The 136,552-nt window shown below is 34.9% G+C and overlaps 3 protein-coding genes, 4 long non-coding RNA genes and 5 pseudogenes across 7 annotated transcripts; 10 read left to right on the forward strand and 2 right to left on the reverse strand.

Annotated features, from left to right (window-relative positions):
- Positions 1 to 9,499: 9,499 nt before the first annotated feature.
- Positions 9,500 to 10,414, forward strand: LOC120270527. The gene is made up of 3 exons (XR_005539612.1): positions 9,500 to 9,582; positions 10,165 to 10,223; positions 10,341 to 10,414. It is a non-coding gene; the product is annotated as an uncharacterized LOC120270527 (long non-coding RNA).
- Positions 10,415 to 10,585: 171 nt separating this feature from the next.
- Positions 10,586 to 12,832, forward strand: LOC120270773 (annotated as a pseudogene).
- A 12,621-nt stretch (positions 12,833 to 25,453) lies between these two features.
- LOC120270526 lies at positions 25,454 to 35,708 on the forward strand. Its single transcript, XR_005539611.1, has 14 exons — positions 25,454 to 25,798; positions 29,340 to 29,409; positions 30,276 to 30,620; positions 30,729 to 31,017; positions 31,219 to 31,346; positions 31,452 to 31,496; positions 33,399 to 33,449; positions 33,665 to 33,757; positions 33,871 to 33,971; positions 34,089 to 34,194; positions 34,400 to 34,479; positions 34,551 to 34,729; positions 35,452 to 35,527; positions 35,624 to 35,708. It is a non-coding gene; the product is annotated as an uncharacterized LOC120270526 (long non-coding RNA).
- Positions 35,709 to 35,790: 82 nt separating this feature from the next.
- LOC120270777 lies at positions 35,791 to 38,068 on the forward strand (annotated as a pseudogene).
- A 1,162-nt stretch (positions 38,069 to 39,230) lies between these two features.
- On the reverse strand, positions 39,231 to 43,146 carry LOC120270531. Its single transcript, XR_005539614.1, has 3 exons — positions 42,405 to 43,146; positions 39,621 to 39,982; positions 39,231 to 39,528 (listed from the first exon to the last, which is right to left on the reverse strand). It is a non-coding gene; the product is annotated as an uncharacterized LOC120270531 (long non-coding RNA).
- Positions 43,147 to 56,024: 12,878 nt separating this feature from the next.
- Positions 56,025 to 57,054, forward strand: LOC120270779 (annotated as a pseudogene).
- A 5,692-nt stretch (positions 57,055 to 62,746) lies between these two features.
- Positions 62,747 to 65,072, reverse strand: LOC120270781 (zinc finger MYM-type protein 1-like). The gene is made up of 3 exons (XM_039277847.1): positions 64,485 to 65,072; positions 63,717 to 64,350; positions 62,747 to 62,961 (listed from the first exon to the last, which is right to left on the reverse strand). The coding sequence occupies exons 1-3, from the start codon at positions 65,070 to 65,072 to the stop codon at positions 62,747 to 62,749; spliced, it is 1,437 nt and encodes a 478-aa protein (XP_039133781.1).
- Positions 65,073 to 73,700: 8,628 nt separating this feature from the next.
- Positions 73,701 to 77,021, forward strand: LOC120270783 (furostanol glycoside 26-O-beta-glucosidase-like). The gene is made up of 10 exons (XM_039277848.1): positions 73,701 to 74,033; positions 74,705 to 74,774; positions 75,468 to 75,526; positions 75,612 to 75,687; positions 75,783 to 75,867; positions 75,957 to 76,037; positions 76,110 to 76,359; positions 76,437 to 76,552; positions 76,630 to 76,850; positions 76,930 to 77,021. Exons 1-10 carry the CDS (start codon positions 73,701 to 73,703, stop codon positions 77,019 to 77,021), a joined length of 1,383 nt encoding a protein of 460 aa, XP_039133782.1.
- A 28,241-nt stretch (positions 77,022 to 105,262) lies between these two features.
- LOC120270787 lies at positions 105,263 to 108,859 on the forward strand (annotated as a pseudogene).
- A 12,515-nt stretch (positions 108,860 to 121,374) lies between these two features.
- On the forward strand, positions 121,375 to 122,729 carry LOC120270788 (4-hydroxy-7-methoxy-3-oxo-3,4-dihydro-2H-1,4-benzoxazin-2-yl glucoside beta-D-glucosidase 1, chloroplastic-like; the record flags this gene model as incomplete). Its single annotated transcript, XM_039277853.1, has 3 exons — positions 121,375 to 121,733; positions 122,216 to 122,285; positions 122,668 to 122,729. Coding segments are annotated over exons 1-3 (444 nt in total), but the record flags the coding sequence as incomplete, so codon positions are not given.
- A 123-nt stretch (positions 122,730 to 122,852) lies between these two features.
- Positions 122,853 to 123,218, forward strand: LOC120270530. The gene is made up of 3 exons (XR_005539613.1): positions 122,853 to 122,935; positions 123,020 to 123,097; positions 123,188 to 123,218. It is a non-coding gene; the product is annotated as an uncharacterized LOC120270530 (long non-coding RNA).
- A 3-nt stretch (positions 123,219 to 123,221) lies between these two features.
- Positions 123,222 to 125,593, forward strand: LOC120270789 (annotated as a pseudogene).
- Positions 125,594 to 136,552: the final 10,959 nt, after the last annotated feature.

The following is a 136,552-nucleotide window of genomic DNA, read 5'->3' on the forward strand; positions in this document are numbered from 1 at the left end:
GGTATACACAAATTTTTGGAAAACCTGACCACATACGGTCAACTAACTTGGATGGGCCATGTTAACTCTTATTGAAGCTGGACAAGTTTGTTTTATTGAACTCGGAACCCATTTAATCTTTTCGTCTATGATAAATATTTTTAGATTATTTATGAATGATGGGGCTGAAGGGTTGGTTATCGATTAAAACCAAGATTTAACTTCTCATTTTGGATTTAATCATAAATATATATATTGGATTATTTTCTCCTCTATTCATTAAACTAAAATAAAAGGTAAATAAGGGACGAAGAGCTCAATCCTATGTGTACCCAGATGGATACTAACTAAATTTTGGAATATAATTGAAACAAAAGATTAAAAATTGGTTTTTCATATGATTTTTTTTTTGGAGAAAATAAAATGGGAGAGGTTAACAAAAAGTATTTGACATTTAATTTGTTAACCTCTCACTCTCACTCTAAGTGGGACGAGGGGAGTGAAATTTTTGGTTGTTTAATATGGTGCAAAAAGAAATACGATGATTAGAAACGAGGGCCTATAAATTTCGCTGTCGGACACTTGATTGCCGATCGGAATCTCCCGAAAACCCTCGCTGAGATCCACGCGGAATTTCCATCGGTGGCCGCGTCGGCGCCGCCCGGCGTCGCTTTTCTAGATCTAGGGTTCTTCGGGCTCCCTCAGGTTCCTCCTCACTCCCCATTCCTCGCCTATTCTTTTTCAGAGAGAGAGAGTTTGTTGTTAGGGTTTGTTATCCGACAGAAGGTGAGCGGGAGCTAATCATGCATTTTTGATTTCATTTCGATTCTTTTCGCTTTGGATTTTTGGTTTGATTTTCAATTTTTGTTTTTCGTTTTAATTGTTGATCGATGTGATGTGATTTACGATTCATATTTGCAGAGGTTGTAGCTAGTGGGAAGGAATCATCAAGACGTGTGTAGAATCAAGGTAAGTGTTTCTTCTTCTACGAAATCACGGCATTTCAAAGAGTTAAATCCGCTCTTCCATCTCTTTCTCTCTGCTCTCTCCTGTGGAATTTGGCGCTAGGAGAGTGAGAGGTTAACAAAATTTGGATTCTCTTTTTGATGCGATGAGTGAAGAGTGAGTGATTTATCACGATAACAAAAAGTTTGAACGACTTCAAATTTAAGCGGTCGATGGTGTTTAAATCTTTATTGTTCTAAATTTTCCTTAGATTACAATTATATATATTTTTTCTCTATGATGAACCAATGTTTGTTAACTCTTCACACTTCTTCTAGCGATATGTGAAGTTTTTATTGTATATTTCTGTATGATTGGCCAGCGTCCACAAATATTTATCAAGGGGGAGTTTATCGGTGGATCCCGATATCGTCCCCTTAAAAATGCATCAGGTCAATCCCAATTCATTGCGAGAATCAGAGACTAAGCTCACTCAATTTTGATTTATCTTCTTGAAATTTGTGGTTTTGTTTTTTTATTGAGCGGGATGGTGAGCTCAAGCTATTGCTCTAGGACAACGTGAGACAACAAGGGAGAAGAGTGAGTGAGACACAATCCTATTAGTTACATCCGATTGACATCACTTTGTTTTATGAATATGATTTATCATAGATGTTTTTCATGAAAATAAATTACACGGGATGTTATCACTTTGTTTTTATGAGTAGTGACTATATTTTTGGTGGAATCGTTGAGAAATTGATCTCGGATTTGTTGTTTTCTTTCTTTCTTTTTAGCCTTTTTCTTGGTTGAAGACTGAGTAAGGGAATTGGGAAGAGGATCGTGTACTGACCCGTGAAGCTTATAGTGATTGGTGAGTAAAGTGTATTTATATATATATATATATATTGTCGATTGGTATTGTTGGTTTTGTTGCTTGCTAATTGGTAATCGGATTGTAATTTGTTAGCTTTATGATGATTTATTTTGGTTTGATTGTAAAACTATTTGAATCTGTACTATCTAATAGAACCAATTTTGGAGGGAAATCAAACCATCCGGGTGATTATGTTCGATTTTTGATTCCTCTTCTATTATTGACCTGTGAATAACATATTACTATTATTTTGTCCTTTTCAATTTCCATTTTCATTATATATCCATGATTTACTTATGTATTGTTGTTTTTCCACCCTTGTGAATTATTATTATTATTATTATTCACATATTGCTATCCATATCAAGACATAAATTGTGCATATTTGTGAAATGGTTCTAAATAGTTGTCTACATAGAACTCCTAGAAATGTTATAGTGATGAAGTTAAGTGCTTCTCAAGGATGCAAGATTGATTAGTTAACTTGCTGTGGGAGTTTGTGTTTTTAGTTTTTCCTTTTCAAATGTTCATTTATCAGCACATAAATTGTGCATATTTGTGAAATGGTTCTAAATAGTTGTCTACATAGAACTCCTAGAAATGTTATAGTGATGAAGTTAAGTGCTTCTCAAGGATGCAAGATTGATTAGTTAACTTCTCGTGGGAGTTTGTGTTTTTCGCTTTTTCCTTTTCAAATGTTCATTTATCAGACATAAATTGTGCATATTTGTGAAATGGTTCTAAATAGTTGTCTACATAGAACTCCTAGAAATGTTATAGTGATGAAGTTAAGTGTCTTCTCAAGGATGCAAGATTGATTAGTTAACTTGCTGGGAGTTTGTGTTTTCAGCTTTTTCCTTTTCAAATGTTCATTTAATTAAAAATTTAATATGATCTTATAGAATTGTCTGCTATTTTTCCTCGATTATTTTGAGCATGTACATATTAAGTATATAAACAAAATTAATTTATGGTGTGATGATGTTTCCATTGCGAGTCTTGTTAAGGTAACTCGAATGTGTTAATTGTGTTGCTAATCACGGATTAGTTATGTATTATATCTATTACAATATGATTTGATTAGCATTTCACTGATAATATTTATAATTGACTGAGTCTTGATGATAGTATTTTTTAATTTGGATTTGTGATTATATGGTTTGGCTCAAGTTATTATATGGTCTTTTGGATTTGGATAGCTATCATTGATTTGAATTACTCATAAATGTATGTAACAAATAATTAATTACTCTAATTTTTAATTGAAAACCATTGACATGCTAAACAACCTATAAAAAATATTTATCACCTCTGATTGTTTTGTTAGACTTCCAAGTTAAAAATCAGTTTGGGAAGTGCTCATTGTATTATCTAATAGAACCAATTTTGGAGGGAAATCAACCATCCGGGCTGATTATTTTCGATTTTTGATTCCTCTTCTATTATTGACCTGTGAATAACATATTACTATTATTTGTCCTTTTCAATTTCCATTTTCATTATATATCCGTGATTTACTTGAAGTTTGCTATGCAATTTGAGTGTATATCTTCAACAAGGTGGGTTCCCTTTGTTGTGTGATTTTTGTGTGGTATGATTTATTCCTTTTCTCGTTATGACTTACGAGATCCTATCATAGGGAATCATGGCTGAATTTTTATGTGCTTATCGAAAACATTGAAGGGATATGTTTTGGGAACCAATGCAAAGAGACATTGAGAGGTTTTGTTTGAGGGACCAAAGGGTACATCTAATCTCTCAGGATCTCTAATAGGGTGGTGATCTGCCATGGCATGTTTGCTCAGGATAGGTTGCAGGGTATTGCATTTTCCTCCAAACTTTCTGAAATAGTGAGAATAATGTGAAAGAAGACACGTAATGGAATGGTGAAAGTTTTTTCTCTTTGTCACACTTAGACAATGCACATGCGCCTGCACACACACACAAAACACTAGAGTCTAAATTAGGAAAGGGATAAATTAAATTGCTGTAAACAAGCTAAATATATGCATATTCGAAGGACTTCCTATTTTGTAACACTTTTCAGTATGTTCTAATGGAAAAATTTCCTAATCATTTGTCAGAAATTTTGGTTAGGCTGATGTTGCTAACCTAGGATAGAGCCCTTGTCAACTACATGGTTGATCTCCATGTGGCAAATAATCATTTCAACTAATGGTTTGAGAGGAATTCATTGGAATATTATAAAGGTTAGGGAAGGATGTTCAGTTGGTGGAAGTGGGACTGGTATTGGGGAGACTAGCTAGATGGGCCATTGCCATTAAAAATCAGATCAAACTTAGGGAGATGGAAAGAAGATCTGTGGGTTTGCGGTTAAGCGAGTTTGGAAGTAAAAAGATGTTCGAGTTGGTGGAGGTGGTTAGAAATAAGTGATGCCTTTGTAATTTTTCTAAATTAGTTTCTATATATATTTTTGGTAGTGTCTCTTATTTTGGAGAATGTGCATTCATTTTGATTTCAAGTTTTACTTGTTAGATGCATAGCAAGATAAACAACAACCCAAGAAGTGAACTAGGAATTTGATAATTCTAGAAACCCAAAAAGTCATAGAATTACAAAAATAGAGATTACCACATCATAAAGCAAACAAAAAGATTATGGCTACCTTTCAAACTAAACTGGGAAACACCTAGTAAGTGACAAGACAAAAATAACCATGAATAGTTAATACTATTTCCATTGTTTAACATTACTTATCTTCATCAACGTGTAAACTAAAAGAACTGGACATGACTTATTTTGAATCTCGTGGATTTATTTTTTAACCTTTTTTCTTTGTAGTCACTTAAATACCTTGCTGATCCTTTTGTGTTCAAAAGAACTAACTAAAAATTGGCCATTTTGATCTTTGTGATAATTTTTAGTTTATTGCAAAATGATTTTCGACTTCAACTAATTATTTAAATTTATTATTAAAAAAACTTCATATTTTGTCAGGGCTAATAGCCAAGAAATTTACTTTTTGAGTATCATATGTTATGTTATCATTCCCAATGTATGATCTCAAGTCACCGTCAATGCAATCCTTAAGAAGCAAGGAGATCTATTGTGTAACTTAAAGTGATTGTGGATCTCAGTTGTTAATTAACTATTCAACATTACGTTTAGTTCCTTACATATATAACCTCATGACTGATTTATGGTATAGTTCTGCAGTTATTGGGTTAGATTGTGGTGAAGCAATCACTGCATACGCTAAAGAGTTAGTTTGTCATATTGAAAGTGTGATGTGTTGTAGGATAAGATCTTTATTCTAAAAAGTATGTTAACTTTTGGATTATGTTGTATATTATTGTGTAAGAATTCTTGGTGATTTAATCTCTCCTGTATGAAGGAATAGGTATAGCAGAGATTACGAAAGTGCCATTATTAAAAAGATTCCTCCCCCAAAGGATCTCGCTAGGAATCCCTTTAAGGGCACTTATATTTGATAGGTACTTCGTTGGATATGCTTTATAATCTTCATCTTTCATTTTGCTCATCTTAGCATGCATGGTTAGTTTATATACGTTATCTATTTAATAAGGGATTATTTATTTGTGAGTATATATATATATATATATATATATGCACGAAATTAATTAATAAGGTGTAAATAAAGGTTAGATTGGGTTGAAATGAAATAAATAAACCCATGTTTTCTTTAAATATAAAAAAGTGCACATGTCTCATTGAAAATGGTGACTTCAACATCTTTATGATTGTGCTATAGATGGATGATTTTTTCGTTGTTTGGCTTCATGGTGCCACATGTTCTTACGGTTGTTTCTCTCCTTATTTTATAGTTGTTTTTAATTTTCAGTGGACGATATATGTATATAGCATTGCCTTCTCTTTATGTATTTGGTATATTTTTTAATGAAGTAGTGATTTATCTATTTTATAATAATAATCATTGTCTTGCCTCTACTTTCTTTGGTGTGGACTGCACTGACCTATGTCCCTCAATGTTATTGATTTTGGTTCAAGTCTAAGATTTAAACTCTTTGACTTTGAGAACTTGTGTGCACGCTAAGTTCCTGTATATATTATCTGCATGTATGTGTATATATTATCTTCATTTGGACTTGATTATGTTTATATATAGGGGAAATGGGACGAAAGCGTGTTTGCATCATATTTTTCATTCTAATTCTAAGCGAAATACTTCTCCGACTCCATCTTCTCGTCCATCTCTGGTAAAGTACCTTTAAATCCCCAATGAACTACGAGCTCGGGATCTCATTCTTCGACTACTCATGGGCGTCTGAGGTTCTCGAGGGCTCCTCGCAACATGTTGATACACTAGCCTATATTCCAAAATATGTCCCACCTCTGAACAATGAGGTCCCACCTACTGACGAGGACCCCGATGATGTTCGAATGAATCCTGAAGATGATTCTGACTCAGAAACAGATGCATCCCTTGAGGAGGGTACAGAGGCACATGATGGTGGCACGATGCGTAAAAACTTTCATCATCCCGTCAAGCTCTACAGTGAAGATTACTTATTTATTATTTTATTATTATATAGGCTTTATTGATATATTTTAAACCTTATAATTTTTCCTTTTTGTAGTAAGAAATACGTGCTTGATATCTTGAAAAAGAATTATAAAAGAAGTACTACACCGCACCTTGGAACACATGGAAAGAAGTGTCCAATGATGGTTACCTATGTTATTGGCAGCAGTTTCGGATATATCTTTTTTTAAGTATTTTTAATTAGTTTTTTTTAATTTATTAATTTCTTATAAGTTTAATTATCTATTGTAGTCCCATTTTACTTGGCAACCGATGATGTTGAGAAGTGGAAAAATGTTTAACAAAAAGGTCACTGAGTGGTTGCGGAGAAATCTAGGTCGTGCTAGGGAGAAGCGAAAAAGACCCGGAATGGATTAGGCACAATGTCGAGAGCGCTTGTTATTGATTTGGAATGATGCAAAATATAAAAAGCATGAGAAGAATAAAAAAAGAGCCAGTAATCGAAAGACCCGAGGGATCTACAACAATTTATCATGGTGGTTCCATCTCTATGATTGAACATAGAGATAGACTAGTAAGTTTTTATTAAAAAAATTTTGCTCAGTAAATTTTCATTTTTGCTCTCTATGATTGAACATAGAGATAGACTAGAATGATAATAATATGATATATATTTCCTCGCTATTTTGTTTCTTGAATTGATGCCTTGATGAATTAATTCTTTAGCATGTTTAATTATAAGTTTCATTGAATGCATTATGAAGTATAAACAAAGAAGTAGGTGCTCAAAAGCAGTGCATGGTTTAGCATAATTCGACAATCTATTAAGCTGTTTGATTTAATGTATGACTCTTGTCCCATAGTTGCTCACATTAAGACCGTACATAAAAACATGTTCTATCATTATTTAGCTCTCTTAAAGTCCAAACAAACAACCGTAGTTGTTGCCTAATGCTTACCATTCCTGTTTCTTTTTATTTATTTATTTTGGGATTGTTTATTATGTGAAAGATATTTTTGATTCTGAAAGACAATGTGAGCTTAAAGTTGATGCATGATGAGTGGGATATGAGTCATAAGTGTGGCCCTTTTTTGGTATTTTGTTTTCTCTTGGTAGGACCATATGAGCTCATTGCGCATCTCCTCCTAGCCTTTCTAAAGCACAAGTAAGAGCACATAAGATCAAAACTAGTGCCTGTAGGGAAGTGTCCCTAAGCTATAATTCGTATAAATGAAACTCTAAAACTAAAAATTAAAACATAGAGAGAATGGAATGAATTTTGCCACTAGACATTGAGTACTAAAAATTAAAAGATAGAGAGAATGGAATGAATTCCCGCCACTAGACATTGAGTGAGAGAGTGAGTGAGAGAGAGAAAGAGAGAGAGAGAGAGAGTTGAAATTGAGTGCATGAATGAGATTGAGAGGTTCCAAATGCTCATGTGATAGCGTATGCAAGAGATTTTTAATTATTTTATTAAAAAACTAATTTTATTATATATATATTGTTTGATAGAAAAATTGAAAGGGTGCACATGATAATGAATTTAAAAATTTTTTTCATTTAGATGGAACCACCATGGTGCCCTTTGGTTTCATAATTTTGCTTTCGAGTAAATTTTCATTTTTTTTCTTAATATATACATTTAAAATTTTTCTACTAGCTAACTTTTTACACATGTGTATATATATATATATTTTAGGAAGCCAAATTAGGCCGTAAGGTATCCATGGTGGAGGCTTTTAAAGAAGTTTATCAAAAGGATGATGGGAGTTGGAATGAGAAGGCGCCCAATTAGCACATGTATGTGTAAAAATTAAATTTTTATTCTTAATTACTTAATACTTTGTTTATCATAACATATAAATAATGACTAACTTTATATTATGTAGGAGAAATTTGTCAAAGCTAAGCCAAGGCGTATTGGCTAGAGAAGGCCGAGAGGTACAAATTGATGATGATAAACTATGGTGGGACATATTCGTGGGTTGCAAAAATCGATGTTATGGCATGGGAAACCTTGTTGAGGAGGTAGCTTCTGATTATTCTCATTCGCAATCGTAGGGGTCTACTTTGGGAACTCAACAATCTATGCCTTCTATGCCTCCAGAGGTTATGAGTAAGTTGGAATTTTTTTAGAGAAAGCATACTGAGGAGCGAGCAGGCAGAACCCGAGTACATCATTTCTCTATTAGAATCTCGAGGGTATTCGAGTAAACTTTGAGAAAACTGCCAGTACTTCTCATGCTCCCCGCCAGATCCCGAGAGTCTGCTTCCCATGCCCCTCACACTTCAAAGGATGTTGAACAGCCTCAGCCTATCGATGATATTGCAACAAAATGAATGTGTGTGTTTTGGATTATTATATTAGATACTTGGATTATTACATTTTGGACTATTACATTTTGTATTTGTTTGTTGTATTGAATGTTTGAACTATTATATTTTGTAATTCATTGTTATTCTAGATATTTACCGATCGGAATGGTTATTTTGAAAATTATTATAAAAGTTATTGTTCAGGATTGTAAATTAGGCTTTAAAACAGGTTTGTGAAATAATTAAAAAATTATTATAAATAATCATGGTTATGAATAATTAATTTTGCGATATAATTTGCTACAATACAATTGTAGTCCATAATATCTCATTGAGATGCAACACAATTTGCAACAATCGAAATGTGTCTCAAATTGCAAAATATCGCACATATTTGCTAAACTACAATTTATGACACAAAAAGTTTTGCGACAAACAAAATAAATAACAAAATTTGTTGCAAAAAGACTCAATATTTGCAACACAATTTGCGACACATAAAGTTTTTCGACAATTAAAATAAAGTCGAAAAGAATGTTGCAAAAAGTCTCAAATAATTGCAACATTTATTGCGACACAGAAATTGTGTTGCAATAAATTGTCGCATATCGTTGCAAATTGAATGGCAAATATTATTTCAGAAGATCCATGAATTGCGATGAAATTTGCAACGTTTTTATTTTGTGTCGCAGATTATGTTGCAAATTGCGATCTGCGACACATTTTTGATCTTTTGTGTCGCAAAAATGTGTCGCAAATTGCGTTTTTTGTTGTAGTGTTACCATCTGATGGCTACTGTGGACGCCTCTAGATTTGAATCTAGGGATGATTCTAGATAATGGGTCCTCAATATATATATATATATATATATATATAAAATATGTGCGTGTATGTTTTTATTCCAGATAGAAGGAGCTTGGAATGAAGGAGGGAGAGGGCCAAGCATTTGGGACACTTTCGCCCAACAACACCCTGGTATATATATTTATTTCTTGCAATGAATAATGAACACCTCTTCTTCCTAATGCAGTAGTTAATATAAGAATAAATAAGATTGAACTTATTAATCAACAAGAAAATATTTGCATAATAATCACTGGGTTTGATTTTCTATTTTATTATAACCCCCAACAAAAGAAAGGTAATCTAATCAATATACTGGTCTAAAAACTATATTTATATATGCAGTATGTATATATATATATTAAATAGAAACCCACTAAAAAATATTAAAAGATCAAGCTATCTTTTACAATTTCTTTTTTTCCCTTAAAAATTTTAAGTTGATTTGTAATCAAAGAAATATAAATAAATCTATAAGTAAATGAATTAAAGAGAATGAATAAATAAAAGTGTTTTACTAGGTTAATCCAATTTTTTAAACTAGTTCTTAAACTAGGTTCAGTGGCAATGTGTGTGTATATATATATATATATATAAAATATTAATATAATTCAATACAATATAAAATACCAAAACGAAAACTCCTTTGAATTTATAACAACATCTATTAAATTTATTATGAGCATGTTTAATTTTTTTTAAAATATTTTGCAGAAAAAATTGAAGACGGGAGCAATGGAAATATTGCCGTGGATTCATATCATTGATACAAAGTATTTCCTACTTACAATATATATATATATATATATATTGGGTTTTACAAAATATAATCTTCAAAATTATATTTTTGCCAATTTTTTATTTAATTTTTAACTTCTAACTATTTACAGGAAGACGTGAAGCTGTTGAAGGACATGAACGTAGATTCCTAGATTCTCCATTTCATGGTCAAGGATTCTACCAAGTATGTTTTTATTTCTTAATCTCGTTATAATCTCTAAAATCCTATTTCCTTAATTTAATTAAAATTTTAAATTTTATTTCTGCTAATTTTTATCAGAGGTATCACTGAAAGGTGGCATTAATCAAGAAGGAATCAACTACTACAACAATCTCATCAATGAATTAATCAAAAATGGTTTGCAGCTTCACATTTTTGTTTTTTTTTTGTTTTCTAAAAGCCTTAATTCCTTAACTAATTACATATTTAATCCATTTAATTTATGACTAAACAGCCATCGCACCTTATGTCACACTGTTCCATTGGGATGTACCTCAAGCTCTTGAGGATGAATATGGAGGCTTTCTCAATAAAAAGATAATGTAGATCATATTATAAAATTCATAATTGATTGACAAAAAAGAGTGGTTAACGTCACTAATCAAAGTCTTTAATCAGGTTTGATTTTAAAGACTATTGTGAAATTTGTTTCAAAGAGTTCGGAGATAGAGTTAAGCATTGGATAACATTGAATGAGCCGTGGAGCTTTAGTAGCATGGGATACGGTCTTGGACGGCACGCTCCCGGACGGTGCTCGCAGATCCTTGGTTGCTCAGTCGGTAACTCAATCATCGAGCCTTAAATTGTGACACATAATTTACTGCTTGCTCATGGAGCTGCTGCTCGACTCTATAAAGAGAAGTATCAGATAACATAACAGTATAAATAGTCTCACAATCAGTTAATTTGGTAAATATGAATATGAATTTCTTGTTCGAGGGAACGCAAGGAGGACAAGTCGGGATCACTTTGGTTTGTATGTGGTATCATCCTTACGACCAGTCACACAAACATGTCGAGTCGGCAACCCGAGCTTTGGATTTCATGCTTGCATGGTTAGTTCTACATATATGTATGTATATATAATAAGTAAAAACTTAGAACTTTATGTTTGATGATTATTGCTCATATTTTGGTAAGGTACTTGGATCCATTGTTGCATGGAGATTATCCATTTAACATGAAAGCTATAGTGAGGAATAGACTGCCTACATTCAGTGAAGAAGAAGCAGATATGATAAAAGGATCATATGATTTCATTGGTATCAATTACTATACGGCGAAATATGCCCGTGAAATTCCGTTTTCTCATGATCAACCTCCTTTCCTCCACATCAATGAATCATATGCCGAACAATCAGGCAAGTTCTACTTTCAAAAATTGAAAGAGTTTTATTGGGATAATTTTTTCTAACTAGTACATTTTAACTTTTACTGCAGAGGAGAAGAATGGGGTTCTTATTGGTGAATCGCTGAGTAATGTTTATCATTAAAAGTAGAGAATGTATATACATATTCATTTATGTTATAAATTTTCAATAAGCAGAATGGAAGCTGGATTTATGTGTATCCGAGAGGACTCAGGGACCTACTGTTATATATAAAGAGGCGATATGAAAACCCGGAAATCTACATTACTGAGAATGGTAGAGCATTAACCAAATATAATAGAAAAAATATAAGAATTAGTATTCTAGTATGTCTAGCATTAAAATCTTGTATGGTAACAGGAATTAGCAATGTTAACAAGTCTGACATTCCTAAGGAGGAAGCTCTGGCTGATGAAATGAGAAAGAACTACCTTGCAGTTCATCTAGCTGAAATTTGTGATGCCATAAGGTAATTGCCAATGTTTTTTCAGCTAAATTTATCTTTGTTTCCTTATTCTGTTTTAGTAAATATAAGAAAACAATACTAAAGAATCATCTTCGAAATGATGTTTATCTGTTTCTGTATATAATATGTCTTATATATTCTTCATTCAAGCAAAAAGTAGAAACTTTAAAACATAAATAAGAAGTTCTACTGAAACAATGTTCATCTGCAGATCTATCTCTGTTTTCTTCTGTTTTTAAGGAAATACAAGAAATTAAACATCAATAGATTCAGGAACCACACTAAACCAAGTATTCAAAGAAGCTATATTTGTCTGCTGACTTGTCTTGTTAATTATCTGCATTTGATGAAATACAAGAAATTAATCAATACAAACATATTCAAGAACAACACTAAACAAGTACTGCAGAAACATCATTCAATATAAAACACAAGAAATTAAAACAGGCAGAGCTAAGAACAGTAGTAATCAACCAAGTATTCACATATCTTCTTATTTTTTTCATTGAAAACAAAGACAAATAATTTAATTAAACTACTATTCATTGTTCATGTTAATATAAACACTTGTTAATTAATGATTTCAGGGAGGGAACAAATGTGAAGGGATACTTTGCATGGTCTCTGATGGACAACTATGAATGGGAGAAAGGTTACACGGAGAGGTTTGGGCTTAATTATGTGGACTACAACACCTTGGAACGCACACCAAAAGACTCTGCAAAATGGTTCTCTAAATTCTTGCAGCCAAAGCCTCAAATCTAGCCTCCATTAGTTACTACTAAGGGCATCTCCAACGCACCATTTAATTTGGCGCAAATCTTTTGATTTGGCGCAGAGATGCTCCAACCGGACGCAATTCTCTGCGCCAAATCAAATTTCTGCTACAGTGGCGCGCTGGATATTGTGCGCCACTGTAGCAGCGTTAGTTTTGATTTTCTGTTTTTTAATTTTTTATTAATTCTTTTTTTTCATTTTATGTTTTTTTTTTTAATTTTTAATTTTATTTTTTATTTTTGTTTTGATCAGTTTTGATTTTCTGTTTTTAATTTTTTTAAATTATTTTTAATATTTTTAAAATTTATATTTATAACTTGATATTTTAATTAAATTAATAACTTATAATTTAAGTTTATATTTTTAATTAATAAGAAATATTATATTAAAGAAAATGCATTGATTGAATATTTATGGTTGCGCTATGCAAATAACGAAGATAATTAAAAACTTATGTGTTACTCTTGTTCGTATGTTATATTTTTATTAAGTAATTAATGTAATATTTTTTTTTATATTTGCATTTTTTAACCAATTGAATTTTATTTTATATTTAATAAATATTTATAATAATTATAAAAATTAAAATCATATTTTAAATAATTCATTGGTTAAAAGTGGAAAAGATTTAAAGATGATTAAATTTGTGGATAGTATGAATATATAAATTGTGAAATAAAAAAGAATATTCATAGAAATTCTATTTTAGAGTTAAAAATAGAGATGATGGTTGGAGAAACTTTCACTGTAGAAGCTGTATTTTTTAGTACTGAAGCGCTAAATATAGAGTTTTGGGTTGGAGATGGCGTAATGTAATAATGGATGGATGTTGCACTATCTTTGTCTCTCATCTTAATGCACTGGTTATGCTGTTTGTTTCTTCAAAATGAGTGGACCATCCTTGTATCAGCCACAGTCACGGATGGTCGCTTGCCTGTGGGTTCCACTCCGATTAAAATAATATATAAGTATGAGAAAATCTATTAAATAGGGAGCAAGGTTCAGCGTATTCTTGAAAGTGGGATCTATGTGTTATTAAATATAGAAGAGATGACAGGTTGCCCGCTGTTGACATTTTGACTATGGGAATGTGTAGAGCAGAAGAATATTAAGTGTAGACAGGAAGAATATTAGGTATTTATACCCCCGATGAGAAAGAAATGAGTAAAGAAGATAAAGAAGGAAGAGATAATGGCAGTGTATTTATTATTCCTCAGATAAGGCCCAACCGCTCTCATTAAATGTATTCACGATATATGTATTGCAAAAGCCATAGAAGAGAACCCTCAGCCATTGTTGGAGTACGTTAACGCACTACAGAAACATGAAGAAGCTGTCTACCGTATGTTACCATTAGCCGCAACGACAAATAAAGAAAAGGAAGATGTCATCGAAGCATATACAGCCATTGAAAGAGGTGGCATAAAAAAAAATGAAAGTTGAGGACCTGGGTAATATAGGTACCTCAAAAGGAGACGTTTGGTGATGTGTAGACCGGGTGTATTATATGTATCCAATATAAAATATGTATCCGAGTGTTGTACTCCAAATAATATAAGGCTATCCTATTATGTATTAAGTATATTTATCAGTATTAAAATACGTATGTTTTATCGGATGATATTGTTCTGGACCAATATACACATAAAAGAAATGTACAAACAGTAAAGGACAACCCTTCAAAAAAAATTAATACAAGTCAAACTGAACATGGCCCTAATTCTCTACATTAAGGATATAACGATCAAACCGGCCCACGAAATGTTGAACAGCTCTAATTACAAAATTAATAGAGATTATACTGAAATTACGTAGAAAGTTCATAACATTACATTTGAATATATGGAGAAAACTCTCACTCCGAGGGCGGAAGGTTGTCCATATGGTGAAGAACAACCAGTATTTGTGAACCCTTAAAGCTTTACTCAGATTATAATTGAACCGTATCTCCATGGTTATGCGGTCTCAGTTATTGAAGAAGGGTCTATCTATGTGTTCTTTAACATGGAAATACAGGGGATTATTCACTGTATTAGCCTGAGTCTCTGTGATGATTTCACCTGTCCTGTTTATCCATGATGAATGACGGAAACTAATCAAGATGAAGCATCAAGTAAAATTAGGTTACAAAAAGAAGGACATCACGGTCACAGTTATTATCCGTGGTGTAGAGTGGATTATCTAGGAATTCAAACTCAACATTCTTCAATATCCAGTCACGTAGAGCTATATTCTCGGACTTATCCATATAATCTCTATAGCTCGAATCATGACCTGGGTTATAAAGAATGATAGATGGGATTCCACCTTTAATTCGAATGGGTTTGTCATACTTATAATTGGTCTTCCAATCTCGCTGAACACCAATCAACTCCCGCCAATGTTTCATTCGTAGATAGCTTGGCGCCACATCATCAATGACATTGTACAATACATCCTGGTGAAATGTGTCATGATTGAAGTCCAAATGTCCACAAATGTAGTTATGCTTACCTAAAGAACGGGCCCAAGAAGTCTTCTCTATGCGACTTGGTCCTTCAATGATGAGACTTGTCGGCCGCAAAAAACCTTCCTTATGTATTATTATATCTTCCTCTAGCTGCGCAGCACCATTAATCTGAAAATTATGCATAAGACATTCCTGCATACATGGTGTAATCCTGAACGTTGAATAATCCAAATACGAGATGTAAGGATCCAGCGGTTTGGCAAATATACATTCATAATTAGACTAAAGATTATGATACTGTAAAGTAAATGCTTTGGGAACCTTTTCTCTAATAATTTGTAAAACAGTATCTGTTGATCCGGAGTTCAGTGCATCGGTATAAACAGATGACAAGTCATGTCTTACATCCCGAGAGGACCTCTCGCGCTTCAACCTAGAACTGACCCAAGTCGATGTAGTCACCCCCTTTTCTCGATATATGACTTTACATCCGAGCTGGACTTTGCACATTGTATATTAGGATGGAATACGATAGATGAACTACCGGAACGAAGATCAAACAATCTAGGATTAGTTACATGTGCCCGGCCTTCGAGTTGTATTAAAATATTTAAGTGTGGACTGGCATCTTCATGTAGTTCCCTGGGAACTTGAACAAATTTTCTGTTGCTCAGAAGGGATATAGCCAACAGTTGTTCCATTGTTGTTTCCTTCGCCAGATGGCAACGAGGATATGTAAGAAATAAATTCTTGGTATTAAAATGAAATCTCTTTGGCTGGAGTGGCATATCTATAATTAATAGGTTTACACTCTTGTGAATAGTCAGAGCTCTAGAAGTAGTTTCAATGGGTATAAAGGTGTACAATATATAGAAGGCTCACTTCCTTAGCAATCAGCTTAATATTACACGGATAGCCGTCCTGTCTATACTGGCACGTGGCGAATTATGATAGGTGCATTCAAATTAAAGGTCCCGTCTCTCTTTTTTTCTGAGAATTTGAATGCTTGTGGGTCCCACTCCTAATAAAATAATATATAAGTATGAGAGAATCAATTAAGTGGAGAGCAAGGTTCAACATATTCTAGAAAGTGGGACCCATGTATTATACCTCAGGGTATGAGATGTTTTCCTTTATGGATGGATACTCAGGATATAATCAAATCAAGATGCACCCAGATGATGAAAAACATACTACCTTCCGAACACCTATGGGCATATATTATTACAAGGTAATGTCATTTGGCTTGAAAAATGCGGGGGCAGCATATCAAAGAGCTATGACCAGAATATTCGAAGATTTGATTCATAGGGTCGTTGAATGCTATGTAGATGATCTGGTTGTGAAAACAAATTCAAAAGACAAACATCTTGAAGATCTGAGGACTGTTTTCATACTCCTCAGAGAATATAAATTGAAAATGAACCCAATGAAATGTGCCTTTGGAATCCTATCAGGAAAGTTTCTGGGTTTCATTGTGAGACATCGAGGGATAGAAGTAGATCCTTCTAAGATCAAGGCAATTTTGGAAATGCCGCCTCGAACAACATTGAAGCAGTTGCGTTCTTTTCAAGGGCGTTTGGCATATATCAGAAGATTCATTTCCAACTTACCAGGAAGATGCAAGCCTTTTTCTAAGTTGGTCAAGAAAAAAACACCTTTTAAGTGGGATGCTGAATGTCAGAAAGCTTTTGAAGATATTAAGCAGCATTTGTTGAATCCACCAGTATTAGCGGCCCCAATTTCGGGAAAACCACTAATCCTATATATTGCTGCCTTAGAAGGATCATTAGGAGCTATTCTAGCTCAAAATAATGAAGACGACAAAGAAAATGCATTATATTATCTCAGCAGAATGTTGATAGGAGTTGAGAGTAAATATACACCCATTGAAAAGCATTACTTACCCTTGGTGTTTGCAGTGAAGAAAATGAGACACTACTTGCTGGCGCACAAAATCATCCTTATATCCAAGATTGACCCGCTCAAATATCTTATGACAAGGCTATTACTCACAGGAAGATTTGCAAAATGGGCATTGATCTTCATGGAGTTTGATATAACATACACTTTGCAGAAAGCTATCAAGAGGCAAGTATTAGCAAATTTTTTGGCGACACATCCTTTCCCTGATGATTCACCCTTTAATTATGATGTCCTTGATGAAGAGACGCTTAAAGTAAAAGAAGCAGAATGGTGACTGTACTTTGATGGGGCATCATCCATAAAGCCGGCACTGAGGTATGAGCTTCTACAAATCAAAGCCGGGATAGGACTTGTGTTTGTCACACCAGAAGGAGGAATCCTCAGATATGCACTTTCCCTTACAGAGTCATGCACAAACAATGAAGCGAAATATGAAGCTCTCATAGCTCGTTTAGAATTGGCAATCAAAATGGAAATTCAACATATCCATATATTTGGAGACTGACAACTCATCATCAAAAAAGTATAAGGAGAATACAAAGTATACAAAGCTAAACTTCTTAATTACTATAGGTAGGTTAAAATGTTAATGAAGAAAATTCCCCAAGTGCAGTTGAGCAGGGTTTCAAGATCAGAAAATGGAGAAGCTGATTCTTTGGCAAGAATAGCGAAAGAGCTGGCAAATCCAGATCATGATGAAGTTCAAATCACTATAAGAAATAGAAGACCCATAAGTACAATTCTCAGCGGTGAAGAAGAAAATATTGAAGAAAATATGGAAGTCTTCACCCTCGAGATGCCAGAGGAAGATTGGAGGCAACCATTTATGGAATATTTGAAATATGATAAATTGACAGGGGACAAATCAGAAAGCCTTCAAATAAAGTGAAGAGCTCTAAGATTCATCCTCATTAATGACACATTGTACCGCAGATCATATGATCAGCTACTCCTGTGATGTCTTTCATATGAAGAAGCAAAAGAAGTCATGCATGATGTACATTCCAGGATATGTGGTCACTACAACAAATTGTATTTTTAGTGACAACCAAAAGTTATCACTAAAAGCAATAATTTTAATCACAATTAGTAATACTAGCAAATTTTAGAAGTCGTCACCTCTCGTCACAAAAACCTCTGATGCTAATACATAAATGGTCACTATTACTCCATAATTTTGTGACCAATTTCACGACACTAAAAAATCTAGTATTTGTGACAAAAACGATATGGCTACAATAAATTATATTTTTATTGATAACAAAATTTATCACTAAAAACAATAATTTTAGTCACAATTAGTAATACTAGCAAATTTTAGAATTCGTCACCTCCCGTCACAAATACCTCCAATGCTAATATAAGAGTGACCATTTTAGTCAAATGGTCACAATTACAACATATTTTTGTGACCAATTTCATAACACTAAAAATTTAAGTATTTGTGACAAGGAGATGTGGCTACAATAACCTTATTTATCTATGTCAATTTTTTTTACAAAAAAAAAATCTTAAGAGTGACAAACAAAGTGGTCATAATAGTTCAGTCAATTGTGACAATTTTGTTGCCATAAAATATAATGCAATAGTGATGAATACGGGGTAACAATTCCCCACTTTAATGTAATGATTAGATATTGATAATAATAATAATAAATATATATAATGAAATAATAAATAAATAAATAATGATAATATTATTAAAAAAAATAAATAATCAAATAATTAAATAAGATAAAGATAATATAAAAAAAGTTAAATTAATTATTATAATAAAATTATAGGATAAAAAATATTATTAATATGAATAGATATCAGATAAATAATTAAAAAAATCAAATCAAAATCAGATAAACATAATAATAAAATAATATTAATAATAATAATAATTATTATTATTATTAAAAAAAATTTACATATATATAATAATAGTATAAGAATAAAAAATTAATAAAATAAAATAATAATAATAATAATAATAATAATTAATAATATATATATAATATAAAAATAAAATTAAAAAAAAAAGAGAGAGTGGACGTGTGGATGCTTCTCGTGGGACGCCACGATCAATGGAAACAACCCACGAATGATGTAACTATCTCCACGATCAACACAACCGTGGAGACGTTGAAAGGCTTTAAAAACGGGAGAGGACAGAGGACGAACGAAGAAAGAGAACGAAGAGAAGAAAAGAAGACAAAGAAGGAGAACAAGGCGAAAGAAGAACAGAGGAAGCAACAAGCTAAGAAGAAGAAGCTGCTCACATTTTCTCTTCCCCATACCTATATATATATAAAGAGTGGAAAGAATCATTATTGCTTGTACTATTGCTGTCTGCCGACGTTGCTTGTAGATGCTGCTTGCCGACGTTGGCTGTTAATGTTAACGCCGTTGCTTGCCGCTGTTGCTTGAAGTTGCTGCCGCCACTACTACCGTTGCCGAAAAGAGAGAAGGGTTGGCGAAGAAGGGGATACTAGTTCCCCAAGACACCTAAAGGAATGAGACAACAGTAGTTGCCACATAGCGAGAACGGAAATGGTGATGTCTGTGACTCCTGGAACTATCTCGACGCTATCTCGTTGCTGCTTGCCACGCCTGTTGTCATTGTCGTAGTTCATCGACATCATCACCGAATAAGTATATATATGTATATTGAAGCCGCTGCCGCCATCACCGACTTGGTCGATGCTAATATCGTTGCCCGTTGCTTGCTGCTGTGCCCCTAACGAGGAGCCCATGAAGAAGAAGGAGCTTGAAAACTGGAAGAAGTTGTGAAGATGGAGGAGTCGAAGCATGAAGAGATAATGAAGATGGAAGAGCCTGAGAAGCCACTGCCCACGCAGCAACAGAGGATACCCCAACACCGTCACCTGAAGCCGTACTCATCTGAAATGTTTCTCTGCTCGGCATCGATGAGAAGAGTGATACCATCCTCTGAATTTTCTCTGCGCTTGTGATTTCAAGATGAAGGACTCCCTCACTATGATCAAGAACATTGTGACCTATACAAAGCACAGCAAGTACACGGTCCAATCAAAGACAACCTCACCATCTCCAAGAGCATCATCAAATCAAAAGCCTTTCTTTGCTTCGCCATCCTGCTAAAAAATAGACAGAAGAGGTGCGTTGCTGTGGCGCTGAAGGAAATTACCAAGGTCGTGAAGCAGGACCTCAACCTCCGCCGATCCGCACTCAAGCTCACAATCCCGACAGTAAGGCACTCGGATGGCTATCAAGAATATTCAAGGATCATCAAACCCTTGGTGGATTTCCTGGACGACAGAGAAGATGTGATGATCAAAGAGACAACGGTGATGCTGACTAAGTTCTTGTGTACTAAGAACTATCCTCACTATGATCATTCCAAGGCTATACTCAAGACTGGAGAAATGAAGCACCTTGTCCACCATGAGTAATTCGGAGGACAAAGTGTTTAAATGATGGCACTCATTTTGTTCTACCACATTGTATGCACTCCATGTGCCGGACAATAAGGAGCTCATTCAGGCAGAGGTGCTCACTGTGCTAGAATGAGCTTTCAAATAGGCATTAATAGTGAAAACCTAAAGGTGGAGGAGCTCCTGCATAAATCCAAGGAACAAGTTTGAAAGACCAAGATGTTATGAAGGATGAAAATATGGGCAATGGGCTTCATCATCTTCAGGTAAACATTGCTGTACGTGGACTAATTTTCCTTAAAGTTGGCGAAAGGAATGATCTAGTGCTGCTGCAGGAGATTACGAGCTACTTGCTTATGGCTTGTGGTTTGACCTATGTGATATCAAGCATATTATGCATTGGTTTCCTGAAGCATGCACGTTAACATAAGGCGATTTCAAGAGAGAGCAAGCAGCTAAAGAGTTGGAGGAGTTGGAGTGACATAGGGAAGAGCTTGAAGTGTTGTTGTTGAATGAAAGGCCTTACCAATAGCACATTGCTCTCAGCCGAACACAATCAAATACGAAATGGCTTTTGAATGGATATTGACATAGCTAAGCCCACAACCACCAAGTAGCAAGGTCATCTTCAGCAGGTGCTTACTGTTTGCATATATAGAAATGATGATTATAGTAATAGCCTATGATGTGATCCCACCAAAGCAAAAGAGAATAGATATATATATTCAATTCAAAGTTTGATGAGCTGTCATAGATTAAAAGCCTTTTTTTTCAAGGAACGTGCATGGCATATGGAGGGATCCGCCATTGCCTATGCATGCATGGTTTTGGAATCAACTTTCATGCAAAAATAAAAATAGTTAAAAAAAAAAACTAAAGGACATGGAGAGAAGTATTGTTTTAATGGAAATGAATAGAGGGTGGAGAATTGAGAAAGTGACGGCTATGCTATAAAGAAAAAGTGGTGGTGGCTGGAAGCATGTGGCTGTGCGTGTGCTGTTTTACGTTTAAACATGGCGAGCAATGAAAAAACACCAAGTGATAATTTAACTTGTTGATCTAGTATCTTGAATTTGTAGGGCAGATGTAACTTGACTCTGGGTCTTCAAGTTCTCATGGATTATTTTATGATTGTCAATGATTCTTAATTATCAGTGTAGATCAAGTATATTTGGTTCTTAATGTCATCATGGTCAGGGGTTAAGCCCAGTTTATTTGTGTGACCAAAAAAAAATGATCCAACATTACATATAATCATGCCAACACTAGCCATGCATGGCATGCAATGTTTTAGAATTGTTTTGTATTTCCTTTCAAAAGCAATGCATGGTTTAGCTTTGTCATGACATCTCATAAGTTTAAGCAAGATGCTTGATTGATTGTAAAAGGGATAACAACGGTGTCTGAAATGGTTGATGAAGAAAATACCGGTGATGCTGATTAAATAAGGACAAGATGGTGACTACAATGATACGAACCATGAAGAGGACTATGGGATGTGCAGCAATGAAGAAAAAGGCTCAGACAAATATATCAAATATTGTTGTTGCTAGTAACTTTGAGAGCAAATGACATGTTGTTATCCTCTTTGGTATTATTAAGGTGCAGCCTTATGCCAACATCTGACACTCATTCCAAAGCAACGACAAAATTACTCGGTACGAAGCAATAACTAGAATGTTTAACTCAAGGAAACGGCAAATTTTAGAAAATATATAAAAGATGGAAATGATATATATATATATATATATATATATCACTGCCACTGCCTGTGCCTTGTCACCATGTTGCATGCCTCGCTGCCACTACCTGCGCATATATATATATATATATCACTAGCGCTGCATGTGCCTTGTCACCATGTTGCATGCCTGTGCATATATATATATATATATATATATATATATATATATATATATACTAAATAATAAGATTTATAATTTGCAAATTTTCTTGCCTTTACTTGTACTTAAGCTCTTAATCGGAGGTTCCCAAGATTTCAACCTGGGTAATTAATAATTGAGTCTTGCCTCTATTATGAATGGAAAAGACCAAAAAGTTAAAAATAAAATAACATAAATAACATTTGTGATTCGATATATCACCTGGTGTCTCTTAACGGACACGACGCCAAGGCGGGTATTTTCGATCCCACAAATGTTATTAGGAATTTTAATGTGGAAATGTTTATTTTAATTAGAATTAATTAAATTAAAAAACTTTTATGTAGAGCTCTAATAATTGGAATTTTTTTCTCATTAACATATTCAATAAAATAACATTGTTTCTAATAAATATTTAAAACATATTTTTATTTTGTTTTAAATTATTTAAGATTTTTTTGTCTCCTTATATTATTTTATTTATGCTCTATAAGAAATTATGAAAAACAAACCGTATAAAAATGTTTTTAGATATTATATAGAACTTTTGAAATTTAAGAATATGTGTAAAACTCTAACCAATGATCATCAAAAGCTTAGGTTTTTTTTTAAGAAATGTTTTGTTTAGGGCTTAGGATATGAAAGAACAAAATAGATTTTAAAATAAAAATAAAATCATAATTCTACAATAAATAATTATTAAAAAAAAAGACATTATAAGGGGTCATGAGTTGGTTGAAAAGGTCAAAGTGGTCATTTGCAACTTGAGTGTTTTTATTATTTTTTGTTTGGGACATACTGTATAAAAACTTAAAAAAATTATTTTAAAAAATAAATACAATTTTAATAACAGTACAGATTAGTATAAAATATGGATGTCAACTTCCAGAGATTCTTATACATTTTTATTTTACTACTTGTAAATAATATTTGATATTTTATTTAATTTTAATTATTTATACATGTTAAGCTATAAAATAATACAAACCATTTCTTTCTGTCTCTCGATAACCTAAATTTTCAAATGTTTGAAAAATACAAACTCAATTTCTCTTTATTTCATATGGTTTATAGATTATTTAATTATACTTTATGATTTTTTTTTAAAAAAATACATATAAAGATTTGAGATCATTGATTGGTGTCACATCCAATTATAAATATAAATATCATATGCACAATGATTGATTGAGGGGTAAAGTTGTGAAATAGGATGGAATTTGCAAAGATAATATATATTTTAAAAAATTAATATAATTTGTCACGTGGGCAAATTAATATAATGTCTTTTTTTTATATTAGAAAGACAGAGTGGGGATCTCTGCATGAGTGAGAATAAGGTTTCCCTCTCCCATTTTCCCAATCAAAATAAGGATGGGATGGGGAATCCCATTCCGGAACAAAGGAATAAATGAGAAGTGACTCCCCATTCTCGTCTCATCTAGGGACTCGCCATTAAGTCACTTAATCTACCAACAACGGAGAAAGGTTAACATGAAAAATATCACTTATCTCAACTAATACCGTGAGCGGGGTGTTGATCTATTGTAGGGGTGTAATTGATTGAGCTTGAGCCGAGTAGTTGGGAGCTCAAGCTCGACTAAAAATCCGGTGCTTGATACTCGGCTCAAATTCGATTGTGTATTTATTTTATAGCTCAAGCTCGATTCGATACATTAATCGAGCTTGCTCGAGTAAGCTCGAAAAGACTGAAAATCATTATAGCCATTCTTATACTCGAGTTGAGGTCAAAAGGATAAAATAGTAATTTTATAATAAATCTAATATATATATATATATATATATATACATACTAGATTAGGCTCACAAGCACTTGAGTCAAGTAGTAAAATAATCAAACTCAGATCGCTAGACTACTCGAGGTCCAGCTTGACTAGACCATGACTGAGCCAAGTTTGAGTTTTTCATGAATTGAGCCCGAATATCTTACAAATAGAGGTGTATATCATTTACCCCCTAAGCCATGGGATACTCACATTTTATTGGGGTTAAAATTAAAAAAATAAGTTTTAAAAATTCCAATAATTAATGGCCACAAGCTCCCTCACACATGTTGCGACGTCATATTTCTTTTTTCTTTTTTTTATATTAGAAAGACAGAGTGGGGATCTCTGCATGAGTGAGAATAAGGTTTCCCTCTCCCATTTTCCCAATCAAAATAAGGATGGGATGGGGAATCCCATTCCGGAACAAAGGAATAAATGAGAAGTGACTCCCCATTCTCGTCTCATCTAGGGACTCGCCATTAAGTCACTTAATCTACCAACAACGGAGAAAGGTTAACATGAAAAATATCACTTATCTCAACTAATACCGTGAGCGGGGGTGTTGATCTATTGTAGGGGTGTAATCGATTGAGCTTGAGCCGAGTAGTTGGGGAGCTCAAGCTCGACTAAAAAATCCGGTTGCTTGATACTCGGCTCAAATTCGATTGTGTATTTATTTTATAGCTCAAACTCGATTCGATACATTAATCGAGAGCTTGCTCGAGATAAGCTCGAAAAAGGCTGAAAAATCATTATAGCCATTCTTATACTCGAGTTGAGGTCAAAAGGATAAAATAGTAATTTTATAATAAATCTAATATATATATATATATATATATATATATATATATATATACATCTTAGATTAGGCTACATGACAGCTTGAGTCAAGTAGTAAAAATAATCAAACTCGGATCGCTAGACTACTCGAGGGTCCGACTTGACTAGACCATGAGTGAGCCAAGTTTGAGTTTTTCAGTGAATTGAGCCGAATATCTTACAAATAGAGGTGTATATCATCTACCCCCTAAGCCATGGGCTACTCATGTTTCATTGGGGTTAAAATTAAAAAAATAAGTTTTAAAAATTCCAATAATTAATGGCCACAAGCTCCCTCACACATGTTGCGCCTATAAATGACCACCCACAGACCCTGCTTTAAGTCCGCCAACCTCACCTGAAAACCATTGACAATGGCCTCAGTCTTTCAACCAATTTCCATGTCTCCCACCACTTTGTCCTTAACTAGTTCCGGTACTTCATTATTAGCTGCAGGAAAACCAGCATGGTTTTCCTTTTCCTTTAATAAACACTCATCCCTACCAAGTAGCAAAAACAAGTACTCAAGAAGAACAAGTGGTAGAGGTGGCAACGTTGTGTGCTTGAGAGGAGGAAATATCTCAGTCCAAACCAGTGCTCCTCAAACCACTACTGATGCAGCTGTGGCTTTTGATAGGCAGAGCTTCCCTCCTGGCTTTACTTTTGGTGCTGCCACTGCTGCTTATCAGGTTATTTTCTCATGATTTTTAAGTATTTAAAAAAAAACAAGAAATTTTTTTTTGTTAAAGAGTTCATAGTAATCCAGTAATATAATGTTTTTTAAATATTAAAACAAGGGAGAAGAATTATCATAAACACAAGTACGGTGGTAATGGATTTTTACTTTTATTTTTTAAGAGTTATGGACAACAGATATGAACCTTGAGTTTTTAGTCAAGTGGATGTTTTTTTTTTTTAATTATAAATTGGAGACATCACTTTTTTTTATTTTTTGCATTGTATTTGAGAGGTGTCAAATTTGAAACCTCTCCAACATAAGCAATATATGAAACCACTAGGCTATGTCTTGGCTCTTAATTTTTTTCCCCTTTATTGATTTTGCACCAAAATATATATATATATATATATATATAATGACTGCATTTTTCACACACGTCCTCAGATTTTAAATCTACGCAAGTGATTATCAACCGTCAACTATTTATAGTACTGTTTATCCACTAATGCCCAGGGGTGGAGCGACAACCACTTATCCTGGGTGCCCGCCCTGGGGTTTGTTGACCCCTGCTCGCTCCCTTCCCTTCCAGTTGTGCTCCCCTCCCCCTCCCAATGCCTCCCCTGCACTCTTCCGCCCAAAGCCCTTCCCCCTTCCCCTTCTGCCACGCCCTTTCATCGTTTTTTAAATATATTTTTAAATTTTTAATTTTTTAACTATATATATTTTTATATTTTATTTTTTCATTTGAATGATTTATTTATTTATTTCTCATTTATTAGATGTTTTGTTTAGTTTGCTATTTTTAAAATTTTTGAGAAAATTTGTAAAAATATGCATGCTTGATTTAGGGATTTTAAAAATATTAAAGCTTTAATTTGATAATAAAATATATATTTTTAAAATTATTATTAATTTAAATAGAAGTTTAAATGAAAGTTATTATTTTTCAAAAATATTTAATATCAGATGTAAATAATTTATAAATATTATTTTTTTAAAAAAAATAATTAAATGAATTCAGATAAATTATTAAATTACATATGTTATAATGAGAATTTTTTAAATTTAAAATATTATCTATATTTTTACAATTATGAATCAAAACAACATCACCTCAAGGGTAAAGCCAATAAAGTAAAATTTGAAAGACTAGTAGACTACCAATACTTTAGGCACTTTATTTTTTTTAATTTAATATTTAATCAATATAATTTAATCCTAGTTAATTTTTAACTTTTAAAACAATCCATTAAGATATTATATATTTTATTTTAATGCTTAACTAGTCATATCTTCTCTAACTAACTTTTCAAAATTCTATTACAATCCTTTATAATGGCTTTTTTATGCATTTGTTTCTCCAAAATTAATATAATATTTATTTCTTTTAATTATAAATATCAGATTTTGTAGTTTTTATATTGTTGCACTTTTTTTGTTAGATTTTTATTTGTTGAATTTTATTCACAAATTTTAAATATTTCCTTTTTATCGTGAGTTTAGTAGTGTGTGAAAAGATAAAGGTTTAATTGCCGTAAAAGTCCCTATAATTATGTACTTTCAGCCAAGTCCACGGTAATATTTTTAAGTACAATTAAGTCCTTGCAATTTACACTTGCCATCAACACAGCGGACTAAAATGACCCAACTCGACTAAATATGAGGACTTAATTGTACCTAAAAATATTGCAAGACTAAAAGGGCAGAAAGTACACAATTACAGGGACATGTACAACAATTAAACCAAAGATAAATAAACATCTCAAATTAGTAATTATTAAAATAAAATCTAAATGAATTTAATTTTTATTAAATAAATTAGAGGGTTTATTCTAAAATTCCGTTATAGACCTAGTATTTTAAAGCTAGAATACCCATGTTAGTCCCTATACTTATTTTATTTTGCCCTTTTAGTCCTCCTACTTCAATTTAAGCTGTTTCAATGCCTCTACTCTTTGAATGAGTGCAATCAAGTCCCCTAAGACTGTTCTGATCATAAAAATAATTAATATACTACACAATTCATCCATAATAATCATTGTAATATACACAATTCAGAGAAATAATACAAATTCTTTATTTTTTATATGATTCATAGAACATATGAGTAATAAAAATTAGTAATTGGTATGTTCAAAGTATATATGGGGGACTTGTTTGCTTTCATTCAAAGAGTAGAGGGATTAAAAGGGCTTAAATTGAAATAGAAGGACTAAAAGGGCAAAGTGAAAAGAGTATAGGGACTAATATGGGTATTTTACCTATTTTAAACAACCCCGAGTCAGAATTATAAAAAAATCTAAATTTTGATAAAAATATTTATTTTGATATATTAATTAATTTTAATTATTTCTCTTAAATTTTTCTTATTGTTATAAAAAAATTTAAATGTATTTTATTATTTAAAATTTTTAATTTAAATTTTTTATTAATTATTATTTTAAATTTTGTAGTTCGCCCCCCACTAAATAATTTCTGGCTCTGCCTCTGCCAATGCTTATCATTTTCATCCTTACTCTCACTCATACTTTTTCAAATTGGGATGTCTATATGGATATCCCCATATGATCTTTACTTATATATATATATATATATATATATATGGGCGTGTTTGGTTGTCAGGAGTGGAATAGGAGTGAGATGAAGAATGTGTTTGGTTGATAAGGATTGAAGAGTTAATTTATTGGGAATGGAAAAGGTAAAAAAGGTAAATATAATAAGATGACATTTATGCCCTTTATTCAAATGAATACTATGTAAATTGAAAAAAATGAATTAATTGTTATAAATAAATATTTCAAATTTTTTGTTAATATTATTAGTAATTAATTAACTATAATAAATAACTATATCAAATTGATAATTAATTATTTTTTTAAATAATTAATTACTAATTAATTAACTATAATAAATAATTAATTAATGAAGAAATATAATTAATTAATTATTATAAAAAAATATTTAATTATTATATTTAATTAAATTATTATTATTTAATTAATAATTATTGTTAAAATTAATTAATTAATTATTATTTAAATTAAATTATTATTTTAATTATTAAATAAAAAGGGCAAATTGGTCATTCTCTCCAAGGAGTGAGGGAGGAGTGGAGCAATGCTCACTCCCCACTCACTCCTCATCCACTCCTCTCTCACTCCCACTCATGACCATCCAAACAAAGGCTTGGATTCACTCCCCTCCCACTCCCACTCCCACTCCCACTCCCACTCCAATCATGTGAACCAAACACTCCATATATATATATATATATATGGAAAAAAAAAAAGATCATCTAGGTAAGTTTCTAGATTTGAAATTTAGGGACGTTTTACATCTAAACCGTTGGATCATCATCCAACGGTTGTTTGTTTATATAAACACTGCACAACTTTTTTTACTGTTCATAATGATAATAACCGTCGGATTACCATCCGATGCCTACTGTGGACGTCCCTAGATCTAAAATCTAGAGATGTTCCTAGATGATGAGTCCTCAATATATATATATATATATGTATGTAATATGTGCGTGTATGTTTTTGTTGCAGATAGAAGGAGCTTGGAATGAAGGAGGGAGAGGGCCAAGCATTTGGGACACTTTCACCCAACAACACCCTGGTATATATATTTATTTCTTGCAATGAATAATGAACACCTCTTCTTCTTAATGCAGTAGTTAGTATAAGAATACATACTATTGAACTTATTAATTAACAAGAAAATATTTGTATAATAATCACTGGGTTTTATTTTCTATTTTTATTATAATCCCCCAACAAAAGAAAGGTAATCTAATAAATATACTGGTCTAAAAACTATATTTATATATGCATTATATATATATATATATATATTAAATAGAAGCCCACTAAAAAAATTAAAAGATCAACCTATCTTTTACAATTTCTTTTTTTTTCCTTAAAAAAAATTTCAAGTTGATTTGTAATCAAAGAAATATAAATAAATCCATAAGTAAATGAATGATAATAAATGAATAAATAAAAGTGTTTTACTAGGTTAATCCAATTTTTTAAACTAGTTCTTAAACTAGTTTCAGTGGCAATATATATATATATATATATATATATATAAATATAATTCAATACAACATAAAATACCAAAAAGAAAACTCCTTTGTATTTATAACAACATTTATTAAATTTATTATGAGCATACTTAATTATTTTTTTAAATATTTTGCCAAAAAAATTGAAGACAGGATCAATGGAAATATTGTCGTGGATTCATATCATTGATACAAAGTATTTCCTCCTTACAATATATATATCACTACACCATTTTTAAGCTTTAGAGGCAGTTAAATAGAGATGTTTTAAAAAAAACCCTCTATAAAAAAATAGGATATTTTTTTCATATTTTTAGAGCCGGTTTAGTTAAACCGCTCTACATTAATTTTGTTTTAAAAATTAATTAAAAAACCCCTCACACACACACTCTCTCTCTCTCTCTCTCGCGCGCCCTAGTTCGTCCGCCCTCTCTTCATGCCCGCCTCCCCAAACCCTCTCCCCCTCTTGGGGATACCCTCAACGGTCCACGACAACCCTCTCAGAACCCTCATCCCCTCCGCCGTCGTGGCAGCTGCTCTCGCCCTCTCAAGCCAGCCCTCGCCACCACCTCCATCTCTCAGTCTAAGACACTCCCGGAATCCCTCACCGTCGATGAGAAAGCCTGCACACTCGAAGATCACCTCACCTTTGATCCAGACGGCATCAAGGCACTCCGATCGCTACTTGAGCTCAAAGTGAAGACCAATCTACTCCCTGACGCTATCACCATCATCGAACGCCTCATTGCTCTGGAACCTGACGGTAAGGACCTTCCCCTCCTCTTTTGTTGTGATTATTTTGGTTTTGATATGAGATTGGGGTTTAATAGTATGGATTTGTTTTTCGATGGTTGGGTTCCTTTTTTTCTAGGGATTTTTTTCTAGGGAATGGCGGTGGTTGCGGAGAGTACGATCAGGTCCGATGATCAGCTTTCTCCGGACGGGATCAAGAGTTTCAGAGTCATGTGAAGAAGTTGGTTGACTTGTTGTCTCAGTTGAATCCATCAGCGAAGGAGTTTGTGCCATCGTCGCGTGCTGGTGTCTTGGCAGCGGATGGGCGGCAGGCTGGTGGTCACCGGCTATCGGCGGACGCTCCCGTTTTCGTTTCGTCGGCGGTCGATGGGCCTTCTAGTAATCAGAATAATCAACAGCAACGTCGAGTAAAATTCTCATCTTTTTTTTTCTGTATTTTGGAATTGTGATTTGATTTATTTTTTTTTTGGCAATTCTAAGTCAAAGATTTAGTTTTTTATATTAATTTGGAATTTTATGTTGAAGGTTTTTCTTTTTCAGATCAAAGGATTGTGTTTTATTTGGAATTTTATTGTTGAAGTATTGAAATTTGATCTGGACTTTTGCAGAGAAGGAATGGGTATAATCAGGGGAGGAGGATGAGTGAGAGAGCTCGGAGAGATCAGAAGGAGGAGAGTATTAGGAGGACTGTATATGTTTCTGACATTGATCACCATGTGAGCCTATTGAATAAGAAGTATGAGTTTTATCTTTTGTTATTATTTTTGTAGTTTTTTTTTATCATCTCTGTCCATCAAATTTCTCTTGATCTATGTTGAATCTCTTGACCAATGAATTTCAGGTCACTGAAGAACATCTCGCTGAATTGTTTTGTTATTGTGGAAAAGTAAGTTATTTCATATTCTGATTTGTATATTTGGAAGTGCATAATCAACAGCTAAATTCCCAAATGGTGTTTTCTTCATTTTAGAGTTATTTTATCAGTCTGATTTTCTGGTCTAGCAAATTTCTGCAAGTTTTTGTGTAAGATTATTAGGAAATAATTTTAAGAACTAGGTAGAGATTGCTATTTAAATATAATATTTTAGTTATTTAAGGTTAGTGTATCTTTTCCAAAGTTAGTGATGTTGTTGTTCTCTAGCAAAGTCAAAAGAAAAGGGTAATTTTATGTGATTTTATGCATTCCCAGTTTCTGCAAGGAAGAAGCCACACATAGACTAAAGAGTTGCAAGTGACACATCAAGGCCTTCATTTTCTGTGTACATAAGTGGCTTTACCATTACTCAGCCAAAAGGAAAAAAAAAGCTGATTTAGTGTTGGACCATTTACATTATAAAGCATGAACAGGTACTGCTTGAATTATATTTTGGACCACATCTGGCCGTCAAAGAAGAATTACCAGTGATGGAGACATTTTCAAAGTTTGAAAATTGGAACAGGAATAGAATTAAATGAGGATCAGTTGTCAAAATAAAATGATAAGTAGGCTATTATATTTTGTACTTTTTGTTTTCTCTCGTTCTTTTATGTGAGAGAAATTTAGGGAGTGCGGGACCCTCTCGAATGCTTTGTTTTCTCCCCGTAGTAATAGCATTTGCAGTTTAGACTTTTTATCACTAATTAGTTTAGTATTTGATTGCTACATCTGTGTGTTTATGCTATTTGTGCTACTCACAATGGGGCAGATGTTTCCTTTTTCTTATCAGCATGCAATGTCGAAATGGACATTACGATTTTATTTTACACTTTAAAAATCTATCCATTTTATGTGATAGATTTTTAAAGAATGGTGTTTCCTAACTTAGAGGTGCACCCTTTTGCTTGATACTGAAATTGTTATTTTGAAGCATTAAGGCTTAGCTATGTTATGAACCCCTTGATAAAAATATATGTTGTTGTAGAAGCATCTTTATTGTATCTTTTGTTGCTTCATTCTTTCATATTAGGAATCATGTAAATAGCTGTCAATATGTTGATCCTGTGCTCATTTCCTATTGACTGATTCTAGTGCCTATTTTAGATAGGTGAGTAGTGTAATTTTTATGGTAATGAACTCAAAATGCTATCTTTGTATCGTTGAGTCTATTGTTTAGGCACATGTGAAATTTATGTTCTAAAGGGAGACTATACTATATAGTTTGCATAGACCACTCATTCTTTTGAAAAATGATAGTTAATTTGTTGAGTGAAAAGGGCTATAGAATCATCATAATTGGTGTTATAAATCCATCATCAACAGTACTGTTGAAATTTACAAAATTACAATGGCTGATAATTTAGTTCAAACAACTAGTATCTACAGTACTGTTGAATGTCAGGTCCTTAATGGATGAAAGGATTTTCTTTTTCTTTTTCCTTTTTTTCCCTGGTAGAGATTGTTCAATTGATGGTGTTAGGTACTGTTAACTTCGTAGATTCATGCCATCGAAACCGAACAAAGCTCAGAATTAATGTAGAGGGGTTCATCTATGCATGATTGTTTGAAAAAGAGGTGGCTTGCATTGGATTTGTGAAATTATTATAAGTAGTTCATAAATTGGATATTGTCTTCTTATTAGTACACCTTCCTTCATTGCATTAGAATAATGCTCTTTAGCTGTAAATAGTTGTTTTTATACACTAGACTATAAACTCAACATCAATTATTTGTGTGCACAAGCATTGTACATGGGAACAATATCATTTAGAGAGAATTTATTGTTTGCACTCAGTATAAGAAAATTGATTTTTTACTTCACATCTTGATAATGTCATCTCCTCTGTCAGAAATTAAACTTCTCTTTCTCAGGTGTGCACTGGAGCTAAGAGCGAAGAACAATCGCTATTAGCATCAAGAAAGGTATGTCATTATGAGAATTAAATCATCTCTACTTTTTTGTGATTCTAATTTCTTAACATCATGCATTTTCTACCAGTATGTTCGTATTATTCACAAGCTTGGATTTGATGTGAGTTTCAAGATATAGCCTATTTGCATATGCTTTTACAAGAACTACTTTGACATCAAATGTTTCATTCTCAAATTAAATTTTTTGAAACTTTCATTCTTAACAGGAGTTCAAGGTTCAGAATATTGTCGGCACATGTGACGTCCAGTTCCTGATTAGACTTGAAGGCCTTGCTTGTTCCCACAATCATTTCTGCAGTGTAATGTTTTTACTGTACAAGATTTCTTTCTCTGCCATCTAATGTCAATACAATAAATGAATGCTCATCTTCATCTTCATCTTCATTTATTTAAATATGCTTCCTCCCAACAGTATGAACCAGAAATCTTTCCATGCCTCATTTACAGAATGAGGGAACCAAAGACGTGCTTCTTATCTTCTTTTCGGGAAAAGTCATACTGATAGGAAGCAAGGTGATCATCTAAATTCTGAAACACTTGCAAATTGGAATTGTGATGAACTTAAATTCAAATGTGATGATTGTCTTATGAATCTTCATAATATTTCTGTGTACATTGTCATGTTCGTAGTCGAAAGCAGACATTTTAAGAGCATTTCAGCAGATATATCCACTCCTGGCAGAATTCAGGAAGGCTCCATTACCACCATCAACACAACCATATACTTCTTAAAATGGTTTGATTTTCTCTTTAATTTTTAAATTTGGATTTTTTTTTTAAATTTACTGCTTCTGTGATTGTTCTCTTAAAAATTGCCTCGAAATAGAGTTATTTATACCCATTACTTACAATTTTGATCATTATTTTAATCCATGGATTAATATATTTTATGTTGAAGATTTGATTGATGCTAGCTGGATCGTTTTTCTGGTGGTGATCAGGGACCTGGCACTGTCAAATGGAATAAAGGTGGTCCAAAGATGCTCTCATCTGCCATTTTACATTCTCAGTGAACAAGAAGGTAAGTATAGGCGCACCGTTGGTTCTCAAACTTTCACAAATTTTTACATTCTCAGTATTTTTCCTTTGCAGATATTCTTCGACGTCCTGGTCAAGATCCTGGCATTTAAAACACAAGCTGTTGATATGTTTGCATTGACTTACAATCCATGTATTTTGAAGAAAAGCCATTGCATTAATGAACATCTATAAAAGTTCATTCTATGAAGTCAAAGTTTGAGTTAAATGTGTTTGCTTGACCTTGGACTTTGGTAGGGACCAAACCACCCCACCTTGATTTGTGTCTCCTTCCTCTATGATTTCACAAATTATGTTTGCTGACCTTGATTAAAAATAATGATTCCAAACATTTCTCATAATTAAGTTGTTTATCCTTTTTTTAGTGCTCATCCATCCTTGAATAAATATATACATATATAGATCAAGTTGAAATCTAATGGTATGGATTTTATTATATTCCCTCTTGTTTTTTTTATAAATGTGAGTTTTTAATTGATTAAAACAGGGTTTTAATAGATTAAATAATATATATCTAATTAAAACTAATTATTAGGCATGCTTTTGAGGGGGTTATAACCGCCTCTACAACTATAACTAGAGTTTTAAAATTTTAATTGTAGAGGCGGTTATAACCGCCTCTAAAACTATTAGGTTTAAAATTTTAATTGTAGAGGCGGTTATAACCGTCTCTAAAAACCGCTTCCTTAGCTATTAATTTACCCCAACGATTGTATCAAACCGGCTCTAAATTCTAGAGCCGGCTTAATATGAGCCGGTTTAGAGACGGGTGAAAAATTCACCGCTAAAGCTATAGAGGCGGTTTTAACCGCCTCTATAGGTCATAATAACCGCCTCTAAAACTCTTTTTTATTGTAGTGTATATATATATATTTCGGGTCTTACAAAAAATAATCTTCAAAAATTATATTTTTGCCAATTTTTTATTTAATTTTTAACTTCTTACTATTTACAGGAAGACGTGAAGCTGTTGAAGGGCATGAACGTAGATTCCTATAGATTCTCCATTTCATGGTCAAGGATTCTACCAAGTATGTATTTATTTCTTAATCTCGTTATAATCTCTAAAATCCTATTTCCTTAATTTAATTAAAATTTTAAATTTTATTTATGCTAATTTTTATCAGAGGGATCACTGAAAGGTGGCATAAATCAAGAAGGAATCAACTACTACAACAATCTCATCAATGAATTAATCAAAAATGGTTAGCAGCTTCACATTTTTGTTTTTCTGTTTTATAAAATCCTTAATTCCTTAATTAATTACATATTTAATCCATTTAATTTTAACTAAACAGTCATCGCACCTTATGTCACACTGTTCCATTGGGATGTACCTCAAGCTCTTGAGGATGAATATGGAGGCTTTCTCAATAAAAAGATAATGTAGATCATATTATAAAATTCATAATTGATTGACAAAAAAAGTGTTAAATGTCACTAATCAAAGTCTTTAATCAAGTTTGATTTTAAAGACTATTGTGAAATTTGTTTCAAAGAGTTTGGAGATAGAGTTAAGCATTGGATAACATTGAATGAGCCGTGGAGCTTCAGTAGCATGGGTACGGTCTTGGACGGCACGCGCCCGGACGGTGCTCGCAGATCCTTGGTTGCTCAGTCGGTAACTCAATCATCGAGCCTTATATTGTGACACATAATTTACTGCTTGCTCACGGAGCTGCTGCTCGACTCTATAAAGAGAAGTATCAAGTAACGTAACAGTATAAATAGTCTCACAATCAGTTATTTTGGTAAATATAAATATGAATTTCTTGTTCCAGAGAACGCAAGGAGGACAAGTCGGGATCACTTTGGTTTGTATGTGGTATCAACCTTACGACCAGTCACACAAACATGTCGAGGCGGCAACCCTAGCCTTGGATTTCATGCTTGCATGGTTAGTTCTAAATGTATGTATGTATAAATTATAAGTAAAAACTTAGAACTTTATGTTTGATGATTATTGCTCATATTTTGGTAAGGTACTTGGATCCATTGTTGCATGGAGATTATCCATTTAACATGAAAGTTATAGTGAGGGATAGAGTGCCTACATTCAGTGAAGAAGAAGCAGATATGATAAAAGGATCATATGATTTCATCGGTATCAATTACTATACGGCAAGATATGCCCGTGAAATTCCGTTTTCTCGTGATCACCCTCCTTACCTCCACATCAATGAATCATACGCCAAACAATTAGGCCAGTTCTCCTTTCAAAAATTGAAAGAGTTTTATTGGGATAATTTTTTCTAACTAGTACATTTTAACTTTTACTGCAGAGGAGAAGAATGGGGTTCTTATTGGTGAATCGGTGAGTAATGTTTATCATTAAAAGTAGAGAATGTATATACATATTCATTTATGTTATAAATTTTCAATAAGCAGAATGGAAGCTGGATTTATGTGTATCCGAGAGGACTCAGGGGACCTACTGTTATATATAAAGAGGCGATATGAAAACCCGAAATCTACATTACTGAGAATGGTAGAGCATTAACCAAATATAATAGAAAAAAATATAAGAATTAGTATTCTAGTATGTCTAGCATTAAAATCTTGTATGGTAACAGGAATTAGCAATGTTAACAAGTCTGACATTCCGAAGGAGGGCTCTGGCTGATGAAATGAGAAAGAACTACCTTGCAGTTCATCTAGCTGAAATTTGTGATGCCATTAGGTAATTGCCAATGTTTTTTCAGCTAAATTTATCTTTGTTTCCTTATTCTGTTTTAGTAAATATAAGAAAACAATACTAAATAATCATCTTCGAAATGATGTTTATCTGTTTCTGTATATATGTCTTATATATTCTTCATTCAAGCAAAAAGTAGAAACTCTAAATCATAAATAAGAAGTTCTACTGACACAATGTTCATCTGCTGATCTATCTATGTTTTCTTCTCTGTTTTTAAGGAAATACAAGAAATTAAACATCAATAGATTCAGGAACCACACTAAACCAAGTATTCAAAGAAGCTATATTTGTCTGCTGACTTGTCTTGTTAATTATGATCTGCATTTGATGAAATACAAGAAATTAATCAATACAAATATATTCAAGTACTGCAAAAACATCATTCAATAAAACACAAGAAATTAAAACAGGCAGAGCTGAACAGTAGTAATCAACCAAGTATTCACATATCTTCTTATTTTCTTCATTGAAAACAAAAACAAAGAATTTAATTAAACTTCTATTCATTGTTCATGTTAATATAAACACTTGTTAATTAATGATTTCAGGAAGGGAGCAAATGTGAAGGGATACTTTGCATGGTCTCTGATGGACAACTATGAATGGGAGAAAGGTTACACGGAGAGGTTTGGGCTCAATTATGTGGACTACAACACCTTGGAACGCACACCAAAAGACTCTGCAAAATGGTTCTCTAAATTCCTGCAGCCAAAGCCTCAAAACTAGCCTCCATTAGTTACTTCTAATGTAATAATGGATGCATGTTGTATTATCTTTCTGTCATCTTGATGCACTTGTTATGCTATTTGTTTCTTCAAAATGAGTGGACTATCCTTGTATCAGTCATGGATGGTCGATTGCCTGTGGGTCCCCCTCCGAATAAAATAATATATAAGTATGAGAGAATCAATTAAGTGGGGAGTAAGGTTCAATATAATTTAAAAAGTGGGACACATGTGTTATTAAATATAGTAGAAACGACAGGTTGCCGCTGTTGACATTTTGGGAAAGTGTAGTCCTCAAGAATATTAAGTGTAGACAGGAAGGATATTAAGTATTTATACCCCCAATGAGAAGGAAATGAGTAAACAAGATGGAGAAGGAAAAGATAATGACAGTGTATTTATTATTTCTCAAATACGGCCTAACCGCTCTCATTAAATGTATTCACGGTATATGTATTGTAGAAGTCATAAAAGAAAACCTTCAGCCGTTGTTGGAGTACGTCATCGCACTACATAAACATGTAGAAGCTATCTATTGTATGTTACAAGTAGCTGCAATGACAAGTAAAGAAGAGGAAGATGTCACCGAAGCGTATACAGTCATTGAAATAGGTGGCATAAAAAAAAATGAAACTTGAGGACCTGGGTAATATAGGTACCTCAAAAGTAGCCGTATCAACTAATTCGAGTGTAAAATATGTATCCGAGTGTTGTACTCCAAATAATATAAGGCTGCCATATTATGTACTTACACTACAAGAAAATTACTGTTTAGAAACATCATTTTTCGTTTCTATTCCGTTGCTAATTCAGTTTAGCAACAAATTAGAAACGGAATTTATCTGTTTCAAAACCCTTGTTTCTAATTTAAATAGAAACGGGAAATATTCCATTTCTAACTTTAGAAACGGATTAGAAACAGAAACCAATATGTTTTTAACTTTTGAAATATTAAAACGGAATGATATATGTTGCTAATCCGTTTCTAAATTCCGTTGTAATTCCGTTTCTAGATTTAAAAATCAATTTAAAACGAAAGTTTTACCTTACAAAAATTAGATACGGATTCCAAACGGAATATTTTCTATTTTATTTTTGTCCCTCCTCATTAGAAACAAAAGCTTTTTTTTGTTCATAATCCGTTTCTTATTTTTTAAATTAAAAAACAATATTGAAACAAATAAATCTATTTCTAATCCATTTCTAACATTGAAGTAAAAAATAATAAAAAAAATATATTCCTGATTTTTTTTAAAAACCTGGTACATTAATTTTATTTTTAAACCTAAAATACCAATAAATAAGATAAATTCCTTAATTCATACACAAAGAAATGTTTAAGTATATATATTCAACACAAAATAATAAGTATATGACAAATACAACTATAAGTCAACATCATGATCATCAGTTAATGGTTGCGAGTCCTGTGTGGTAAACTACGACTTCTAAAGAATTCTCTTCTCAAAACTCATCATGTCCTTCATTTGACGCATCATCTCCTCATGATAATGGTCCCCCTCCTCTTTCAATTCAAACAAACTTTGTTGAAGCCTCTCTCATGATCTTGGACTTGACTAAGAGTTTGACGGAAATCTCTAACCTCAACCTGTAGAGTCTCAAATGATGAACCTGTGGAAAAACTTGAAGATAACTGTGAATAAAAGATACACGCTTAGGACCCTATTCCATAAACCCGACCTTTCTTTCCTCCCTCATCAGCCTTATAGTATAGAGTTATTTCATCCACAATAAGAAGCTCGTCATGTCCTCCTTGTGTTTGAGATGCCTGCTCCACAAGCTCCAAATAGCGATCCTACATCAGTTAACTCAACTCATTAAATATTATTTTTAAAACAACTTAATATAAACTCACAAAACATTGTAGACAAAGTCTATAATTGAAAACCCCACAAAAAATTGTTCCGCTTATCTTAATCGATTGAGCACGTGCATCAACAAGCATGGAAGTACCCTTCTTTGTATAAGTCACTTCAAAAAGCTCAAAAGGGCGAGGAACACGTCCAAACCTCAATCACCAATGACATGAAGAAACTAGTTTCCTGGCCATATGCCATTAAAAGCTATTCATAACAATGTCATAAATTTCTGATATAAAATTACATCAAAACAATATTTTATTTTGGAAATTTTAGTTTATGTTATAATGATGGCATGACATACTGGATGATATGCCTATAAAACACCGCACACACATATAAGCTCATTCTTTACTTTAGCATACATACATATATATATATATGTATGCTAAAGTGGGACCGACAACAGTTCATTATTTCCTGCTTTCCAAACCATTCGTGCCAATGATTTTGGACTGGCTCATTCTTATAGGACCGACGACAGTTCATTATTTCCTGCTTTCCAAACCATTCGTGCCAATGATTTTGGACTGATAATGTCATGTTGAAAACAAAAAACCATTATATACATATATATATATATATGTATGTATAATAAAATAAAATAAAATTCACTCTGTAACATGATAAATAAATTTTGTGATTCAGATATAAATATGCTCTTGAATCAGAACATTATTTTCAACTAATGAATCTGAAGATATGAGAGAGTAAAAAACCTAAAACAAATTAGGCCATTTTAACAGGAAAATAAGTATGGTTTCAATATGTATCTATTCACCCCCAAAACTTCAAAGAAAGACATTGTGCAGCAATTAACTGATGGAAACGCATAGCTTGTATTTTTTTTATGTGAAGAATATGCTATCATCACACAACAATGTGAACAAGACATGGTTCTCAAAGTTTGGTAACATGGGCACATCATGCTTAATGTTTTCTGATGTTTGTCAAGGTGGTAACTAACAAGAGTCTAGATGCTGTGGCTTTGACCTAAAATTGGATATCTGAGTATGTGGCTTGTCTTAAATACTAATGGAGGGACAAATTCTGCTTTGCCTCAAGTATGTGGCTTCGTGGAGCTCTCTTGGAATTCATATTGTTAGCTTGCATTATAATTAACCAGAGACTGTATGAAAGCCCAACCTGTGACACTTATAATTGCAAATTTAATCAGCTATCTACATCTTTTCCCTTGTTTTACTTTGAGGAAGCAACAGTTCATGTCAATCTTTATGACTTACCAACTCTAGTTACTGTATTTTGAGTATTAATCATTATTTGAACATGAAAGTGCAAGTATGTGACTAATACACTTTTGTATGAAATAATATTCTAGTTGATCTTGAATGGTAAATAAACTTACAACCTCAGAATTAGAAAAAATTCTGAATCAATGGCATTTATCATATTAAGGAAAAAATTTCCTTAAAATGATTTGATTATGTATGTGCTATTCAACCTTGGTTAATAGCACGTAACTTTTATATTTTCCTTAAAACCCCCTAATTTATGAAAGAATAACATAAAATAGTGAAATTATCATCACCTATCCTTGACTTTTTGCATATACCTGAAGAACATTACAAATTACATACAATGGCAAAAACCATAAGTTTTAATTTTTGTGTATAAGCCAAGAAATTTATGAAGAATTACATAAAACAACTAAAATTGATAAAATAGTTTAAAAATTAAAAATAAATCATTGACAACAATTATTTCCCAAATACAATAAAAAAATATAAAATTTGGTTGTTATGCTTTTACCTATAAGCCTCTATGATATGTGAAATTACATGTTTTCAAAGGTACATATGTAAAAGAGCAAAAGTTTTATGTAATAACTTGATAACTAAAATTGGCCCAGTAATATAAAAAAAAACCATTATAATTTATAAATTATTAACATATCACGAGTCTTTAAGTTGTTGGCAGTTGAAACACTAAATAAAGTGAGTGGTGACCTCACCTCTACTCACACGCATAATCATAAAACTCAATATATAATATGACTAAACATTGGATTTCGCATACAACATTTCACATACCATACAAGTAGAACCACTAGCTATCCTGCAACTGTGAAATTAAGTCTTATTAACAGCTACAACAGTTATCCATAATCGCTAAACAACTTGTTCGGAAGCACTGAAGGCAAATCTAAGAAAAAACAGTTAGTTCAACCAAATATGCAATATCACCAAAATTCATTAGCATGCAATTTACCATTCTATCTTATACACAGTCCACAGTCACCATCATTCATTCGTGGTTCATTCAGATAATCAAACATTGATGAGCATGCTACCAAATATAAGATAAAACACCGTAGATTCATAATCACTTCGCTCTGACCAAAATGGAAATGTAGGTTTACAATGATACAAAAGTAATATTGTAGCAGTATATAACATAGAAAACTCCCATTGACATGCCTCTGGAGGTACATAATCCTCAAAAGTCTTATATCTTTGTACATCTAATCACAAGGGGTAAAAAATCCCCTCTCCCCTATATTAGCCAATCCTATATGACTAAAACTTCAAAGTAATGAATCCAAATGGGGAAGTTAAGAGAAGAAAACACAGTGATTGATATTTACCCGTCAGCCCGTAGGCAAATGCACCTTGAAGGCATGGCCCATCGAAAAAGCACTGATCAAAAACCTGAAGAACATCAAACAACGAGCATCAAAGAATCAACTTCGCTCAATTCAACATCAACAATTCAATACACCAAGAATCAATCTTCTTTCCCAAGAATCAAAAGAAGGAAACCCCCAAAGTTGTTCTCTCCTACTAACGCCTCAAGGCCACTTCATCATCCAGCTTCCTCAATTGCAGCTTTTTAAAGATCAAGAACGCAGCGAAGCCGAACTGCAAAAGGATAATAGCACCAGAGAACAACAACCCGAGCTTCTCTCAGAAATTGAGCTGCTTTTCTCTTAGCAAAGGAGTTGCAGGGCGGCGAGAATAGAGGTGGTGTCCATGGCGGTTGGAAGGGTAGGAAGAGCAGGGTTCAAGAGTGGGGAAGAGACGGAGATCAGTGGTCGGACTTGGAGATCTTGGGAAAAGGAGGACGATATGGGTATGGAGATGGAGATGGAGATGGAGATGGAGATGGGGAAGGTGATGGAGGTCGTAAGGCGAAGAGTGAAGGGGAGAGTGTGAGTACTAGGGTATAGTTAGGGTTAGGGTTAGAGGTTGAGCTGAGGATGGCATTGGCAAGGAATCAACGGATCAAGAAGAAGAAGAAGAAGAAGAGGATTTGGGCGTTCAATCATTCCTATTGAGAAGGGGGGAAAGAAGATGGAGGAGACTGACAAGCAGAGAGGAAAGCGGTTTGGTGATAATCGTTGTTGAGCTATTTAATAATTAATTTAAATTAATATATAATATATATTTCGTATATTTTATATAAAATATATATAATTGTGCCACTTAAAAACCTATTGGAATTTGAAAACAGTAATTTATCTGTTTTGTTATAAAAAATGTTTTGATGTAATAAATATTTGGCTTGTAATATTTGTGTTTAGGTAATAAAATTATTTATTTTCTTTTTTTTAAGGGAAAATTACTGTTCACCCCTCGTAATTTTCAAAACTTCCCAAAAACCCCTTCTACTTTTTACACACCCTTTGACGATTTCTTCCGTTAGTGTTTAACTTCCCTTTTACCCCTACCGCTCACTTCAAATGGGATCCCATGTTGTGAAATCCCATTTTTGGCCCTCGAAATGGTGGGAAAGGAAAGCGCCAAAATCACATCATGCTCAACCTTTTGAGGGGCTTTCGCTTGGTTTCGATGAGACGATGCCAGGGAGTTGCATTACATCTTGTTGTTCTCCTCATTATCATACCCGAAATATATAAATCGGTTTCTCGACGGAAAAATGAAATTGATTTCCACCTGATTGGTCGAGTGCACTTAATCTTCAAATGAGTCGTAGTCGATTTTATTGTCGGCGCGAGCATGTGCCATCTGTCGCCTTCTCGTTTATGGTTGTAAAGTTGTATTACAGCGAGAAGAGCGATGAATTACTGACGAGTTCATTTCGTTGTAAAGTTCTTCTCGCTTTATGGTTATCTATTTGTATATTTTAAATAATGTTTAACTATTTGCTATTATCCGTTTAAATATTTTACTAATATGTTTAATAATTGTCATATCCGTTTAATACTTCCCATCTCCGTTTAACATTATCTTTACATGTATAACTATTCATATTAACGTGTAAATTCTCAAAGTCTCAGCGTGAAAAGCGGTGATCTTTTTTCGCTTTGATCCGAATTGTTGGCGGTGTGCACGTGGCGGGTGGCAAGGTTATGGTATCCCGCTGCATAAGAATTAATGACGGCATTAATTCTTATGCACGCGTAACTATCATTTCCGAACACCCGCTCGTTCTCATCGATCGATGTCGGCCATCGTGCGTTTAACTTTTTCTCGGATTTGAAGAGTCGACTGCTTGTGGACTTCACACCATAAATAACCGGGAAGAACCCTCCCCATGGACAACCACTCCCTCGTCGTCCTCATCATCCTCCTCCTCCTCCTCCTCCTCTTCCTCCTCTTCCCACTGGACAACCACTCTATCCGGAAAAGGATGTTTTCGTGAGCCTTCTTCCTTATCTTGAGAATCGATTAGCCGTAATCACCGAACTAGTTAAACTATCTTTTCTTGCTCATGCGAAATGCTCTCATAATTGCACGAATCGCGGAGGATTCTCCAGTGATGGATGACGGGAAAAGCAATTAAGAGAGCATTTCGACTTGGGTAAGAAAAGAAAGTTTTTCACGTGATTGCGTGATTGCGGAGGATTCTCTAGAGGAGGAGATCGTGAAACATCCTTTAAGACGAGGGTTGACATTTACCACTGAGACTTTTCATTACCGCTTAAGAAAATGATGTCGATGATACAACTATTACGTTCTCGTTTAACTATCGGGATCTTGGTTTAAGTCCCGACCATGACACATTGATTAATAGTCGTTTTTCATGAATGTGTGTTGTTTAACCTTTTTAATGTTAGTACGTTGTGCGGGTTCGAGTTGATGCGCATGTTATGCACGGCCTGTGAGCATTCGAATGTACAGACACTTGTTTCATTATACGAGGGTCGAGTCGTGAGTGTCCAAAGTCCGAGCGGACGTTGTAAATGTTGTAAATGTTGTAAATCTTTTATAAATAAAAGCGAAACAAGCTTATTTGATGTGAACTTACGAAATTTAAACATAGACCTAGTAAAAACAAACAATGTGGGAAACAAAAAGAACGTCATTGTAAACAATAGAAAATACGTAAATATGTTTTAAAACAACGACAACGGTGTTTAAGAAAAAAGCTACTCTTTAAACAATGACAGCGGTGTAAACAATAGAAAAAAAGTTAAACAATACTCTAGTTACTCTTTAAACAATGACAACGGTATTTAAGAAAAATACGTAAAGATGTTTTAAACAGAGTGACCCGAGGGAGGTACCCATCTTCAAGCTGATGTCGATGAAAAGCATTCAATTTAAACAATAACATATTATTTACATGATATAGACTTTAGTTAAAGCAGGTTAACCATTATTTTTAAACACTATATGTATCTGTTTAAACATAAAAAAATCTTGACGTTTACAGGAGACTCATGTTGAGTTGAGAACTTTCATTCGAACGATGACAATATGTCTTCCTCAGCGACGAGTGACATATATTTCCCTTTTTGCCATTGGGATGGAGGGAAAAATACCGCCCAATCACATCACGTCTAGTCTAACCTCTATGTACAACTGCGTGCACTTTTTGTTTGCCTTTCTGACTGCTGTTTGTTCTTTACATCTTCTACTTCTTCTTCTTCGTCTTCTTTTTTTGTTCTTCATTTCATTTTGGTTTTGTATCGATTTGGTTTTCGACCGATATATTATGGAGAGTTTTTGTGGTATTGCTAGATTCAACGAGGAGGGAAGAGTGCTAATGTTCACGCTCGAGACTTCTTGGGAGTTGGTGTTAGGCTGAGATATGTGAGCGATGGGGTCTCAAGTTTCTCTTGTCGAGGTTAAGTTCATCACACCGGATGGATATAAAACGGTTTGCCCAATAGAAAGCGATGTTGACTTCCAGCGGATGTGTCACGTCCACTCCATCTTCAAATGTCTCTGTAGTTGATCTTGTCGTCGAGGGACGGAAAAATGTGTCGTTGCTGAATCCTAATGAAAAGCGAGGTTTACTCGTTGTAAGTTCCTTTTCTTTTAATTATTCCGGTTATGCAGGGTCATTATTGTGTAAATATAGTCCGTCATCTGTTTAACATCTTGTACTAGTCGTTTACGTTATTAGTTAGCTGCTTAAGTATTTAATTTAACGTTTAAATATTGTCATTATCACTTAAACATTATATTCTCACAGCTTAACATATTGATCTTTGCTCGACGACTTTTTGTATTATGCATCTGAAAAGCGTCCATCACATCATCGATGACCATCTCCTTCCCCTCAGCGGCGTGTATAATTTGTCGCGTGTGAGTGCTGCGACGTCGTTCTTTCACACTGCAAACGGTCTTTGAGGGTTAAAGCGATAACGGATATAATAAGACCATATTGTAAATATTTAAATGATATTATCAATTGTTACATGATATTATATATAATTAAGCGTTAAGTACACAAATTAAATGATAACATAAAGGTATTAAACACTATTAGGTAATAGTTAAACACTATAATAAAAACCTTTAAACAATATCATAAAAAAACTTTACACTTACGGTCCATAGAGCGGGTTGAGGAAGATCCTCATCAACTCCTGCTCGTATTTTGTTAAAACGACTCGAGGCCAACCCATTTCTTCTTCTTGAATAAAAAGCTTTTCGAGCAGCTGCAGTCGATTTTTGATTGGCCTTGATCATCTCTCTCGTTGCTCGGTCGGGGGTCTTCGCAGCATCTTCCTTCGATGCGGGGGCGATGGCGGCGACATCAGCTGCAAACACATCCTTACATGGTTGTTCTTGTTGTGGGATTGTGTACGGCTCCCGATCTCGAGGACGACGGCGACAACATCAACCCCATGAACACATCCTTACATGGTTCTTGTTGTGGTGGGATTGTGTCCTGCTTGGCTGCGATACTGTCGGCCACGTCCACGGCCACGACAACGGATTCGACGATCTTCTCAACCGTGGCCATGACAACAGCATCATTGGGAGACACACCCTTAACTTGTTCTTGATCTTCAGGGATTGTGTCCATCTTTGATGCCACAATCTCGGCGACCCGGTTCCACGGGTCGAGGATTTCATCGAGAAGAGAGTCAGCGGCCTTCTCAGCGGGACAGCGGCCACATCATCTACGATGTCCTTCTCAGACAACGGCATCGAGCCGGCCCGATGGTGTTGCTATTGTTCATCGTCGGTACGGCGGTGGAGACGAGGCGATATTATTCTCCTCTTTTTCGCAAGTCTCTTCGAATGTGGCCGCCTCGGAATGACCTTCCCGATGATGTGGTCATCGTCAAATTCCGACGCCTTGTTCGTCCCGGGTGCTTCAGTTCTTTCGAGGGATGGCGTGGCCGGGTTGTGAAACGTCCTTCCGGCGCCTCGACACGGCGACGAGCCGAGGAAACTCGGTCGTCAATATCCGCATGCTGCGTAAGAGTTGTGGTGACATCTTACGCCTAATGTCAGCGGTGGGAGTCTGCCATGGTCGGGAGACTGCCACACTCGGGGGGCCCTGTCGTTGTCGTGGTAGGGGGTTGTTGCGATCTGCGGGGTAGGGGAGGGCTTCTCGGGCGTCGACGAATGCGTCTTGGCGTGGTGGGGTTGGAAGTAGGAGAGCAGGCGTCCGGTAGCGCACGATGAGGCTGCCCTCTCATCCCGCCTTCGAGCAAGTGGTTCGGGAGCGATGGCATCCATCAGTCGGTTGGCCCCAACAAATATTTCTTCTTGACGTTCGTCGGGAACCATTTCGGGAAACTAACATATGTAAACCAAAACAATTTCAGTGAAATCATTCATTTTAAACTATAAAAAAACTATATTTAAAGCAGTGTTTATATATTTAAACGTTATAGAATATAATTAAGCGGAGAACAAAAATATTTAAACCCAGTATGAATAAGTTTTTAAAGCGGTAAATACTAAATTTAAAGCGCTAAATAAAAATGTTTAAAGCGTTAAAGACTTATGTTAAACATTGTCCATGATTTATTATCTCTTTTCCATCGAGCGATGACAAGCTGGTTTCTACCGTCAGCTTGCTTCCGGTAAGTACTTTCACCGTAACGACGATCCTTGGGATCTTGCAGAAAGCGGACTTTCTTCCCGTTCGGTCATTTCGTAAAACCAGGGACGTTAAGCGTGACCGAAGCAACCCTTAATGTACCACGTGTTGGTCTTCTTCCGGCAGCATCTATCTTGCGCTCGAGCGTATGCTATGGAATATCCTCCATAAGCCAGCTAGTGCATCGCTGCGCCCATGCGTATCGCCCCATGGGTCGGTAGATCATCGACGTTATCAGCGATCCGATTCGAACCGAGCATGATGTATTTGGGAAGAGGGCTGTCCCCATGAGGTACACCATCAGGAGTTTGACGAAATTATCTTCTTCTCCCTCACGTCGAACAAGTTGCACCGAGTGCTCTTGATGGAGTCTCTGTGTCTCTAGTGGGTCTTTGATAGATACAGCCCTTGAGCCGACACTGGTTTTTCTTCTTACGAAAGACCATTGCGTCGCCGTCATCGCCATGAGACCAAGACGAGAGCCACATCTTGAGGTGCGAAACTCGGCGAGGCTTTCCCGATCCTGAATTTATTGGTGCGACCATCGTGCCTTTGCAAAAAGAGAATCAAGAAGGGCTCTCTCTTGGTATATAGCTTCCATCTCGATGAGCGCTACAAGCGGTGTCCAGTCGAATAATCTCCCGATTATCGAGGGGTCGTGTTATTTTTCAATTCGACTAAAGTCTCCACTACTGGGTGTCAAATAGCATCGCCCATTAACTAGGTTGACCGCCGTAATCACAAAGCTGCGACAATAACAACACATTCAACATGCGGTATTGACAAAAAAGTTTAAGCGGAAATATAAGGTTTTAAGCGGTAAACTCTCGGTTATTAAAGCAGAGATATAAAATGTTAAGCAGAGACCCGTTTTGTTAAGCAGAGGCGAGAATACTTAGCAGAGACAACAAATGTTAAACTTTAACATCTCATTTCTTAAAGCGTCAACCTCATTTGTAAAAGCTGCAACCATATCAAAGCGAAGCAGAAATGTACATTATAAATATTACACAAATCATAACAATCAAAAAAACTATTTCGATAGTGTATACATACGAAAATGCAAAACAAAACAAAACCCTAGCAGAGAAATCTCCTGAGACTAACAAAAACCCTAGCCGAGAAATCTCCTAGAGACTAACAAAACCCCGAGTAGAAATCCCCTGCAGACTTGATATCTTCTAACAAAAAGCAGGAGCACAAAACAAAACCGAAAAAAATCTTTCTTTGTATCGAGCAGTTAACATAAAAACCATACTCAATACCTTAGATTTGCAAGCGATGAAATGCCAACTAGTTGCTGGGGGACTTCTCCTTGAGATACCGAGTGGAAAGGGAAAAAGGCGATGAAATGCCAATTCACGGAGGCTTCGCGGTAGAGACAACTTTGGAGACGACTTGAAATGGAAAAATGCGAAGGCGTGAGTTGAGAAAAAAAGCAATTAAGCGACTCGATAAATTCGTCTCTCGGGGTTTACCCTCACGGAAAAACCGCCCACTTCCTCTCAAATCGCCGAGATGGCTGCAACCACGACTCCCCATGCAAGGGCATTTTCGTCCAAAAAATTTGAAACTCACTCCGTTCACATCCGTTACAGGGTTTGGGGTTTTGAAAAACATAGAGTTTAAAAGGAGGGGGATTTTGGGGATTGCAAAACTAACGGGGTGTTTTTGGCAATTTTACAAACTTAAAGGGTTTTTTTGGCAATTTCCACTTTTTTTAATGGTTGTCATAATATTCATATATTTATTTTATTTAATGATTATAAAAAATAAAATGTTAATTTTTAAATTCATTTTTAAATTCATTTTTAAATATGTTTATAGTCCAAAGGGTTAGGAATTGATTTTTTTTAATATGTAATATTATTTAAATAAAATATTAATTTTTAAAACCGTTTTAGTCCCTTTCTATTAGAAACGGACTAGGAACGGATAATTTCTAATATTTAATAATGTTTAAATAAAATATTAATTTTTAAATCCGTTTCTACTCCATTTCAATTAGAAACGGATTAGATACGGATATTTTTAAAATTTTAATAATGCTTAAATAAAATATTAATTTTTAAATTCATTTCTATTCCCTTTCTAATACAAACGGAATAGGAGCGGATATTTTTAATACTTAATAATGTTTAAATAAAATATTAATTTTAAATCCTTTTCTAATCCCTTTCTATTAGAAAGGGACTAGAAATGGATATTTTTTAATATTTAATAATGCTTAAAATAAAATAGGTTTAATTACTGTACAAGTCCCTATAATTGTGTACTTTCTGCCCTTTTAGTCATTGCAATATTTTTAGGTACAATTAAGTCCTCATATTTACTCGAGTTGGGTCATTCTAGTCCGTAGTGTAAATGGGCAAGTGTAAATTGTAAGAATTTAATTGTACCTAAAAATATTAGAGTGGACTAGAACAACCCAACTCGACCAAATATGAGGACTTAATTGTACCTAAAAATATTAGAATGACTAAAAGGCAGAAAGTACATAATTATAGGGACCTGTACGAAAATTAAACCGAATTAATTTTTAAATCTGTTTCTAGTCCCTTTCTATTAGAAACGGATTATGAACGGATATTTTTTAAAATTTAATAATGTTTAAATAAAATACTAATTTATAAATTCATTTCTATTCCCTTTTTATTAGAAACGGATTAGGAACTGATATTTTTAATATTTAATAATGTTTAAATAAAATATTAATTTTTAAATCCGTTTCTAATCCCATTCTATTAGAAAGGGACTAAAAACGGATATTTTCTAATATTTAATAATGCTTAAATAAAATATTATTTTTTAAATCCATTTCTAGTCGAAATGGATTAGGAATGGATATTTTTTAAAATTTTGATAAATCATATTTTTAAATACCCGTTCGAAAGCCGTTGTTATTAAAATTATATTTAAAACGATTGTTATTCCATTGCTAAGCTGTTGCAATTACAAACAGAACAAAGTTTGTTTCTAATATTCTGTTTTTAAATAATAACTTTCTTGTAGTATAAGTATATTTATCAGTATTAAAATATGTATGTTTTATCGGATGATATTGTTCTGGTCCAATATACACGTAAAAGAAATGTACAAACAGCAAAGAACAACCCTTCAAAAAAATTAATACAAGTCAAACTGAACATGGGCCGAATTCTCTACAGTAAGGATATAATGATCAAACCGGCCCACGAAATGTTGAACAGCTTTAATTACAGAATTGATAGAGATTACACCGAAATTATGTAGAAAGTTCATAACATTACATTTGAATACATGGAGAAAACTCTCACTCCGAGGTCGGAAGGTTGTCCATATGGTGAAGAACAACCAATATTTGTGAACCCTTAAAGCTCTACTCAAATTGTAGTTGAACCATATTAGCCTGAGTCTTTGTGATGATCTCACCTGCCCTGTTATCCATGATGAACGAAGAAAACTAATCAAGAAGAAGCATCAAGTAGAATTTGGTTGCAGAAAGAAGGCCGTTACGGTCACAGTTGTTATCCATGGTGTAGAGTGGATTATCTAGGAATTCAAACTCAGCATTCTTCAATGTCCAGTCACGTAGAGCTATATTCTCGGACTTATCCAGATATTCTCTATAGCTCGAATCATGACCTGAGTTACATAGAACGATAGATGGTATTCCACCTATAATTAGAATGGGTTTACCATACTTACAGTTGGTCTGCCAATCTCGCTGAGCACCAATCAACTCCCGCCAATGTTTCATCCGTAGATAGCTTAGCGCCACATCATCAATGACATTGTACAATACATCCTGGTGAAATGTGTCATGATTGAAGTTCAGATGTCCACAAATGTAGTTATGCTTCGCGATGCGGCTTGGTCCTTCGATGATGAGACTTGTCGGCCACAAACAACCTTCCTTATGTATTATTATATCTTCCTCTAGCTGCGCAGCGCTATTAATCTGAAAATTATGCTCAAGCCATTCCTACATACGTGGTGTAATCCTGAACGTTGAATAATCCCAATACGAGATGTAAGGATCCAACGATTTGACAAATATACGTTCATAATTAGTCTTAAGATTATGATACTGTAAAGTAAATGCTCTGGGAACTTTTTCTCTAATAATCTGTAAAACAGTATCTATTGATTCGGAGTTCAGTGCATTGGCATAAATAGATGACAAGTCATGTCTTCCGTCCCGAGAGGATCTGCCATCAACTTGGAATTGACCCAAGTCGATATAGTCATCCCCTTTCTCGATATATGCCTTTACATCCAAGCTGGACTTTACACATTGTATATTCGGATGGAATATGATTGATGAACTACTGAAACAAAGATCAAACAATCTAGGATTAGTTACCTATGCCCGACCTTCGAGTTGAATTAAAATATGTAAGTGTGGACTACCATCTTCATGTAGTTCCCTGGCAACTTGAACGAATTTTTTGTTGCTCGGAAGGGATACAACCAACAGTTGTTCCAGTGCTGTTTCCTTTGCCAAATGACAACGAGGATATGTAAGAAAAAAATTCTTGGCATTAAAATGAAATCTCTTTGGCTGGAGTGGCATATCTGTAATTAATGGGTTTACACTCTTGTGAATAGTCATAGCTCTAGAAGTGGTTTCAATGGGTGTAAAGGTGTACAATATATAGAAGGCTCACTAACTCGGCTATCAGCTTAATATTACACGGATGACCGCCCCGTCCATATTGCCACATGGCAAATTATGATAGTGCATTCAAATTAAAGGTCCCGCCTCTCTCTCTTTCTGAGAATTTGAATGCCTATGGGCCTCACTCTGAATAAAAAAAATATATAAGTATGAGAGGATCAATTAAGTGGGGAGCAAGGTTCAGCATATTCTAGAAAGTGGGACCCATGTGTTATTAAATATAGTAGAAATGACAAGTTGTTCGATGTTGATATTTTGACCGTCGGGAAGTGTAGACCAGAAGAATATTAAGTTTAGACAGGAAGGATATTAAGTATTTATACCTCCAATGAGAAGGAAATGAGTAAACAAGATGGAGAAGGAAAAGATAATGACAGTGTATTTATTATTCCTCAGATACGGCCTAACCGTTCTCATTAAATGTATTCACGGTATATGTATTGCAGAAGCCATAGAAGAGAACCTCAGCCGTTGTTGGAGTACGTCAAAGCACTACATAAACATGAAGAAGCTATCTATCGTATGTTACAAGTAGCTGTAACGACAAGTAAAGAAAAGGAAGATGTCACCAAAGTGTATACGGTCATTGAAACAGTCCATGATTTCAACCAATCACTAAACTTGATCTCTTACAGATTTCTTATAATTTTTTATTAATTATTTTAAATAAATCTATTTAATTAACAATTTAAAGAATATTGATAAATAAATATCATTAATTTAATAATTAATATTAATTAAGTGTAAAAATATTATAAATCTATGATAATTGGAATCTTTCCTCATGTTCCCGGTATCTCATTAATATATTTAATAAAATAATAACATTGCTTCTAACATTATATATTTAATTTGTCACACAATGATATTTGATTCTTTTTGTCATTTTTTATTTTATTTATATTTTATAATTATATGGATCTAAAACTTAGATAAAAGCCTATCCAAGATTCAGATTAGTATTTGGATATTATATATAATTTCTGAAATTTTAAGGATATTTATAATTTCACTAAATGATGATCATTTTGGTTTTTGTTTCATCATTTTTTTATTTTTTTTTAGCAGCAAATAAAGAACAACTAATTTTTTTAATTTTTATAGGGATACATAAAATTAATGATCTTTTAAGGATGCGCTTAGTATACAAACCCTAAAAAAGTTTTATAACAATAAAATATAATTAAAATTAAAAATTGTTGAATTTAAAAGGTATGCTTTAAATACATACAGACCTATCGATCCCTTTTTTTAAAAATTTTACATAAAATCAAACAATCAGCTGATCTCTTTCATGGTTTTAATTATATTATATTATATTATTTATTCATTTATGATTATGATGATGATGATTATTATTATTATTACTAGTAATTGCCAAAAACTATTGAAATTTTTTATAATGCACACATGGCCCTCCCTAATTTCGGTATCTTAATAAAACCCTCCCTCTTTACTTTTTTTTAGACCCTTTAAACCGTTAAAAGGACATACGGAATAAGTTGCGGATTTTTTGGACAATAATGCTCTTATCTTGGGAGTTGTGGACAACCAACACATGGTGAGAAATAACCATCATGCCCATTATGTAACCACTTTGGCCTGTGAAAACTAAAAAGAAAGAACCATAAGAAAAAGTGGTTTTTCTTTTGGTAATCCTAAGAGAACTCCATCATTAGTAGCTGTCTTTTTTCTTTCTTCGGCCCTTCATCTACTTGCAAGAAAGCTCTCAAAATATTTTCCCTTCTTTGCCAAAGGTTTGATTTTTGAACACTATCTATTCAGACAGTTGTTCGTTCGACCTCATCTATACAGGAGAACTTCCACCTCACACCGCTACAACTTTGAAGACTCATCTCAGACAGTCAGACCATACAAGCCAACAATCGTGCTCCAAAGTAGGGGGGGCAAGTTGGGAACATATGAAGAGATATGCATCAGTTAGTTAATTTTTTTTTTTGTTTAATAGATGGTGTTTCCGCTTAATAATACAGCTTCTAATTTAAGTAGGTTGAATACATGCCAGGGTAAAACTTTCCGCTTAAGCTCATTTGTTTGTATTTAGTATCTGGCTTTTGTGTGTAGAAAGAACCAATCAGGTGTATTTATAACTGTTTACGATTAGTTATTTGGTTTCCTGTTTAAGTTAAATTCCTTTTCATTTAAATTAACCTGTTTCTGATTAGTCATATACATTAACACGTATTTTCTAAGGTTTATATTTCCTTGTGCTGGGTTTCAGTCATACTGCCTTATTTCTATGTGTTAGTTTTTGGAGCTCCTTTCTGCTAACAAAGAAAAAGAAGATTTTGTTAGGGCCACCAGCCACGGAGATCACATTGTTCCCGCCCCACCATCTTGCGGTAAGGATACTTATGGAAGGTATCACCCACGGTGGTGACTAAGCGGAGAGTTCCAAGAATGAGCCAACTGGAGACCCTTACAATTGTTTATATATAAATAATATAACATATGTTTTAATAGAAACCCAAACCCTAATTTAATTCAAATATATCTTGATCATGGATATATTTAGAATTAAAATTTAAACGTCTCAATCTTAATTAATTTTGGATTTTTCCTTTAAAAATAAATTATCTGGTTGTCTTGGACTAGAATACAAATCCCGAGGCAAATAAAAAAAAGTGCAAATTACAAAATTGCCCCGTAAGAATTTATCTCGAGGCATAAATACAAATTACAAAATTGCCCCTGAGAATAATTTATCTCAAGGCATAAATGCAAATTATAAAATTGCCCTTGAGAACACAGATCTCGAGGCAATCTTAAATCTTAGGATAACTCAAATACGCATCCTGAGGCAATATTAAATTTCATATAGTCTGAGAACGGATCTCGAGATAACTTGATAAATGCAAATCCTGAGGCACACAAACACATATCCCAAAGCAAATTGGGTTAATTGAATTTTGAAAAAAACTTTAATTAATTAAATTAATTAAAATTTTAAATTGGATCCTATCCTATTTTGACCCGTCCGTTGTGATTTTATGGGGATTTTACGAGGGAGTTTGGATATTGAAGATAAGAACAGAAGAAACTTTAAAAGGGGGGCGGTAAGAAAAAAAAGGAAGGAGAAGAAAAAGAGAAAGTTTGAAGAAAATAAAATGAGAAAACCATCAAAAGGTTTCAGCGCCTTCATGGTTGAGTAGCTGAGATAATGCCGCCAATCATGCCTGATTGTCACTGTTGCCGCTTGACACCGTTGTTGCTGCTGTTGCTGCTTGCCTTGTTCGTCGTTGAAGCCGTCGTCATGGTTGAGTGGCTGAAATAATGCCGCCAATCATACCTAATGCTTTCATCGGCATCGTTGTCGCCGCTGCTCACCATCGCTGTTGCCGTGGCGCTGTTGAGAAGACATGGGCGTTGCAAATCATGGGAGCTACCATATAAACCTTGAGGAGAGAAAGGCAAGAAAGGAGGAAGCATGGGCTTGAGGAGAGAAAGGCAAAAAAGGAGGAAGCTTTGGGGGCGAGAAGCCGGAGAAGAAAAAAATTAAAAAGAAAAGAAAAAAATCAGGGGAGAAGAATTTAGAGAAAGACAAAAAAAAATAGAGAAGAGAGTAAAAAAGATCGTTGCCACCGATGGAAGCTCTCCCCTTCCCCTCCCCGATGTGCTAAAGGCTCCAATCCGCCCCGGTGTTGTCCGCTTCATTCACGCTGCCTTCTCCTCCAATCACCTCAAGCCATACGCCGTCTCCAAGTGTGCTGGACACCCGCGCTGGCCAGGGTGCGTTCGGCAACATTTGCTGTGGAGGTCGAATGTTAGCTCCAACCAAGATCTGGCGTCGCTGGCACTGCAGCGCGAACATCACCTAGTGCCGCCTCGCCGTCGCCTCTGCTCTTACTGCCTCTGTCATCCCCTCCCTTGTTTCCTCTCGCGATCATCGCGCGCATCAAATCCATTCCCGAGCTACCCCTCGTCATCTCCGATTCCTCTGAATTCATTAACATATCGGTGCCTCTCGTGATGCCAAGAAAGCCAAACAATCCCACTCGATCTGTTCTGGAAAGGGTAAGATGCGCAATCGCCGCTATGTTCCCGCAAAGGTCCTCTTGTCATGCATGCACCGAGGGTTCTAAGATCGTCAAAGCCTTCCGTAATATCCCTGGTGTCGATATTGCTAACGTTGAGCGCTTCAATCTACTGAAGCTCGCGCCTGGTGGGCATCTTGGCAGGTTCATCATCTGGACGAAATTAACAATTTGAGAAGCTGGACTCGGTTTTCAGGATGCTCGATAAGCCATCAGAGAAGGAGTGTTCTGAGGAATGCACCAAGGTGCTCTTCTGCGACATGAGCTAAAGCGTCAAAAGATCCTCCACATCCTCTCCACTGTCCGGTCTCCAAAAGAGCGTCTCTTCAATAATGACTGCTTCCTTTCCTCCCTTGTTGCCATGCTCGTAGTCAACTTCTTCCACTCAATCCCCCCCCCCCAGAATCAGTGTGTGAAGATTTTTACTGGGCACCAACATAACTTTGAGAAGAGTTTGCTGAAGTGTAACTGGTTACCTGATGGGAGCAAGGAAGGATGGTGTACATCTGGAACACGACCTCACATCGTATCCTGCATAAGCTTCCTGAACATAACGGTTCAGCGAATGAAACCGTGTTTCATCCACCTGAACCTATTATAGACTCATGTAGCAGTGACAAACAGATTTACTTGGACGAGCTTCAAACCACTTTGTTTAGTTCGAGAGTTGATGAATGTAATATTTTTGGAGTGTGAGGAATCGGCTATGCTGTATTCGGAGATCATACCCATTTTCAAATGATTTAATGGACTTCATGCCATTTGTTTCCCAGGATGTTGTTCACTTAAACAGAGAAAATAGGAAAGCACGTCACATGTACCATAAATGTAGTATGCATGACCATGTGTGCTTAGTTCTTTGAATCAGATAGATACATATATTTATGGTTGTGAACATTAACGTCTTGGTAAAACCATTACAAGACAAAATAATAATTATATGTTTATATATGTTTTAAATCTGCATATGCCCATCGGATAAGCATAAAAACAAATCATGGAAGTTGTAACATTGAGGAAAGCACCTGCTCTTAATTTAATGTTGATAATGATAAAAAAAACAGAATTAAATAAATAGAAGCAAGGAAGGAAAAGACTGCAAAGCAAGGCAGTGCTATTGTGGCCATTGTAAAAAAAACAACAAAGGATGCACCTCCAGATGGAGTCTGAGGCCGAGAAACCCTGCATCCAACCATGTGGCTGTTGAAGAATAAGCAGAAACCTTGGTCTTGGAAGAAAGAGAAGCTTCTCAACAAGCTCACTGGAGAGCATAAGAAGTGCACTGAGGAATTCATTAAGAAGAAGGTTGAGAAGGAGCACAGTGGAGAAAAGCAAGACCGTGCAGAGTATGCCGCTAAGAGCATGTTCCATGGAAAGAAAGAACATGACTACCAAGGAAGGTCCTGGATCACACCGTCTAAGGACTCTAAACCTGCAAATGGTGTTTTGCTATATGATTATGAGATTGATATCGAAGATCCTGTGCGGCTTAGTGATGTTATGGCTGAATATTCACTTGGTTTAAATAGAAATGGAGGTTTTATTTATTGCATAGATTTCTTGGAGAGAAAACGTTGACTGGTGGGAATTGAATCTAAACCTGTCACGCCCCAGCCCCAAAGCCGGGCCCGCTGACAGATCGGCCGCATCCAACGGGGCTGGGCCCCACTGGGTGCAAGGCCTCAGATTTGACCTGGTTAGAGTCAACCCTAACAAGCAGAACAGGAAACAATATAAAATGGTACAGAAATACAACACAAACTCACATATACGAGAATCCAAGGTATAAATACAGGTTATAAAAAAATTTACAAGAAAACGACAACCCTAATGGATCCATCCTAGCACTGGCTGATCAACAAGGTCTTAAGCACATCCTAAGAGTCGAGTACCTGAAAAGATAGAAGAAGAGAGGCTGAGTAACTCGGTTACTCAGTGAGTGGGGCAAAAACATGAGAAAACTCAAAATACCAGCAGAATACGGAAATTGGTTATCGAAATATTCCTAAACATAATACTTTCCATACATAATGGCAAAATAGCAGAATAAAAGCGGAACAGAAATACAGAGATACTCAGAAATGCCGAAAATACACAAAACAGACATGTACATCTCCCTGACTAATAACAGAAATCAACAGCACGAGGCTGGATCTTCGACTGTGAAGACGGAACAGAACAAAACAGAATATCAACAGCCGTAACCGGATCTTCGACCGCAGTCGGTGGGTAGCGCTACTACAGAAAACATGTGCACATGGCTAGGACTTACTCCTCCTAGCTGGGCGAGCCAGAAATGGAGATGTACTAAAACCGCAGAGATACAAAATACAGACAGAGGAAATACCGAATAATTAATGCAAGAACAAAATAAACAAATAAATAATTATTCACCATAAACACAGAGTTCGAGTTCAGAAATTGCAAATTCAGAAGTTCCCATAAACGCAGAAATACTAATAAAATCCAAATTTTCATTCCGGGAGCAAAATAACTAAATAAATCATCCAACAAAAACCCCTCACCCTGGAAATTACACTCTTAAGGCCTCAGCATGATATCACTTCTAACCTGGTTCATTCCACAACACATAACTCCAAGATCATACTGACAATTGAAAAGATAATTTGCCGAACGAAACTCAGGACCATACTGAACATTTTTCCTTGTCAAATCCTTCTCAAGGTTTTGTCCCCAGAAGTGAGAAAAAAAAAATCAAGCTAAATCTTAAGATTCCCTGTAGATACATCATCTTGCACAAGTCTTTAATAAATCAAAACTTCTAATCTACAAATCCAATCCACACCCTTCGTTTTCCCCATCATTTCGATTTTATCAATAATGTATCTTATCATAATTGTTCATCTAAAACAAGTTATCATTTCAAAGGCATAAACCTGGTTTTCCCTTCCAATATTAAAACAACCCTTGAACATCAACCAACATAAGCTATAAAAAGCAATTACCCCAATTTTGAATTAACATTAGGTCAAGGTCACCTCTAATATCCAAGATGCAATAACACCCAAGCAACTCACCAACTTTTCAATTCTTTACCGGCCATAATTGTCATGTCATCTCACCCTAAAATGTCTTCAATCCTAGCTTCATACCACCCCATTCCTCTAGATTCAAAAGCAACTCACATTATTATTTTCATTCTTGAACATTCATGCTTTAGTTCTCATCACATAAGTTTTTATCAATATCTTACATTTTATTATGAGCATACATCTCTCCCCCTTTCTCTAACTCCTTCGCATCATCCCGACATATCATCAAAGCATTTCCAATCTCTTCCAAACCCATGCAAAAGAATTACATAAACATAACTCCCTCACATAAACAAATTTCCCTTGCCAACATACATATACTTATAATCTATAATGTAAAATGTCAATCTTCTCATAATTCTTACATTCTAGTATTTTAACACAAACCATGACATGTATAAAAACGCATTCCTTACCTCTTGATTCCTAACCAATTCCACAAGATATACATATTATCACCCACACATGAGATCAATCAAATGCATTTAAGAATTTCAACTCATATTTAGTAACAAACAAGGGATCCACATTTATTATTCCTTCATATGAAGGAATAATAAAAACTAACAACTAAGCCCATCAATACCATTGAAGCCATTACAAAATTAAATCACACAATTCTCACAATTATGTCCCCAAATATTTGTATTCAACACTAGGAGGCAATTAGTCAAACACCTTATGTGCATCACCCAAATTCCATTCTATGGACTCTAGCATAACTCAATAATATGATTTCTTTATACACCAATCTACACTTGCATAATTCACCATAAATATAACTCCCAAGGCCTTACATTGTCATGGACCCAATTAACAACATGTATGATATGGTAGCAAACAAATGCCAAGTTTCCAATCAACATCATGCCAAAACAACACCCAAACATGCAAATAATTTACAAGAACCAAAATAAATCAAGAATGATTCGGTTAGCCCACTCACCTTGCCATCTTCTTTTCTCATCCTCTCTACTTCTATTAATCTAGGGAAAAAAAGAGAGAAAACAAGAAGAACACAAACCCTAAGTTTATACTAAGGTTATCAACAAGAACACAAAATGAAAATTAATGGAAACAAGAATTACTTACCTATCTTTAACCATTAAAACCAAGAAGAGGAGAAGGACATGGCTAGGGTTTCCAACAAGCATGAATGGGAAATGGAAGAGAGGGGCTGAAACTTTTAGAAGGGAAGAAAAAAAGTATTTTTCGGATCTGCTACGAGTACCCATGCTACTGATGTTGTCTTTATAAAAGGTGCTACGAGTAATAGTGAGGTTATAACAAAACCTTTGGTTAATAGTTAATGCCCATCTATGTTGTGATCCTAGAAAATATCATCATCTCGATTAGGATCCATGCACAGTAAAATTCAGGAAGCAGCAAACAGAGTTTTGAGTGTAATCAAGCCATATATATATATATATATGCCAAGTTTCTGGAGATGGTGGTTCACGCATACATGTTGATGAATACAAACTTAAAATACTCATGTTTGATTTTGAAATCTATATATATATATATATATATGTATGCATTGTTGCTGTTGAACACATATCATGTGAGCTTTTAAAATAATTGAATGTGGAGGCTTTCATTTGATGCAATAAAGGTTGCTGAGAATATTAAAATATATATATTGCCAAGCTACAACCTATATATATATATATATATGTATGAATATTGTATATGAATATTGTATATGAATATTGAAGAAGTATCACATTGCCAAGCTACAACCTATATATATATATATATATATATATATGTATGAATATTGTATATGAATATTGAAGAAGTATCACATTCATCATTGCATGAACAGCAGGGCAGGAAAATTATTCTGGGACGTCTCCCATGGTCAATATACCTTATGCATCTCCAGTAGATTCAAAGTCTTGTGCTGATAAAGATATGAAAACTGATGCAAATGTAGGGAAAGCTAAATTTGTTTCTGAATCCCATGCAAACCGTATAATTGCTAGGCAAGATACTTCTAAGGCTAATAGAGGGCTGAGTGTTGCTTCTAAAAAAAGAGAGTGATGTTTCTCTCACTGGTATTGCACCGGATTTTGATGCTATCACTGAGAAACCATCCACCCTTTTCCATGCCCCTGAAGCATCTGTTAATACATTTATCCAACAAGATCTTGAGTTGACTAAAATACTAGAATGTTATATTCCCTACCAGATATAATTGCAATAATCCAGATAAAAAAGAATGGCACTTCTAATGGAATAAAGCACCAAATGGTTACAATTCTGATGAAGCGATAGAATTATTTAACCAGATGAACAAGGATGGTTGCATGGCTTATAGTGTTACTTTAGATACACTTATTAAAGGTTATTCTGTTGCTCAAAGAGGGATGGAGGCATTATGTTTTTTTTATATATATAATGCGAAAGAGAAGGTTTTTTTTTACCTAGCAAATCTTCACGTCATTAGATTACTTGCTATTTGAGGAAATAGTCTCACTTGGCAATATACCACAGCATGATAAATATAACAACTCTTCATGCTCTTGGAAGAGGTAACTCACAAAATCTTCGACCTGATGCTTAAAAAAAACTCCAGATAATGAAGTAAAACAACAGCTGCCCAATGTTTGGAGAATATGATATGGCTTATAACGAAAATATGCCAGTGAGTAATGCATTCTGTAACTAAAATTCAGATTCCCTTAATTAATTTCGAGGATTCTCTTGACTCCAAAACAATCAAAAGAACAACCAAAGAATCTCCTTTCTATGCCAATCCCACCAAGCACGTTTAGTATGCAAGAAAGCTCGCCACATGGATCAATGGTAAATATAGATATGCATATATTGTCTCACATCACTCGGCAATCAACCGTGTTATCATCGTTGAAGTAGTCCAAAAACCCGGTAATTTGCGGCTGCATCACTGGAGGAGTGGTGGAGGAGGAGAAGGATGATGATGGTGATAGACTGGAACTTGGCAGGGATAATGACCATGATCTCCAGCATAACCAGCATATTGTGGGCTTACAATGTAGTATGCCATGGAGACACTACTTGGTTCCATTGGATAAAACACCCTTGCATGAGATACCATCATGCTAGAAGGCATGTTTGGAAGATCCATTGGTGTAAACCCTGTGGGAAATGTGGCATTTGAAGCATCAGACATAGACAGTGGCGGAGCCAGAAATTACAGGGAGGGGGGGCGAGTTGCAAATTTTAAAAAAAAAATTATAAATCAAAAATTCAAATAATACACTAAAAAAATTATTTTAAAACACAAAACAAAAATACCACTAATTACTGCGAGGAGGGAGTTGAATCCTTCGATTTTGCATGTTTTGAAAACATTGCAATATTATGTCTTCATCAGTTTTAGCAAACATTTCTCGCTCAATATAGCAAACCATCATATTGTTCAACCATTCATCGCCTATTTTGTTTCGTAAATCTGTTTTGATGATATTCATTGCTGAGAATGCTCTTTCAACTGTTGCTATTGCCACCGGTAAGATCAATGCCAATTTGATAAGGCGATAAAACCAATGGAAAAGTCAAATGTTTATCAAATTGAATCATTTTCATAGCAAGACTTGCTAGATCATGACAATTTGAAAAATCAGAATTTCTTCTCACATCATGAATATATATGTGAAGTTGCTCTTTCAAGATAAGATGATCGGATGTGGAGAAATCATCAGAGTAAATTTGAGCAAGTCGAACAAGCATACCATGATCAAATCTGGAAAAAGAGTTTCTTGGATCAAGACAAGCAATGCATCTTAATAACTCTGTAGAAGTTTTACTAAATCGGGTTATTCATCTCGGTAGTAAGTAAATCAATCACGGCAATAAAGATCTCGAGCATGATAATGATGGTAATAAGTAACCAATTGCCCTCCCGTCTCGAGCGACCTCGAGCGGTATACTATCTTCCATATTCGGCACTTTGAGCCCGACATTTGCAACCACGAAGCTCTTGACTTCTTCTAAAAATATACCGCATCCATTTTCTCTCAAGTCTTGCATAAGTTCTTTGACAGTTACAATCAACCCCATTGCATTAACAATGTTTTTGATCTTTTCTGCTGCAAGGCATTTGACAAAGTCATTAGTTAATCCCAATACTTTGATCATCAGATGCAAGATAAATATAAATTCAAAACTCTCCATCCTTTGTATCAAACCCGATGCTATGCCTATTTGTTCTGCAACATTCCCATCATTACACACATTCTCTAACACCTCTAATACTGACTCCCACATAGTAAATAACCGGATTAAAGTTGTATAATGTGAGCCCCACCGAGTATCACCAGGTCTTGCAAGATTAGTCTCTTGATGTTTCCCCCTTCCTGAAAAGATTTCACCTTTCTCCAATTTCTCCACAATCTTATCATGGTGTTTCTGAAGCAACACATCTCTCATTTTGCAAGAAGCCCCCACAATGTTCACAATCATAGTGACATAGTTGAAAAAATCACTAATAGCCAAAATGCCTTTAGCAACAGAAACGACAACCAACTGCAATTGGTGGGCAAAGCAAATGGATTTTCATTCAAAATTAATGTCTTCAACCCATTAAATTGCCCTTTCATATTAGAGGCTCCATCATACCCCTGTCCTCTCAATCTAGAAATAGATAAACCACAACGGACAAACAATCCATCCAAAGTTGTCTTTAATGAAGAGACTGAAGTATCGACAACATGTTCAACAGCAAGAAATCTTTCAATTACTTGGCCTTGCTTGTTCACAAACCTCACAATCACAGTCATTTGCTCTTTTATTGATTTTTCACGAGACTCATCAAGAAGTATAGAGAAATGACTATCTCCAATCTCATCAATAATAGTCCGTGTGGTCTCTTCTGCACAAGCCCTTACTAACTCTTTCTGTATTTGTGGAGAAGTCATTTGATTATTTCCAGGAGCATTTTCATTAATCACACGACCAACACTTTCAACTTCTGTCCCATACCAATTCAGCATCTCTAGAAAGTTACCCCTATTTGTGGAACTAGAAGATTCATCATGTCCACGAAAAGCAAGACCTTGCAACAGAAGAAATCTAACAACACGTAAAACAGCAGTGACACGAGCTCTATATGCAATCTCCATCTCTCTGCTATGAGAAGAGAATATGTGCGACACGCTTTGCCTCTGATTTTTGAAATCCTCACAATATCGCCTTGCATTGTTGTGGTTGCTATTAACTCCACCAACATGCTCAGTGAAAACTTCCATGGCCTTCTTCCAATTGCTAAACCCTGTCTTTGTGAAGGCATCAATCCCAAGTTTATCTCCCCTTGACTACTTAAAAAGATAACAATAGAAACAATAAGCTGCATCTTTCTCCACATTATATTCCAACCAATCAAATTTCTGAAACCACACTTCTTTAAAGCTTCTCAAATCTTTTCTTTGTTGTTTTCTAGGAAAATTGTGACCAACTGGTTGACATGGACCCATCAACAAATACTCTCTCCTTACTTGATCTCTTATTCCTGTGTCATATTCTTCAATTGGTTTTCGAAGCCCTAGGTCGGCTATAATATCACTCGGATCAAACTCAACACGGCTTTTTTTTGTGCAACAGTACTTGCATCAGACGTTGAACTCGTTCTTGCTTCAATACTTTTTGGTATAGATTTAAAAAACCTCTCAATATCTATGAAATTGATCAAATTAAATATATAAATGAATTGCACTAAATCATAAATTCATAAATTGTTCAATCAAATATGTGTAACACTAAATTGGATAGTTTCTATTAATCATATTTAACTAGGTTTACACCTTAACTCATAATATTTAAAATAAAATTATAGTATAAATTTAAATTTGGAGAACAATAAGTTAGAATCCAATAAATAAAATAAAAACATAATTACAATATATCATTATAAAATAATTTTTTTATCCATTATAACTATAAATGTATATAATATTTTAAATTAAAAAAAATCTTATTTAATAGAATTATGATGAGTGGGATAGTTAAATTCAATAAAGACAAAAAAAATAATTACATTTTATCTGGTTATAAATTATAGTTAAATCATTATAAATAGTATTTTAAATTAAAAAATTATTTTGAAGAAATATGATAAGTTGAGTTATACGTTTAAATTTGTTATTTAAAATAAAAAGTATAAATCTTTTGAGAAAGTTAGACTTCAATAAATAAGATAAGAGCATAATTATAATTTATTATTATCTTAGTTATAACTCATACTACTTATATAAATATAAATAATATTTTAAATTAAAAAACTTATTTAATAGAATTATGATGAGCTTGTATGAATTTGATGATTATGTGAAGTGGATATAACAACATATATTATTTAAATTAATGATTATATTTTAAATAAATTTTCTCAATTTATTTCGATAATTCTAAAAATTTTAATTTGTATTATTTTTTAAATTTAAGATCTTAGAAATGAAATTTTATTTTAAAGTGATAACTTATATTTAAAATTTTGTTAAAGATAAAAAATTTTATTTATTAGTAAATCACAAATTTTGATTTTAATATCACTCAAATCTATAAATTAAATTAATGATATCAATTTACATGATACATCTCTAAATCTAATAATCAATAATATGATATCAAATTATCAATCCACATATTACATTAATCGATTTTAATTCATAAATATTTCAAATAATTTTGTAAAAATTATTTCATAAATGACAAAAAAAAAGAAACAATCAAACAAATAAGAAGATTAAAAAAAATATTCACCTGCCGGACAAAGAGATCAAAAAAGTTGGAGAGAAAATAGATGGGGATTATAACTTGAGTTGCAACTTGCAAGTATTGATTTATAAAAAATAATTCAGAATCTCTGTTCCCAGGCTTACAGCTCTTTCAAAACGGATGAAATTGGATGAGAATTGAGAAAGACTCAATATCACTTTGTAAGTTTGTAACAACTAACAACACTAACAAAATCTGAATCTCTGAATATATATATATATAAATAATATATATATTTAATAACACTAGTAGCATGTAGCACCACGTGATATGGAATGTGCCAACGGATATCTCATAACTTTACAGCTGCAAAGTAACACGTTTCAAAAATTTATTGGCTATTTTAAATGTGATTAGACCTTGCTTGTCTTGTATCCCAATTCCAAAGCATAGCGGCGGCTTAGCATTCTTGCTTCATGTTGCATTACTGCAGCTTGCAGGTGGGTGGCGGTTTGGTCCGAGCGGATGATCAGATATTGGTGGGGGTCCAGGGGAAGTCTCATGGTTAGAGACTTAGAGGCTTAGAGTTAGAGCTTTAGAGGAGGAGTTGAGGAGGGATGCCGGCCACCTGGAAAGGGAGGGCGGCCCTGGCGGGGAAGGGGGACGGAGGGCTTCTCCGGCCACGGGGCCCACTGACCCTGCCGGTGACGGGGGGCAGCCGCCCCCTGTCTCTCCGCCCCTGGTTACACGGAGAGGTTTGGGCTCAATTATGTGGATTACAAAACATATTCTTTTTAATATTTGAAAAGGAGTTATTAATTTTCACCATTCATCTAATGCATATCATATAGTGATGCAAGTGTCATTTGTTTCCCTACATTACTTGAGAAATTAATGTTTTATTTTATATACTTGTTTTTTTTAAAAAATAACTTAGTTACAAAAATATTTATATTTTATCTAATATATATATATATATATAATGACTATTTTTTGGCTTTGTTTGGCAAATGAATAGCCAAACACTAAATTTATCTCTTATAGTTTTTTTTTCAATATTTAATTGTTTAAATAAATGTTTTTAATAATTAATTTAAAAAATATCAATATTGGTAATAAATATTATTATAATAATAAAATAAAAGTTTAAAGTGTTTATTTTAATTAATATTAATAAAGTCAACATTTGGAAAATAAAAATAAAAATTATATATCTCGAATAATTGGAATTATTTCTCATGCTCCCGGCAGCTCATTAACATATTTAATGAAATAATATTGCTTCTAAAATTATATATTTAATTTTTATAATGATCAAAGATTTTTTTTGTCTTTTTTTTATTATTTTATTTATGTTATATAATTTATAGATTTAATGATAAACACGGCGTAGAAACCCCAAATATGTTTTTTTTGTCCTTGTGTTTTTTTATATGACTTTATTTATGTTCTGCTATTAAATAGATTTAAATGCATAAATATTATTTAAAACAATGAGAAAAAAAAACCTCATTTGAGCTTCAATAAAAACCGATAATTTTTAGATATTATATTGAACTTTTGAAATTTTAAGAATATGTATATAAGTTTTCACAAATCAACACTCATCGAAGTTTTAGTTTTTCTTTTTTTACATTTTTTAGTGGCTAGTTAAAGTTTTTCAATATTTCATTAATTTAATTAGAAAAAATTCATCTCTCTTGTTGTGTATGGCTCATATACACAGTAAATGAGCAGATGCGTGAACGGAGTGGAGTAGCGTGACAATATCTGTCATATTGTGGGAGCATCAGTTTGATAGGTTGGGGTGCAGGGGAACGTCCTCGCGATAGGATACAAGGGTAATTTGTATCTGGTTAGGATTATGATTTGATAATCTTGTAAATTGTATCCGGATAGGATTTGTATCCGGATAGGTTTAGAATCTGGATATGTTTAGGATCCAGATAGGGTTAGGATCTAAATAGGTTTGTATTTGGATAAATTTAGGTATTTACCTATAAATATTTGTAACCCTGGTTTTTGTCTCAACTGTGAGAAGAGACGAGTGAATAAGAGGAATGCAGCTGCTCCACTCCCGAGGACGTAAGCACATTGCCGAACCTCATAAATCTTGTGTGTTTTTATTGTTTCATTGCTCTCTTGATTTCCCCTGTGGATCCTCTATTATTTTTCTTACAAGTGGTATCAAAGCGAGGTTCCGTTGGCAAGATGAACTCTGTTACAAAATTCAATGTGGAAAGGTTCGATGGAACTGGGAATTTCAGATTGTGGCAGCGGAGAGTAAAAGATTTGCTCGTGCAACAGGGAATGTTGAAAGCATTGGAAGAGACAAAGCCCCAAGGTTTGGAAGACCAAGTCTGGTTGGATTTGCAAACAAGAGCGGCGGCACTTATTCGATTGTGTTTGCCGGATGATGTTATGTATCACGTCATGGATCTCTCATCTCCGGTGGAGGTTTGGAGAAAATTGGAAAGTCGATATATGTCAAAATCTCTGACAAATAAGTTGTATCTGAAGCAGAAACTGTACGGCCTGAAGATGCAGGAAGGTGCAAGTCTGGTACAACATATCAATTTTTTCAATCACACAGTCAGTGATTTGCAGAGAATTGAGGTCGGGATTGAAGATGAAGACAAAGCTATGATTTTGCTGTGTTCTTTGCCACCTTCGTATGAGCATCTGGTGACTACACTCACATGGGGGAAAGATACGCTCAAAGTAGAAGAGATCACTATGGCGTTGTTGGCTTACAATCAGCGGAAGCAAAGTAATGCTGAAGGTTCTCAAACGGAAGCGTTGTATGTGAAAGGCAACTAGGAAACTGGGAGAAGGCAAGGGAAAGATGGTTTTAGCAAAAAGGAATCCCAGATCTGTTCAATGTTATAAGTGCCAACATATGGGATATATTAGAAAAGACTGTCCAAACAAGAAGCAACAGATTGATGAAAGGAACAGTAATTCATCACAGTTTGTTAATGTAATCCAGCGCGGTGATTTAGATTGTAGTGATGGGGATCTGCTTTCAGTTTCATCATGTAAAGCCTCAAATTAATGGATTTTGGATACGGGATGTTCGTTTCACATGACATGGAACAATGACTGGCTTGATTCATACAAATCAGGAGATTTTGGTTTTGTCTACATGGGCAATGATAAAGCGTGTGCTATTGCTGGAAAAGGGCAGATCAAGATTCAGACGCATAATGGTGTTGTTCGGACTTTGTGTGATGTTCGACATGTTCCAGAATTAAAGAAGAATCTGATTTCTTTGAGTGCTTTGCATGGAAACGGTTTTGGCTATAAAACCGAAAAGGATTGCATTGTAGTGAGTAAGGATGGTTTGATAGTAATGAAAGGAGAAAGGATTGCAAGGAATATCTACACGCTGATGGGAAATACAGTTGTAGGTGGAGTTGTTGCAGTTACAAAATCAGATCAAGGCAATCACTACAAGGAAGTTCAAACATTGCTTGGACTTGATCAATGTCTCTAATGCTAAGGAGACATGGCACTCAACCTATCGGGAAGATAAGAAGCTCCCTAGTTTATATCTTCATGGGGTATATTCGCCAAGGTGGAGATTGTTGTGTATGGCTCATATACACAAGTAAATGAGCAAATGCGTGAACGGAGTGGAGTGGCTTGACAACATCTGTCATATTGTGGGAGCATCAGTTTGATAGGTTGGGGTGCGGGGGAACGCCCTCGCGGTAGGATACAAGGGTAATTTGTATCTGATTTGATAATCTTGTAAATTGTATCCGGATAGGATTTGTATCCGGATAGGTTTAGAATCTGGATATGTTTAGGATCCAGATAGGGTTAGGATCCAAATAGGTTTGTATTTGGATAAATTTAGGTATTTACCTATAAATATTTGTAACCCTGGTTTTTGTCTCAACTGTGAGGAGAGACGAGTGAATAAGAGGAATACGGTTGCTCCACTCCCGAGGACGTAGGCACATTGCCGAACCTCGTAAATCTTGTGTGTTTTTATTGTCTCATTGTTCTCTTGATTTCCCCTGTGGATCCTCTATTATTTTTCTTACATCTCTATCCTGCAAAATCACTTGGAAACATAACCGAAAACTGAGATCTCATCTGAGGAATCACACAAGATTTTTTTGTGTTTGGTGAACTCATTTATACTCATGGGGGCTCATAGTGTTATAAAATACAGAACCGAATAGCAAGGATTTAATAACCGGACCGGTTGATGAACTGGTTGGCCAACCGGTTCGCGGTTCAACCGGTCCAACAGGTTCGACCGGCCGGTTCAACAATTTTTTTTTTAATTTTTTAAATAAAAAAAATTTAAATAAAGAAAATTTCATAAAATTTCCAAAAAAAACCATAAAAAATAGGAAAAATAGAAATTTAATAAATATAACTATAAAATTAAAATTTAGTTGAAATCAAAATAATATTAAATTCCAATCTAAGCAAATTACATCAAGGTTGTTATATATCCTAGAAAGTTTTAAAAAAAAAAACTAGAAAGTCTTTATATCTGTTACAATTAAACAAAATGAAAAATCAATGACTTTTATATATAAACCATAATTTTAAAAATTTAAAAATAATGGCACAAATAAAAAGATAAAAATCAAACAAAATTTTGTTATTTGCCGGAAAAGCAAGATGAAAAGAAAATAAAAAAAAAACACTCATTTCAAATAATAGATTTTAAATTTTAGTTTATAAATTAGAGATAAAGATCCGATTCAGGGAAATAAAGGAAAAAAAGAAAGATAAAATTTCACTAAAGATCTACTTCCTATTTTGAAAATTCAAAAACCATGATGGTGATAAAACAATTAAAAAATTAAAAATAAAATCAATTTCAGATCCTTGTAATCCTTAAAACCGACAGAGGGGATCTCAACGGCGAACTCAGTATAACAAAAGAAGGAAAGCATCGCCGAGATCCCAGAAACAACGACGGAGAGAACCACGGCTGGACCGACCTCGATCTTTGCTTCTTGGCCAGTGAGCACGACGATCCCGGCGCCGATCACGGCTCCGATCCCAAACCAGATGAGATCCCACCATGAGAGGTTCCTTTTCGTCTCGCATCCGCTTCTTGCCCGCACCTCCGTGAGAAATCAAAGATTTTTTTTTTTAAAACCCGGTTCGCCGATTTCCGGTCCAAAGCCAGTTTTGACCGGCTCGATCAGGACCCGGTTCAAGTCATACGAATGAACCGGACTGACGGCCGGTTCCCGGTTGAACCGGCTGAACCGGCCGGTCCGGTCCGGTTTTTAAAACCTTGCCGAATAGAGCAATACCACAACAAAATAAATAAAAATAATATTGAAAAATAAAAGACACAATGATATTACGTGGAAAATCCCTAAATTATTAAGATAAAAATCACCGGCAAAGATAAAAGAATTTTCTACGAAAAAAATTTCAAAAATTATAAACTCCCTTTGATAAGAAGAAGAAAAATTATTATTCTCTCTTATAACAGGAAAGATACTATCTCTCTCAAAAATATTTTTCTCACGCTCTTCTTTTCTCTTTAATTTCTCACTCTCACTCTTCTTTTCTTTTCGCTGTGTTGAAGAATGAGAACTTCATCATGTATTTATTAAAGAATGTAAAGTGCTTTTCACCTGCCAAGTCACCAAATTTGACTGCCATCTTTCTTTAGTTTATATATGATGCCATTTGATTAAGCCGTTGCTTTAAGTAAATGGTTGGTGAGCCATTGTATTGGTGGGATTGGTTTTTAACTAATACACAGAGGCTCTATTAGCATGAGTTCATCAGTTTTATGATGAAAAGTAAAATTATGATTTTATCAAAAAAATAATTATTAAAAATAAAATTATAAAAGCTTATGGGTCAAAGGTTACGGTGGTGATATGCAACTTTCACATGGTCTCACTGGGCCTTTTATTATTATTATTTTTTTAGTTTGAGTCGGCCAGTATAAAAAGCTAAGGTTATAATATATAATTTAATAAAAAAATATAAATAGTATAAATAATACACTATTTGTTTCAAAGTCAACTCCCAGTGAGATTTTCTTACAATTCTATTTTACTACAACTTGTAAATGATAATTTGATATTTATTAATTAATTATTTATTAATTCTAGAATATAAAATAATATAGATGCTGACTTGGATCTCGGGTGACGGAATAAGGCGGCCAGAATCGACGAGCAGGTGTGTTGTTTGTCCTTCGCAAGTGCGTTCCTCGAGCACTGTACATCAGGTCGTGAACTTCTTTTCTCGAAGAAAAAACAATAACGGTATCTGAGGAATAAGCATCGGCTAACTAGTCAACTAAGAAGAGATTGCTACTGCCACATCCTGACCGTGCTTTGACTTTTCCCCTATTCACAATATCTTCTTCATTGCTTAAAAATTTTATAATATTTGAAAAATAATTATAGAAGGTTTAACTTTTTTTAAGTGGATCACTATTTTATTGAAGTAAAGACAATTATAGAAGAAACAAACGTTAATACAAAAATACATAAATTATACCACTTGATCCATCGAATAAGCGCTGACCGAAAAGAATATATATTTTAAAAATAAATAAATTAATAAACCATGATATATTAAAAAGTAAAAACAAGCGGAGACCCGAAAGAATATATATTGATGATCTGTGATGGGATATTAATGGCACATAGTAAATGATTGAGAGGGATGGATTATACATGCTGGGTATCATTGGGCAGTGGAATGATTATTTATTTATTTATTTATAATAAAATTGACAAAGTACAAAACAAAAAATAAATAAGTAGAAAATGCACAAGTTATCATGACTTAACTGACCTTTTAGAGATAACTCCTTTCTCCCCCACCATATAACTTTGAAGAGGAGAACAAAAGGTATTCTTGATAGAAAACTCATACAAAAGACTCAAAAAATAAATTGTAATTTGAGGATTCAAATTTATGATTTAGCTTATCTTTTTGTATCTTTTCACTACTAGTGGATATTATCTTCCCTTTCAGTTTAATGAATATGATTTATTCACTTTTTTTTTAAAAAAAAAATTGCCTTAGCCCATGGTTCATCAATGATTAAACTCAATAATTAAAGCTCACAAGCTCTCTCACACATGATGGCTATAAAACACCATTCCACACGACCTGCTTTGATTGCACCAATCCCACTTGAAAATATAACAATGGCATCAGGGATCTCTCAACCAATTTCCATGTCTCCCACCACCACTATGTCTCTAACTAGTTCCGGTACTTCATTATTAACTAAAGGAAAACAACCAGCATGGCTTTCCTTTTCCTTTTCATTCAATAAACCCTCATCATCCATACCAAGTAGCAAAAACAAGTACTCAAGAACAAGTGTTAGAGGTGGCAGCATTGTGTGCTTGGGAGGAGGAAGTATCTCGGTTCAAACCAGTGCTCCTCCTCAAACCACTACTGATCCAGCTGTGGCTTTTGGCAGGCAGAGCTTCCCTCCTGGCTTTGTCTTTGGTGCTGCCACCGCTGCTTATCAGGTTATTTATTTATTTGTTTGTTTTTTAAAGTGATAAGTCTTATATACATCATAGGCGCGTGTATGGGTATTTGATTAATGGGTCTTTGATTGATCATTCAACCGGTAACACGGGATTTGGGTAGCAAGCCAACATCCACAATCGATTTATTATCACCATTGCATCCAGCGAAATTCAAATTAGATATTTATTAAATGTCTCACACTTGTTTTTCGCAATGGGGTCAATACTATTGGTCTATTAGTCTTTAATTTATTGGCATTAAGTCCTTTGCTTATAGTGTTTGTGTCTTTGCCAAAGAGACAGGTTCGAACATTAGAAATTTTTGAATAATAACAATATTTTAATATATAGTATACACTCTCTTCTGGGGATGTATGTACTTGTGTTTTTAAAATGTAAGAATGTTTGGTAGAAGTTTTACATCATAATAATCAAACAGTTGTTATTTGCAGGGGTGATATGCAAAATTATGACTAGTTATTTTATTACACTTCAGCATTATTAGGGAGTGTTATATATTGTTAGGTACTATTTAATATTTAATATTGTATATAAATAGATAATAATTATTAAATACAGATGCAACCGTCATTGTTGAGATGTTACTGGATAACATCATGATACGTATATACATGCGTATGTAATGTGTGTGTATGTTTTTGTTGCAGATAGAAGGAGCTTGGAATGAAGGAGGGAGAGGGCCAAGCATTTGGGACACTTTCACCCAACAGCACCCTGGTATATATATATATATATATATATAAATACATATCTTGCAGTGAATAATGAACACCTCTTCTTTTTAATTCAGTAGTTATTAGTTAATATAAAAATAAATTTAAATAAGTAAAAAATGAAATAATTAGCAAGGAAATATTCGTATAATAGTCAGTGGGTTGTTTTATTTTTTGATTATAAATTGCATAGCCCAAAATAAATAAATAAATAAATATATAAATAAATAAACCTGTGTAATTTAATATACTGGTATAAAAACTATAATTTATGTATACTATTTATATATATTTTAAGAAAAAAGTTCATTAAACAAATTTAAAAATATGCTAATTTTGATTTATTGGCACAATGTCTTTTGGGTAGAATGTTTGTTTTTGGGGTGACCCAGGATCAAACCCAGCACATGCAAAGTAAGAGTAACGTCACGTAAAATATTAACTTCATGTTTATACATGTCTTTAACATGACTTATCCACTTTGTCAAATAATAATAATAATAATAATAATAATAATAATAATAATAATAATAAAAGAATGTTTTATAATTTCTTTTCATCTCTTAAGAAATTTTAAGTTGATTTGTAAATTCTAATTACAGAAATATTGGTTTGTAATTACAGAAATATATAAATATTTATTGAATTTAATATGAGCACATGTAAACATGTAATTATTTTTTGAAATATTTTTCAGAAAAAATTGAACACAGGAGTACCGGAAATATTGTTGTGGATTCATATCATCGTTACAAAGTATATCCTACCTAGAAATATTAATATCTTTTTTTGCTTTTTTTTTAATTTTTTTAATTTATTTTAAGCTCTTAACTATTTACAGGAAGATGTGAAGATGTTGAAGGACATGAACTTAGATTCCTATAGATTCTCCATTTCATGGTCAAGGATTCTTCCAAGTATGTATTTATTTCTTAATCTCATTATAATCTCTAAAATTCTATTTCCTTAATTTAATTATATTTTTAAAAAATTTTCTATTAATTTTTATCAGAGGGATCACTGAAAGGTGGCATTAATCAAGAGGGAATCAACTACTACAACAATCTCATCAATGAATTACTGAAAAATGGTTTGCATCTTCACATTTTTTCTCTAAAACTTTAATTACTTAACTTTAATTAATTACATAATTAACCAATTTAATTTATGATTAAACAAGCATCACACCTTATGTCACACTGTTCCATTGGGATGTACCTCAAGCTCTTGAGGATGCATATGGAGGCTTTCTCAGTAAAAAGATTATGTAAATCATATAATAAAACTCGTACTTGATCGAAAAAAGTGTTAATTATCACTAATCAAAGTCTTTAATCAGGCTCGACTTTAGGGACTATTGTGAAGTTTGTTTCAAAGAGTTCGGAGACAGAGTTAAGCATTGGATCACATTGAATGAGCCATGGAGTTTTAGTAGCATGGGATACGGTCTCGGACGACATGCGCCTGGCAGGTGCTCGCAGATTCTTGGTTGTTCAGTCGGTGACTCAATTATCGAGCCTTATATTGTCGCACATAATTTAATTCTAGCTCACATAGCTGCTGCTAGACTATACAAAGACAAGTATCAGGTAATGTAACAATATTAATAATCTCACAATCAGTTAATTTGGTAAATATGAATATGAATATGAATTTCTCGTTCCAGAGAACGCAAGGAGGACAAGTCGGGATCACTTTGGTTTGTATGTGGTATCATCCTTATGACCAAACACACAAACAAGTCGAGGCGGCAACCCGAGCTTTGGATTTCATGCTTGCATGGTTAGTTCTGCATTTATATATAATGAATAAAAAACTTAGAACATTATATTTCATGTTATTGATGATAATTTGTTAAGGTACTTGGATCCATTGATGCATAGAGATTATCCATTTAACATGAAAGCTATAGTGAGGGATAGACTGCCTACATTCAGTAAAGAAGAAGCAGATATGATAAAAGGATCGTATGATTTTATCGGTATCAACTACTATACAGCGAGATACGCTCGGGAAGTTTTGTATTCTCAAAATCAACCTCCTTTCCTCAACATCAATGAATCATATGCTGAACAATTAGGCAAGTTCTTCTTTCAAAATTTGAAGAAGTTTTATGTGGCCATTTTTTTTTCTAATTAGTATTTGATCTTTTATTGCAGAGGCTAAAGATGGGGTTCCTCTCGGGAAGTTTTGTCCAACGGAAATTACCGTCCGTGAAAGTCATCACCCACAGAATTTGATCTTTCAGTGATGGAAATTTCTGTCCCTAATACCCTTGTTTTCTTGTAGAATTTGTTACAAGTCTCCTATTTCATAGCAAAATATTTTAGTGTGTAGCTATAACTGATTTGTTTCGAAGCAAAGGTGCTATCTTTTTAGCTACATTTTAGTCACTATAGCAAATGAATTTTTAATTTAGTTACGGACGTATTACATTTATAACTAAATCGTAAAATATTTCTGACAAAAATTTCACTGTGGCAAGTAAATTAAACTTTTAGACACAAAGTTTCTCTGTTGTAACTAAAATCTAATTTGCTATATATATAAATATATTATTTGCTACCAAGTTAAATTTTCATGGCAAAATATTTTATTCTTTTAGACATGAAAAAATAAAAGTTGTAGCAAAATATATTACACTTAGCTACATAAGTCATAAAATATGTGGCTAACTTTTAGCTATGGCATTTCTTGCTACGAGATTCATCTTTTAAGCTAAGGTGTTTAGCTACATGATTTTGTACCTTTTGCTACAATTTCTTCCATAGCTATAGATACATAATGTTGTAGTGTAGATACTGATGGTTAATCAGAGTTACTGGTGTTGTCAGTAAGGCTTTTGGTGTGTCCATATATGGATAAGTGAAAAGCCATGCCAAAACTATATATAGATTAGTAAAATATTTTTGACAGTGCATAACCATGCTCAGGTAAAAAACGTAGATCTCCATTTTAATAAAAAAAGCTACCAACCCTTGGTTATCACTAACCAATACCACAAACAAAGTCCTTGTTAAAACAGCATAGCAGTTAAAACGATTGATGTATAAAATTAAATGAAAGTGATTACATGCCATGATGATTAATCTCACCACATGAAGCGATTATGGGCAACCTCAGATGCCTTACAATAGATCGAATGCTTCCAGAACATTTGCCCACAAAACAGCCCAATAACTTTCCTGTGTCCAGGGGCGGACCCACATGGGCCGGAAAACTTTAGAAGAACCGTGTCCAATAATATTTTTTTATATGAATATTAATGTTTAATAATATTTTGTTTGTGTTTAGCTAATATGTAATGGGTATGTGCTTGAGTGGTTTGTGAGAGTTGAATGATAGGAGCCCACCATGGTTCAAATCCTAGAGTTTGCAAATGTAAGTTTTTAATAATTTTAGTAATTAAAAACAAGATTTTTCTTTCAAAAAATTGTGGAAATTTTAAAAATTATATAACAAAAATAATGATCTAAACTTTATGATTTTTTTAATAATCAAGAAAAAAGTAAATTAATAATGTGGCATTGAAATTTTTTTCTTATTTAAAAATTACTAATTTTTTTTAAGTTTTAATAAAGTTTGAAAAATTGTTCAAAACATCCCTCACAATTATAGTAGTTGACTTCAACCCCTTTACCGATGAGTTTTGGTTTTGCCACTGGTCGTGGTTGGACTGAGGAGAGGTCATGGTTGGGCTAAAAATGCTGGAAAATTAAAAGGTGATGAATATGAGAATATTGACTTTTATTTAAGCCCGGGCTAAACTAAATTCCTAGGTCCGCCACTGCCTGTGTCCAAAAGAGGAGGTATGGCTAATGAACTATGGGCATCTTATACAACCATAAGTTTGCATGATCTAAAGTTTGACAATTTTATTGATGATCAAATTTAAAAGACGCACAAAATTTTTAGGGCTCAAAACATCAAAAGTTAACTCCATGTTAATGCTCAAGTCAAATGGTCACTATTTTACATGAGAATGCGTTGATACATGACTTATACATCAGCGGCAGCAGCATCATTTTAACATGATGCAGTTTTAGAACTCAAAACATCAAAAAATAACACCAAGTTGATGCTCAAGATAGATTATGGCTAGTGATATTTACCAATTTTACATGTATAAGGCAATAAGCATGTTCTCTATACCTTATATCTGATGGCAGAACTAAAAGAGACGAATACCACTGGCCTATGTTTAGCAGTTCTTCAAAGTCTAAGAATTTAGGAGGTTCTCTCGATAAAAAAGTACTTATAAATGGAATACCTTGTCACCTTCACATTTAACGTCTACCTTATGTTTCCTTTAATTAGGTATGTGCATGAAACTTTAATCATGTGTGAAATTTAAAAATTCATTAACTTACTACGGTTTTGTGTTTATTCTTAAATGCCAATTTCTCGTCTAGAAGGAAGTGCTCTAAAATCTGAAGACCAGACAATAATACAAACACAAGATGTATGTGGTCACTTCATAACCAACATTCATAATAGACAATCAGATGAAAAAATAACGCAGATGGAGACCATTATAAAAAAATAACTCAAAGAGACTCTTAATCTTGTGCAGTGGAAAAACAAAAATAAACCACCCTAGAAACTCTGACATTAGTGTTCCTATATGGGGTTACAAGCATGAACCTCCAGGTATAGTTTGAGCCACTTAGACTCAAAACAATGGTTGATGATGCCTCACCTACAACTCTCCTACATTATTGCTATTGGACTGAGCTGACATAGAGAATCATTGTACAATATGATTTCTTTCATGGGATTCTTCTTTATATGCTTAATACCATAAAAAACCAAAAGAAAATTTTGAATTCATTAGAAGATTTTGATAATTGGCATTTCCAAATATACAGTACATTGTTTGGCAAAATGTATAAGAATTTGATGAAGCTTTTTTTTAATGAAAGTGACATGTAAATCATTAGTTTATCTGGCCCCACCAGGAAACTGAAAAACACAAGCAAAAGAGAAGCTTAGTCTAGTTCATTATATCATCAGAATATGACTGTAAAGCCTGTCCTAAGACTCCTAAACAAATACAAACAGAAGACAATAAACAGAAAAAAAATGAAAAACCTAAATTTCTATTGGATAAAAATTTTCATTACCTGTTCTCATGTCAAAGGATGCAAGGTCGCCACACCCAGTCCCTATATAGACAGTATAACCATCTAGATCCTCAATAACAACCTTTACAGGGGACTCTCGGAAATTGATAGACAAAACGACCCGGCCATCCAAGACGGAAGAAAATCGAGTCACAAGGATTCGAAGTCTGTGAGTTACATTGTAATCGGTGCCATGAAACTGGCCATAATCGTCGATCATGTGACGCAGTCATAGCGAACTAAACTATTGTACTAGTGTTTTTGTGTAATACATACATTCATAAGGTTTTTGAAATGTTTAATATGATATATATATATATTTTGTTTAAATTTGATATTCTAAAGAATGGTGCTACGGTCAGAGGGTTTTCGTCTGTAATGCTTATTTCTAAGGAATACAACTAATGAAGGTAAAAAATAAGTTGTCTCATTAGCGGTTTCGTGTTTATTATACATATGTATGTGAGTAATATGTTAGGTTTATGTGTGTTGTTAGTCGTTTCTGTGTATTATATGGATGTTTCTGTGTATTATACGTTTTCATGTGACTTCACATTCGCATTTTCAAAATCCTACAAACATCTAAAAGGTTTGACAGAACACAAGTAAATTAAAAGAAGTTAAAGTTTGATAGTCCACAAGTAATTCCAATATATTTAAACTTCGACAGAACACAAGTATCATGGGGGTACGGCAACATTAGACGGAACCTCGGTGGTGACATCAACGAATGGCTTCTCGGCGTCTCCCTCAGCTTTCTTCGGTTGTTCGATCTCGGTGGTGCCGGTCTCTTCCATCCCTGCAGGTTTGTCAGCCACCTGGGTGTGAGCTTCCACAGCTTCAATCTGTTTATCGGTCTCTTGGACATTGTCACCGTTATTTTTTCCCCCGACTGGGTCGTCACCCACTTGGTCGTTCACTATGGCAGCGTCTTGGGGTTTCTGTTCGAGGGTAACGTCCTTCGCTGCATCTCCAGTTGCAATTGCCTTCTTCCGAATGCCGTCCGCCAGTATCCGCTCAACATATTGAAGCCGTAGGAATGGGACTTCTGCTAGTGGGATGTCGAGAATTTCGTTATCCAGGATTTGCTTCATGAAACGGATAAGGAAGACGGGGCAGTCTATACTGTCGGGTGCTTGTTGTGGGTAGGAACGGACAACACAAGAAAGACATACGTTCCTAGCATTAATTTAACAATATTGTATATTAAACAGCCAAATTGTTGTCTACGATGAATTGCTGTATGGATTTAACTTAATATTTCGATAGCGTTAGCATCATATGTCGGCAATTGAAGGGAAGAGTAATGCATATATGTCTACCCTGCAATGTCGAGGATGACCAGATGGTAATGCCCATAAAGGACGATGGGCATAAGAATCAACTCCGCATTCTTGTAGCAGAAGATGACATCCTCTATCATGCACAGTGACTAATCGGCGGCGTATCCTGACTTCCGCATTGCAAGCTCCAACGGCATAGTGACAACTACACGCCTCTATACGCGTTGGGGTTTATCATGAACTCCTCGCGCAGCGTTAGGACTAAGACGGTGACCACATCGTCAGACACCTGTTCCTTCCCTTCAAGTAGGACGAGAGATTGTGACAGGTTGTGAACCCATACTTATCCCTCTATATGACAGAACTGCGACATAAAGAGAAACACTAACGTCAAAATTGATCTCTATATATTACATAGAAACTACAAATATTACATAGAAACCTATAAAGTTTACACATGAAAATTTTGTTACACAGGAATATATATACGGAAATGGCATATCTAAATTATGTACTTAAGAAGGAGGAAGTTACTTATAGACGCAAGTGTTTAGGTAGAGATCAAGCGCTGACTTTTCAAGTTGATTCAGCCTTGTGAAGCCGGGGTATGTCTTCTTCCTCGGCATGAAATCATCCTTAGTTGGGATTTGTAACTCAGTGTACGACCGCGTATCTGACTTATGCTCGTATAGTACTATCGCAAGTTGTTCTTTGTCATCCTTTCTGACACTCTTCCCACCTAAAAGTGTTTGAAGGAAATTGTCAATGGGTTGCATGGCCGCAGGGAATATGTCATCCGATTCCTCAGACAACTGAGCCAGTAGGGGGGTAGGCTTTCGTATGGGGTCATCAGTGACCGGCCTCTCCTCATGGCCATTTTTTTGTTGCACTTTGAGTATGTCATCCGATTCCTCAGACGACTATGACCGAGGCGGGGCATGCTTCTGGGGGGGCGCCCTTGATGACCAGCCACTCCTCAGGGGCATTTTCCTTGGCGGGGTCATCGCTTGTGGTGCCTTTTTCAGTGGAGCCCTCTTAATTGGGACCTTTTCAGTGGGACTTTCTAAGGGACGCTGAGCGGGACTGCCATTAGATGCCTCCTGGGCTGAAGCTTTTCTTTTTCTAGCGGCCGGTGACGGGCCCCCTTCAATCGCTTATTTACTTTCTAACGCGGTCACCGACTCTTGCCCCTAGATTTTTGCTAGACCTTCTGTTGGTACCGCAGGATATGGGTACTCGGCCTCAGTCGCTACCGCAAGGATTGACTCGTTGGTGGACTTGTCAGTATTATGTTGTCCAACAGTCTTCTGTACCATCCTTTTGAAAGACATACCCGACCGAGGACGGGTACAAGAAGGAGGCGGACGGAACTCGTCTTCATGCCGATTCACTACATCTTCAACTGGCGAGGTCTGCTCGTTGAGCTCGTCCCGCCGAGCATCTTTGGCGTCGCGCTCGTCCATACGGGAACGCAGCACATCAAACTCGGCGAGTAGGCAGTGAAATAAACCATGCACATTATCGTCACCGCTCAGAGCATCAGCAGCTCTATCAGACCTGTCGGTCACCAACTGTGGTCAAGACCATTTTGGAAGATGGACATTGGGGGAATAATCCCCACCCCGTTTTCCGATAGTTCATCGGCTTCTCTTCTTCAAATCCTCTTCTCCTTCTTCCGCTATTGGGCCTACATTTTTCTTTGTTAACCTCCTTCGAGAGGAATGCCGTCGGACCCTCTTTTTGGAGTCGCCCAATTGGGACGATCTCACATAACTTTCCTTGGTCTTTCCTGTTCCATGGCCAACAAGTGCAATTTCCTCATCATTGCCTGGGACAAGAGTATAGAACTACAAAGAAAACAGGAGATAAGATGTCAACCTAACATTATAGTACATTAAGCATTGATATTACATAGAACGCCATGATATTACACATAAAGCTAGTATATTACACACTACATGAGTATATTACACAGGAATAGAGTATATTACACAGATCGGGAAATATCTTAAACAGGAAGTTAATATATTATACAGTAAACAAGAATATTACACAATAATAACAACAACAAATTAAACAGAGTATATGGGGTGTCCGACCAACAAATTAGATAGCTTGAACATTACACAAGATTAAAAATAAACCTCATCTCTTTCCCTTCTAGAGATTTTAAAAGCCGATCAATTGATGATGCCTTGATGAATGTACTCTCCCCATAACACAGTATACAGGGTGTCCGACCAATAAGTTGCTTCTTTACGCTTTCGGTCACCTCGTAGAACCAGATAATGAGGGAGATTGAGCACCCTTTCAGGTATCCGACGCTGTAGTACTTCCCTTGACAGCGCAGCTGCACCCGTATGGCTGTTTTGGGAAGATTGTCCATCAGGCACTTGTGGATGGCATGCGCCCAGGCATAGTTGTCGATAGTCTCCAGGTTGTCAGCATACCTGACCATGAAGGTGGGCACATTGAGGAAGGTATTCAGGAAGAAGACGGTGGTCATGAAGAACACGACGAGGAGATTCACGAAAGTCTCCTCCATTCCTGACTTCACTTGAACAAGTCCGAACAAGTTATCCTTGATGGCATCGCAATGCCGGTTATGGATTTTTTCAGGTAGCCAAGCTCAAATTCAGATAAGATCCTTTCCTCCTCCTGTCTGAAGGAGACAATCTCTCCCACGCATGGGAGGCCCATAACGATGGCGACATCCTTGGGCCTGAACAGCAGCATGCTATCACCAATATTAAACTTTCGATTCAGCCATCATATATACAGAGCAGCGCGTCCACGACCCCCTTTCTTCGACCACGTGTAATACCCTGAACCTTTGGATAACTGTTGAAAAATATATTCATGGTATTACTACAGTTGCAGTAAGATTTTTCTACAGAGTAATCTTGTTAAGAAACACCAAGTGAAAAGAATAAGGATCTAAATGTAAAAGTTTATAAAAGATTTTGGGTTACAGAGTAATAGAAAAAGGATGGACATGAAATGTTTATGAAAACCAAAGATTGAAAGGTAAGGCGGCAGGGATCTATTTGAAATATTGTGTTATAATTCAGGGACTGTTGGATAGTTTGTAAGGATCTTTTGGAAATACTATTTTATGATTCAGGGACCATTGATGAACTTTTCAGGAACTGTTTTGTAAGCAATTATATTTTGAGGGACTAAAAGTAAATTTCAGCTGAAAACATAAGTTAGAGAAATCTAGAGTTTGAGGGTTTGTTCATCTTCTTCTCCTTCATACTGCTACAGTAACCCGAGAAAGAAAAAAATAAATAAAATTTTTTTGAAGAAATGGGAAGAAATTAGAGGTTTTAAGGAGAGGGACTTGAACATCGTCAGAGGAAGCTCGCCGGAGAGATGACCTTGCTTGGTAAGAGTTTTTCTTGGTGTATTTTTCATGAATAAATGTATGTATGCATGTATATATGTGTATTTGGTAAATTTGATGAAGAAAAATGATGGATTTAAGTAGAAAAGCATGTTTAATTATTGTAGATGATGAGTGTTTGAAATTGTTTTGAGAAAACCCTTGTAAACATGATGAATCTAACTTGAATGGAGGATGAGATTTTCGGTTTTACTGTAGTATTACTGTAGTACCGAGATTAGGGTTTGATTTAATTAATTAAGTTGATGATGATGATGATTAAGATGTTAATGATGATGGTTGTATTGGAATTGGTTGGGTTTAACCAAATTGATTTGGTTGGATCAAACCAAGTTGGAATTGATTTGGTTGAGTTGAATTGAATTGATTGAGTTGGGTTTAATTTGGCTGAGTGGGCTTGATCAAATCAAGTAAAGAGAATTTGATTTGGTTTAGTTAAGTTCATTAAGTGGATTGGAGTTGGGTTTGGATGAGAATTTGAGTGGTTGAGTTCAATTGAATTGATTTTGGTCTAAGTTTGATCAAATTAAGTTGAATGTGGTTGGACTTGGATAGTTTGGTTAAATTGAGTGGGTTAAGACTGATTTGGGCTTGGTTTGGATGTTGGGCTAAGGATTTGGGCTGAACCAATTCAAGGAAAATTTGGGTTCGGTTGAACCAAGCTGGTTCAACAGATTTTGTATAAGAATTGGAGTTGGTTCAAGGCTGGTTGGCTAGATTGAGGTTGGTTCAGAATGGTCTAGCCTAAATTGGGTTTATTTAAATGCAATTTGAGACCGGTTTAACTATGCAAGGTTGTGTTTTAACTAATTGGAGTGAGTGGGCCTAATTAGAGGGTCGGTTATTGATTTTTTATATTTTCGGTTGGGTTCAATTATGTTTTTAGTTGTCATATTTATTTATTTTATTATGTTCTCCTGTTAGGTGTTGATTAGGCTTGGGAGGGAGTTCCAGGTCTAGCAAGAAAGCCAAAGGAGATCAGGTGAGTTGATAGTGGCTATTATTTAAAATTATTGGATAATTATTATTATTTTGGAAATAATTATTTAATTATTATTATTTTGAAATAATTATTTAATGGCTAGTATTTTGGAAATGATGGATTAATTATTTCATTTTATTATGTTTAATTGCGTATACTGTTGAAATATACTTATATTTATTATTTTTTATTTGCCGTTGATGTGCCATGACGATCGTATTGATATACATAATTTTGTATAATTATACATATTTTTCAAATAGTGAAAATACACATATATATGATTTAATTATTTGGTTCATGTGTTTATTTTTTATGGTTACATATGCTTTGATTTGGAATGATTTGTTAAACCATGTGAGCATATTAAAATGTTTTATCGGCATTGTTTGTGGAATTGGTTTTCATTCCTGGTATAGGAATGGTATCATAGATCTGGACTTTACTGGTTTATGCATTGTTATACTTTTGGCATTGGCTTTCTGGAAAATAATGTTTATTTCCGAGATGTGAATGCTTGTCATGGATAAGGATCCTGTGATATGATTTATACCGATTGTATAATTGCTGTATCTACTTGATGGTTTGGATGGCGACGGCGGGCCAAGGCCCAACTACTGCAGTAGTGGGTCCCCACAGGCCAGCCTTTAGAGGTGGCGTGGTGGACCTGAGTGTTGATTTCTACGAGGGCCAGTTCAGGTGGGAGCGTAGAGCCCTAACTGGATATTCATCGGGTAGCTAGGGTCACCAACCGGTGAACCGATGGGTCAACGTTAAGGACATGAGTTCCTTGACGGCTCTAAACCTAGCCGTGGCCACGGCAAAGGTCAGAGAGGTTTCTAGACTATGTTATGCTGGGTGAGTGTTGGGTATTGTTTTATTTTGAATTTGAAATTTATGTTATTTTGAATTGTGGTGAGGGGGCGAAGCCAGCTGTCGGTCTTAGGAGGTCAGTCCCTCACAAAATTTGTGTTTTCTGAGAAATCCGATTTGATGTTGATTTATGATGAATTTATGTTTCAAAAGCTCTTTAAAGTTGTATTTTTTTAAATTGTGGTATTTGTAAAAGTTGGGAAATTATTTGAGAATTGATGTTTATATACTTTATGTACACTACACTTAATTATTTGAAATTATTGAGCCACTATCGACCAACTGAACGTGTTGTAGTTGCAGGAGCAGAATCATAGTAGATCATTGTTCGACTATAGAGCTAGTCAGGGTTGAGTCCAAGATTGCAGTGGGTTACATACCTTTCTTTCTATTTATTGATGTCGTGATCTTGTAGCGGTTGTACCCGCAAATTTGAGTAATCATATTTGTTGTATTTATGCATTTGAATCCTGTAGTTGGTGTAAAATTGTAAATTGTGATTTGTAAGTCTAATTTGGTTTCTGAGGGGTGTCAGTTTTTTAGTTAAAATGGACTTTTAACTGATAGGTGCTACATTTACCTCGGTAGAAGGGGTAGGTGTGACACCACGGCTGCCAAGTCCATTATGTGCGCAAAAGGGGTCTGGTGGAGTATTTGCCAGTATGTTTTATTTATCACTTTCTTCAATCCCTCTATCGTCTTCACGACAGGGGCCAGATAACACCTAGCATTTACTAGAGTGGTAGCCATTTCTATATTCAATTGAAATTACACAAAATGATCAGATTTTACACAGAAAAAAGATATCTTACACGTGAGGAAACGTGTATTACACAAAAAATCCAAAAACCCAAAGTAATACACACGAAATCATGAAACCAAACCTCCGAAAGTCAAATTCTACACATGAAATCCACAAAAATACACACAAAAAGCACACGAAAGTCGTCCAACTTCTCCTTACCTTTTCGCTTGTGTTTTTGTTTGCAGGAATGAGCTCGGGTTTCTGGGAAGCCGAGAGTGCGAAGAGAAGAAGAAGCTCATCGGCGAACGAACAAGGAGAACTCAGTCCTAAGCGCAAGAAAAAGAACAAGAACAAGAAGAAAGGTTTCCACTGAGACTAAGCATATAAGTATAACATGAACAGTCGCCTAGTCAGTTACGGGATACAGGTTCCCAACCGTTGGGCAGTTTCCAATGCCATTTGAGGGCATTTTCGTTATTTCTCCGCTTTTTGATTTTGGAACTTGAACAAGGGACAAAGATGACACTTCCATGCCCAGTTAACAGCCCATTAACGACAGTCAGGATTTGAAAGAAATTAATTTGAAAAGGAGAGACCTATGAGGAATAAGTAAACTTCAAGGGATGTTTAAAGATTTTGCAAAATATAGAGGGACTTATAGATAATTACAAGTAATCAAAAAGAATCCTATGATTTGATGTCCTCAAGCGCGACTCACGTGATCCAATCTTCCATTCTCTTCTCTCCATCACCAAAAGCACTTCTCCCCATCTCAACTTCAAGAAAAACAAGAAATCAAAACAAATATCTCCCAAGCTCCATCTCTCCCCATCCCCGAGCTCTGCCAAACCCTAGCCCCACCCATCCATCGCCATGGACGTCGCCTGCCTTTGAGGCCTCAGCTTCTCTTACCCTATCCCCTGCTTTCCAAGACCTCCATCTCGCCTCCGCAGATGCTCTCGAAGGAGCCCTTTGCTCGCTTGCCAAGCTGATATCCTCATTGCTGGCTCTCGCAAGAAGAGGAGCTCCTGGGACGTCAAGGTCGACAAGGGAGCTGATACTTTGGATCTCCAGTCTTGGCTTATCAAAGAAGGTCTCCTACCTTGGAAGGTCGTGCTTAAGGAACGGCCATCGCATGACGAAAAACTCCGGCCCATTCACTACATCGCCGCCAGTGAAGACCTTGAGGTAGTTCTTGCCGGTTGATTCGTTCTCGTGATGAGCTTTTTTTTAACGAGCGTTGTTGTTTTGGCAGGATGGTGATTTTGCGTTGTCAGTCCCGAATTCGTTGGTTGTGACATTGGAGTGTGATACGGATCTCCTCGTATTGATGCTGATTCCTTCCCGTCTCCTGATGATCTGTAAGTTCCAAACCAAATACACGCCACACTCCAATGGAATTAGGATTAGATTGCCTAAATAGAGCAAAAATACAAATGCAATTAGTTATAACAACCAGAAGATCAGAGAATCCTAAGATCCTGGAGATCATCCATACATAGACACAAGAGATGCTAGACAAGGGAAGAAGAGGAAAGGGCAAAAGATGCTAAGTCTTCCAATGGATAAACCCCTAGCCAACGAAGAGCTCCCTTTTAAATCAGCCCCGATCCTTCAACTCGCTTCATCTCGCCGACACGTAACCCCTTCCCCGGCCCCCACCACGCACTATGTATCCGCTTAAACCTAGATTATAGCTGAACCAAAAACATAATTAACAACTTACTTATCCCCATGTAATACAGTTGCCATTCAGATCAAGGTATTTGGGGCCCTTGAGATATTGACTCGTATCAGTCCCTCCCCCTTACATTCTCCTTGTCCTCAAGGGTTCAGTGATCGAAATTTGAAATCTCTTCGCAGCTCATCGAAGAACTCCCATGTTGCTCGCTTCTTTTTGGTGCATCCGACCACCCGAACTAGGACCTTCACATCAGCTCTATTAAATCTTTTTGACCAGGGCTATGCGATCTAGAATTGCAATAGGTTCTCGAGTTGCAAATTGCACCATGTACAAAAATCGGGGATGGTGGGAAGCACCAATTGTTGTCCCACTTTTCTTTTCTCACTGGGAAACATGAAATGTATGATGAATCTTAGATCCCACTGGCAATTTAATCTTATAAGCAACCTTGCCCACTCTGGCCTCCACCTCAAAAGGTCCAAAGAACCGTGCGGCTAGTTTATGATTACCCCTTGAAACCACTGATTGTTGCCTGTATGGTTTTAGTTTTATAAAAACCAAGTCTCCCACCAGGAATTCCCTATCAACCCTCTTCCTATCTGCAATTCCTTGAGGCTCTTCATTATGGACTCCCTTGCTAGTAGACTCCTGTCCAGCACATCAATTTTGGAGCTTCCTGACTTGTAGGGAATGTGCATAGGAGGTCCTTGACCATACACCACCTCATAGGGGCTTACTTCAAGAGAGGAGTGGAAACTGGTGTTGTACCACCATTCTGCTAGGGGTAACCACTTCGCCCACTCTTTAGGTTTTTCATTGCTCATACACCTTAGATATTGCTCCACGCACCTGTTCACAACCTCGGTTTGTCCATCCGACTGGGGATGGTATGCAGATGAGTAATTCAATTGGACACCAAGTAGTTTAAATAATTCACTCCAAAATCTGCTCAAAAAAATCGGGTCGCGATCGCTTACAATGGACTTAGGCAACCCATGTAACTTGTAGATATGATCCAGGAACAACTGGGCTACAATCATGGCCGTGTAAGGATGAGATAGTGCAATGAAATGCGCATATTTACTGAATCTGTCTACCACCACCAGGATAGTACTTTTTCCCTGTGATATTGGTAGACCCTCTATGAAATCTAGGCTGATATCTTCCCAAACCCCTGCTGGTAGAGGTAGTGGTTGTAGTAGCCCCGCTGGCAAGGTATTCTCTCCCTTGTTCTTCTGACATACTTCACACTCTTGGACGAATTCCCTGACAGCCTTCCGGTATCCTGGCCAGTAAAAATAGTTACCTATCCTCTTTTTTGTTACCTCCATTCCGGAATGTCCTCCCCAAGAACTGGAGTGAAACTCCTTCAACAGCAATTGTTTTAGGTCTGGATCATCACCTACAACCACCCTTCCCTTCCTCATGAGCTGTTCCTGGTTCCAAGTGTAATGAGTTTTATAATTAGGATCTTTTCGTAGTTCTTCAATTAGCCCCTTCAGTCCTTCATCCTTCTTCCAACTATCTCTGATTCGGTCCCAGATCTCTGAGTTTACTACTGAAACTGTCATTACTCTAAATTCAATCGACAAAGCATCGGCCACAATGTTTTCTACCCCCTTTTTATAGATAATTTCAAAGTCGTAACCCATCAACTTTGCTAACCATTTTTGCTGCATAGGGGTGTTAATTCTTTGCTGCATCATAAATTTTAGGCTTTGATGATCTGTCTTAACCTTAAAGTGTCTTCCCAACACGTAAGGTCTCCACCTTTGCACTGCCATCACAATGGCTAACATTTCTTTCTCATAAATAGACAGTGTCGCGTTTCTATCAGACAGGGCCTTACTCATGAAGGCGATTGGTCTCCCTCGCTGCAATAGAACAGCACCCACCCCGTGTTCACTAGCATCCAACTCTATAACAAACTCTTCCTTGAAATCCGGCAAAGCTAGCGGGGCATTCACAATAGCGGACTTCACTTCATCAAGGCAATACTACTTCCTTCATTCCACCCAAATTGGTCCCTTTTTGAGTAAATTAGTCGCTGGTCTAGAGATTTCGCCATACCCCTTGATAAACCGTCTCGTAATATCCCGCAAGACCCGTAAATCCCCCGCTCTTTAATGGATTGTGGTCTCGCCAAGATATGATTGATTCCACCTTCCGCTTATCCATCTCAACTCCCTCTTTACTAATTACATGCCCCAAGTAGTCGATCTTAGTGACAGCAAACAAACATTTGCTCCTTTTAGCATATAGTTGCTGAGTCTGCAGTACAGACAACACTGTTTCCAAATGCTCCAAATGTAATCTCCACGACTTGCTGTATACTAGTATGTCATCAAAAAACACCAATACAAATCTCCTGAGGTAAGGCCTGAATACATCATTCATTAGACTCTGAAATGTGGAGGGGGCATTAGTCAAGCCAAAGGGCATGACTAAAAACTCATAGTGCCCGTCATGCGTTCTGAATGCTGTCTTGTTAATGTCTTCTTCCTTCATCCTAATCTGGTGGTATCCCGATCTCAAATCTAGCTTTGAATAAAATTCAGCACCTTCTAACTCATCCAATAGTTCTTCAATCAAGGGAATTGGGAACTTGTCCTTACCTGTCCTTTCATTAACAGCCCTATAATCCACACAGAGCCTCCAACTGTTGTCCTTTTTCCTAACCAACACAACTGGTGACGAAAAAGGGCTTGTGCTAGGTCTAATGACCCCTTTGTCGAGCATCTCGCCAATCAACTCTTCCATGACATTTTTCTGATATGTTGGATATCTGTAGGGCCTCACACTGATCGGGTTTGCTCCATCCTTAACTACAATTTTATGGTCATAGCTTCTCTGAGGTGGTAATGCCAGCACTTCACTGAACACCTCATCATATTTCAACAACAATCTTTCTAATTGCAACTTATGTTCATCATTTTGGAGACTCTGAACTCCTGCAGTTCCCTGGTTGCTATCCTCAATCTGTACTTGCAGTGAACACAGCTGGACTCGATTGCACTCTGAGGGGTAGTTTAAGCATTTTCTCTAAGGATTTCCCTCGCATCAACCGTAGCCTCTGTGAGGGGTGAACCCCTTAGGACAACCCTTTTTATCGACGATGAACTCCATCCTTAATCGCTGAAAAGTCCCATAAAAATTGGACCAAGTCTGAATTAGCCATCGGATCCCAAGGACCATTTGGCATCCTTCTAACAGTAGCACCAACAAATCGCTTTGAAACCTGCTGACCTTGCATCTTCCAAGTCAACCCCCTGACACACTTGATTACACCGTGATTCTGCTCCTATCTCGCCACCACCACGTACATAGTAGGGCTACTTGACACTTGACAATTCAGACTTTTTAACAAGAATGTATCTATAAAATTGTGCGTACTCCCGAGTCTACCAAGATGTGAATTTTGTGCCCATTGACTCGCTCCACTAACCCTCATCGCTTTTATACTCAAGTAATGACTGTATTCGCTAAGGCCTTTATAGAAATAATCGGTGCTAGTAAGTCTTCTTCCACCTGTTCAGTTCATCTTTAATCTTCCTCATCTTCCCCATCTTCATCGGTCGAAACCTCTTCAAAGATAAACATCCAACTTGAACAACTATTTCCCTTGCATTGGTGTCCGGGAGTGTACTTCTCATCACACACAAAAGCATAGACCCTTGCTCCTCTTCTCCTCCAATTCCTTGCCCGTAAGCTGTCTATACGGTCTTCCAGGAGGTTTTTTTGCTTCCCAATTGCCGCTTCTATCTCCCTTGTAGCTGCCCTCTTCTTGCTGAGTTTTTGGAGTAGGTAATAGTGGGTTGTTTTTTTCTCGCACCCACTTGCCTTTCTTCTGACCACTGTCTAGTACCAATTCTCGCAACTTTGCTAAGCTTATCGCCTGCGGTAAATTCTTGGGAAAGAACATTTTCACACAATGTTGTATCTCCTCTCTTAACCCACCCAAGAAGCAACTGACCCTGTATTCTTCTGTGAGATTTACTCTGTTTATCAACTCATCGAACTTGTCTAAATAGGTCTGCACAGATCCCAACTGCCGGAGGTGCATTAATTCCGCCATCGGATCTACATGAGCTTCGGGCTCCAAACCCTAGCCGTCAATGCACTCACATATTCTTCCCATTCCGGTGCTTCACTGGTATCTCTGCCATGCATATAACTCATATGCCACTGCAACGCTCTCCCTCCATGTGGATAGCAACCCGCTTTTACCTTACCCTCTCCGAAGTCTCATCACATTCAAAAATATTGTCGGCACCTATATAACCATTCAAATCAACCTTTCCCTGTTGAACTTTGGGAACTCTAAGCGAGTAAGTTTAGGTTGAATTGATTTGCTAGATCCGATCTCCTTGTTCGCTTTTAACAATAGATGTAGAACTAGAGGTTGGTTGATTACCAATTGTAGTCTGCAGGTTACACAAGAAAGACCCTCACCTCCTCCATGCTCTTTTCTTGGTGTTCTCGCATCTTCTCCTCGTTGTTCCCTGCACTCTCTGCATCGATTTCTCCCTGCTTTCTCGCCAATTTTTTTCCGCTTGTTCCTTCAGGTACGCCCTTAGGTTTTCTTCCACCCTCTTAAGATCTTGGCCCCGAGTCTCCATCGGTCACGAATCGAACTCTCTGATACCAAATGATACGGATCTCCTCGTATTGATGCTGATTCCTTCCCGTCTCCTGATGATCTGTAAGTTCCAAACCAAATACACGCCACACTCCAATGGAATTAGGATTAGATTGCCTAAATAGAGCAAAATACAACAGAATTAGTTATAACAACCAGAAGATCAGAGAATCCTAAGATCCTGGAGATCATCCATACATAGACACAAGAGATGCTAGACAAGGGAAGAAGAGGAAAGGGCAAAAGATGCTAAGTCTTCCAATGGATAAACCCTAGCCAACGAAGAGCTCCCTTTAAATCAGCCCCGATCCTTCAACTGCTTCATCTGCTGACACGTAACCCCTTCCCTGGCCCCACCACGCACTATGTATCTGCTTAAACCTAGATTATAGCTGAACCAAAACATAATTAACAACTTACTTATCCCCATGTAATACAGTTGCCATTCAGATCAAGGTATTTGGGGCCCTTGAGATATTGACTCGTATCAGAGTGGGTTTTGGGAAATGAGACAATCGGTGAGGATCTATATAGATATATTTTTTTTATCATTTTTTGTTAATTTTCATGAACATCTGGAGAATGTACTTTCTTGAGATTAACGATCTAGTGGACATTCCTTCATTTTGGTAACATGGATGTTGGGATGGCATAACTAGCTAGAGCATTCTTGATTATATGTAGTTTCATAAATTTCTAATTTGGAATCAAGAATTAATTTGGAGTCAAGAATTGCTGAATGTTCTGTATTTTGCAGCGGAGCTGGTAACGACGAACAAGCTCTCAGAGTTAGCTTGCCTGGCATTATATCTCATGTATGAGAAGAAACAGGGCAAGGAGTCCTTTTGGTATCTCTTTGTCAGGGAGCTTGATCACAGTGAGGACGGGGGGCAATTACAAGTTGAATCTCCACTGTTGTGGTCTGAAACTGAGCTGGCTGGCTTACTTGGATGGTAGTCCCACACGAGCAAGCACAATTTTATTTCTCCAATTTGTTTGTGCTCATGAGTATGAGCTGGAAAATAATTGTCCTTGAGAATTTTGATTCTCATATGTATGATAAAAAGAGTTCAGGTGTTATAAGTTATGAATTTTTGCAAGTATTATAGGATGAAGTCTGTGAGTGGGAAGAGGGTATAAGGAGAGAGTATGATGAGCTTGACACGGTCTGCTTCACGGCTGATTTGTTGTTTAAGGTCATTCTCATAAACAAACTCTATAGAAGCATATTCCAATAATTATATCTTTGTGTTGTTGCCTTCAATTTCCAGAACTCCTAGTTCCTTTGATAGTAAAGCTTGAGAATTTGTGTTTCTAAGTGTTATTCCTTTTGCAACAATATCCTTATGACATACCTACTATGGCCTTTCTGTTTAAGATTTTCAAGCAAGAATTTGTCGCAGTTCAATCCTGTGTTGTCCATCTGCAGGTAATCTGAGACATGTAAAGTTTATAATAGTGGTGCGGTCTCATCATTGAGCTTTTAAAATTTCTGAATTGTACTATATGGATAGAAGATATGGAATAATCAAAGCTATATGTTTATATTGTAAAGGTGGTTTCAGCTAGTGGTGCAGTTGAGCCGCGCCAAGCTGTGAAGTGTTCAAGTTCGGTCTAATAGAATTAGCTACAATCTCGAGCTTGAGCTTGATTCGAGCCCAAACTTGTAAGCTCGAGATTGACTCGAGATAGTAAAATTAAGCTCAACCTCGGCTCGAAAGAAGATGGAAAAAATAATAAATCATAATGACTATTATTAATAAATTATTTTTAATACATGAATTCATTCATACTAAAGGAAAAAAAATGTACATTTAGTAAGCTCGTTTAGCAGGGTTGCGGCTAGTAAGTTCATTTATTAGGTTTGTTTAACATACTTGTTAATAGGCTCGTGAGTAAACTTGTTAAGTAGGATCACAAGCAAGCTCATGAGCTTGCTCGTTTATCAAGATTTTGAGCAGACTCGCAAGCCTTAACGAGCCAAGCATCGTGTGACTTGAGCTCAGCCCATTTAATAATCCGAGCTCAAAAGTTAAGCTTAAGCTCGGTTCATTTACTTAATGAACGTGCTTTCTTCGAGCCGAGCTCCGAGCAGTTCACGAGCGGCTTGGTTCATTTGCAATCCTAGTTTCGGCAACGACAACCAATGAACAGGTGTTGGGTTTAAGGTTTTCTATGAGGGAATCTGCATGCTACACCTTAAAATAAGAACTATATATGTCCAAGTGTGGCCTTGTAGAGAAAGAGAATCACCATTTTATCCTATATTATGCCCTATTTGTTTTCCTTTCCCAATGATATCATGTATCATAGATGACCATTCCACGGAATACGAATATTTGCATCAAAATATGGAAATAGTTTATTATAACTTCTTTAAGAAGTCATAGAGAAGAGACATGCAAGGACTAGGTGATATTTTATTTGAAATCATTTGAGAATATCTAAGTTTGCTTGATTGGGCAATGACAAGTGAGAGACGCTTAACTTAAATTGAGATGTTGGGGGATATCTCTTCAAATTTCAGCCTAGCTTTGTCCGTGTTATTTTATTTTATTTTGGTATATATTCCTAGAATAGATAAAATGTTAGATAATGTATACCACAAATGCATGTATGCTGTAAGCCATGCTCATGTCAACTATAGTTAAGGTTTTTTACCTAGTTGCCTAAACAGTTCATTCTTTGTTGCTTGGGGCTACTCAGTTTTTCCCCTTGAAATGTAAATAATAATTAAAAAAATAGTGTTGTGTTTTATAATTTGCATTTGAAAATGTGAGTAAAGAAATTCTTTCGATCAATGTTGTGGTGATTATTCATAGCATGATCTTTTCTCTTAATAATTTTGTAACATAAACCAAGGTTTTGGAAAGGTAGGGATAGGGGGCCTTTGGGGAGAGCAATCACAACTAAGAAAATAAAGAAACAAATGTCAATGATCCGTGGTAATTAAATGGAAGAAAATAGGCCTATTTATACACAACTATTATGCTTATATTAGGAAACTACTATCAAGTAGAATATTTTAAATCAATAATAATAATAATAATAATAATAATAATAATAATAATAATAATTGCCAAAAAAACCCTTTAAGTTTGTAAAATTGCCAAAAACACCCCGTTAGTTTTGCAATCCCCAAAAACCCACTCTTTTTAAAGTCTATGTTTTTCAAACCCCCAAACCCTGTAACGGATGTGAACGGAGTGAGTTTCAAATTTTTTGGACGAAAATGCCCTTGCATGGGGAGTCGTGGGTCGCAGCCCATCTCGGCGATTTGAGAGGAAGTGGGCGGTTTTCCGTAGGGTAACCCCGAGAGACGAATTTATTGAGCCGCTTAATTGCTTTTTTTCTCAACTCACGCCTTCAGCCTTTTTCCATTTCCAAGTCGCCTCCAAAGTTGTCTCTACCTGCGAAGCCTCTCGAATCGGCATTTCATCGCCTTTTCCCTTTCCACCCAGATCTCAAGGAGAAGTCCCCCGCAAGAACTAGTTGGCATTTCATCGCTTGCAATCTAAGGTATTGAGTATGGTTTTATGTTAACCTGCTCGATACAAAGAAAGATTTTTTTCTGCTTTTGTTTTGTGCTCCTGCTTTTTGTTGGAAGATATCGAAGTCTCGTAGGGGATTTCTACCGGGGTTTTTGTTAGTCTCAGGAGATTTCTGCTAGGGTTTTGTTTTTGTTTTTGCATTTTCAGATGTATACACTATCGAAATAGTTTTTTTCGATTGTTATGATTTGTGTAATATTTATAATGTACATTTCCGCTTTGCTTTGATATGGTTGCGCTTTTACAAATGAGGTTGACGCTTTAAGAAAATGAGATGTTACAGCTTAACATTTGTTGTCTCTGCTTAAGTATTCTCGCCTCTGCTTAACAAAATGGGTCTCTGCTTAACATTTTATATCTCTCGCTTAATAACCGAGAGTTTACCGCTTAAAAACCTTATATTTCCGCTTAAACTTTTGTCAATACCGCATGTTGAATGTGTTGTTACTGTCACGCAGCTTTGTGATTACGGGCGGTCAACCTAGTTAATGGGCGTTGCTATTTGACACCGGCCAGGAGACCTTAGTCGAATTGAAAGTTAACATGACCCTCGACACTCGGGAGATTATTCAAGGACACCGCTTGCGCTGCTCAATCGAGATGGAAGCCATATACCAAGAGAGGGCCCTTCTTGATTCTCTTTTGCAAAGGTACGATGGTCGCACTCAATAAATTCAGGATCGGGGAAAGCTCGCCGAAGTTTCGCACCTCAAGATGTGGCCCTCGTCTTGGTCTCAGGGCTGCGATGGCGACGCAGCTGGTCTTTCGTAAGAAGAAAACCAGTCGCCGCTCAAGGGCGGTGATCTATCAAAGACCCACGAGAGACACAGAGACTCCATCAAGAGCACTCGTGCAACTTGTTCGACTGTAGGGGAGAAGAAGATAATTTTGTCAAACTCCCGATGGTGTACTCTCATGGGGACAGTCCCTCTTCCCAAATACATCATGCTCGGTTCCGAATCGATCGCTGATTACGCCGATGATCTACCGACCCATGGGGGCGATACGCATGGGCGCAGGCGACGCACAAGCGGCTTTATGGAGGATATTCCACAAGCGGCCGCCCGAGTGCAAGATAGATGCGCCGGAAGAAGACCAACACGTGGTACATTAAGGGTTGCTCGGTCGCGCTTAACGCCTCGGTTTTTACGAGTCGACCGAACGGGAAGAAAGTCCGCTTTCAGCAAGATCCCAAGGATGCTGTGCTACGGTGAAAGTACTTACCGAAGCAAGCTGACTGTAGAAACGAGCTTGTCATCGCCGATGGAAAAGAGGTAATAAATCATGGACAATGTTTAACATAAGTCTTTAATGTTTAAACATTTTATTTAGCGCTTAACTTTAGTATTTACCGCTTAACTCTTATTCATAATGGTTTAAATATTTTTGTTCTCCGCTTAATTATATTCTATAACGCTTTAAATATATAAACACTATGTTTAAATATAGTTTTTTTATAGTTTAAAATGAATGATCTCACTGAAATTGTTTGGTTTACATATGTTAGTTTCGAAATGGTTCCGCGACGTCAAGAAGAAATATTTGTTGGGGCCAACCGACGGATGGATGCCATTGCTCCCGAACCACTTGCTCGAGGGCGTGGATGAGAGGGCAGCTCTATCGCGGCGCTACCGGACGCCGCTCTCCTACTTCCACCCCACCACGCCGACACGCATTCCTCGACGCCGGAGAAGCCCTCCCCTACCCCCGCAGATTGCAACAACCCCCTACCACGACAACGATAGCCCTCCCGACCATGGCAGCCCTCCGACTGCGGGCAGCTCCCACCGTGACATTGGGCTAAGATGTCACCGCAACTCTTATGCAAGCATGCCAGATATTGACGACCGAAGTTTCTCGGCTTGTCGCCGTGGAGGCGCTCGGAAGGACGTTTCACAACCGACCGCGCCATCCTCGAAAGAACTCAAGCACCCGGACGAACGAGGCGTCGGAATTTGACGACGACTGACATCATCGGAAGGTCATTCCAAGGCGGCCACATTCGAAGAGACTTGCGTAAAAAGAGGAGAACAATATCGCCTCCGTCTCCACCGCCGTACCGACGATGAAACAATAGCAACACCATCGGCGACGATGTCGTTATCGAAGTCTCGTCACCGCTGATGACATGGCCATGACGGTGGAGGACATCGAGATGATGTGGCTGCTGTCACGGGTTGAGAAGGTCGTCGACTCTTCTCGATGAAAGGTCGACCCGACATGCAATCCCATCAAAGATGAAGAACAAGTTAAGTGCGTGTGTCTCCCAACGATGCTATTGTCACGGGCCGACAAGATCGCAGCCCAAGCGTGACACAATCCCACCACAACAAGAACCATGTAAGGAAGTGTTCAGCGGTTGATGTCCGTCGCCGTCCTCAAGATCGAAGCCGACACAATCCCACAACAAGAACAACCATGTAAGGATGTGTCTCGCAGCTGATGCTCGCCGCCATCGTCCCCCGCATCGAAGGAAAGATGCCGACGTAAGACCCCGACCGAGCAACGAGAGAGATGATCAAGGCCAACCAAAAATTGGACCGCACTGCTCGGAAAAGCTTTTTATTCGAAGAAGAAGAAATGGGTTGGCTCGAGTCGTTTTAACAAATACGAAAGCAGGAGTTAATGAGGATCTTCCTCAACCGCTCTATGGACTGGGTAAGTGTAACGCTTTTTATGATATTGTTTAAAGGGTTTCTTATAGTGTTTAACTATTTTCTAATAGTGTTTAATACCTTTATGTTATCATTTAAGTTTTCTACGGATCGTTTAATTATATATAATATCATTTAACAATTGATAATATCATTTAAATATTTACAATATGGTCTTATTATATCTCATATCGCTTTAACCTCAAAGACTGTCGCGGTGGAAGAATGACGCCGCACGACCACACGCCGATGCATTATACACGCCGCTGAGGGGAAGGAGATGGTCACCGATGATGTGATGGACGCTCGTATGCATAATACAAAAGTCATCGAGCAAAGAGCCATATCCTTACAAGAAGCGCCGCCCATCACCGTGATCGCTATACTGCTTTATGTCAAAGCGTGACGACGCACATGACACAATTATGGCTATGATCGGGGATGCTCGGCAGCAACCCGCATGAAGTTCAAATTGTCATCCTCCCGATAATCATGAATGGCCACTTCCATGTCGCCGTCTCCGACAATGATAAACAAGAATACAGTGCATTATTCTTCATGTCCGGGTACGATAAGGACGCTGTTGACATGGTAAGTTCTTTAATTATGTCCGATTAATATCCTGCTTGGTATTTAAATCGGTATTCTAATCTCGACTTGCATATCTCGACAATGAATCTATTCGACCTTTGTGTCGATATGGAGTTAGGCGAGTCGGCGACGGCAAAGTACCCGCCGCAGACGGCATACGTAAAACCCCACGCTAAAAAGAAGGAAGCGCCGATCGCGCCTGCCTACGCCATGCGGTTTATCGAGCAATTACCGTGGGGTGAGAAGTTACGGCCACCGCAGCATGACGCTCCTTACCTCGGGATTACGGTATGTTACCCGTGATACTTAAGGAGGGGAGGGCGTACCGGCTCCATGACAAAGGGGGTCATCACAAGCGGGTTAAATTTTGTTTTTGAATAACATGTCATGTATATCCGATCATCAATTTTGTTTTCAAATGTAACTCGACAAATTCAATTCATTGTTTTCGTGTTCAAGAACATAACTTGTATATCTTAATGTAAATTTTGTTTGTTTTGAATTGTAAAAGCGGGTTAAATTCCATTCGGTTTTTATTTCATTGTTTAATTTACGCTGTGATTGTGTACATTTCACTTTCATTGTTTAAATATACTATATATCGCTTAAAACATCGCTTTTAAATATTTCAAATTACGTGTACCCGCTTAAAAATAACACTGTCTATGTTTAAATAAATGCACTCATTGTTTAACTAAATATGGAAAGTTGCCCATCAATACACAATGTTTCTCTTTAGAAACAATGTTTCTCTTTAGGAATATTTCGATTAAAGGTATGTTACCCGGATACGTAAGGAGGGAGGGCACTGCATAAATTCAATTCATTGTTTTTTTGTTTTCAAGAACATGACTTGTATATCTCAATGTAAATTTAGGAATATTTCAATTTAGTTGTGTACATTTCCGCTTTCATTGTTTAAATATACCATATATCGCTTTAAACATCGCTTGAAATATTTCAAATTACAGATGTATCCATTTAAAAATAACAATGTCTCCGGGTAAATACATTCAATTCGTTGTAAAGAGTAAGAGTTTAAATGTGGAAAGGTTCCCATCAATACACAATGTTTCCGCCATCGCTTGGGTTTATTAACAATGCCTAGTCGGCGACGCTTTCATCGCAAGATCGCCGATCATGACCGGATCCTCGCGCTGGCCGCAATGTAACTCGCGGACATCAAACGCCATGACTCGATCCTCTTTTTCGCCCTAGGCCGCCCAGTCGCCTTCTAGTCACAAAGCGGTCGCAGAACGAAGCTCACGATTTCCGTCAAGGCCCGTCATCGTCGGGTATGGGGAATATAGCTTCCTTTGTACGCCCGACTTTGTAATTGTCGACGGTGAAGTACCCGCTAATAAATCGATGTACTTTGGTGTCTGCTCGCATTATTGCTGCATAAAGCATGTTTGCAAGGGATACCATAAACTTGTCACCTTCGACATGAAGAAGTTCTGATGGCGAGATCTACAGAGTTGCTGCACTGGTCGATCACTTCGTAACGATCATCGACACAACGACCAACACGAAGATTTCGTCCGTCCCTCAACAATGATCTCTAACTTCGAATGTATGTCTGGGCATAAGTAGGTCTCCCATTTGGTCGCTTGCTCACGCCGGTTACATAACATGCGCATCAACTTGAACCTGGCAAAAAAGGTTAAACAAAGACAGTGATGGTTAAATAATTCGTCGATATGTTTAAACATTATTGTAATTATTTAAACGAAATGATTAATATTTAAAGTCAGACAAGTGTAATTAAACAAAGATTGAGAATGTTTAAAAGGGTAATACTAAATGTTAAGTGTAAAACCAACATTCGCAGACCTTATGGAGTCGACCATTTTTCGTCACCGTAAATGACGAGCTTCCTTGATCCAAGCATCGAACGACTCCGCGACGTTCGAATACATCTCACCCCAACGATCACCTCCCGAACAGATAATTCGACCAATGTGCCATATCCGATTTATTAATCAACCAGGTGATGAGCTTCGGGTGATATGGCCTGCAGTTCATTCACGGTATCATTGAAATCTTTTAGCCGTGGATGCCCACGCAATGCGGAAGCATATAGACCAAAGACTCCTCCCTCAATGCCTTCCCAAGTCTGACATTGGCTTTCATAAAATTGGCCTCCAAATGTCGAAGACAGTACGCATGTGGCGAAGAAGGGAAGACTCTCGCAATTGCGCTCACAAGGCCCTTGGACCTGTCCGACACGAAGGTAATTATCTCATGATAATCTCCACCTCGTATAAGGCATCGCCTAACTTAGATATGAACCAAGTCCAATTGGCATCGGTCTCGTTGTCGACTATACCGAAGGCGACGTGGAAAAAACCATTGTTACCATCTTTCCCTGTGGCACCCAGTAGTGTACCCCGATATTTTCCAAGGAGGTGGGTACCATCGAGAAACAGCAGCGGCCTGCAAGCCCTCTTGAATCCCACAATACACGCGCTGAAAGAAAAGAATGCACGTTTAAAACGATCACCGTCTCTCTCCACGATCGCAACGCTGCCGGGATTTGTCTCAGCCACCTTATCCACATACCAAAGCAAACAGTCATAGCTGGAGATGTCACTGCCGTCGAGGACCACCCGGGCATGCTCTTTTCCCAACCAAGCCTGCTTGTATGGTATGTGGACACCATGTTCCCGCAACATGTCCTTCTGAATGTCGATGGCCTTGTACAAGGGACTGGTCCCTTGAGGTTCTGAATCACTCGTGCGCTAACCCATTTTTTGGACGCTTTCGGATGTGACGCCGAACCTATGCCACCACCGCAAGTGTGTGACGGGTTGATTGTCTTGATTCGAAAAGTATTTTTTTTGTTATACTCTTTTGATGCATGAAGGCGCCAACGACAACCATCGGCAGACGCATTCCACGATCACTCCGATGTTTTTTTCGTTCTTTATGAATTTGAAGTCAAAATTCCTTTTGATTGCATGATTTCAAGTACATCCCCGAAATGTTCGACACCGTCAAAAGCGTTGTCCAATATCCAGCGACAACACTTCGAATGATCGGACGAGGAAGGAAGACATCCCACACCGTCGGGAGTCACCATGGGGATGAATGGGAGCACTCAGTGAATCGATTCCCCTGCCAACACTTCGATCAAATGAAAAAGATCAATATGTTAAGCGGAGAATATAATGTTTAAGCGATAATGACAATAGTTAAACATTACATTAAATACTTAAGCAATTAACTAATAACGTAAAGGACTAGTAAAATATGTTAACCAGTGACGGACATATTTAAACAATAATGACCCCGCATAACCGGAATAATTAAAAGAAAAAGGAACTTACTACGAGTAAACCTCGTTTTCATTAGGATTCGCAATGGCACATTTTTACGTCTCGACGACAAGATCAACTACTGCACATTTGAAGATGGAGTGGACGTGACACATCCGCTGGAAGTCAACATCGTTTTCGATTGGGCAACCCGCTTTTATGTCCATCCGTGTGATGAACTTAACCCACGACAAGAGAAACTTCGAGACCCCATCGCTCACATATCTCAGCTAACACCAACTCCCAAGAAGTCCGGAGCCGTGAAAAATTAGCACTCTTCCTCCCCGTTGAATCTAGCAATACCACAAAAAACTCTCCATAATATATCGATCAAAAACCAAATCGTACAAACCAAATGAAATGAAGAACAAAAAGAAGACGAAGAAGAAGAAGTAGAAGATGTAAAGAACAAAGCAGCGATCGGAAAAGGCAAACAAAAAAAGTACACGGTTGTATGCATAGAGGTTAGACTAGGCGTGATGTGATTGGGCGGTATTTTTTTCCCTCCATCCCAAGGGCAAAAAGGGAAATATATGTCATCTGTCGCGAGGAAGACATATTGTCATCGTTCGAATGAAAGTTCTCAACTCAACATGAGTCTCGTGTAAAGCGTCAAGCTTTTTTTATGTTTAAAGCAGATACATATAGTGTTTAAAAAAACACGGTTAAGCTGTTTAACTAAAAGTCTATATCATGTAAATAATATGTTATTGTTTAAATTGAATGCTTTCAGCGACATCGCGTTGAAGATGGGTACCTCTCGGGTCATCTGTTTAAACATCTTTACGTATTTTCTTAAGCACTGGTTGTCATTGTTTAAAGAGTAACTTGAGTAGTGTTTAACTTTTTCTATTGTTTACACCGTTGTCATTGTTTAAAGAGTAACTTTTTCTTAAACACCGTTGTGGCTGTTTAAACATATTTACGTATTTTCTATTGTTTACAATGACGTTCTTTTGTTTCCCACATTGTTTGTTTTTACTAGGTCTATGTTTAAATTTCAAAAGTTCACAGTCAAATAAGCTTGTTTCGTTTTATTTATAAAAGATTTACAAAATTTACAACATTTACAACGTCCGCTCGGACTTTGGACACTCACGACTCGACCCTCGTATAACGAAACAAGTGTCTGTACATTCGAATGCTCACAACGGTTTGCATAACATGCGCATCAACTTGAACACCCGCATGACGTACAACATTAAAAAGGGGTTAAACAACACACATTCATGAAAAGCGACTATTAATCAATGTGTCATGAGTCGGGACTTAAAGCGAAGATCCTAATAGTTAAACACGAGCGTAATAGTTGTACACCTGAAGTCATTTTTCTTAAGCAGTGTAAGAAAGTCTCAAGTGGTAAATGTCAACCCCATCTTAAAGGATGTTTCATGATCTCCCTCCTCTAGAGAATCCTCCGCAATCACGCAATCACGTGAAAAACTTTCTTTTTCTTACCCAAGTCGAAATGCTCTCTTAATTGCTTTCCCGTCATCCACCGCTGGAGAATCCTCTGCATTCAGGCAACATTTGAATGCAAATAAACACTTTTTCTTCGTGTATACTGAGAGAGATGCTTTAGGTAACTAATGTGGTTTTGAATTTCTAGGTTGAGGACTCATGCATGTATGGAACCCTACATAATTGTCTGCTCATAGGCGGTTTAGTTTCATGCACCCAATTTTTCAAGCTGCTGCATCCACATATTCGATACACAATGGAAATCAACGTATTGTACGCCAAAGTTTAATAAATGGTGGTGGCATTATTGAGGGCCTGCTTTAGCCCGGGGAAGTACTCATCGGAGCTTAGTTCGAGCTTATAAGAGCGTGTGGCGATTTGATATGGAAGCACTGCCGGCTGACCTGATCCGAAGGTAAAGGTTTTGTGTATTCCTTGCAAAATCCTTGGAGCAGTCATCACTTTTCTTTAAAATTCAAATCTTCAAAGGCATTTGCAGTTGTTGTTGTTGTTATTATTATTATTCTTCTTGATGTGGTTGTCTGCATAAGGTGATAACTATTTTGATCACTTTCATTTTCAGAGGCATGGCTGTAGTGATGGTGTTAGGAGTGAGATGTTAAGTATAAACAAGAAGCTGGTGGAGTGAAGAGTAAGAAGAAGAAGAGCACTTGATATTCAAATACTTCTCACTACTCTCAATACAAACCATTCTCTCATATATAAAGAGAGACAAGACCTCAAAAAGCGATCAACTCGACATGCTATGAAGACTTAACCTAACTTAGACGAAAATAAGTCTTGCTGACTACTAAAAACCTTAACATAGGATAACACAATCGACCATTCTCATGCAACATACGTACATGGCATTCTAATACTCAGCTTCTCTAATAACCAATGTGCACTATGAGTAGTCTTCAACACACTCACTTACTCAGAGATTTGTTTGACTCCAAGTCGCTCGATAAGGTGAACATGCTTCTTGACGGTCAGCGCTTTGGTAAGAACGTCAGCTGCTTGTTCGTTGGTGCTGCAGTGGAGAAGTTTGATTGCTTCATCGGTAATTAATCCTCGAATGAAATGGAACCGAGTGTCGATGTGCTTAGTCCGCCATGCATGGCCGGGTTCTTAGCGATCGCTATTGCAGATTTGTTGTCGCAATAAATAATTGTAGCTTCCAATTGTTTCTCATTCATGTCTTCTAGAAGTCGTCGCATCCACATAGCTTGACAGGCTGCCGAAGTCGCAGAGACATACTCGGCTTCGGTGCTCGACAATGCTGTGATTTCTTGCTTCTTTGAACACCATGCTACAGCAGCCGAGCTAAGACTAAACACCCAACCAGTTGTGCTTTTCCGATCATCAATGGATCCGCCCGATCATTTCGTCCGTGTATCCTTCCGACTTGAAATTATCGATGCGCTCATATAACTGCCCAAAGTTGATAGTACCAACGATGTAATGCATAATACGCTTTACCGCTCCGAGATGGTGCATTGAGGGACAATGCATATACAGCCACGAGTCGAGACGGCAGTACATTAGAGTGCGGGCGAGTGTGCGTGAGATACAGTAGACTTCCCACAAGCATAATTTCGTTGGTACTATCATCTTGAGTAGCCATAAGTAACTCATCTTCTTCAGTTGCTTTCTTACTATTTATGTCTTCCTTTTCTAGAATGGCCATAAACACCATTCCTTCTTCACTTTCTTCACCCTCTTTAGCTTCTTCTTCAGTGAAATTTGCTTCATTGTACCAACACTGGGATTTAGTGTGCCCATATTTTTTACAAATGTAGCATTGAACTGGAGGTCGTTGCTTTTGTTTAGCATCTTCTTCTCCAAACCTTTGTTGTTTTTGTTTGGAGTCCTCCTGTTTATACAGGGGTGTTGAGGTCCTACCCCTGCCTCGACCCCGGAAGCGACCACGAAAGAAACCACGACCCCGGCTTCGACTTCCACGGATGCTAATGTCCCCAAGTTCACTGATCATAGCTTGAAGGGGTGCTTCTTCTTCTGATCACAAGGTTAATATTGTTTCATGTCCCTTGAGAGAACTGCTAAGCTCATCCACTTTGAGCTTTCCAAGATCCTTGGCTTCTACAATGGAAGACACAACGTGCTTGAAGTTTGAACTGAGGCTTCTCAGGATTTTCCCAACAACCGCTGCTTCATCCATCGATTCACCGAGAACTCTCAACTGATAGACAATCTCCAAGACTTTAGTTATATAGTCTTGAACCTTTTCACCATTCTTCATTCTCAGTGTTTCCAACTCAGACTTGAGAGAATAGAGTTTCACTGAGAGAATTTTAGAGCATCCTTGATACTCTTTATGCAGTATATCCCATGCTTGCTTTGCAGTTTCAGCTTCTGTAATGCGTATAAGAATCTTCTCATCGACACCTTGTTGAATGAGATACAGGGCACTCGCATCCGCATCTCTTCTCTTTTCAACAGCTCCTTCATTTCCATCCTCACTGAAACCATTCTCTACAATGTTCCACAGCCGTTTGGAACGAAACATAGTCTTTATTTTGAGGCTCCGCGATCGAAGTTTTTCTCCTTTGAAAAATAGGGATGCTGGTCGGAGTCGCACTTGGTTTCAGCGGAGCTTTCCATAGCTCACGATACCACTGATGGTGTTAGGAGTGAGATGTTAAGTGTAAACAAGAAGCTGGTGGAGTGAAGAGTAAGAAGAAGAAGAAGAGCACTTGATATTCAAAATACTTCTCACTACTCTCAATACAAACTATTCTCTCATATATAAAGAGACAAGACCTCAAAAAGCGATCAACCCTGACATGCTATGAAGACTTAACCTAACTTAGACAAAAAAATAAGTCTTGACTGACTACTAAAACCTTAACATAGGATAACACAAGCGACCATTCTCATGCAACATACGTACATGGCATTCTAATACTCAGCTTCTCTAATAACCAATGTGCACTCTGAGTAGTCTTCAACATGTAGAGGACCCCTCGATGCCTTGTGGCATAAAGCTTGTCATAGAGGACTACCCTTACGCGCGCGATGATGCTCGCTCATCCGGTCGGCGATACAAGATTGGGTCCGCGACTATGTGAACCATTTCTACACCAAAGCCGAAGCTGTTACTTCCGACACGAGCTCCAAGATTGGTGGGATGAGATTAAGAACAAAGGTCATGCGGACAAGAAAGAGCGAACCATGGTGGCCAAAGTTAAACAACCAAGAAGACCTGATCAACATTCGACTATCATGATATGGGACTGCTCGAGGACAACATGCAGCTGTAAACTTTGGTCAATACCCATTCGGAGGCTACATGCCGAATCGGCCTACTCTAATGAAGAAACTCATTCCACAAGAAGATGAGCCGACTACGAGGACTTCATATTGAATCATCAATACACTTTTACATCACTCGAGTGCCATCTCAACTTCAAGCTACTCAAGTAATGGCGAGTCCAGGGACACCTTATCGGCGCATTCTCCGGCGAGGAGTATCCGGGTCAGTTTGCACGATTCACACGCTCAACTGGATCAAGGATCGGCAAATAGTGAACTATTTTGAAACATTCTCCGCAAAATTGGTCGAGATTGAGGACATCATACACAAGAGAAACAAGAACTTCCATCTCAAGAGCGAGCGGAGCTGGTGTACCTCCATACGAACTTCTCCTTCCTACCTCCGGTCCCGGTGTGACGGGCCGTGGCGTTCCGAATAGCATAGCATATCCATATGAACCATTGGTTGCTTGCATTGTATCTAATTGCGCACTTATTGTTTGAAATTAGCTCCACAGATTGATATTATTTGCAAGATTTGCACAAGGTTTGGCAAGTCCTATTGTTACAGTATATGTACAAGTAAAAATTTGCAAGGCCTCTAGAATGTGTTGTGTAGTTTATCAGTGTTCTTTTCTTCAAATGAAAGGTGCAGTTTATCTTCAAACTTTGTGAAGAATTGGAAGGAGAAGCTTCGGTTGGCTCAATTTGTCGAAGTCATTTCATTGTAATAAAATTTTAGATCAATTATAAATAAGTTGATATCAAGATCTAACTTTTCTGCTCTCTAAATGCATTCTGATCACTTGAAAAATAATAATTAAAAAAAAAACTCTCAAGGACTATGTCAAGTGGTTTCCATGCTTCGCCACTCTCAGCAAATAGTTTTGAAGAGAAAATAATAATTTGAAATTTTGGTTTGTGTTAATTTGTTTTTGATGTTTCAATTAAAAACAATTTGTCAAGTTTATTTTAAATAATTTTGTATTCAACCAAAATTTTTGATTGTTTTTTTTAGAAAAGGCGACAAACACCAGAACCCACGGACGTGCACGTGTGGGGAGCAATGCTCAACACCCACGTGCCCTCACCTTGTGTATGACATGAGGTTCGATCCCGGGTCCTCCCCGAAACAAACACCCTACGAAGAGACCCGATACCAATTGACCCAAAAGCCATTGGTAAAATTTTTAATTGTTAAGCTTTAATTCATATATCAATATCTTACTTATGAGTTGCACTTGGTTCCTTTTTTTTTATTTCATAATTTTAATCAAAACATTCTTCTGCTCAATTATTAATTAATTAATTAATTAACTATAAGGAATAATTTCCTTGATTTATTTTGAATTTAAAGTTATAAAAATTAATCAAAATTTTAACATTTTTTAGAAAAATATTTATTCTCTGTTTGGATAGACCAAAATTATGATATAATTCGTACAATATGCCATAATTTAACATTTTTTTAGAATTATACCATATTGGTTGTTTGGGTATTTATTTAGAATATAAAATTATGTCATAATATAAGTATTATAGCATAAAAAAATATTCTATTAAGAGTGGAATAGTTTTTTCATTGTAAAAAGTCTCTCTTTTTTCATCCAGCCACCGGTCCACTGGTGGTCTGGCTGGCCTCTAACGACTGCCACTGGTTCGGCCTGTGGTCCGACCACCAATCGGTCTGCCTCCGGTGATATGCCAACGGTCCACCAGTGGTCCGGTCACCTACCATTTGGCCTCCGGCAACTGACGACCGATCCACTGATGGTTCGACCATCAGCTGGTTGGCCTCTGGTGACGTGCCAACGGTCCACTGGTGGTTTGATCGGTCTCTGGTGACCGACCACTGGTCCATTAGTGGTTCGATCACCAATCGATTGATTTCCATAATTTTATTTTATTTTATTAACGAAACACTCGTTTTGTAAGAATAAAATATGTTATAGGTTTTTCAATAATCACGTGCACTTCTTACATAATAAAATTATACGTATATTTTTATTTTATAACTAAACATGCTCTTAAATTTTTTTATGAGATATAATTAAATTATGTATTGATGTGTGCATAGATACGAAGTTAATCGCTCAAAACATATACGTTTGTCTTATGTGAGAAAAATTTTGAACCCATTTTTTCTGTGAGACACTAATAATATTTTATATAGCAAACTTGATGTAAATATACGAATAGATTACAAGTAATATTTAAATATTTTTATATCCGTATTTATTACTTATTATTTTTATAAAAATATTAAATATGTTAAAAAACGTACCCTTTTTTAATTTTCTTTGTCCTTTGCAACTTGGCCAAGGAGTCAAGGACTTTGAGATGGGGTTTTCTCTCTGGCATATACATATCAAAGTGTGGTCAATTATTGCAAACCATTGTAAAATATCAAGTAAAAAACCTTGATTCTCGTGAAGACTAAATTATTAGTACTTTTTTCCTTACCTTTAAACAGAAAATTAAAAATATATTTATAAGGTGTTGATAAGCGTGAGATGTCGCCTGCCATTAAGAGGACAGGCTTCCTTTTTAGATATCAAGGATAAATTTTCATTGTCAATGTTTTAAAAATGAAAAGGGTCATTTAATAAAATAACCCTCTTTTTTTTAATTAAACTAAATGATTCTATGGCGATTTTAATTGTGAAAATGGTCCTAGGACCATCACGTCATCCACATGGGTGATGTGATATGCTGACTGGGCGCTGAGATGGCATTTTTAAATAAAAAATCCTGATTTTTTTCATTTTAACCCATGAATTGTTTTCTAATCAATAAGTTGGCTTATTCTTGAGTTTTTTTACCAAATTTTTTTAAAAAAAAATTATTAAACTTTTAAAATTTATTAAACTTTTAAATAATTTTTAAAAAAAATATATAAGTGTGTTTTTTAATTTAAATCCCTTATTTCTTTTATAATTAACAAATTATCTTTTCTCTTTGATTATTTAACCCAAATTTTATTTAAAAAAATATGTATTTTTTTAATTTATTAAAAAAATTAATAATGTAATTTATGCTACTAGACATAATTTATGCTCTATATGTACACAACCCGGTCATTATAGAACTACTTGCCCTAGACAAGGGAGAAATATATGATGTAACTTTACTTTATATTTAAATGCAATTATGCTTTTTAATTTTAAATAATTTTAAAATTTATTATTGATTTAACGATTTAATTAAAAAATAAATTTGTGTTTTCATATTCAAATATATTATTTAAATTAATTTTTTAATAAATTAAAAAAAATTACATTATTTTTTTAAGCAAAATTTTGGTTAAGTAATCAAAGAGTTTTTGTTAATTATAATACAAATAAAAAGCCACACTTATATATTGCTTAAAAAGTTGTTTCATTAAAGGTTGAATAATTTTAAAAGTTAAAATTTTAAATTTTGTGTTTTCATATTCAAATATATTCTTTAAAATTAATTTTTTTTAATAAATTAAAAAAAATACATATTTTTTAAATAAAATTTGGGTTAAATAATCAAAGGGAAAAGATAATATGTTAATTATAAAAGAAATAAGGGATTTAAATTAAAAAAACACACTTATATATTTTTAAAAAAATTATTTAAAAGTTTAATAATTTTTTTATATTGGTCAAAAAACCAAGAATAAAGCCAACTTATTGATTAGAAAAAGCAATTCAAGTGTTAAAAATGATCATGATTTTTTTATTTAAAAAAATGCTATGTCAGATAGGTCAGTATGATGGTGACTGACTCGAGTACATCGATATATCACATCACTCATGTGGGTGATGTTATGGTTCTAGGGTCATTCGGTTTAATTAGAGGGCTATTTTATTAAATGGCCCAAATGAAAATTTATGATAGATCTTTTATCCGGTAGTACTGATTTTATTGTATAAAAATTTGATATTTGAAAGTACCGAATATAATGGTACCTAAGATTGATGTCAAAGATCTTGATTATAAGAGCATGCTGACAGCGAACGTGCTACCCATTTGTTCTAAGTTGAGATAGAAAATTTTTATCATCTTGAGTTCAAATATTTTTTTGTGATAATCAGTGATTTTTAAGTCTTTCACGTGAGCTTAGACTTATCACTTTAGTTTTATATCTCAAAATGAGAGTACTTGGTTGGATGTCCAATTTCTGATACTATGCATATTCCTACTCATAATTTAATTACTCCATTAGCAAAATAAAAATACATAAATAAATTATTATTTTTCTTGTGTGCATACTTCTAAATTGTATATAAATTTGTTATATTTATAAAAAAAATTAAAATTTATGTATTTAAAATATAATTATTAAACTGTCCTACCATACTTTCAGTTAATTAGAACATTATATCTTTTGAGTTTCGAATTTATTTTATTTATTTTAAAATAGATAAATATTAAATTAGACTTACTCACCAATGTATATTACGAGATTTTTACTATTTTCATGAATGTGGTTATTAATATTTTTAGAAAAAAATAATAATATTAACAACATCTATTTATTAGTTAAAATGTAAATTTAAATGTTAGATTATTTATTAGGCAAGAAAACGTGTATTGAAGCTTGAAAGCACTCCCCTCAGTTCCTTGCCTTAAATTCTATATGAAATTATTTTTATTTAAAAAAAAAAGCATATTTTATCCTATATTTATTTTAGGAATTTTAAAAAAATTATAAATAAAACAATTACTTATTAATATTTTCTTTTACACTATAAGGTATATGCTAAATCAAAAGGTGTTAAAATCTAATGGAAAATAATGTAACTTTAATCAATACACTGCATTGATTTGTTACCGTGAATTGTTCATCATTTTCAACTCATTTTATTTTACTAATTAAACGAGCGTGTTATTTTACTTTCTAAATTATATAAATTTGTTCATGCTTTAAAATTTATGTGATTAGACATATCACTGTCACGTTAGTAATATATTTTATATAATTTTATATATATATATATATATATATGGGAGTAGATCATCTGAGTAGGTTTGTAGATTTTAAATCTACAAAAATTGTTATCTTGGATTTTAATTTAATGGTTATATATTGTTTATTTAATAGTTTTTCTGATCTGAACCGTTCAATCAGTTTTTGCACAGTATCTAAGCAAGTCTTAATCATTCAACCATATTTCCACTAGCACTATAGTAAGTATAAAAACTAAAACTTAAAACTCAATGTAGTTATTTAATTTTTACTGTGCTTAACTACGGATGTTCTACAAATGTCCACAGTTTATGTTTCTTTTATCTATATACGAGGAGGCAATTGCCCCTTTTTAGTTTTGAAAAAAAAAAAATTTCTTTTAAAGTTTTTTTATCATATTATATAATATATTTTTTTAATATTTCCTTTGCCCTCTTCTATTTTTTTATAAGTTATGATAGGAATATTTGTATTTTCACCCCTATAAAAATATATAATTTATATTCGCTTTTATAAAATTATATTTACATATTCATCCTCACAAGTCACAAAACATAAATATTTATCAGTTACCCTTTACTTTTTGAATTTTTATCCGGTAGACTCAGTTCCGTGGTAACTACGGAACAAGACGTGGCTCAATCTTAGCTATGGGTTTATAAATTTTATTATTTTTTATTATATAATCTAGGGATATATTGGTAATTATCTTAAAAAATCAATGCCCTTTACTTTAGAAGTTATTAAATCAAGGTAATCCAATGGATGAGGTTGAGCCACATCTCGGTTCTATAGTAACTATCATGGAACTGGTCCGTTGGATCATCTCTCTTACTTTTCTCTATGAAAGTCTTTGGAAGAGAAAGCCGATGAAGTCATGCTCTCGTCTCATCTATAGTAATCTTTGGGCATTTGTTTCTCATCTTCACCTTGATTTCTCACCCTCATCAGTCATCACCACCAAGCTCCGCCTACCGGTCTCCGGGATTTGGTACACTATCTCCCTCATTTTTTGTCTTCAATTAGGGTTAAGTATAAGGTTATAATCTTCAATTAGTCACGCTCCCATCTCATCCATAGGAATCTTTGGGCGTTTGTTTCTCATCTTCACCATGATTACTAGCCTTCATCACTCATCAGTCATCACCACCAAGCTCCGGCCTCTGGGATTTGGTACACTATCTCTCATTCTCTCTTATCTTTGTCTTCAATTAGGGTTAAGAACAATGTTTTTTTCTCATTATTTAGATTTTAGGGTTCTCATTATTAGATTCTTTCACACGTTTCTAATTATTCTTTGATCTTGTGTTGGATTTGGGTTAATTGAAATTTAATTATAGGAATTTTGTGTTGAGATATTTCAATACAATGGACTTTACTTTTTTTATTCTTATTTATGTAGAGATTTTATGGAGCGGTATTTCAAGAAAAAAACAACAATAGACTTAGAAATGTCTCAAAAAGAATGGCGAGAACAAAAACAATTATTTTATATCCGTTGGTTTATAGGTTTATAAATCTAGCTCTAATTTTACCAATTTCAACTGAAACTGTGGAGAGGGTTTTCCTTGCAATGAAAATTGTGAAGACTCGATTGCGCAATAGAATTGGTGATCAATTCTTAACCCGATTGCTTGGTGACGTACATTGAGAAAGATATTTTTTTGATTGCATAGATAATGAAACTATTATTCATTGTTTTCAAAATATGAAAACTCGTAGATGTCAATTATGAATTTGTTCTAGTTAATGTTTTGTATTAGTTGTTTATGTAAAAGACTTTAACTAGTTATGATATTTTAACTTGTGTTATTATATAATTTTGATTGTATTCAAACTTTGATTTACAAGATTTTATTTACCCCTTATAAAAATTTTTTAGCTCCATCATTGGTCTATATATAAATATATATTAAACTGTCATGTAAATATCTCAAAAATCCTTTTTTTATTAAAAAAAAAAGATATCTAAAAAATTATTATTTTTTAAAACCATTATTATTATTATTATTATTATTATTATTTCGTGAGATAAAAAGATATAAGATATCAATCTCCCTAATAATAAAATAATAAATTTATAAAAAATAATTTAATTAATAAAAAATATTGGATTAAGAGAAAATGTTTTGAAATATATATGCCTATAAATTTTGTTTGTAATTTTATGTAAAATTAACTTGAAGATCATTCCTAAATTTCAAAGAAACTTTATTTTTTTTTTTATTCTAAACAAATTTTTAAAAAAAAACCGCACTCAATATATACAAACAAAGTAATATAATCTGATAACAACTAACTATACATAACATTCTCTTAATAGTGTTAATATACAATAACTAACAATAAATCTGCACATTAACTCTACAAATACCGAACTCACTTTGATATGTGTAAATAAGTGTAATAATGGTTCACTCTAGTTTTGCTAAACTATTATTTTGTATTAACTAAATCAAAATTTACTTAATTGAAATAAAAATTTTCCATTAATACAGTATTTTATAAAAGAATTATAATATTGAATTTTTAGCCCCAATTAAACACCAAAAAGGTATAGTGGGCATGTACAACCTTGACAAATGACAATGACTCATGAGCAACCTGCCTGGGACAAGAAGATCCTCACACTTGACACCCGTTTTGCCCGTAGTTGCAACAAACTCCCTACGGCAACCTGCCTCCTGTGTTACTCTGCTATTGAGTCGATTGATCACCTGTTTTTTAGGTGCCCTTTGGCTCGAGACATCTGGGACCGTCTTGCTCTCCCTTTTTCCTTCCCACGTGCCCCCTTGTCCTGCTCAAACTTATGGGTACTGTGGTATCGAGAGCTTAGCCCTCGTCTCAAACTGCTCTGCTCTTTGGTTGCTAGAGTGATTTTGTGGCAATTTTGGCTTGCTAGAAATAAATGTGTTTTCAGTTCAGTGTTTATTTCTTTGCTTGCTTTATTTTTGAAAATTTGTTACATGTACCTCTCTTGGATTCCAGTGGTTCCTGCTAGGGAGATGCACAAGCTTGAGGAGTCTATTGGTGTGGTTCGACGCTGTATCCAGTTTTCAAGCCTCCCTCTCGAGGAGCCGGATCCTGACAGGCACGACAAGTTTTCCGGCTAGTTGTCCAGCTGATATGCTGCTGTGTCTTGGAGGAGTCCCTCTCTCCTCCTCCCAGTGTCTCAGTGCACTGTCTCGTCTCTTAGTGTTTGTTTCCCCTGTTGTGTGCTTTTGTTTCCACTTCTAGTGGAGTTGTTTGTCTGTTTTGTTTTTTTTGTACTGTTTTCCTCTCTTTTAATGCAATTGTGGTTTATCCACTTAAAAAAATAATAATAATATGACGCATGAGTCATTAGCCTTATCTTCTAATATATATATATATATATATATATATTATTTCCCATTTGTTGCACACCTGCTTAATCATATCAGTGGATATATTAAATAAAAAAAGGTTAAAATATCAAAATAGTCTCTCTATTTTACGTTTTCCGCTCTTTTAATCCATCTAATATAAAATCCGTCATTTTAGTTCTCGTATTTTCACATTTTTGTCTTTTTTAGTCTCTCTAATTAACGGATTTGCTCTTTTGGTCCTTCTAGTTGATGAATTAGAGGGACCAAAAAGAATGAAAATGTGTAAATACGATGACCATAAAGATGGATTTTACAACTAAAAGACGAAAATGTACAAATACAATGACCAAAAAAATAAATTTTATATTAGAAGGATTAAAAGGGTAAAAAACAAAAAATAAAGAGACTATTTTGATATTTACACCTTAAAAAAATAACTAAGAACTCTTGGGTCCTATCTTTTAATATATTATTATTTCTTTCTTTTGCACCTACCCCAGCCCATATTTACGGACACTATTATTTATGAAAGGAAATAAGTACTAAAAAAACTGTGCATGGATCTCGTTTTCCCAAAAGAAAAAAAGGTTGGTACTTTTATTCTTTTTTATTACACGTGATACTATACACTTGTTCAAAATTGAAAATTCTAATCCAATACATCATAATTTATTCTAAACAAAAAATTACACATCATTTAAATAATTAAAAAAACATAAAAAATTACTTTTTTGAAGCTGTTAACTTTGCAGAAATAAAAAAATTAAAAAAAACTTTTGAATTTATATATATATTTTTTCCTTATTTCATTGAAAAATATTTAAATGAGTGGGAAAATCAGTCATTCCCTTTTCAAAAAAAAGAAAATCAGTTATCTACTTCAGTTATTTTCTTACCCCTGCTGAATGTCTGATATTGTAATATATAAACTATCAATATACTCATAAAAATTTATAATTTTTTATTTTTATTTTTTTCTAATAAATGGTTTTATGCAGTTACAACACTGAACTTTTAGAATTCAAAGACATTGAAGTATTGACCATGATACTCATTTGAAAAAAAAAAAATCACATAAATTATTTATCTTAAAATATACTGGTATGTGTCAAATATTATCTAATACATGTAGTATAATGCATTGAATCCATGCCAAAAAGAAAAATTCTATTAAAATTGAGCTGAAATAATTTACAACCTCGGAAATACGGTTATTATTTTATAATTTAATATTTGAAAGAATTTATTCATTTTCACAATTCATATTTGAATGGCAAGTGAGACGTTTCTTTGGCTACATTATTTGCTAAATTAATGTTTTTGTTTTATATACATTTGTTAAAAAATAAATTTATTTAGTTACAAAATATTTATATTTATTCAATATATATACTTTTTTTATATATAAAATGACTATTTTTTGGCTTATGTTTGGTAAACAGTCCATGATTTCAACCAATCACTAAATTTATCCCTTACAGATTTTTTATAATTTTTGTATTAATTATTTTAAATAAATCTATTTAATTATCAATTTAAAAAATATCCATATTGATAAATAAATATAATTAACTTAATAATTAATATTAATTAAGTGTAAAAATATTATAAAATCTGTGATAATTGGAATCTTTCCTCATGCTCCCGGCATCTCATTAATATATTTAATAAAATAATAACATTGCTTCTAATATTATATATTTAATTTGTCAAATAATGATATTTGATTCTTTTTGTTGTTTTTTGTTTTTTTTTATATTGTATAATTATATAGATCTAAAAATTTGATAAAAGTCTATCCAAGATTCAGATTAGTATTTGGATATTATATATAATTTCTGAAATTTTAAGGATATTTATAATTCACTAACTGATGATCATTAAAGGCTTTGGTTTTTTTTTCATCATTTTAATTTTTTTTAAATTCAACCGCATATAAAGAACAGCTAATATTTTAAATGATATACATAATTGTTTTTTAGAAATACATAAAATTAAACGATCTTTTAAAGATGCACACAGTATACAACCCCTAAAAATGTTTTATCAAAATAAAATAAAATTTTACAAAATCATGTGCATGAAAAGTAAAAAATTAATTTCATAAAAATATAATCAAATTAAAAAATATTGAATTTAAAAGGGGACGGTTAAAAAACATACAGACCTATTTGGTCCCTTTTTCTTAATTTTACATAAAATCAAACAATCAGCTGATTTCTTTCATGGTTTTAATTATATTATATTATATTATATTATTTATTCATATATGATTATTATTATTATTATTTCTGATAAATAAATAAAGGTGCGGATAAGATCTCGTTTTGAAAGAATAGGTCCTTTACTTGGCACTGTAAAGTTGATTGACAGATGGATATGCCAATTTTTTAATATTATTTTTTACCAAAAAAAACATATGGTCCATGGATATGCCTTTTTAAAAATATATATATATACACCAAAAATAGGTCCTTTTATTAGGGATTTTAATGTTGAAATGTTTATTTTAATTAGAATTAATTAAATTTAAAAACTTTCATGTATATCTCTAATAATTGGAATTTTTTCTCATTAACATATTCAATAAAATAACATTGTTTCTAATCAATATTTAAAACATATTTTTAATTTGTTTTTAAATATTTAAGATTTTGTTTTTTGTCTTCTTATATTATTTTATTTATGTTTTATAAGAAATTATGCAAAAAAAAAAAACCTTATAAAAATACTTTTTAAGATATTATATAGAACTTTTGAAATTTAAGAATATGTGTCAAACTCTAACCAATGATCATCAAAGGCTTAGGTTTTTTTTAAGAAATGTTTTGTTTAGGGTTAACATATGAAAGAACATGATAGATGTTAAGATAAAAATAAAATCATAATTTCTACAATTAATAATTTTTTTTTTTTAAAAAAAAGGCATTACAAGGGCTTGTGGTTGTTTGAAAAGGTCAAAGTGGTCATTTGCAACTTGAGTCCTTTTATTATTTTTTTATTTGGGACATACAGTACAGAAACCTAAAAAAATGATTTAAAAAAAATAAATATAATTTTAATTATAACAGTACAAATTAGTATAAAATACAGATGTCAACTTTCGGAAAGATTCTTATACAATTTTATTTTACTACTTGTAAATAATATTTGATATTTTATTTAATTTTAATTATTTATACATGTAAAGCTATAAAATAATACAAACCATTTCTTTCTATCCTTGACTTTATCTTATTCACGACAACGTGCATCATCTCGATAACCTAAATTTTCCAATTTTTGAATAATACAAACTCAATTTCTCTCTATTTCATATGTTTTATACATTATTTAATTATACTTTATGATTTATTTTTTTTTAAATATACATATAAAGATTTGAGATCATTGATTGGTGTCACTCATCCAATTATAAATACAAATATAATATGCACAATGATTGATGGAGGGGTAATGTTGTAAAATAGTATGGAATTTGCAACGATAATATATATTTTTAAAAAGTAATATTGTTTGTCACGTGGGCAGATTTCACTTATTAATTCACACCCAATCAAAAGCGCACCCAACCAAAAGCGATCTCATCCATGTGCCTACTCTTTAATAATAAAAAAAAGTAGCCAACTAAAAGCGGTCCCATACCGGGGGGTGGTTGGGTATGACTGTAGGGATGGGGCGAGGAATCCCCAAGAGACTACTTTCTTTTTAATATAATTATATATATATAATTATATATATAATGTGGGGTTAAAATAAATTTTTAAAAAAATGAAAACATAGTATTATCTCATATTCCTGTTTTTTTTAAAAAAAAATTAGAAAGACGGAGTGGAGATCCTTGCATGACTAAGAGTGAGGTTTTTCTCTCCCAGGTGCCCAATTAGGATGGATGGGGATGGGGAAACTCATTCTTGAACAAAGAAATATAAATGGGAAGTGACTCCCCATCCTCGCCTCATTTAGGGACTCGCCATAAGTCACTTAATCTACCAACAGCTGAGAAAGGTTAACATGAAAGAATATCACTTATGGTACTTTTAAGATTGACCATTTTAGTTAGAACCATAACAGAATTTTTATTATTTTGCTTTCATTATTATTATTATTATTATAAAATAAAATAAAATAAATCACTCATCTCAACTAATGTCATGAGCGGGGGTGTTGATCTATGGAAATCGATTGAGCTTGAGCCGAATAGTTGGGAGCTCAAGCTCATCTAAAAATTTGGTGCTTGATATTCAGCTCAAATTCGATTGTGTATTTATTTTATAGCTCGAGCTCGATCCGATACACTAATCGAGCTACTCGAGCTCACTTGAGTAAGTTTGAAAAGCCTGAAAATCACTATAGCCATTCTTATACTCGAGTTCAAAATCAAGGGGAGGTCAAACGGACAAAACAGTAATTTTATAATAAATCTAGTATTATATATATATCATACTTGGGATTTAAATGTAGCATCTCGGTCAGTATCAAAATAATCGAATTCGGATCTCGTCTCCAACTATACTGAGGGCCGGGCTCGACTCGACTATGACCGAGTCAAGTTTGAGTTTTTCATAAATTGAGTCGAATATCTTATGATAGAGTGTGATCATTTACACCCCCTAAGCCATGGACTACTAACGTTTCATTAGGGTTGGAATTAAAAAAAAATAAGTTTTTAGATTCCAATAATTAATGCCAACAAGCTCCCTCACACATATTGCGCCTATAAAAGACCACCCACAGAACCTGCTTTAAGTGCACCAACCTCACTTGAAAACCATTAACAATGGCCTCAGTCTTTCAACCAATTTCCATGTCTCCCACCACTTTGTCCCTAACTAGTTCCGGTACTTCATTATTAGCTGCAGGAAAACCAGCATGGTTTTCCTTTTCCTTTAATAAACACTCATCCATCCCAAGTAGTAAAAACAACTCAAGAACAAGAAGTGGTAGAGGTGGCAGCATTGTGTGCTTGAGAGGAGGAAATATCTCAGTCCAAACCAGTGCTCCTCAAACCACTACTGACGCAGCTGTGGCTTTTGGCAGGCAGAGCTTCCCTCCTGGCTTTGCTTTTGGTGCTGCCACTGCTGCTTATCAGGTTATTTTCTCATGATATATAAGTATTTAAAAAAACAAGAAAATTTTTTTGTTGAAGAGTTCATAGTAATCAAGTAATAACATTTTTTTAAAAAATATTAAACCAAGGGAGAAAAGAATAATCATAAACACAAGCATGGTGGTAATGGATTTTTACTTTTATTTTTTAAGAGTTATAGACAATAGATATCAAGCTTGAGTTTTTAGTCAAGAGGATGCTTTTGGTTTTCCCTTTATAGATCTTGCACTAAAAGATAGTTATATATATATATATATATATATATATATATATATATATATATATATACTGTTTATCCACCAATACTGCCTATCATTTTCATTCTTACTGTAACTCATATTTTTTCAAATAGGGATGTTTCTGTAAATGTACCCACATGATAAAGGTTTCTGTGGATGTACCCACATGATCTATATATATATATATATATAAATAAAATATGTGCGTGTATATTTTTATTGCAGATAGAAGGAGCTTGGAATGAAGGAGGGAGAGGGCCAAGCATTTGGGACACTTTCGCCCAACACCACCCTGGTATATACATATTTATATCTTGCAATGAATAATGAACACCTCTTCTTCTTAATTCAGTAGTTAATATGAGAATAAATAAGATTGAACTAATTAATTAAAAAGAAAAATATTTGTATAATAATTGCTGGGTTCGATTTTTCTATTTTTTTATTATAACCCCACAAAGAAAGGTAATCTAATATACTGGTCTAAAAACTACATTTATATATTCAGTATATATATATATATATATATATATATTAAACTAACCGAAAGCCCACTATAAAATAAAAGATCAACCTATCTTTTTACAATTTCCTTTTCTTACTTCTTTACATTTATAACAACATTTTATTAAATTTATTATGAGCATGTTTAATTATTTTTAAAATATTTTTGCGAGAAAAAATTGAAGACAGGGAGCAATGGAAATATTGGCGTGGATTCATATCATCGATACAAAAGTATTTCCTACTTACAAATAATATATATATGTATATATGTGTGTGGATTCATAATCTTCAAGTTTTATATTTTTGCCAATTTTTATTTATCTATTTTTTATTAATTTTTAATTTCTAACTATTTACAGGGAAGACGTGAAAGCTGTTGAAGGATATGAACTTAGATTCTTATAGATTCTCCATTTCATGGTCCAAGGATTCTACCAAGTATGTATTTTAGTTTAATCTCTAAAATCATATTTTCCCAACTTGAATCATTTTTTTAAATTTATTTTTGTTAATTTTTATCAGAGGGATCACTAAAAGGTGGCATTAATCAAGAAGGAATCAATTACTACAACAATCTCATCAATGAATTAATCAAAAATGGTTTGCAGATTCACATTTCTGTTTTTGTTTTAAAAGCCTTAATTCCTTAATTAATTATAAATTTAATCAATTTAATTTATGATTTAACAGGCATCACACCTTATGTCACAGCTGTTTCATTAGGATGTACCTCAAGCTCTTGAGGATGAATATGGAGGCTTTTCTCAATAAAAAGATAATGTACATCATATTATAAAAATTCATAATTAATTGATTTACATAGTGTTAAACATCACTAATCAAAGTTTTTAATAGGTTTGATTTTAAAGACTATTGTGAAATTTGTTTCAAAGAGTTCGGAGACAGAGTTAAGCATTGGATCACATTGAATGAGCCGTGGAGTTTCGAGTAGGTATATCTGGTCTTGGCTGCACGCTACCTGGACGGTGCTCATGAGTTCCTTGGTTGCTCAATCGGTAACTCAATCATCGAGCCTTATATTGTCGACGCATAATTTATTGCTTGCTCACGAGACTGCTGCTCGACTTCTACAAAGACAAGTATCAGGTAATGTCAACAATATAAATAGTCTCACAATCGGTTAATTTGGTAAATATAAATCACAATTTCTCGTTCTAGACAACCCAAGGAGGACAAGTTGGGATCACTTTGGTTTGTATGTGGTATCATCCTTACGACCAGTCACACAAACATGTCGAGGCGGCAACCCGAGCTTTGGATTTCATGCTTGCATGGTTAGTTCTAGATGTATGTGTGTATATATAATATAAGTAAAAACTTAGAACTTTTATGTTTGATGTATTGATGATATTTTGTTAAGGTACTTGGATCCATTGTTGCATAGGTGATTATCCATTTAACATGAAAGCTATAGTGAGGGATAGACTGCCTACATTCAGTAAAGAAAAGCAGATATGATAAAGGGATCATATGATTTCATCAGTTATCAATTACTATACTGCGAGATATGCTGCCGTGAGAGTTCCATATTCTCATGATTCACCTCCTTTCCTCCACATCAATGAATCATATGCCGAACAATTAGGCAAGTTCTTTCAAAAACTGAGTATTATTTGGCTAAGTTTTTCTAACTAGTACTTTTAACTTTTACTGCAGAGGCGAAAGATGGGGTTCCTATTGGTGAATCGGTGAGTAATGTTTATCATTAAAAAGTAGAGAATATATATATATATATATACTGATTCATTTTATATTATGAATTTTCAATAAAGCAGAATGGAAGCTGGATTTATGTGTATCGAGAGGACTCTCAGAGACCTACTGTTATATAGAGGAGAATATGCAAAACCCGGCAATCTACATTTACGAGAATGGTAGAGCATTAACCAAATATAATTGAAAAATATAAAATTCTATAGTATGCTAGTATGTTGAACATTAAATTCTTTTATGGTAACAGGGTGTAATGTGTTAACAGTGCAGATATTACGCGAAGGAGGAAGCTCCTGGCTGACTACGTGAGAGAGAAACTACCTTGCAGAGTTCATCTGGCTGAAATTTGTGATGCCGCCAAAAGGTAATTGCCAATGCTTTTCAGCTAAATTTATCTTTTGTTTTTCTTATTCTGTTTTTAGTAAATATGAAAGACAATACTACATCATCTTCGAGATGATGTTTATCTGTTTCTACTATATGTCTTATATATTCTTCATTCAAGCAAAAAGTATAGAAACTTTAAAATACATAGTAAGAAGTTCTACTAGACAATGTTCATCTGCTGATCTACTCTCTGTTTGCTTCTGTTTTAAGGAAATACAAGAAATTCTGGCTCAATAGATTCCGGAACCATCTAAAACACAAGTATTCAAAGAAGCTTTTATTTGTCTGTTTATTGAAACCGTTATCTTCTGCATTTGATACAAGAAATGCTTATGAAGTTAATCAATACAAATATATATCACAAGAACAACATTAAACAAAGTACTGCAGAAACATCATTCAATCAAACACAAGAAATTAAAACAGGCAGAGCTAAAGAACGGTAGTAATCAACCAAGTATTCACATCTTCTTATCTTCATTGGAAAGCGGAGACAAATTTAATTAAACTACTATTCTGTTGTTCGTGTTAATCTCTACACCTTTGTTAATTAATGATTTTCGAGGGAGGAGCAAATGCCAGAAGGATACTTTTTGCTTGGTCTCTAATATGGACAACTATAGAGATGGGAGAAAAGGTTACACACACACGGAAGGTTTGGGCTCAGTGTATGTTGGCTATACTGCTTTTGGATACGCACACGAGGCTCTGCAAAATGGTTCTCTAACTTCCCTGCAGCCAAAGCCTCAAAACTAGCTCATTAGTTACTACTAATGCAGCAATGGATGCATGTTGTACTATCTTTGTCTCTCTTCTTAATACACTAGTCATGCTGTGTTTCTTCGAAAATTGGTGGACTATATCCTTATTTAAGTCCTGCAGATTGCCGCCTCGTCTGTACTGTCACGTGGTGACTATGATGGAATGTGCATTCAGATTCAAAGGTCCCGTTCCTCTACTGTTTTTGAGAATTGAATGCCTAGAGTCACTCTGAATAAAGCGTAAACACACATATAATATGAGAGAGGATCAGTGAGCAGGGAGTAAGGTTTAGCATATGTTTTAGGAAGTGGGACTCACGGGTTATTAAATATAGTAAGAGGCTTGACAGATGTGCCCGCTGTTGACATTTTTGACCATCGGAAAGTGTAGACCATGATTAAATAATATAGACAAGGAGAAAGGATATTAAGTATTTGTCGGCACTTGAAAGAAGAAAATGAGTAGACAAAATAGAGAAGGAAGAGAGATAATGATAGTGTGTTATTGTCCTCCCGATACGGCCGAGAACTTGGTCTCATTAAAATGTATTCAGCGGTATGTGTAATGTAGCGGAAGAGCCATAGAGAGAACTCTACATAACCATTGTTGAATGCGTCGGCACTACATAAAGCGTGAAGAAGCTATTTAACGTATATTTACTGAGGTAGCCTCTCAGCGACAAGTAAAAGAAAAGGAAGATGTGCTGGACAAATGTGTGTGAGGCGGTTTTAAACATACGTTTTCAGAAGCAGCGATGAGATTTGCACAATGATATAGGACGTTGGAGTGATACGAGGGCAGTGAAAATGCATGATAACTTGAAAAGTTGTCAGGGATATGCGTCAAAGCTTCTGATAGGCTGTTTGGAAAATTTTGAGGCGTTTTAGGGATAACAGGTAACTCTAAAAGATAATAGATTTAAGAGAAATATGTTTGTCAAATATATATACCTATAAATTTTTGTTTGTAATTTCATGTAGAGTAGCTTGAAGGTCGGTTCCCCAAATTTCAGAGTCTCTCTAAATTTTTCTTATTCTAAACAAATCCTACTGAAAAAGACCTTCTCACTCTATTATGCATACATGAAGTACCATAATAGGACAACAACTAACTAACTTATGCATAACATTCTTCTAATACTAATAATTAGCACAATATGCATTAATTAATGAAAATCTGCACAACACCTCCACAAATACCGAGACTCCACTTTGATATGTGTAATTATGGAATCTGAGCTCTAGTTTTCGCTAAGACATGCTACTCTGAGATTATTTTTATCTGTCAGCGAATCCAGTGATACTATTTGTCGTTTTTAACATACATTTAATATTTCATTTAGTTCTAAATCACTTTATGTTTCCAAATTAACCCATTTCCATTTAGTCATATACATTAGCATGTATTTTCTAAGGTTTATATTTTCTTGTGCTAGGTTTCACTCATATTCTTAGCCACCCACGTGTACTGTGTCACTGGGTTTTGGGCGCTCACTAAGCTAACAAAGAAAAAGAAGATTTTGGTAGAGCCACCGACCATGGAGATCACATTGCTCCCATCCACCATCTTCGCGGTATGGATACTCTTGAAGGTATCACACGCGATGGCGCCAAGGAAGAGTTCAGGAGCCATGGCCAACTAGAGACCCTTACGATGTTTGATTGATAAATTAAATTCTCGTTTAGTTGAGATCCATGTTACGATTTATCAACATGCTTTCTCAGCTTAAGCGAAAACTTCACCGACCGATTATATGTCACGGCTATGATATTTTAAGCCTGTAGTTGTTACTCTAGAGTATGTACTAGCATATCGAACTCTTACTTAATTCTTAGTTGTTGTTGTTTTAACTGTATTTGATCCTTAAATGTTTTCTACTTAGTGAGAATATGTCACATAATGGGTGCAATACATAAAGAAGAAAGTACACAAACAGCATTAGTTTTTCATTAATTGCAAAGCTTGACACATATGTTTTACGACTACGATTGTAACTGTGAGCTAGGTGCATGTCTTGATCTAAAAAGTCTCTTTAGTGTATTTCTTTAAGGTATGGAGACACACCAGTGGCGGCGATCCGCTGGGCGCGTGAGACGATCAGCGTGTGTTTCTCATTTTTATGAATCGTGAAGTTAAAGTGCAGCTTGATTGCAAAAGGTGTGCGCATTGAAGTCTCTTAGAGTGCAATGTCCAGCGATGCCGTCAGCGTGTGCGAGATGAGGTGCAGTCTGGTACACCGTCAGAGAGGACGAGAGGAGGAGCAGGCGGGAGGAGGAGGAGGAGGAGGGCCTAGCACACACGCGACGACCTGCAATCTTGATCCACGGTGGTGAGGTGTTAAACACCACCCATGAGAACATCACGAAACAACTTAACATGATCATTGTAAGTGGTAAAGAACAATAAAATTGAAACAATAACATTGCATAATAAGTGGGAACCAACTAATGTAAATGAAAAATAATACTGTATGCATAGTAATATATTAAATATATGTAAAACACAAAATAAGAGTTAAAAGCGAGAAACATCTTGCGACTAGCGAGACCATACTTCACGACTAAGCAGCAATACTCTTTAAGAGAGGAAAACATGTTACTTAAGAGGGAAAAGTTGTTGTGCGTCAGTGATAACTACATGTACTAGAGAGATCAATATTTAGCAATGGGAGTGTAACCACGCAGCGTAATGGGCTTTCATACGTATTAGCCGATCATGAGGTCGGCGGTACAGCATAATTGAACATGTGGCACATGCACCTGTTGAAGCTCAACCTCGGATCCTATTGCGCAAACCTTCACATATTCGTCGGATTGTGACAAAAGCTTCGCTTACTTGCAGCAAAAGCTTCAGAGGGTCCCATTGCTCACAATCTCAGCATGAGCCCGATTCAAAGAGATCGGCCACGATGAACAACGGCCTTTACTATTCTTTCCCTAGTATCTACGGAAACTACACAAAGCTCTCCATAGAAGACTGTAGCACGGATCTGGTATCACTAGTATTGATTGCTAGTAATGCTATGTATTATATGAAAAATTTAGCAGACAGCCAGCTAAAGGAACTTACGACCTTCTTTAGGGTTTGCCCTCTTGGGAACAAAATTGTGTGTGTGCACATAGCAAGAGAATTTCACCAAAGACCTTGAAGATAGTCGATGACGACGTAATGCACCAAATGAGAACCGGAGTAAATCACAACCTGGCCTAGATAAAAAGACAAAAAGGATTTAAGAAGAAGCATTTTATCTGGTATAAAATACTCGAGAATTCAAAAGTGTTTGAGAGTGCGTAAAAGTGGTGATTTGACGATGGTTAGAAGTATGTTTTGACAATGATATGGTAGTATCTTGACACGCAGTTCTGACGTGGAGACGATAGTGGAATACAAAGAAAATGAGGCAAGAGTGCTTAGAGAGTGAGAAATAAAAATGAGGCGATCAAAGTCCCATGATCGAAAGTCGAGAGGTTATCTAGAGTTTTTGAAATTTTATATAGGCGATAATAATCATATTACTATTATTATTATTATTATTATTTCTGATAAATAAATAAAGGTGCTAGGCCGAATCTCGTCTGAATAGGTCCTTTTCTCACAGCAGGATTGATTGACAGATGGATATGCTAGTTTATAATATTATTATTTCTCACATATGGATTCGTGAATCAAAGGATATGTCTTTTTATATTTACCATAGGTCCTTTTATAATGTTATTAGGGATTTTAATGTTGAAATATTTATTTTTAATTACAGTGTAATTAAATTTAAAAACTTTCATGTGGAGGCTCTAATAATTGGAATCTCAGTAACACATGTTCAACCAAAATAACGGTGTTTCTAATCAATATTTAAAAACATATTTTTATTTTTGTTTTTAATTATTTGAGATCTTGTCTTCTTATATTATTTTATTATATGTTCTATAAAAGTATGAAAAAACCAGCCTACTAAAAATAGTTTTAGATATATAGAACTTTGAAATTTAGAATATTATGCTGTGCTGTATGTATACTGTTGTGATCATCAAAGGCTTGAGTTTTTTTAAAAAAAATGTTTGTTTAAGGGCTTAGGATATGAAAGAACAAAATAGATTTTAGATAAAAATAAAATCATATTAGTTCTATTAAATAATTGTTAAAAAAAAAGCATTATAGGCTCATGGGTGGGTTGGTTGAAAGGTCAAAGGGTCATTTGTAACTTGGTCATTCGTTTTTGTTTGGGACACAGTATGAAACCTAAAAGCAGTTATTTTAAAAATAAATACAATTTTAATAGCAATTACAGATTAGTATAAATACAGATGTCAACTTCCAGAGAGATTCTTATACAATGATTCTATTTTACTACAACACAGAGCTGTGTATTTGATATTTTATTTGATTTAATTATTGATACATCATTAGCTATGAAATAATACAAACCATTTCTTTCTATCCTTGACTTTTCTTAGTCAACACATCATCTTAATAGCTTCCTAAATTCTCAATTTTTAAAAAATATAAACTCAATTTCTCTTTGTATTCATGTTTAATACATTGTTGTAAATTATACTTATGATTTTTAAAATATACATACAAGGATTATGAATCTATTTCAAAAAAAAAAAAAAAAAGATTTGAGATCATTGATTGGTGTCCTCATCAATTATAAATACAAAAAAATATATTATACTGATTGATTCAGGGGAGTAATGTTGTAAAATAGGATCGTTGCAAGAATAAATATGTTTTAAAAACTAATATTATTGTCACTCAGGCAGATTTCATTTCCCCTCATGGTCATCGTTTTCCATTAAATATTTCAACATGGAATCTCGTGGTCACACTAACTAAAAGGCAAAGCGATCTCTCGATCATGCACGTGCCAACTCTCTTTAATAAAATAAATAAAATTGTCTACAACTAACACCCCAAATAAATTTTCATGATAAAAGGCCTTTTTATATTTAGATAAGACCTTTTTATATTTAAATAAAAAGTACAGGGAGGCTTGGCATGGAGCCAATGATTGAGTTGGGTATGAGAGACCCCGTCCCTCTTCTGTTGAGGGCAAGGGACTCGAGGGAGTACTTTTCTTCTCCCAAATAAGATATGTTAATATATATATTAATATAGACAGAGTTTATAGATAAATCACCAGCATGTGGGAGATGGAGTGCGTGTCCTAAAACACAATATTACCATATTTATGTCTAATCCAATGACTGAAGAATCACTAGCGTTGTAGGAGAAAATAATTGTAGCGATAAAAGCGTTGATTGAATTTGCAATCGGCATTGTCGTCAGCGAATATTTATAGATTTTTGAGTGCTACGCTAGCAGATATTTATCACGTGGCGTCGTACATATATATATATATATATATATATGATTAGAGTTAAAAGGTATAATACGCATGGTTATATTTACCGTATTAGAAAGGATATTTATTGAATGGATTTTTACGAATGGGTTTTGCAGAGACCAGCGTGGATGTCGAGTTGCGTTGGCGTGGCATCGTTCTTTCGTATTATCTCTTACTTTTAAAAAATTAAATATTATCTACATCTTAAATTTAAACGTTTTAGCGTAAAGATAAGCATTATAAATGATAATGAAAACCCTCACTGCTTGATGATTTTCGATTTGGGGTTTAGGCGTAGGATTTCAGGGATAAGCTTAGGGTTTAGTATTTATTATTTAGGGGTTTAAGTTTTTAGATTTTTAGGGTATAGATTTTGTAGTATTTGGATTTAGGTTTGAATACTGATTTTTATAATAATTTTAAGAATTTAGCGATTTTTAAGGTTTAAATTTGAAATTTATATAATAATAATAATAATGGCGTGAATGAAGACATGGATGACAAGTTGAAAGCGTCCAGCGTCGTTTGGGAAGCTGACTCGATAATCATTTGGTAAAATAGCGTGGTGATATTTTTCACCGATAGATTTTCAGGAATACACTTTCACCGAGACAGCGTGGATGTCCATCCCTCCGTATCGACGTCTACGTCGTTCTTTCTACCTCTCTCTTTTCTATAATAATTTCTCTTTATTATCTAAATCCTAAATTTAAACATTTAATAATAAAAGATAAACCTATAAATGATAAACTAAAAACCCCATCACTAAACTCTAAACTGAAAAATTAAAAATCAGTGATTTTTAGTTTAGGGTTTAGGGTTTAGGGCTTAGGATTTAGGGTTTAAGGCTTAGGGTTTAGTATTTATTATATAGGGTTTAAGTTTTTAGATTTTTAGGTATAGAATTTTGTATTTTTTGGATTTAAAATTTTAGTTATGGTTTTATAATTTTTAAAAATTTTAAAAACTTAAGAAATTTTAAAATTTAAATTTGAAGTTTATATAAAAATATTAATAGACGTGATGATGATGATGTGGATGACGAGTTGAGCATCGTCGTTCGTTGATATGTTGGTAAATTTATTCGGTAAAATAATACTATCTCTTTCTTTAGAGAGCGAGAATAAGGTTTTCCTTCCTAAAATTGCTAATTTGGGCCGAGAACATGAATCCCCATCTCAGATGAAAGAATGAGTGAGGAAAGACTCACCACCCTGTTTTATTCATGGCCGTTCTAGTATAGGGACTTAGAATTAGTCGTTTTGATCTCATGGTTTGTGGATAAAGGCAGCGTGAAAAATATCAACGCTGCGATCTTATAAGATTAACTATTTTAGTTTAGACTACTACTATAATGTGTGTGCTATTTATTATTATTATTATTATTATTATTAATTATTATTATTATTATAACGTGGATAAATAATAAATCTTAGCGAAGGAGTTGATCGCAGCACATTACTCCCACTGTATTCAAAATTTATGTCGTTTATATTCTAGAATAATTGTCGTTTAATACTGTCAATTTCTAGATTTCAATTCGTCGTATAAAATGAAGAGATATCTTTATAATTAAGAAAAATCATGTTTTAAGAAGATAGTTTAATAATTTGGTTGTTTTTATATTCAAAAGTTTAGATAATTTAATGTTGATGAATTAACACATGCTGACGTCTTTTAAATGGCATGTATTTAGGAACGGAAGGAGTTCTCATTTCTAATTAAACGGTGTTTAATGTCTTTCATTCAGGTTGGAGTTAAAAATAAAAAAAAATTCTTAAATTCCAATAATTAATGACCACAAGCTCCCCTCACACATATTGCGCCTATAAAAGACCACCCACAGACCCCTGCTTTAGAGTGCACCAAAACTCACTTGGATTAACAATGGCCTCAATCTTTCAACCAATTTCCATGTCTCCTACTTTGTCTAGTTCAGTACTTCATTATTAGCCACAGGAAAACCAGCATGGCTTTCCTTTTTCCTAATAAACACTCATCCCTACCAAGTAGCGAAAAAACAAGTACTCAAAGAAGAACAAGTGGTAAGGTTGTCGCATTTTGTGTGTAGAGGAGGAAATATCTCGTCAAACCAGTGCTCCTCAAACCACTACTGTGCAGCTGTGGCTTTTGGCGAGCAGCTTCCCTCCTGAGCTTTGCTTTTGGGCTGCCACACTGCTGCTATCAGGGTTATTTTCTCATGATTTGTTTTAAGTATTTTCTAAAAACAAGAGTTTTGTTGAAGAGTTCCTAGTAATCAAGTAATATAATAAAATATTAAAACAAGGGAAAAAAGTCATCATAAACACTAGTATGGTGGTAATGGATTTTTAGTATATATAAGAGTTATGGATAAATAGATATGAACCTTGAGTTTTTAGTCAAGAGGGATGTTTTAGTTTTTCCCTTTATTGATCTTGTACTAATATATATATATATATATATATAGTTTGTATGTATATTTGCAGTATATATATTATGTTTGTATGTGTGTGTATTTGCAGATGAAGGGAGCTTGGAATGAAGGAGGGAGAGGGCCAAGCATTTGGGACACTTCTCGCCAACAACACCCTGGTATATATATTTATATCTTACAATGAATAATTAATGAACACCTCTTCTTCTTAATTCAGAGCATCTCCAACCATGCTCTATATTTTGAAAGTAAAAATACTTTGATTTGACGCATGATGGGCTCCAATCAAGCGCCAATTTCGTGCCAAAGGTCGCAAGATTGCTACGGTTAATATGAGAATAAATAAAGATTGAACATTAGTGCTCATTTCAACAAAATAATGTTGTGCCAATAATCACTGGTTTTGATTTTCTAATATTTTATTATAAACCACTCACAAGAAAGGTAATCTGTGTATTACTGGTCTAAAAACTATATATAATATAAACCCTAAACCCACACTATATGGTAAAAGATCAACCCTATCTACATTTTCTTAAAATTTCAAAGTTGAAGTTGTATTTAAAAAGAAAGTATAAAATAAATCTACACAGTACGTGAATGAAAATAATGAATAAATAAAGTGTTATACTAAGTTAAATCAAATTTTTAAACTTGTTCAAACTAGTTTCAGTGGCAACTACCTTATATATATATATAATATAATATTAATATAATTCAATACAACATAAATACCAAAGAAAACTCCTTTGTTTATAACAACATTTATTAAATTTATTATGAAATATTCCAAATACTAAAATATTTTGCAGAAATTGAAGACAAGAGCAGTGGAAATATTGGCGTGGATTCATATCATCAATACAAAATGTTCCTAACACAAATAATATATATATATATATCGGGTCTTACAAAAAATAATCTTCAAAATTTATATTTTTGCCAATTTTTTATTTATTTTTAACTTGTATTAACTATTACAGGAGACGTGAAACTGTTGGGAGACATGAACGTAGATTCTAGATTTTCCATTTCGTGGATACTACCAAGTATGTATTTACAATTTGTCTCCCAAATCATATTTCTCATCTCTTAAATCATTTCTTAAAATTTATTACAGTAATTTTTGTATCAGAGGGATCACACTAAAAAGTGGCGTGTCGAGAAGAATCCAACTACCACAATAATCTCTCATCAATGAATTAATCAAAAATGGTTTGCAGCTTCACATTTTTGTTTTTTTTGTTTTAAAAACTGTAATTCATAATTAATTACATATTTAATCCACCCCAATTTACTTGATTAAACAGGCATCACACCTTCCGCACTGTTCCATTGGGATTGTACCTCAGCTCTTGAGGATGAATATGGAGGCTTTCTCAATAAAAGTAATGTGCATCTTCTGAAATTCATGATGATTGCAAAAACAAGAGTGTTAACATCACTAATCAGGAAACTTTACCACACACAATCAGACGATTTAGACTATTGTGAAATTTGTTCCCAAAGTTCGAAACCATTGGATCATTGAATGGCCGTGTTCTGGGTTTGATAGCATGGGATGTTCTGATGTCTTGGGCCGGCTCTTTGAATGATCTTTCTGTGGAATCCTTGATTTACTGGGTCGGTAACAATTATGGGGCAACTTCTCCCATGTGACAAAGCAATAATTTCACTGCGCTCATTTCTTTGCTCGACTACATAAGAGAAGTATCTGGAATACAACGATGCAAGCGATCTCACAATCGATTAATTTGACCAAATAATCTGAATTTCTAGATTCTAGACAACACAAGGAGAACTGATGGGATAAAGCACAGTTTGTGTGTACAAGTGTCATCCTTCTGAGCCAGTCACACAAACATGTCGAGGCGTAACCCGAGCTTTTGGATTTCATGCTTGCATAGTTGGTTCTATGTAACTGTATATATAATAAGTAAAAGTAGAAGTTATGTTTGGTGATTGATATTGATGATGACAAATATTTTGTTAAGGTACTTGGATCCATTGATGCATGGAATTATCCATTTAGCATAGAAAAGCTATAGTGAGAATGAACTGCTACATTCAGTAAAGAAGAAGCAGATATGATGAGGATCATATGATTTCATGGGTATCAATTACTATGCGGCAAGATATGTGCCGATGAAGTTCCTTATTCTCATGATCTAACCTCTTTCCATAACATCAATGAATCACTTCTGGGGCCGTTATAGGCCAAGTTCTTTCCAAAAACTGAAAGAGTTTTATTTGGTCATGTTTTTCTAACTAAGGTACCTTTTAACTTTACTGCAGGCGAATGGGAGGTTCCCTATCGGTGTGATAGGTGAAATGTTATCTGTTAAAAGTGAGAATGTATATACATATTCATTTTATGAATTTTCAATAATATTAAGCAGAATCTCTGAGCTGGATTTGTGTGTGTCGAGAGGGACTCTGAGACCTACTGTCTTATTATGCCGAGGCGATAGCAAGAAAACCGACGTCCCCGTTGCAGGCCGATAGAGCAGTGGCAAATGTAATAGAAAATATGGGGTATTTATACATTACAACCGCTTCTAACATTAAATTCTTATGGTAACAGGAGTACTGCAATATTATGGTCTGACATACCCAGGAAGGCTCTATTTGTTGGTAAAATGAGAAGAACTACCTGCAATTCACATCTGGCTGAAATTTGTGATGCCGCCACCAAGGCAATTGCCACTGTTTTTCAGCTAAGTTATCTTTGTTTCTCCTTCTTATTCTGTTATGGTAAAATATAAGAAAACAATACTAACTAATCATCTTCAAAATGATGTTGTTACAACACATATATGTGTCTTATATGATATTCTGCTATTGTTAAACAAAAGTAGAAACTTCTTAAACAAAAAATGAAGTTCTGGAAACAATGTTCATCTGCTGATCCCTTGACTTTCCTTACATTTTTGAAATCACAGAAATTAAACATCAATAGATTCAGGAACCACACCTGAGGGTTGTTGGATTATGAACACTGAAATTAAGCACCACCCCGTAAATTCATGTTTTGGAAAATACTGCAGAAAAAGATGTTTGTATTGTTTTCTGCAGCCAGAAGTTGTTAAAAAACCATGATTGAACTTTTCAAAGGCGGTAAGGGTAACACTGAAAAAGCACTTTAAAAAGGTATTTGTTTTTGGTTTTATAAGGTCTGCAGGTTCTTCCAATGATTAAACAAATTAATACCCTTAGTCACAACGGTAAACAACAAAAACATGACTATAATAACCACAACATAATAATAATATATTATTATAATACATCATAATAAAAATAATAACATATTATTATAATCATAACACATTAAAGTTAATAATTAATAACAATTTTAATTATAATTAATATAATTACAATACATTAAATTATAATAATAATTAAGCAATACATG

The sequence above is a fragment of the Dioscorea cayenensis genome, chromosome 10 (genome assembly GCF_009730915.1).
Source record: "Dioscorea cayenensis subsp. rotundata cultivar TDr96_F1 chromosome 10, TDr96_F1_v2_PseudoChromosome.rev07_lg8_w22 25.fasta, whole genome shotgun sequence".
NCBI classification, from domain to species: domain Eukaryota; kingdom Viridiplantae; phylum Streptophyta; class Magnoliopsida; order Dioscoreales; family Dioscoreaceae; genus Dioscorea; species Dioscorea cayenensis.

What these genes read in the sequence shown, in the direction of transcription:
- LOC120270783 (XM_039277848.1), top strand. Translation starts at nt 73,701, where the DNA reads ATGGCATCAGGGATCTCTCAACCAATTTCCATGTCTCCCACCACCACT. An exon ending in ATTCATATCATCGTTACAAA is followed by an intron (nt 75,527 to 75,611) that starts GTATATCCTACC and finishes AACTATTTACAG; the next exon opens with GAAGATGTGAAGATGTTGAA. An exon ending in ATGGTCAAGGATTCTTCCAA is followed by an intron (nt 75,688 to 75,782) that starts GTATGTATTTAT and finishes AATTTTTATCAG; the next exon opens with AGGGATCACTGAAAGGTGGC.
- LOC120270781 (XM_039277847.1), bottom strand. Translation starts at nt 65,072, where the DNA reads ATGGAAGTTTTCACTGAGCATGTTGGTGGAGTTAATAGCAACCACAAC. An exon ending in CAACTTTGGATGGATTGTTT is followed by an intron (nt 64,351 to 64,484) that starts GTCCGTTGTGGT and finishes CACCAATTGCAG; the next exon opens with TTGGTTGTCGTTTCTGTTGC. An exon ending in TCGAGACGGGAGGGCAATTG is followed by an intron (nt 62,962 to 63,716) that starts GTTACTTATTAC and finishes CATTTCCCACAG; the next exon opens with GGTTTACACCAATGGATCTT.